The 117,917-nt window shown below is 45.1% G+C and overlaps 2 protein-coding genes across 3 annotated transcripts; both read left to right on the top strand.

The window, feature by feature from the left end:
- Positions 1 to 7,024: 7,024 nt before the first annotated feature.
- TRIM71 (tripartite motif containing 71) lies at positions 7,025 to 74,149 on the top strand. The gene is made up of 4 exons (XM_047754300.1): positions 7,025 to 8,054; positions 58,648 to 58,815; positions 68,406 to 68,540; positions 72,258 to 74,149. The coding sequence occupies exons 1-4, from the start codon at positions 7,200 to 7,202 to the stop codon at positions 73,707 to 73,709; spliced, it is 2,610 nt and encodes an 869-aa protein (XP_047610256.1). The 5' UTR covers positions 7,025 to 7,199; the 3' UTR covers positions 73,710 to 74,149.
- Positions 74,150 to 105,342: 31,193 nt separating this feature from the next.
- CCR4 (C-C motif chemokine receptor 4) lies at positions 105,343 to 110,506 on the top strand. Of its 2 annotated transcripts, none has more exons than XM_047769511.1 (2): positions 105,343 to 105,502; positions 107,923 to 110,506. In XM_047769511.1, the coding sequence occupies exon 2, from the start codon at positions 108,000 to 108,002 to the stop codon at positions 109,080 to 109,082; it is 1,083 nt and encodes a 360-aa protein (XP_047625467.1). In that variant the 5' UTR covers positions 105,343 to 105,502; positions 107,923 to 107,999; the 3' UTR covers positions 109,083 to 110,506. The 2 variants fall into 2 exon arrangements, with proteins under 2 accessions (XP_047625467.1, XP_047625478.1); XM_047769522.1 differs by having other exon boundaries at positions 107,951 to 110,506.
- Positions 110,507 to 117,917: the final 7,411 nt, after the last annotated feature.

Here is a 117,917-nt window from a genome sequence, read left to right on the forward strand (position 1 = left end):
GATCATAAATTAAGTTTTTTGGTCTTATTGCACCACATTAAATTTTTTGATGTGGTTCTGATTTTTGACTGGGCTAAAATAAGATGTGTTTTAATATATGTGATGCATACTTAAAACTTTAACCCACATGGTCCTTCTTTTTTGTTCTTTATGTCCTTTTTCTTTTGGTTGTTGTGCTTTATGTCTTTGCTGCATGTCTTAACATTTAATGGTTCCACTATATTACTTGACCATGACATTTTGGAGAAACATTCCCAGGTGTAATATTGTGGATGGTAGTTCTCACTGGATGCTAGACTTTTCAAAACCATTATATTTCTAATAAATTTTGTTGTGAAAACTTAAAAAACAGTGAATTGGCGTTCCCCTTGTGGCTCAGTGGAAATAAATACGACTAGTAATCATGAGGATGCGGGTTTGATCCCTGACCTCACTCAGTGGGTCAGGAATCCAGTGTTGTTGGGGATCAAGTGAGCTATGGTGTAGATCGCAGATGCAGCTCGGATCCTGTGTTTTTGTGGCGCTGGCGTAGGCCGGCAGCTACAGCTCCGATTCCACCCCTAGTCCAGGAACTTCCATGTGCCATGGGTGCGGTCCTAATTAAAAAAAAAAAAAAGAAGAATTGATAAACTGAATTTTTCAAAATGTAAAGCTCATTCAAGAGAGAATGAAGGATTTCCCGCTGTGGTGCAACATGATTGGTGGTGTCTCTGAAGCACTAGGATGCAGGTTTGATCTTCCAGTGAGCACAGTTGGTTAAAGGCAACTTTGGCTCTGATCTGATATCTGACCTGGGTACTCTGTATACCTCACGGTGGCCAAAAAAGAAAAGAAAAGAGAATGAAAACACAGTCTATAGACTGGGAGAAAAATCTTTGCAAAGCATTTATCTGATAAAGGATTCATATCTAAAATATATAAAGATGTATAAAGATGGAGTTTCCCTTGTAGCTCAGTGGAAATGAATCCAACTAGTAACCATAGTAACCATGAGGTGGTGGGTTCAATCCCTGGCCTTGCTCAGGGGGTTAAGGATCCGGCGTTGCCGTGAGCTGTGGTGTAAGTTCGAAGACACAGCTTGGACTTTGCATTGCTTCAGCTGTGTTCGGCTGTGCTGTAGGCCAGCAGCTGCAGCTCAGATTCAACCCCTAGCCTGGCCTGGCCTGGGAACTTTCATCTGCTGCAGGTTCAGCCCTAAAAAGAAAAAAAAAAAAAAAAACAGCAAAAAACAAAAGCAAAAGCTTTGAACAGCCACTGCACCAAAGATCTGTAAATAAACACATGAAAAGAAGTGCAACATCATTAGACATTAAAGAAATGCACGATAAAACCTCAATGAGGGAGTTCCCGTCATGGCGCAGTGGTTAACGAATCCGACTAGGAACCATGAGGTTGCGGGTTCAGTCCCTGCCCTTGCTCAGTGGGTTGCTGTGAGCTGTGGTGTAGGTTGCAGACTCGGCTCAGCTCCCACATTGCTGTGGCTCTGGTGTAGGCTGGTGGCTACGGCTCCGATTAGACCCCTAGCCTGGGAATCTCCATATGCCGCGGGAGCGGCCCAAGAAATAGCAAAAGGACAAAAAAAAAAAAAACCAAAACCTCAATGAGGTACCTATTAGACCTATTAGAATGGTGTAACACAACACCTATTAGAATGGCTAAAATTAAAGATAACTGACTATACAAAGTTTTGGTGAGTGTGTAGACAAAACTGAATTCTCGTACTCTGCTGGTAGAAATATAAAATTGTACAATACTACTTAAAACTATTGTGCGGTTCCTTGAAAAGTTAACATACACCTGCCATATGATCCAGCCACTCCACACATCCGTTTTTCAAGAGAAAAGATATACTTGTCCAAAGACTTGGATATGAATGTTCAGAGCAACCTTTTTGAATAACAATAATGAAAACAAAAAGCTAATACTGGAGTTCCTGGTGGCTTATCAGATTAAGGATCCTGCGTTGTCACTGCTGTGGCTTGAGTCACTGCTGTGACGTGGGTTTGATCCCTGGGTGTAACCCCCCAAAAAAGAAGCTAATGTTTAAATGTGTGGTTGAGCACTACATGTATTTGGTACTATACTTAACAGTGTACATTCAGTAGCTAATTTAACTATGATGGGCTAGGTACTTGCCCCAGTCCTGTTACACCCTTGAGAAATCAGAGGCACAGATAAGTTAAGTAACTTACCCTTGGTCACACAGTTAAGAGTGTTGAGCTGGAATATAAGCACGGCTGAGCTCTGAACTACCTTTAATTACCAAAGCTGTATATTGACTTTTAAGTCTCCTATGTACAATTCAAGCTTCTTTACTATAGTCTATAAAGATCTAGATGACTAGCACTTATATTATATCCTCTGACTTGTTGCTGTTCTGAATTCTGGGTTGCTGAAAGCAGCTGACACATTTCTCACAATGACTCCAAGGCCAAGTCAGGGTAGAGTGAAGAGCTGGCCCGGAGTGTAGAACTCTATTCCCCCTTCACCTGGACAATGATTCAAGGGTTGTCCCTTTGACTGGTATCACTTTCCCTACCCCCTCCATGGTTTAATTAGTATTTGTGATGTAATTTTTTTTTTTGTCTTTTTAGAGCCACACCCCTGGCATATGGAGGTTCCCAGGCTAGGAGTTGAATGGGTGATGCAATGTTTAAAAAAATATTCTGTTGATTTATATATTTAAAAATTATGTGAATGCATCCTGAGGATGATGGTGAAAGCTTCAATTTTGACATCAAAACAAGCGGGTGCATCAAATATTTAATCTAAGGATCAGATGAAAAAAGCAGATACAAAGTCACTCTGAAGGAAATGTGATGGAACCCCAACCCCAGGTCTGAGAGTGCAGCTGGGGCCAGTGTCATCTTTGAGAAAAAAATATGGTTACAGTTATGGATGAATTGGAGAAAAATGCAAATTTACTGCTTACTTAATTGTAGGGCTGGTTTCTTTTAAAAAGTGGTTACTTAGTAAAATACAAATGATTTATTCTCATGATTTGGAGATACATACACACATATATTCCCTTTCTAATGTTAGGGAAAACTGAACAGCTGTTTGCTCCTCCCTTGCTAAGAAAGGGTGTTTATTAGTTAGGATGGCAATGAAAAATTTAATACTAGTTTATAGCAGGGGACTGTCTTTGGCCTTTCATCTGGATATAAGGCTCCCGTTCATCCCATGGATAAGCTATAGCCTTATTAAAATCTAATCTGAATTTGTTCTGTATCACTATACATTAAAAAAAATCATCTTAACTGCATTTCTATACAATTGGGCTTAAATTAGTTGCTTTAAAGATTTCCCTCTTTCCCACCTATGGTAAATTAGGTCTTAATGGAAATTAGAAATGTGTTAATTTAACAGTTTACACTGCAGCCCTGTTTCCTGGCAATGTCTGTCAATTCAAGAGAGGAAAAGAGTTCCCTTGTGGCATAGCAGATTAAGGATTTGGCTTTGTAGCTGCAGCAGCTTGGGTCGTTGCTGTGGTGTGAGTTTGATCCCTGACTTGGGAACTTCTACATGTTGTGGGCACAGAACCCTCCTCCCCAAAAAAGGAAAGAAATTTACTTCATGGAGAGAAATCAAAACCTTTTTTTTTTTTTCCTTTTGGCTTATTCTGAGCAGTTGTCTCCAGGAAACTAACCTACCAAGTTTGATTTCTCTTTCTGGAGTTACAGCTTTCTTGCACTTTCACAATGTCTCAGCTGACTTTTTCCATCTCTGTTGTCCACTTGCAAGATATTTAGAGTCATAGGTCTAGCAAGACTGCTAATTTTTCCCCCATCTGGTCATTCCCCCCCCCTCACCCCCCCACCCCTTTTTTTGTTTTTTAAACCTTTTTAGATACTGGAGGGTGGGGCCAAACCAAGGAGACAGCAGGTCTGGCCCATCCCTTTTCTGACCCTCTGGGGCCATCTTCCTTCTGGCAATTCTCTTCCCCCATCTGTTTTCCTCTTGTTTTTGTTAAAAATAATAATAATAATAATAATAATTAAAAACAATCAAGGAAAGGAAAAGAAACAACACCGAAGAAGAATACGTACCTCTGCTGAAGCAAGGCCAGTGTGGTACAAAATTTGGTAAGGAAAATTCATGTGGGAGCGTGTACATGTTTACTTGCAGGTCTCAAACTCTGGAATATGGTTGCATGAAAAGCTCCTCTAATCTTTATAAAATATTTACTTCTCTAATTGGCAAATGGAGCTTTCCCCCCCATCTCGGGTTTATTGAGATATAACTGACACATGTTCTGGTTTTGATAATTTTTGTACTCCTCACACATTTCATTGAATGTTCACTGAGCTTAGAGTGCTGGGTGCTGAGGAGAGCGCTCCTGAGGGCAGCTGAGGACCTGGGCTAGCTGCTTGTTCTCACCTAAAATTCTTTCCATCCTAGGACAGCACTGGGCCCCACAATGGCTTTGTCCCTTTAGGTGGTGTTTCTGCAGCTTGGGGCCTTTGGCTGTCTTGCCCTGCCAGTTGATTAATTTAATGGTTCTTTCCAGGTTGATTTTCCCCTGGAAAACTCCTTGAATTCTGGTGAGCAAATTCAGAGGAGGAGCTGGGGATGTGTAGTGTTTTTTCTTTTTTCTTTCATTTTTATGATACAGGCATGGTTATTTAGGTTGGACACCAAGTTATTTTTAACTGAAGTATAAGTTACATGGTGAAATTTTGCACAGATCTTAAATGGAAGATTTACAAGTTTTGACAAATGTACACACAAATGTATCTATTTCTATTCCATTACCCCAGAAGGCTCTCTCATCCCCTTTCCCAAGTAATACTCCCTCACCCCAGAGGGTTCTTTTCCTATCTCCAAAGCCTGCTCTAGAATTTCCTGTATATGGAATCAGGCGGTATCAACTCTTTTGTCTTTAGCTCCTTTCTCCTAACATAATGTTTCTATGATTCATCCAGGTTGTTGCTTGTAGAAGTGGGACCCAAGATGTCACTCACAGCTTGATGGTGTTAAGACGGGGACAACTGTTCCACCACTGGTCTCCACACCAGAAACCTTCTAAATACTGGTATGTGGCCCTCTCCACTTTTCCAAATCAGTCTCTTTCCAAAGCCAGGCGAGTAGTTCTCCCAGAACCGCCCAAACAGCCTCGGGCACCACCCAGATGGCCGCGGGGCCGTCGCCGGGAACCTCCCCTGAACAGCTGCCCTCTGCCCCTAACCTCCCCCCAGTAAAACTCAAAAGGAAACTGGCCCCTCCGAAGATCAAAATTCAGATTCGTTTAATTCCAACTGCACACAACTGCGTGATGTTTTGGTGTTGCTCACATACGAAGAGTCCTTAAGAAGGCGTAAAAAGACAAAAATGAAAAAAGAAAATTGAAAAAGGTGGTGGTGGGGACCCACATCACGGGCAGTGGATGTCAGCCTCGGCAGAACCGGGATTCAGAATGAAATCTTTTCTTTTCTTTTTTAAATAAACGGAAGAGTCGATCTCCACTCCTCGCTCGGAAGGTTTCAAAGGTCGTCACACTGAAGCCCGGGGGCGTTCATCTCCCCAGCGGCCTGGAGAAGGGAGGAGGTTGGAGGGAGGAGGGAGGGAGCACACAAAAGCGAGCCGTGCTGAGAGGGCTAATGTTTCCTGTTTGCCTGGAACCCCCTCCCCTGTGTCCCCTCCCCCAGCCCCCTCCCAGCACTCGGGCGGAAGTGAGTTTGCTCCTTTGGAGATTAAAAGGATTCCGAATTCCGATCAGTCCCAATAACCAGCGTACTGAGTGAGAGAGAGAGAGAGAAGAAGAAGAAGGAGGAGGAGGAGGAGGAGGAAGAGGCGGCAAAGCAGAGAAAGAGGGGGCGCGCGTGCGCGGGCACGCAGCCCGAATTGGGGAGTTGTGCAAAGCCCCAGGAGGCCAGGGCGCACGGCGCGAGCCTAGCCTGGTAGGCTCGGCGCGGCGAGGCCACCCGAGTCTTGCTCCGTGACTCAATGCAGAAAGAAGATGACGCGGGCGAGAGCCGGCGGCGTTGACCACGCGGCTCCCGAGCTCCACGCGCTGGGCCGTTGCCCGTTCCACTGATTCCAGCGGGCCGGGTGGAGGCTCCGTCCCCGCGGCTCGGGATCGGAGGGGGACCAAGGCGAGGGCGAAATGGCCCGATGACAAAGGAAATGTGATCCCCCTTCGCTGCCAAGGTTTCAGAGAGGACGGACGCGAGGAGGAGGAGGGGCGCAGGGCGCGCGCGGAGCTCGGATAGCATTGCACGACGGCTCGCGCCGAGCGGGCAGCGGGTACATCTAATATCTTCCTGCCGATGAATAATTCAGGACGGCCCGCGGGGACCTGCGGCCCCGCTCTGCTGCGCGGCTAAACCGGAGGAGAAGGAACGCGCGGGAGGCGCCCAGGCCCCGCGAGGTGGGGGGGCAGGAGGGCCCCGGGCCGCGTGGGGCGCGCGTGCGTGTTACGCGCCGGCAGCGCTGCAGGGCTAGGCAGGCGCGCGGGAGACTTGAGGCGCGTGGGGCGCGCGTGCGTACTACACGCGTGAGGCCGCGGCGGGCCCCCACTAGCTGCAGCTGCGGCGGGGCCGACCGCCCTGCAGGGAGGCCGCGCCGGGCTGTGCGCAAGCCCGGAGCGCCGCACGCCGGGCCACCCAAGAGCCCCTGGCCGCCGCGTCATGCGGCGGGGCGGCCGGCGTCGCGCGGGGGGACACGGGCTCGGCGTCGCGCCGCTCCCGCCTTTACTCGTTTGGGGAGCCTTACTTACTGTCCCAAGAAGAGACTAAGTAAATCCGTTTAAAGAAAAACCACGCACCAAATACTCGTCGAACCAAATTCTGCTTCTTCCGCCGGGACTGGGATTGCACAGAGGACTCGACTTTGGGGGACTCCCCTCGGCTGGCGAGAAGCTAAGCTGTAGCTGCTCCAGGGAGTCCTCTGACCTCCCTGCCCCGCTCTCCCCTCGCGTGTCAGGACTTGTTCCGGCGCTCCCGCTTCGGAAGGCACGCGGCCCCCACGTCCTCCTCCGGGAGGAATCTGTGTCGCCTCTGGAGAGTGGCATTTAATGCCCGCAGCGTCGGGGGTGGCAGCGCGCGGGCCGCGCCGCTCTGATGCCGGCTCCCGGATCGCAGGCCTAATCGATGCCTTTTTCTGAGTGAGTCAGCGGCTCCCCCACCCACCTCGTCCGCGCTCTCCTCTCCTCCTCCTCTTCCTCTCTGGTCTCCTCCCTCCTCCCGGCCTGGTTGCAAATGGCTTCGTTCCCCGAGACCGACTTCCAGATCTGCCTGCTGTGCAAGGAGATGTGCGGCTCGCCGGCGCCGCTTTCCTCCAACTCGTCGGCGTCGTCGTCGTCTTCGCAGACGTCCACGTCGTCGGGGGGCGGTGGCGGGGGCCCCGGGGCCGCGGCGCGCCGCCTGCACGTCTTGCCCTGCCTGCACGCTTTTTGCCGCCCTTGCCTCGAGGCGCACCGGCTGCCGGCGGCGGGCGGTGGCGCGCCAGGAGAGCCGCTCAAGCTGCGCTGCCCCGTGTGCGACCAGAAGGTCGTGCTGGCCGAGGCGGCGGGCATGGACGCGCTGCCCTCGTCTGCCTTCCTGCTTAGCAACCTGCTCGACGCCGTGGTGGCCACGGCCGAGGAGCCGCCGCCCAAGAACGGTCGAGCCGGCGCAGCGGCGGGCGCTGGAGGCCACAGCAACCACCGGCACCACGCGCACCACGCGCACCCGCGCGCGGCCGCCTCGGCGCCGCAGCCGCTCCCGCCCGCGCCGCCACCGCCCGCGCCTCCACGCTCAGCGCCAGGCGGCCCCGCGGCCTCCCCGTCGGCGCTGCTGCTGCGTCGGCCCCACGGCTGCAGCTCCTGCGACGAGGGCAACGCGGCCTCGTCTCGCTGCCTTGATTGCCAGGAGCACCTGTGCGACAACTGCGTCCGCGCGCACCAGCGCGTGCGCCTCACCAAGGACCACTACATCGAACGCGGCCCGCCTGGCCCCGCGGCCGCCGCCGCGGCTCAGCAGCTCGGGCTTGGGCCGTCCTTCTCTGGCGCTCCCTTTTCCATCCTTTCGGTCTTCCCCGAGCGTCTCGGCTTCTGCCAGCACCACGACGATGAGGTAAGTGCAGGGGCCGCTCCCGCGGTGGCTGTAGCTGGGTGGCGTGGGGCTCGAATCGTCTCCCAAGGGCCGCGTGCGTGCTCGCGGGCGCTTCTGGGCCTGACCCCGAGGGAGGCGAGGGGGCCTCTCCTTTTTGGGGGTTTGTCGTTTTTCGTTTAGCTACGTGGTAGTCGCTTCCACTAAGCAGATCCCGGCCGGGGAAGTGTGTGTGAACCCGGCCTTTGTATGCGGGCTGTGAGGGCTCCCATAACGCAGAGTCCTCACCTCCGTATCTAATTTTCCGTGCGGCCAAACGTGGCGACCGTTCTCTTAAAGGCGTCAGCTGGGAAGAGGTAGATTCGTGTGTCTGTGTAGACCTAGCCTCCATGTGCTAGGGTCCCTACTCTGCCCCTCGACGGTTCCCGAGATTGAAGAGGACCCCCCCATTCTTTATGGACATTTATTTCTTTATTTCTGTGTGACGAAGCGTGCAGGCTATTGTTTTAAGTAAGTCAAGGGATGGAAGCGTGTTTGTGTGTCTGTGTAGACGTGGTCTTGTGCGGGCACACCAGAGGCCTCCCAGCGTGCTGAGGTCTCTCCTTTAGCTTTTCTCCTTTTTGTTTGTAAAACTTGTCGATTGTCGTTTTTAAGTAGGGAATGAGCCAGGAGGAGATGGCAGTGTGGGTGGGTGTAGGGTGCGTGTTCCCGTGTAGACCTGCTTTCCACGTGCTCGCTTGTGAGGGAGGGACTATATTTTTTGTTGGGACAGTATAGAAGTTGTTGCCAACTGGGTGCGGTAAGAGGGTAGCTGGTGATCTTCTAAGGCCAAGGGCCCTCGGGTCTTCAGCCCATCTGTTCCCGCACAGTGAAAAACGCATGTCCTGGCCCGTGGATTCGACCTTCGGCCTCGTGGGCCCACTTCTGCGCCCAGAGAAGTGGAATCGGGGGACCTTGCCCCTTGCCCTCATCCATCTGGGAGTCCTTGGGCCGCCCCCGGCTTCGATCCCTTCGGGAACCAGTTTCCCTGGTTGGGAGGTGTCCTCACCCTGTTCCACCAGGGGTTTGACTTGCCTTTGAAAACTAGCCGACCCGACTGCTCGCCACCCTTTGGGCTTGATTAGGCTCTTTTGGCTGTTGCATGAAAACTATCTTAAACTATCTTGCTTATTTTTCACATCGTGTGACACCTTCCACTCATCCAAACCTTAGTTAGAGGAAGGGATCCAGAGATTTGAGGCTCAGCCTCTGCTAAGAGGGTCGGTAATTTAATGCGATCTACCTGTGGATCCTTGGTGCTACAGTCTTGCTTTGGAAGGGAGCAGGAGACCGCAGAGGCTTTTAAAGTCCTGGTGGGAGTTGCTGCCTGAGAGGTAGACTGGGCGTTCGGTACCGAGCACCGCAGAAGCTTGCACAGCGCAGACTTTTCCACCCCTAACCTGTTATTTGGGAAGAAGGGCGGAGCTATTGCCTGCCGGCCGGCTTCTCCTATTGAGAAAAAAGTTGAAATTCTAATCTTAACTTGTTATGGACGCCTCATTTTAAAAGTTCCTTTCTAGGTATGAAGCCTAGGAGGCAGTTAATTCTTTTCCTTCCTTTTTAAATCTTTGAATGAACTAATCTTAAAAGTTTCCCCACATTCGTTGGTGAATGTTTCTAGTAGGTTCTTTCAGAAGTGGGATTCGGATCGGCATTTAACTCAAATTCCCGAATCCTGGGAATGGAAAGAGGGAGCCAATTCACTGGGAAGGTTAGCGTCCAGGGGGAGGAAGAAGGGAAGGAGAGGGCGCCTTGAATCCGCCACAGTTTCCCTCTTGGCAGGGGCGTTGACTGAACCCTCCCTCCCTGCAGTTGAGTTTAAATGTCAGGTTTTATTTATATTCCCAGTTAAAGATCCGCATATGTTTTATTTGGGCCAAAACAGTAGATGCTCAGTGTTGCTAGACTTGTAAAAGGTTTATACACTTTTTAAATTATAAAACCATTCAAACGGTATGGGAGCGTGTGAAGTGAGGAGTGGTGCTCCCCCCACCCTGGGAGGTACCTGGATGCCCTGAACGTCTTATTTCTTAAGGAGTTCAGTACTAGTTAAAGTTGTTTGGAAAAACGCATTAAGATATTACACTGTTAGACCAACTATGCTTTTAAAAATGAATTTTGCTCCAAGGAGCACAATTGTACTTTCCCCTCCTTGGTTTTTCATTAAAAGAAGAAAATTGGAAATTCATTTTTAGACTTTAATCATCCCTGGCTTTGGGATGTTAAAGAATTGAAGTGTAAAGGGACAAACCAATGCTGTGAGTGGAGAAGTACAGTCTTAGGAGGGAAAGAACCAGATTCTCTAAGGGGTCCCACCCGTGACCTAAATTCTTTCTCTCCTTACCAGGGAGAGATCCTTAACAGTTTGGGATATTGTTCCTTTAAAAAAACCATTCTGATTGGGAAAAGGAGCCGGAGGGCACTTTGGAGGCTAAATCACCTGCTCTCTATTTAACTATGACAGACTGAAAGCCTAAATCCTTGTCTTTTACAATAGGTACAAATCGACTTCAATTTTTGAAATGTGCACCTTTATACTGAGTTGCCTCCCATGTCAACAGGCTCCATTAAATAATTCAGGGTGCCCTTGCCGTATGGTGACTCGTGCCACCTGACCTTGGGAAGCCCCCCTCCCCCCCTTTAACTTTAGGGAGGGTGCCTCTAACTATCTAGGGCCACCTTGGGGTGCAGGAGGCGGTTGGTAGGGTCTCTTCTCAAAGACTGCTTTCCTTAAGCATCACTCGGACTGACAAGGTGTTCAAGCACTTCGTTTAAAACATGTTTAAAACCTAAAAAGAGGGAGCTGATTTTCCACCGAAATGATGGGTTGTATTTGGCCCATTTGAAAAACAAACTTTGAATTTTTTTCTTTGGTGGCCAGTCGGAAAGGCCAGCCAGGCTGGGAATGGGCGGACCGCTGGCCGCGCGGCAGGGTAAGGGCGGGCGGAGGCAGAGCCGCGGTGAGCCAGCCGGAGCCCGGCTAACCCCGCTAACCCGGAGACTGGGTGAGGGGGAAGGGGATATACTGCAGGGCGGAAAAAGGGTCTGCGGACATTCGGGGGAGAGGGAGAGGGGTGAGCGGGACTGGAGCACACTGCTCCAGTCACGAGGTGTCCTTTAATGCTGTGCTGTCACTTAGCGGCTGTGAGCCCTTGGCTGCCCTGGAGGCGACACTGGGAGCAGAAAGGATGCATGTTCAGGGCTGGGGAGCAGGATTCCATAAAAGGGCAGAAGCCAAGAGTGGTCTTAACATATTCAGGTCCCTGTCACTGAGGAGTGGGGTAGGAGTGACACAGTTGCCCTCTAGAGCTGAGGGATATTTTGTAGCTGGAGGATAGCAATATTGTTCCCAGTTAGGAAGGCTGGGGTGGGGGATGGAGGTAGGAGTGGATTTTCTTGAGTCTTCTGGATGAAAAATGGGGTGCGGGTACTGATAAAATTTATTTTCAGTCCCTACATTGAAATTTTTTGCTTTTTAGGGCTGCACCCGTGGCATATGGACATTCCCAGGCTAGGGGTCGAATCCAAGCTACAGCTGCCAGCCTATGCCAGAGCCACAACCCACACAGGACCCGATTGGGTCTGCAACCTACATACACCACAGCTCACAGCAACTTGGGATCCTTAACCCACTGAGGGGGAGCCCAGGGATGGAACTGCATCCTCATGGATGCTAGTCAGATTTGTTAACACCTGAGCCTCCACAGGAACTCCAGTCCCTAAATTGGACTTCAAAAAAAAAAAAGGCGCCCTGATAAGATGTTCTAGAGTTCCAGCTAAATATGACCCTGAATATTGAGCCATCCTAGGCTTGGGGTGAGGGTGGGGGAACTATCTTTCCCCAGGAAACAACACTCCAAAAATCACCCTCAAACCACTTGGAGGAAGGCGGTTTTCTGCCTAAAATAATTGGTTGCGAAATGAATTCTTGTATCTTGTTTTGAATAAGTCACTGTGAATGGGGATTGTACCACTATCGGCACCAATATGTTTTTATCCTGCATTCCCAGAGTCTAAGCTTTTTTTCAGGCATATATACCAAATGTATTTTTGTGGGGTTTTTTGTTTGTTTGTTTTTGAGACTGAAAGAGCATCAGCTTTATTCCCCAGTGTATGTTTTTAAATTGTATGCTTGTGCTGTGTAAACTAAAATTTTACACCAAAAGTCTTTTTTTTTTTTTTTGATAAAGACAAGAGAGTAAAATGAATAGAAATAGGTATTCTAGTTGTTTCTTCGACCCATCTTTGACCAGTTCTGTAGGACTAGGTAGATGTGTGTCTGCTCAGCACACACACCTCACTTATTTAACAAAAAATCAAACTTTCCATACCTTGGAACTAATTGGAGGTTCCTGCTTTGAATTCATTTCAGTAGGTGGATATTTGTAGACTGAAATCTGTTGAATTAAGATCAACAGTGAAAATGGATGGGAGAAAAATGTTTACTATTGACATTTTAGTAAGTTAGCTTTGTATGTAGTCTCTGTGGGCTTTTAAAAAATATTAACATTTAAGCTGAGGAATGTACCTCTTCCATTAAAGTGCTGAGATGGGTTTCATCGACATGGCTCCCAGGGAAGTTGGGCCCTTGCCCATTTGGCAAGCTTGTACCATTGCGGTTCTGTGGCAGGCATAGCCCAGAGTCATAAAGGATGCGGGTAATACTGAGGCTGTGGTATTAGCACTGTCTGGAAAGACTTGTGACTGATTTTTCTTCCTAAGGAGTAAACACTGGTTTGGGGGTTTCATAGACCTGCTTTTGGTCTACAAGATTTTTATTTCCAAAGCTAGGAATATGTATTTCAGAAACAGTGAAGATATTTTAGGAACAAAACGGGCATTTTCTCTCAGACTTTGGTTTATACATTTTAATGATTTGGGTGTTTTCAAGCTAAATAGTTGTACATGGAATAAAGAAGTCTGAAAGTGTTTGAAGATTGAGTAAAATTCCCTTTTTCACCCCAGTTTTTCTTCCAATTTTATAGCTCCTTATAAATACTAATTTTAGAGAGTCCTTTTCAGATTTCAGAATGCTAAAATCAACATTACAATGTATCATTTCCTAAAGCACCACTTCATGGAAACAATTCTCTCCTAATATAAAACTTTGAGCGCAACTGTTTGGCTTTTTTTTTTTTTAAATCAATTGTTGCCTTTTTAAATTTTTATTTATTTATTAATTTTTGTCTTTTTGCCATTTCTTGGGCCGCTCCCGCGACATATGGAGGTTCCCAGGCTAGGGGTCAAATCAGAGCCGTAGCCACCAGCCTATGCCAGAGCCACAGCAACTTGGGATCTGAGCCGCATCTGCAACCTACACCACAGCTCACAGCAACACTGGATCCTTAACCCACTGAGCAAGGCCAGGGATCGAACCCACAACCTCATGGTTCCTAGTCGGATTTGTTAACCACTGTGCCGCTACAGGAACTCCCTGTTTGGCTTTTTGTGTTTTCATTTTTAAAAAACTATGTGCTGGAGTTCCCATTGTGACTTGGTGGGTTAAGGACCCAGCGTTGTTTCTGTGAGGATGCAGGTTCAATCGCTGGCATTGTTGCAAGCTGGGGTTTTGTTAAAAGATGCAGCTTAGATCTGCTGTGGCTGTGACGTAGGTTAGTAGCTGAAGCTCCAATGTGACCCTTGACCTGGGAACTTCCATATGCCACAGATGACAGCAGTAAGAAAAGAACAAAATACAACAGCAAAAGAAGAAACCCAAACTGTGCATGTGTAGAAAGGGAGTTAGCTTTGGGGGAAGCTATAAATGAGGAGGTGAGATGGTTAAAATGCTTTTGTTGTTGAAGTAGTTTTCCAGGAGAAGAAACAGTTTGTAAGTTTTTCTGATTTTGAGGACTTTTGACTTATTTGATAATTTTATAACTCTACCCCTTCCAAATTTTATTTCTTTTGGTGCCAACTTATGTCACATGGGTTGCCAATTCTTGCTAGTTCCTCCCACAGGGTGAGGCTTATTTCAGATGTATTCATTTTTTAGCAAATAAAGGACCATTTTGATGTCATTTTTCATGACACTTAAGGGAAAGGTTGAGAAGAATTGTACCATGCAGGTAGTTTCAAGGTAGTGTTTCTTCTCCCCCCCACCCCTTTCCGCATAACACTAACAAAGAGTTGAAGGCTTGGCTTACTAACACTGTTTTTGCCATCTCTATTATCTTGGATCTGGTGTTGCTGTGGCTATGGCTTAGGCAGCCTCAGCTCCAATTCTACCCCTAGCCTGGGAACCTCCATATGCTCAAGTGTGGCCCTTAAAAAAAAAAAATTACAATTGCTTAAAGAGTGCAAGATGCCACTTGCGGCCCACTCTGTTCCCCCTTCTCTTGACCTTTCCAGCTTTGTGAAAGGTCAAGAGCAGGAGAAACCTTGAGCCATCTTTCCTCTTCAGTTGATATGACCTGTGCTTCTTCAGTACTAAATTATTTCTCTCCCTTTGAGGTACCCACAAACCAAATTGACTGAAACCAGATTGACTATTTGATTGACAGGTGGTAGGGGTGGGCAGGCTGAGCATTGACGATTTACATCTGAAACTATTTGGTTTAAACCCTATTCCTGTATAATGCTTTCACCTTCAGATTGCATCTCCAGCTTCCTTCATGCTTTAGATAGTTTCTTTATAGTCAGTTTGAAAGTAGGGTGGATGAAACAGGGGAACACACCCAATTCCTGGCTTTCATCTCCTTCCTACCCAACCCAGTTGAGATTTGGGAGATTCATTCTGAAGTCAATGTAGATTTTTATTACCTGAGCATCAGTAAGTGAGCATCACCAAGTGAGACTTTTTTTTTTTTTTTTTTGCGGGTAGGGGCGTGGTCTTTTAGGGCTGCACCCAGGCATATGGAGGTTCCCAATTGGAGCTGTAGCCACCAGCCTACACAACAGCCATGGCAATGCTGGATCCTTAACCCACTGAGCGAGGCCAGGGATTGAACCTGAGTCCTCATGGGTGCTATTCGGGTTCATTAACCACTGAGCCACGATGGGAACGCCACCATTAATGGAATTTGAATGAAGCAGAGCAGTGTACACAGGAGAATGAAGTGGGTCAGGGGTCAGTTGTATAGACTGAAGCCATCACCACCTGGCTCCCACACCTTGTGAACTTTGAGAGTCTGAGAGTGGACTTTGGAAGCTCTGAGCTGGTGAGGACATCTGTCAGCAGCTGTATCCTTTACTTCTGGGAGGGTCAGTCAGCCAATTTCTTTCTATCCTTAACCGTTTGTAATTAAAAACGTTTTTTTGGAGTTCCATCGTGGTTCAGTGGTTAATAAACCTGACTAGTATCCATGAGGACGCAGTTTTGATCCCTGCCCTTGCTCAGTGGGTTAAGGATCTGGCGTTGCCGTGAGCTGTGGTGTATGTTGCAGCCTCAGCTTGGATCCCATGTTGCTGCGGTTGTGGTGTAGGCTGGCAGCCACGGCTCTGATTGGACCCCTAGCCTGGGAACTTCCATATGCTGTGGATTTGGCCCTAAAAAGACCAAAAAAACCTACCTCCAATGTGTGTTTTTTTTGAAGTGCCAGTGGGTTTTGCAGACTTCTTTCATGTCTTGGACTAAGTAGGATAATCATAAAAATGCTCTTGTACTACAAAATCGTCACACATAGATTTTGCTGCTAAATATAGATCTGATAGAACATATTCACAGGTGTTTTGAAAATGAGAACTGTGGGGAGTTCTCTGGTGGTGCAGTCACTTAAAGGATCTGGCATTGTCATTGCAGTGGCTATGGTCACTGCTGTGGCATGGGTTCTGTCCCTCACCTGGGAACTTTTCCAGCTACACCTGTGATCAAACCAAAAGAGAGAGAGAGAATTGTGAATATATAGCATCAGCAGTCATGATTATGTGTGGTTAGATAGACCATATCCACAGATTTTGATCTGTGCCCTCTGCCTCGCTTTGGGATCAATGTCAGAGGAAGAGAAGATCTTTCCTTTGGGATCATCCATAGGTTTGTACTGTAAGTGTTGAACAGAAGGTGGATTTGGTAAACAAAGTTTTAATGGTAGTTGGAAAAATGTTTTTTGTTGTGTTTCTTACTGAAGATTGTCTTTTTATTTAGCTTTATTTTTACTGAAACACTTGTAGACAATGTTGAGACAGTGTTGAATGTTTTAGGTTGAAATTCTTGCTCTGCCTTGATTTTCTCACCTGTAATAAAGTGGCCATAACACTTGCCAGTGTTGTAAGGATTCGAGTTAATATATTTAAACTGTCTGTAGCACAGTGTCCCACAGTAGAAGGCAATTGTATAAACTTGTAATAGCTTTTGTTAATAAATTGTTAAGAGCGTTTGAAGCAGACTCCCCACTCTTCCTTTCTCCTAGAAGGAGGTGCAGTAGAAGAAAACTAATTGTCAGTGTTGGAAATTGTGGCTGAGCTGTGCTTCTCTGTCAGTTTACTATGATCTCAGTAATGTAGTAATTCTTTCAGGTGATGCAAGGTGAACTGGAGAAACATATAAACCATGCGTCACTTGCGAAAAACTGGAACTCAGCTTTAACTTCTGGTATAGATCATCTTGGGGTTATAGGGCTCCCCAAGTCTAGTGGAAAAGATGGGCACACACACAAGTGTATTTAGAAGCTATATCTATATATATGCCCTTAGCATTTTTTTTTTTTTAAGATGGAAGGCCAGTTTTTCTGGTTGTATTTTGTATGATGTATTTGAGAACCATTAATCTTTAAAGTCTTGATCTTCATGTCATTTAAAAATTTTTTAATAAAAAATTTTTTAAGAAAATTAAAAAATTTAAAAATAAAAACTTAAAAAAAATTAGAATAGAGTTGATTTACAATGTTGTGTGTCTTGATCTTTGAAACTGGCTTTTCAAAGAAATGCATCAACTTGCTCAGGGGAACAGTCTACTTTCAGGGACTGGAGTATTTTGTAAGCATTAATTTCACAGTATTGTCAGATATGTGTTAAGGTGCTCCTGAAGAGGAAATTTCAGTTATTATAAAAAAAGGCCTTAAATGATGATAGAAAAACTGCGACTTTACACATGGGAAGACCGACTGGGATGATGAAATTATTTTGTTGATCAGGAACTTGCCTGGTCCAGCACTTTTTTCATGTTATTTATGTACGATATTTGGCAAATTTATTTGTTTTTTTGGGGCCACACTCTCGGCATATGAAAGTTCCTGGGCCAGGGATTGAACCTGTGCCACAGCAGTGACAATGCCAGATCTTTAACCCTATTGAGCCAAACAGGAACTCCTGGCAAATTTATTTTTTAAAATAGTTCTTAAAAATCTGATATTTAATATTTATTGATTGATTCTTTAGCTTCTTGGGTTTTCCCTTGTTTTTTGTTGTTTCTAAGTTTTGGGGTTTTTTTTTTTTTGCTCTTTTAGAGCAGCACCTGTGGCATATGGAAGTTCCCAGGCTAGGGGTCGAATCTCTTGGCCTACACCACAGCCACAGCAACACAGGATCCACGCTGCATCTTCGACCTACACCACAGCTCATGGCAATGCCAGATCCTTAGCCCACTGAACAAGGCCAGGGATTTAACCTGAGTCCTCATGGATACTAGTCAGATTTGTTTCCACTGAGCCACAACAGGAACTCCTAAGGAGAAAATTAAATAGGATCAGGTAATTACAAATGGGCAGTAGTATGGTCTCTTGGCAAAAGTGAGTATGACCCTCGTTAATGTGACTACCTCTCCTTTCAGAATTAATGTGAAATATTACCAGAACAAGAACATTAAAGTTGTAGGGAAGAGGCCTTTAGTTTTGTGTGTGCATGTGTTTCTCACTGCCACACCTGTAGCACATGGAATTTCCTGGGCTACGGGTTGAATCAGAGCTGCAGCTTCCAACCTATGCTAATCCTTAACCCACTGAGTGAGGCCAGGGATCGAACCTACATCCTCACGGACACCACATTAGGTTCTTAACCTGCTGAGCCACATTGGGAACTCCCTTGTGTTTTAATTAATCTCTTAGCATGATGGCTAAGTCTCCTAGGAGATCTCTACAATATCAAAGTGGAAAGGCTGCTTCCTCTGCAAGCCAGCCTCTAACAAAGGCCTGTTCTGTCTGAGGTCTAAGGCAGTGGAAGCCATCCCCCTCCCCCTAGTACCTTCCCATGGTGGCTCCAGCACTTTAGGGCAAGTCTTTCTGGCACTGGTGGGTAGGGGCTCTTACAACAGATATGACCTTTGTTGATGTTAATGGAGTTGAGGACCAATTCCAGAAAGATGTTGCCAGATTGTCAGTTCTCAGTGATGATAATGCCAGTGGGGTTTAATCAGAAGATGCTCTTGCTGCTGCCTTCATCCCTTTGCCAGAAACAAAGGAGACTTTTTCCTTTTCAAGCCATAGAATGCCCTGAAAATATCACCTCTTACATTATGTAGAAGGAGGGGAAGGTTGTGGGATTAAAAAGGAAAGAGTAAATGGGAAAATGCTTGTAGCTTCTTGTTATAACGACAAGAGTGTGAGCTTTCAAAGTAAGACCTGGGTTCACAGCCTGATGTTACCCCGAAGTAGCTGTGTGACCTCAGACAGGTCACTTAACTTTGATTTCTGACCTTTCAGATGGAAGTGGTAGGAGTAGTTAAGTTTTAGAGACCTATTTGTGGGGAGGAGTTACGATTTACATGAAGGGCCTTTGAAGAAGGAGTTAGAAAAATTTATGTTTCAGTATATACACACAAAAAAACTATGTGTTAATATCCTGGGGAAAAAACTCTCTTCAACTTTTCCTGCAATTGGCGGCCAAATGGGTAAAATTCCTTTTTCATGAAATTAAATAGGCTGCTTGTCTTCCTTAAAAATTACTTCCTAGTTGATGGCCAAGCAATATCTGATACTGTGAGATAATTTGGGCAGTTCCTCATTGCTGGCAGGACTTGATGTGTTAAGATTTGTCATCAAGATATTTGGATGTTTGCTGCTGAGAATTGGGCTCCATGCTGAAGATGTGTAAGAGCAGTCTGCCACCTGTTTCCTACCTGAACCTGGTTTGTCTCTTGGGAAAGACAGAAGGAACTGGAAGAAAGTAAATGAGTGGGGAGGGGGCTGCTTTACATGTGGTCTAATTACCAGAGGGTATCTAAATGTTAAAGCTCATGGCCTCTAAATAGAGGTTCTGATGAGCAGAAAAGACTTTAAGATGAATTTGGAGAAGGGTGCAATTTTAGATAGAAGGGGGGAAGAAAGGCAGTAGTTTCTAGGAACTTGTGTTGGATTGACTCTAGAGGAGTGTGTAATCTTGACCTTTTATCTGATTTTTCCTTTGAGCATCCCTAAGAAAGGTGTTAGGGTCCCCTTCTTCCCTCCCCTTTTTAAAATGAAGTATAGTTGATTTACAATATTAGTATCAAGTGTACAGCATAGTGATTCAGTATTTTTACAGATAATTAAAAGTTATTATAGAGAGTTCCCTGGTGGCCTCGTGGTTGAGGACTTGGCATTGTCACTGCTGTGGCACAGGTTTGGTCCCTGGCACGGGAACTTCCCCGTGCTGCAGGCATGGCCAAAAATAATGGCTATTATTACCTATGCTGTACAGTATATCCTTGTTGCTTATCCATGTTATACATAATAGTTGGGACTTCTTAATCCCATACCCCATCTTGCTCCCACTTCTGTTTTGCTATTCATTTTTTATTTTTAGATTCCACAAATAACTGATGTCATACTGCCTTTATCTTTCTCTGACTTATTTCACTAATCATACTATTCTCTAGGTCCATCCATGTTGCCGCAAATGGCATTATTTCATTTTTTTATTGCTGAGAAGTCTTGCATTGTATATATGTACCACATCTTTATCCAGTCATCTCTTGATAGGCACTTGGGTGGTTTCGACATCTTGGCTATTGTAAATAGTGCTGGTATGAACCCTGGGGGTGCTTGTTTGTTTTTATTTAGTGTTCTCATTTTTTATGAATATCTGCCCAGGAGTAGAATTGCTGAATGATGTGTGGTAGTTTTACTTTTTGATCAGATCTCCTCTTTTTTCACCCTTATTGGGGGGTGGCTTTTGATATGTAAAGGAAATATTAGTTTGGAGCCAGAGTCGCTTTAGTTACTTGAACTGGTAATTTAATGTGAAGAATTGTTGACTGGTATTTGAGTTGTTAACTAGGAAGCTGCACTGCAAGGAGGGGAGCATGGGGGTATCTTCGAAGTAGCAGGTGTGGGAGACAGCTGCCTCCTCTCCTAGGGCTGATGAAGAGAGAAGTTGGAGTGGTTCATACTTAGGAGGGTCCCTATGGGTTTGGCCCCTGGGTGGAGATTGATGAAGCTGGTTCTTTGTGTGTGTCTTTTTAGGGCATATGGAGGTTCCCAAGCTAAGGGTCGAATGGGAGCTATAGCTGCCAGCCTACACCACAGCCACAGCAACTCGAGATCTGAGCCTCATCTTAACCTACACCACAGCTCATGGCAATGCTGGGTCCTTAACCCACTGAGTGAGGCCAGGGATGGACCCCGAGTCCTCATAGGTGCTAGTTGGGTTGGGTTCATTAACAGTTAAGCCACGACGGGAACTCTGAAGCTGATTTTTGAGTGTTAGAAAACTGGCATCTGTAGCTGCCACTGGGACGACCCAAAGTTGCTGGAATAAGAAGTCTGTGAGGTATGACCCAGGAAGCAGACAGCTTAGAGCAGATCCTTTCTCAGACTTGCATCTCCTGCTGTCAGAGTCATAGGGATTCCGCTGAGGAATGGAGATATGGTCTACTCAGGAGGATGGGCTTGAGGCTGGAAGAACTCAGCGAATGAACACTACCTTTGGGGTGATGGCATCCCATTTGGGCTCTAGCTTCTGGCAGGCAGCACCATTTGGCATTTAATTCCTTTTGAAATTTTCATGAAAATATCAGGGTGGGGGCAGTTAGGGTTGGGGACCTTAGGCTAAGGAACCAGTATGTGTCTAAAGCTGCTGCCCCTTACTGTCTGTGTTTACACGCTGACTCATCCAGCTGGCTGTTGACTTGCCTGCAGGCTGCACTGGCCACAGGCAGCCCGTACCCTGCATCTAGCTCCCTCCAGTTATACTTCTGAGAAAGACTGCTGCTTTTTGTTTGGTCCTTTGTACTTGTTTAATTACATGGTTTAAATAAAAATGAAATACGTGCAAACAATTTTCATGTAAACAGACCTGAATTTCTATGAAAATGGGTTTGGTATAAAGTTTGGAGGCCCTTGGGGAGTCAGCAAAATAGCCCCCATTCCCTTTCCTTGTGGAACTCACCAATTTGGGATTGTGGGGGTGCTCTCTGCCTTCCACAAAGGTCTTGATTTGGTCTGACCCCTCTGTGGGGCTGCCTGGGCCTGCCCCTGGTGTGCAGGGGCGTCTGTGGGTATCTCTGTGGTCAGCTAGACTGTTCCAGCGTATTATGGTTAGAGTGAGGGGAGGAGCCTCAGTCCTGCAGGAAGGAGCTCCAGGTCCCTGCTTCCCCTTCCTCTCAGCCTTCAGGAGGACCGGCACCACCCCCGCCCCCTGCGCTTTGTCCTGCAGTTCAGGGGGCAGTTCCTTAGGCTGAGAGGGAAAGGCCACACTTCTTACTAGTCTAGTGATTTCCTATTTTGACTTTTTGGTATTTGTTTTTGTTTATTGAGGTCAGTACATTGTTAGGCTCCCCCTTTTTTAGTAGACAGTTCGGCATCTTTGGACAAGAGCATGCCGTATCCATTGAGTCACTACTCCATACAATCGAGAGCAGTTTCAATTGAGAGCAGAGAGGAGTCTCTCAATGGAGAGTCTCCACTCAATCGAGAGCACAGATGCCAGTCCCCCAGCCTCAGGCAGCCACTGACCTATTCTCCAGTCCTGTGGTTTTATCTGCAGGCTGGTGACAGGGAATCTGAGTGTCGAAGCTGCATGCACAATCCTCGCAGGCCTGCCAGGATCAGGAGTTCCTCCGTATTTGTTGCTGAGTAGTTTTCCATTGTATGAATGTACCACAGTTTATACACTCACCAGTTGAAAGGCACTTGTGTTTCCTGTTTTTGAAGATTGTGACTATTTATGTTAATGCCTGGAATATGAGCAGGGCTGTGTTGAGTGTTGGTGGTTACTGTCTCTTGCTGGATGGAGCCCCCATTTTGATCTGGAACATTTGTCAGCATAATTGTGTGGCTCTGAGCCTCTGCTTAATCATCCCTCTGTAGGATGGTAATGCGAATTCGTCTCCCTAGGACTGTCTGAGAATCAAATGAAGTATTAACTGGTGAAAAAATTGCAGTGTGCCCCGTATATAAATATAAGTGAAAGAGTTCCCTGGTGGCTCAGCAGGATAAGGACTTGGCATTGTCACTGCTGTGGCGAGGGTTCAATGCCTGGCCTGGTAACTTAAGCATGCTGTGGGTACGGCCAAAAAAAAAAACAAAATGAGAGGGAGAGGGACAAGTTCAACATGAAGGAACTGCTTTGGGAATAGTGGAAGCACCTGCCAGCCACCCACCAGTCCTGTGCTTTATTGTTAATAACTTTTTTAGAACAATTTCCCTTTTTTTCCCCCTTTGGAAAATTTATTTTCCTGGATTTTTAGAAAGCCATTTGAATGCAGATAAAAAATAAAACACACTGAGTTCCTCTTGTGGTGTGGTGGAAATGAATCCATCTAGGAACCATAGGGTTGAGGGTTCAATCCCTGGCCTTCCTCAGTGGGTTAAGGATCCGGCATTGCCCTGAGCTGTGGTGTAGGTCGCAGATGCGGCTCGGATCTGGCATTGCTGTGGCTGTGGTGTAGGGCAGCAGGTATAGCTTCGATTCGACCTAATTTTTTAAAAAAATTAAAATAAAATAAAACACAGCTCTGGTCATCGATAGAAATCTTGGAAAGACTCTCCTCCCTATAAGTGTGGGTGAAGTAAGGTAGACATGTCTCTAAGCTGAAGATTATTAGTAGGGGAAAAGGGGGGTTTTGGGTTTGGGTTTATATTTATGGTATTAAATGGAAACTGATTTATGGAGGATTAGCAGAATCCTCTAATTTTAGACAACATTTGAGGCTTGCCACAACTACTAATTTTGTAATCTTCATCCTTAAGTGTATTGTGCAGTAAAAAGACAGCTGTGCCTTGAGATCAAAGAACTAAAGTATAATTGTTAGTTATATTTACATGTTAGTGACATAAAAAAAAATGCAGAAAAAGGGTGCTGCATATACCTGGGCATCTCAGATTGAGATGCTTCTAGTGCAGCTAGTTTTGAAGTTGGAAAGCAAATGTTTCCCTCCCTCATAAAGGAAAAAATGGTGTTCACATTTGCTGGTTTTGGCATTCGTTCGCATTAGTGGTTTTGTTGTTTTTTCCTGTATTGGTTGTGTAGGGTCTACTGCAGAACCAAGCACAGAATTTGTCTGAATTTAATGTTTTATCAGTGCTATTTTGTTCTAACCCCAGAGAAGTTTTTTTTTTAAACAATTTTAAATTTTTTAAAATAATTTTTTCCCATTATAGTTGGTTTACAGAGAAGTTAGTTTTAAGCTTTTGTTTGCTTGCTTATTGGGATGCAAAACCAATTCTCTTCTCCACCCTACCCCCCAAAATGCATGAAAAACAGCAGATAAATACATGGGAATAAAACTGAAGAAACATATAAGATCAAATGATGAAGATGAGGAGGGGAAGGCAGTGTTTTAATCTTGGTTTGGGAGAAAGGATAGAGTTTCGGGTTGGGTCCTGGTTGCTTGCTTGTGAAACATGATGGGGAGGGGGTGTTTCATGGGAGTGCCTGGGATATCCAAGGTATAACATTGGAAAACTAACTGGGGAGGTGTCCCTGTCCTGTCTGCCAGGGGCTTCTCATTTTGATTTCTTGCCTTTCATTCGGCACTTACAGTGGGGAGGGTCTCACCCCCTCTTGGTGTTCAAGGCAGACTGGTTTGCCATAGTGAACAAAAAAGAGGAATCCAGATGAATGAGTGCTTCATAAAAGCCATAGAACTTTTGCAGACATTGTCAGGGGCTTGAAAGGGGGGGAAGAGGTAACAATTTTGTTTTAAATTTGTATTCTTTTAACTTTGAAAAGTCCCCCCTTTAACCGACATTTTGTTTAGACTTTGCATCACTTGTCATTTTGGGTGGTCATTTCGGCGAATATATGTGTGTCTGTGGCTATATTTATTTGACTTTTCTTTCCTTCCTTTACCATCCTCAGTTTGTCTTTGCTGGTAAAGTGGAAAATTGAGATCTTTCTCAGGAGTACCTTGGATTCCCGGGAAGTTACTTGGACCAGTTAATTCTGGTCCTGATTTAATTGTGCAAGTAATGCACAAATATCTTTCTTCAGATTATCTGTAAAAATTTGTTTTAAGTGTATCCCAGTCCTACTTCTTCCCAAAGTGTTTTCTTCCAAACCTTAACAGCCATTCCCCCCATCTCTATCACACGCACAGAGGGAGGGAGGGAGACAGAAATATAGTCTTAACAACGTGTAGCTATTTTCCTGTACTTACCTTGCTTGTCATAATAATAATAATGACTGGTCCAGATTTGGTCTTCATGATGTGGAGTTTACTTCGTTGTTCCCCTCCCTGGGATTTTTCTCTGCCTTGGCTGTTGCCCTCACTCCAAGCCCTGATACTTCTGGAAGGAAGATCCCCCTGCTCCCCTCTGCTAGGGACTTGCTAAGATCCTGGAGAGGCACATTTGAAATGTTAATTTGTTCTCGAGAGCTGTCCTCTCTGACGGCCACTTTTCCCTCCCTCCCCCCAGCCCCGCCCCCGCCCGGCCAGCCCTGTTGCCTTCAATCTAATGGGAGAAAAATGGCTCCTCCTGTTGTTTTACTTTGCAATTCTGTGATTACTGTGGGGTGGGCATCTTTTCATTTGTTTATTGACCATTTGGATCTCCTCTCCTGATTGCATTGTTTCCTGTTTTGCCTTTGTTTTAAATCGATTTGTAGGCATTTTGGAAAAATACCAAGTACTAGCTGTTTGTTTCTTACAAAGGACCTTGCACTGCCTCAACTTAACTTGGTATATATTTTAAACTTCATTTTATTTTTTAGTCTCCCCCGAGGCATGTGGAAGTTCCTGGGCCAGGGATTGAAACTTCGTGCTACCACGGGAATCCCTACATTTTAAATTTTAGTGTGATTGTTGGTCATCTTTTACTTTCTTTTTTGTGTCTTTAATCCTACTTTAGAATATATTGTCTCTGTATCATAGGAGGTGGGATCTAACTTTATCTAGAATAAATGATGAGTCTGATGTCCTGACTGTTAGTGAATGGTCTCATTTACCCTTTTTCTCTGAACCCTTACATTTCTGGGAAGCAGTTCTGAATATAGCTGTTAGCTGGAGGTCAAGAGAGGGTGTATTAAAGGCCTGTACTCGTTGACTGCCAACTGGGTTGCAGTTTTATGTATGTAATTGAGTGTTCATGCTTTGTGGTCATATATTGGTGATCTCTTAAAAATCTCTTTGATGTTCACTAGCTATTAAGGAAATAGATAGCAGGTAAGTGCCAGTGCTTGAATTGGTGTGAGCCTGTTACACATCATCAGTGTTTTAAGTGTGTGTTGTGCTGTTACCTACTGGGTACCAGTTATTGGGCAGGGCCCTACCGACCTGCCTTTTCTCCCTTTATCTTCATTGGGCTTTTAAACTGAAAGAGAAATAACTAGTCATTTTAACACAGGCAAGTGCTAAGTAGCGAAAAATATACAACTTGCTAATTCCATGCCCCAGATGTAACTACTGGTAACAGGTTGGACTGTATCATTGGTTTCATTTCCTATGCTTTTGCAACATGATCCATATGACTGTATCCATCCTTTAATCCTTACTCGTGCAGAGTAAGTTAATAAAGGTGTTTTGAAATAATGTAGAACTAGATGCTGTATACAATTTTTTTTTGTCTTTTGTCTTTTCTAGGGTTGCACCCTCGGTGTATAGGAATTCCCAGCCTAGGGGTCCATTCAGAACTACAGTGCCGGCCTACATCACAGCAACTCCAGATCCTACACCACAGCTCAAGGCAACATAGCCGGATCCTTAACCCACTGAGCAAGGCCAGGGATCAAACCAGCACCCTCATGGTTCCTAGTCAGATTCGTTTCCGCTGTGCCACGACAGAAACTCCCATTTTGCTGTTTTAATTTTTTAATTAAAAAAATTTTTTTATTGTAGTTTACAATGTTCAATTTCTGCTATACAGCAAAGCGACCCAGTCGCACATTGACATAAATTCTTTTTCTCACATTATCTTCTATTGTGTTTTTTAAATCTAGTAATCAATCCGGCACATCCTTACATGACAGTATACAACCCATTTACTTATTATCATCTTTATTGAGATGTAGTTTAGGCACAATCAAATGCAGTCATGTCAAGCACACGTTTTTGCTGCATTTTGACACACTACTACCACCACCCCAATCAAGATGGAACATTTCTACCTTCCTAGAAAGTTCCTTTGCTGCCATACCTTTCAGAGACTTTGGCCTGCTGCTCTGGTCCTGGGTCTTGGGGAGGATTTATGGAAACTAGAGTGAGGCGGAGGCCTTTGGATGTTACTGAGTCTCAGATGATGGAAAGTTACCATGCCTGGTGTCCTGGTTGATTGCTGATGTGGTGGTAAGATGTAAGGTTGCCCTGAGATCTTCACCTCTGAGGCCTGCTATGGCCCAGGTCATATATCTCCCCCTTCCCTCCTTCTTTTAAATGTTTGCTGTTCCAGGGCCACAATACAAATGGTCAGGGAACATTGTTTCTCAGCTAGCAGTTGCCTGCTGGGAGGCAAATTCCTCAAGGATTGCCTGGAAAGTGTGGAAGTGAATTCCATTCAATCAACACACTTCTCATTGAACACCGGCCATGTGCCTGCTCTCTCCTGCTCTCTGGGTGTTTGAGGACACAATGGACTAGTACAGATGTGGCCTTCTGGGGACCCTTACATCACTGTAGAGGGAAAGAGAATGACGAGGGATTGGGGATATTCTGGTGAACGATGTTACACGTAAAAGTACTAAACTGTTGTTGAGTGGGTCTTATATGCTTATGTGTGAAAAATTTCAGGGCTCAGGAAAGGGTAGAGAAGTAAAGTCCTAACAGCAGAGTGCTGGTATCGTGTCCTTCAGAGGGCTCTTGTTCTTGAGACTAGGCCCATGGTAGTGGTCATTTCTGAGAAAATGCATAGCTTTCCAGGCCTGTCAGATCACCTGGAGGTGACAGGTGGGTGGCTTCCATTTCCAAAGACTCTTCCTTTTCAGAAGATTTTTGGTTTCGTGTTTCTTAGAAAACTTGATTTGTTCCGAAGGACACTTCACTTTGGGGTGGGGGCAGTTCCTTGCCCTGAACCAGCCACTGTAAATGTCATTCAGAACCGCCTTCCACTGGTTTTAGGCTATTTCCTGTGGACAGAATTGTTGAGTCTTCAGTTTAGAAAGCTGATTATTGAGTTTGGTTGTGGGGGAGGGGTCCTTAACCGCCTGACACTGTCTGGATTTAAGAGTTGGTTTCTGCACTTGCCCTCCTCTTTTCCCCTTTCTCTGTGTATGGTATCTGGCCTCCTTCCTGTGAAAACTGGATTTACTGAAGGAGGCAGGAGGTTGAGCTGGAGCTGGGACAGAATAAGGGTCAGATACTCTTAACAACGGGGTACAAGGCATTAAAGTTAACTTTTTTTCCCCCCCAGGATGGTAGTCAGGTGGGGAGGGACCTGGGTAGATGGCCAGGACCATTAGTGTCTCCAGGAAGAAAGACCTGGGAGTCTTTGAGGGCATTTGATAAACTAGGAAGCACTTTGCTGAGAACTCCTTTAGCGATTAGAACTTTATCTGCAAAGCAAATGTTCAGCCAGTGTTTACGGAGTTAATTCAAACAGGCTCAGGCTTGGGAGATGTTGGGCCCCCTTTAAAACCTGTGGTTGGGGATGGTGAAAGGGAACTTTCATGGGAACGTGGTCACCCTTGGAACCACCTCAGCCTTCAAAGTGAAAGAGAACCTGTCCCCAGACTTCTCTGAAGCTGAGCCTCTTGTGGTCTCAGAGGTGGGTGCTCCAGCATATGGGCTGATTCTCCAGCTCTCTGCCCCCTTCTGCCCCTCCAGAGGTCCTTTGTGCTGGATATCCCTGATTGGAATCTGCCTGGGATCACCCATGATGAGGTGGGAGCTGCAGTTTTAAAAACAAGCTGGCAAATCCCACCCTCTGTGTTTTGAAGGACAGTAAAATGTTTGCGTGTTGGTTACTGTAAAAACTAGCTCACAGCAAGAATACAAAGACCCTCAAGATAAAGTTAATGATTAAATTTGGAGCTTTGGGCCTGTTTCCTTTAGAGATTTTTCTCTCTTGAACTTTACTCCATCGCAGTTAGAGACTCAGCCCCCAGGATGCCTTCCGCCTTTGTAAGGTTGAATTTAAATAACTGTGCTAGAGTCTCTCCTTGGGCCTTCTCGATCCTCCCACAGGACGTGAAGGGAGTGGGTTTCCACCTAGGGTGCTTTTTTCGGCCTAGTTTTGTTTGGACACCACCCCACCCCCATGCTTGGGGCAGCAGGAATTCCTCCCCAGGCTCTTTGTTCCTCCTGAAGGGCGGGAATGGCTGCCTCCTGGAATGTTGAAGCCTTGGCTTGAGTGGCCAGCACCATGGAAGCTTTATGTCTCCCGAGGAGGTGGCTCTTAGGGCTCAGATGGGGGTGGGGCTGGGGGTGCATCTCCTAACTCAGTCACCTCTGGGCTCTATTTGGTGAGCCAGCTTTTGTCCTAACCACACTCAAACAAAAGACCCTCCCCCATTAAAAAAAAAAAAGAAAGAAAAACTTGTTAATAAGCCAATGCTGAGTAAACTCAAAGTTCTGCCCTCCCCTCCTCACCCAGCTGGGACCCCCCCCCCCCCCCGCCCCCGCCCCATAGAACTCACCAGGAAGCCTCCTGACCTGGACTGTCAGTTCTAGCTCCTCCCAACCCCCCAGGATGCCCAGTTCATAAACAGTAAATAATCTTTTGGTATGAATGTCCCATGCAGTATTTGGGACATGCTAATATGAAAAGTTGTCTGTTGAAAATTGAAATTTAACCAGGCAGGGGTGTATTTTATATGGCATCTCTACTTCTGACAATCTTTAAAGTTATTGGGAGGGGCTGCAATACCCAACCCGTAGGGCTTTTCCCCTATTCTGTATTTGGGTCCTACCGACCTTTGTTGCAGGGTTCCTCACAGGTGACAGCAGCTTTTCACAGGACAGAATACCTAGAATAGCACCTCTCTGACCACCTCACCCTCACCCCAATCAACCCTATCACCTGGCAATGAAAGGGGGTCCTGGCTAAAAATGGGGGGAGGTGGAAGCTTGACTTGGAAACCAAATGCTAGCCCCTCTCCTGGTCCAAACACTCTGGGGTCTTAGTGGCCGCCCCTCACAGGCCATCATGGGAGTAGGGTGGAGTGTGTGCCTGTCTAAAGGGTTTGGGCAGTAGTTTAGGAAAGAGTAGTTCCTGGGATTTCTAGAAGAGGATTTTGGGAGAACCCATTCTACACACCATAAGGGTTCTGGGCACCTGTATCATCTTCTCTGTAGGAAGAGAAAGATTGTCCTTAAGACTTCAGCAGAGATTTCCGCATCTCAGAGGCAGGGAGAAGGGAAATCTAGAGAGCAGATCACCCGCATGTGTTTTCTATGTGTCTGTGACTGCAGAGGAGGGAGGAGGGGAATTGACAGGTTCACTACTGTGTTTGAATTTGCTGCCAAGAAAACTCTTGGCCATCTGAAACTGATTGTTTGACAGTGACATAATGATGTAGTATTACACTTCTTGCTTTGACTGCCAGGAAGCTCAGAGCCAAATTCCTGGTTTCAATTCAGGATGGCTCATTGACATGCTTCTCCTTTCCTGATTCAAGCTTGTTTCTGCATGTTGTTGGCTTTCTTTGTAAGCCGTTCTTAGGTTTGGGTAAGAGTTGCTGAAATAAATTTCAATATAATTTGAGTGAAAGATGAGGGAGTTGTAAATTGCCTGGAATGGGGACAGGTTTTGATCCAATAAATCTGGCTGATGAGTGTGTAAGAGAATTAAGCCATAGCACCAGCATAGAACTTGTCAAATAAACATGTAATCCTCACTGTATGTCTTGTCCCTCCCTGGACAGAGTCCAGACCCATGACTAGGGGTGGCGAGAAGACTTGCTAGAATGTGTCCCAGAGCCACTGGGGACCGCATGGCCTCAAAAGCTCTCATCTGTAAAAGTCAAAGCAACTCGAGGGACCCCAGGGTTAGTCATGTCCTCCAGTAGAGGACGTGGTCAGGTGTAGGATCTTCTGACTTACGCCCCCCATTAACCCCGCCCTGGAACCCTCCTATCATGCAATTTGGTAGAGTTTGAAACCCCTTCTTAAGAGGTGGGAGGAAATGGTTAATCCCCACTTCCTTCCCTGGGAGTTTTATGGGCCTCTGGGAGCCTGCCTTACTCTGGCCTTAATGGTCATAAATGACCCTCTCCCAGGGCAGGGGCCAGGCCCCTCTGAATCTTTGCCCAGACTCTAGGCAGTTAGGTGCTTAATAAATGCTTTTTGATGGTGATGCCCTTGGTTTTCTATAATTGGAAGATGGAGTGGGAAGCCTTGTAGGATTATCAGGGGTGGTAGCTTGAACCTTTCCCAGCGGGGCCTGGGCTAGAGAGATGGTGACTGGGCAAGGGCTCCCTGGGTCTGCAAGCTGGAGGTGGGTAGGTGGGCTGGATGGAGATGGCAAGGGAGTCCTGGAGGGGTATGACCTCACACTCTTGGGGGCTCTGCTCCCTGCTGCTTCCAGTCCCCCGGATCTGGCCTGTGTGACAGTGTCAGGTGGGGAGAGATGGGAAGGGGCCGTAATGGAGGGTTGAGTGATTACTGCACTTCAGAAGATCCTTCTCCACCCCAGTTCCCCTTTGTTTCAATTACCAGCATTTTAAGATACAGCAGTAACTCCTCTGTAAGCTTCATTTTTGATGAATAAAGCCTTTGAGGTTGCCAGCTCATGGGACAGGCCTTCAGAGTGGCCTTTAATTTAAGGAATGGATGCTGGGACCTGTCAAATGGGATGATGGCTGGGGTGCAGCACATTGAATCTAACATGTTTAAGGGTTAGAGAGCTCTGGGAGGGCAGGCATCACCTCTTGTGCTAGCAGGTTGCTCCTTTCCCCCTGCTAACTCATCTCCTGCCTCCCTGTTCTGCAGGGTTTTAATTAAGTGTATTTAATGTTCCCCAGGAAGCAGGCTTGTATGCTTATCCCGTTAACCACTGGATTTTCTGTTCTGGCCTAGCTGAGGACAAGGAACATTCTGGGAAAGAGTCTTTTTGCCCAGTGGTAGAACCTCCCTCAAAACTCCTCTTATTTTTTGCCTTTTGGGGAAGGTGCAGAGCCAAACCCCAAAGCTACAGTTAATCTGGGCCTGGCTCCCATTCGTGGAGGAGCTCTTGAATTTAACGTTATACAAATAATATCAGATAATGCACTTTTTGACTAAGGTTCCAGGAGGTGAAATAAAGGGGGAGAAAGTGTCCTAAGCTATTAGAGCAGAAGTATTAAAGTATTTTATACAAGGAATATTTTTAGTGATTGCCCACTATATGAGCGTGCTTATATGTTCTCATTTCATTTTTTATTCTTGTTTAAATCAGCCTTATCTTATTTGACCCTGGAGCTCCCTACCCCACAGAGATTCTGATTCTTTAAAACTGGAGTAGGGTTCCAATTTCACAAGCACCCTGGGGTTCTAATGTAGGCGGCCCCCTTTGAGAGAGAGCTTGTTGTTGTTGTTGTCTTTTTGTCTTTTTAGGGCTGCACCCTGGGCATATGGAGGTTCCCAGGCTAGGGGTCCAATATGAGCTGTAGCCACCTGCCTACACCACAGCCACAGCAACTTGGGATCCAAGCCTTGTCTGAACCTACACCACAGTTCAAGGCAATGCCAGCAATCCTTAACCCGCTGAGCAAGGCCAGGGATCAAACCTGCATCCTCATGGATGCTAGTTGGGTTCGTTAACTGCTGAGCCACGATGGGAACTACGAGAAACAGATTTAAGTGGTGCCCCAGGAGAGGGAGGGGCTTTATAAGGTCACAGCAGAGCCCTGAGCACACACTTTTGTTTTTTAAATTATAGTCGATTTATTTATTTATTTATTTATTTATTTGTCTTTTTTCTTTTCTAGGGCTGCACCCGAGGCATATGGAGGTTCCCAGGCTAGGGGTCCATTCGGAGCTGTAGCTGCCAGGGATTAACCCGCAACCTCACAGTTCCCATTCAGACTCGTTAACCACTAAGCCACGGCGGGAACTCCAATTATAGTTGATTTATAGTGTCATACACACACACACACACACTCTTTTTCTCATGCTATCTTCCATCATGTTCTATCCAGAGTCTCAGTATATTTTCCCGTGCTATACAGTAGGACCTCATTGCTTATCCACTTTCTAAAAGTGATAGTTTACATCTAACCCCAAACTCCCAGTCCATCCCACTCCCTCCCTGAACTGAACACACAGTTTTGTTTTTTTTGCATTAACATTATAATCCCCGGAAGTTCCCATCATGGCTCAGAAGTAACAAACCCAACTAGTATCCATGAAAACATGGGTTCAATCCCTGACCTTGCTCAGTGGGTTAGGGATCCTGCTTTGCTCTGAGCTGTGATTTAGGTCTCAGATGTGGCTTGGATCCCATGTGCTATGACTTTGGTGTAGGGCAGCAGCTATAGCTTTGATTCGACCCCTAGCCTGGGAACTTCCTTGTGCCACAGGTGTAACCCTAAACCCCCCAAAAAAAAGAAAAAAGAAAAAACATTATTAATCTCCAATGTCAATCATAAGTTTTTTCATTTATCCCAACTGAGTGATTGCATCTGAGTTGTTACCCCTGTTTATCATCAGATACCATGTTTTCATCAGCCTTTGGTAATAAGGATGCTTTAACCTACTGCTTAGTGTTTCTGCAGGTATTGGCTTGGAGACAGTCCCCTCTGAGCCACTTTTGGAAAGAGGTTCAGGAGTTCCCATCATGGCTCAGCAGTTAACAAATCTGACTAGCATCCATGAGGATACATGTTCGATCCCTGGCCTTGATCAGTGGGTCAAGGATCCGGCATTGCTGTGAGCTGTAGTGTAGGTCACAGACGAGGCTTGGATCTTGTGTGGCTGTGACGTAGGCCAGCGGCTACAGTTCCAATTGGACCCCTAGCCTGGGAACCTCCATATGCCTCGGATGCAGCCCTAAAAAGCAAAAAAAAAAAAAAAAAAAAAAAAAGTTCAAGGGAACAATTCTGTTTCTGAAAAATTATTTCATATTCTCAAAGTTATGCAGTCTTATTGATAATTGGGATGAAAATCCAATTTAGCCAAAGACAGTAAGTGTTGTCGTGGCCTGTGTTGGTTGCAGTGCAATTGCCTGCCCTTGTTGCTGGCTGTAGTCCCACAGACAAAAGCAGCTGGAATGAGGGTAACCCCTTAGGGTGTCCTCTGCCCAGGGTGAGGCTGTTTCTGTTGCCAGGTCTTCAGCTGCTGCTCTGGCTGCCAGTTGGCACTTCCTCTGTCTAAACAGAGCCACGTGGAGCCATCTGGAGGCCTTCCAGGTACCTGTTTGCAGGGCACAGATCCCGCAGGGCCTGCAATGGGCACTCAGGCTGCTTGGGAGGCTGCAGGAACATCTCAGGGCAGCTTATGGGAGAGGAAGGACCGTCATCACCCCTCTGCCCGGTCAACACCCCCCTCCCCACCCTGTTGTCACCCACCCTCCGCCCCTTCAGGGAAATGTTCGTAGCACTCCAGAAGCCCAGGCTTTCCTTTCCTGAGGCTAATGTGGATGCTGTGGACACCTTACTTTCCTTTCTTTTTGGTCTAAGAAATAGAATTCCCTGGTGGCCTAGAGGTTAAGCATCCAGTGTTGTCACGAGTTCCATCCCTGGCCCATGCCACAGGTATGGCCAAAAAAAGCCCAGAAATTATTCTTTTAGAGCTTGCACTGCTCTTGGGAAATGTATGTTAGTAATGTGCTGTGTCCCAGTGCTATCTCCATGTTTGCTTCAAAGACTAAGTCAGTAAATAGAACTTTTCTCATTTCTGTCTAGTTGTTTCATCCAGACTCTTTACACTGGCAAAGGCGACCTTGAATTCATCCATTGCCTCCCATCCCCAGCAGAGCAGCCTTTGACAAATTCAGGGAGAGATATTCAGAACAGGACACATCTTCCCAAAGTGTCCCTTTCATTTCAAGATTGTATTAAAATAGCTGCTCCTGTGCCATAGGAGGGAGTATAATGATATTAAGACAAGGCTGAAATGGTGAGCTTATATTGCCTGTCCCCTAGACCAAGGCCCAGGGCTGCCATTTACTGCCCAGGGTGAATTCCGAATTCCACTGCATGGGTGGGGACATGGGAGATAGTGGCCCATGCCCTCCTCCTGATACAGAACTAGACTTAGAAGATGTAGAATTCCCTAGGGGCAAAGGAGGTGGAAAGAGAAGGCAGCTGCTGGCTGCTCTGCTCACAGCCATGTTTCAGTTCCCATGTCTTTAATCTGGCCCAGGAGCTCCTGCTAACTGACTCCTCCAGGGCTTCGTTCTTTCCTCCCTCTCTCCCTCCCTCCTTCCTCCCTCCCTCTCCACCCTCTCTCCCTCTTTCCTTTCCTTATTCCTTTATTTTAAAGTTTTGCCTATAAAGGAGTTACCTCTTTTATAAACTAGTGTTTGTGCCTTTTGCACACTCTAGCAGGGTTGTTGGGAGTTATTTTAGGGCTACATGTACAAACTTCAAAGCAGAGGGCAGTAAGTAACTGAGCATCGCAGGCGATTACGAACCAGTTGAGCATATTATGGATTAATAATATTATTAACATGTCCAGCCTAGGGCCCTAAGAGAGTAAGGTGCCTTGATGTCTTTCATGAGGTTTCTGGGTCAAACTGCATAACCAACCATGTCATCTGGGCCAAACATCATTTTTCACCATCTTTAAAATGGAGGTGGAGTTCCCCGGTGGCTCATCAGGTTAAGGACCCAGTTCTTGTCACTGCTATGGCATGGGTTTGTTCCCTGGCCCAGGAATTTCTGTATGCCATGGGCGCAGCCAAAAGAAAAAAGAAAATGGAGATGGGACTCCGGCTTCTTGGTTGTGTGTGTGTGTGTGTGTGTGTGTTTATCACCCTCCCTCATCCAGAGCTGTTTCACTGTCCTCACTCAGTTATGCTTTTTATTTTTTATTTGTTTTTTGTCTTTTTAGGGCCACACCTGTGGCACATGGAGGTTCCCAAGCTAGGGGTCTAATTGGAGCTGTTGCCGCCGGCCTACACCACAGCTCACGGCAACGCCAGATCCTTAACCCACTGAGCGAGGCCAGGGATTGAACCCGAAACCTCTTGGCTCCTAGTCACATTCATTTCTGCTGCGCCACAACGGGAACTCCCAGTTATGCTTTTTAAACGTGACGATGAGGGGGCATTCAGCCCAGTGCCTGATCTTCTGTATCCATCCATTGGCAAGTGTACATTGAGTGTCTGTGCTCAGTGCTGCTTTGTGATTTGTTAAATGCAGCCCCTTCCTCATGTGACAAATGAAGGTGCTGACAGCCAGACAGATTTGCCTAGGGTCTGCCCCCTCCCACACAGCCTCCCAATCTCAGCTAAGGTGGCTCTCTGTATGGGGCTCTGTTCTGTTCTTTTTAGTTGTGATATAGGTCATATTTTGGAAGGAGTGTGTGCTTAAGTGTTCTTAAGCAAAAGTGGCAAAGAACAACAGACCACGTAGTGCTACCATGTGACCCTGTGCGGGTTCCTTCCTTTCTCCCTTTGCCCTGCTTTCCTTTTCCTTGAGTAGGGATAGGGGTGGGTGCATTCCTAGCCACACAATCTGAAATGTTTGAGGTGACAGTTGTACACCCCAGGCTAGGGTGTGTTTCTCCCTACCCTCTAGGTTGTACAGGATGGAGGAATCCTGCCCAGGGAGTTCCACAGGTCTGGCCCGTCCACTGACTGACATATCTGCAGAAGTCAGCTGGTTTCCTTACTGCCACCCGGGTACCACCCCTCTGCCCCGAGGGATGGGGGCCTGAGTCATTAGGGCATCAGGTTGTTGGAAATCTCTCATAAGACACAAGGAGATGATGGATTGGTTTGGTTTTTTTTTTTTTTTTTGCTAATTCTTTGCCCACTCTTCATCATTTCATGTTCCTAAATATTGTTTCTTTTCATGCTCCTTTTGAGAAATAAGGCTCAAGAATATACAGCGTCAACTAATAGGAGTTATGAGGTTACTTTTTTTTTGCTGGCTTTTTTTTTTTTTTGGCCTTGCCTGCAGCATGCAGAAGTTTCCAGGCCAAGGATGGAACCCATGCCACAGCACTGACAACACCAGATCCTTAACTCACTGAGCCACCAGGAAACACCCCTCCATTTTAAAAATGCTGTCTGTCATTTTCCTTTTCTTTCTTTCTTTCTTTTTTTTTTTTTTGTCTTTTGTCTTTTTAGGGCCGCACCCATGCATATGGAGGTTCCCAGGCTAGGGGTCACATTGGAGCTGTAGCTGCCGGCCTACACCAAGCCATAGCAACGCAGGATCCAAGCTGCGTCCAAGACCCATACCACAGCTCATGGTAATGCTGGATCCCCAACCCAGTTCCACCAAGCTCCACTGGAGCAGCCAGGGCCCTGTCCAACAGGGACCCGCTCATCTCCACAGCAGTGGGCGAGCTCCCTGCAGCCTCTGGGTTTGAGGATGGGGGAGGGTTAAGACAGTATTTAAAATATTCCAAGGACTCTCCTGTTTTAGGAAATGGGATCCTGGGGATCCCAGCCCTTGGAGATCAGAGGAGCCTTAAGCATAGAGCTTGGGGAGATGGGAATGATAATTGCAATATAAAGTTAAAAGCTAGGGTGTTGGAAATGGAGGGATAATGTAAGAAGGAACCTGATCTTTTCTTGTGGGGCTGAGGGAAGGCACCTTAGACCTGGCATTGGGATCCCTCCATGGACTGATTTGTAAACAGCCTGGCTAGAAGAAGGAACTTGGTGGGGGCGCTGGCCGGGGGCGGGGGGCGGGGGGGGGGGTGCTGCCAGGCCACCAGCTTCTAATCCTTATTCCTGTGCTTGTTTTACCTGGTCAGACAGGCCTCCTTCCCCACCTTTTTGCCTGATGGAAGGGGCAGAATTGAGTACATTGATTGGGTCTTTGCAAAAGTAGAGATCTCTGAGAATCTGACACCTGTGCACCTTTTCCCCAGCAAGATGTGCACACACACAATTGTGTACACAGATCCAGGGCCACTCCCCTGTAATGTGTAGTAAGATTTTGTGGCTCAGAGTGTTCTTGGGGGAGTGTCTTGAGTGCCTTTCAGTCAAGACAGTCATCTATTACCATGAATTTTTAAAAGTGGAGCAAAACCCCACAGGGTGATGTCAGGATTGAGCCCCTGCAGCCCTCAGACTTCCTTGGGGGATGAGGCCCACTGAGCTCCTTTACACTGCCAGCCCTGTGATGGGTCTGGGTTTTGTAATAGAATGGGGTGATGAGAGGGGGGAAATGTGCATCATTAGTTAGAGACACGAATTCTTTTGTGTGTGTCTTTTAGGGCCGCACCCATGGCATATGGAGGTTCCCAAGGTGTAGGGGTCAAGTCAGAGCTATAGCCACCAGCCTACACCACAGCTACAGCAACACCAGATCTGAGCCTCATCTTTGATCTACACCACAGCTCTTAGCAAAGCTGGATCCTTAACCCACTGAGCGGGGATCAGGGGATCAATCCTATCCTCGTGGATGCTAGTCAGATTCGTTTCCGCTGAGCCACAACGGAAACTCCAGAAATACGAATTCTTTGCATGCGACTCTCTGAAAGCAAGCACGCATTAGGGTAAAAAAAGCTAAGAGGAAAATTGTCTCCCAGAGGATTTTTGTAAGGCATTTCCCTCCCCCTCCTTGGGTTTGACCTATTTCTGTACTTTCAGAGTGTTGATGTCATAGTATTTCAAAGGGATATTGTATGTCTGTACTGCCAACTTCTTTTAAGTCGGCCCCATCCCCATTAATGACAGCGTGGTTCCCTCCAGTAATGGAAATTGTCATAGAGCGTCTAGTCATCCAGATGACTGGGGTCATCCTGGACCCCCTTTGGCAATAGCTGGAATGTGAAAATAAAAATAACCCTAAGGAAAACTAGGTTGTGCTGATGAATGTTCTTTGGTTTCTAAAAACTGTTTCAGGAGGAACTGCTGAGTCTGGGTTGGGGAGAAGAAACCTTGCTCAACCAGAGTATCTTTTGACCTATTTATTAGTGAGGGTTTTGTAGGGGAGCCATTCCCTGCCCCATCCGCCTGTTTCTCTTGTGGGATTAATCATTTCCTTTTGACCCTGTGCTCTGCCCCTAACATGTTGCATTGATCAAATCCCGAAATCTCAAGTAATTTCTCCACCCCCACCAGCCACCCCATTCACATTAGAAAACCTGAGGGTGAGAGTGGGGGAGGGGTTTGATAGGGAAAGTTTTTTATGAAAAAATACACAAAATGAAAAACACCATTACTTTAAACAACAATCTTCACCTTCCTTCCTGTTTGGTTTCTTTTTTTCTTTAGGAGCTTCATGAATAGGCCTTTAAGAAAAGCTCCTTTTCCCGAAATGTGACTGGAAATGTCACTAGTTCAACTCCTGAATTTTAAAACCTGTTGGACAGTGTTTCTTTGAGGGAAAAGTTTGTTCTTTTTGATAAGTGTTGGTTTTAATTCCGTTCCCACCCCTACTCCTACTTTAGAAAAAAAAATCCTCAATGCTGATATTTAAGTTTTAGCCTACAATTGGCAGAGAAACTGAATACCGTTGGTAATTAATAGATGAACACAGTTGGTAGTGGCTGAATGCAAACAATGAGCAAAAGAAGCAGAGTTGGCTTTGATTGTTTGCCTTCCTCCTCCTCAGCTGAATTCATTCAGCTAATATAAAGTTGTTTGAAGTCTCCTGGTTGGTGTTTTCCACATCTTTTCTTCCAGTTGGTAAGGATATTAGAGCTGGCAGCTTTGAGAGGGATGGGGCATTTCTGGTTTAAAGTAATTACCTCCTGTGTGACAGTCATAGAGATTTACTTTTTTGGAACTTGGTGATGGCAGGGTGGCAAGGCTGGTGGAGATGTGCGTTCCTGAAATGTGTATTGAAGCTGCAGAAGAGAAGGGAAGAAAGGAAGCCTCATGTTACCATCCAGGCATAAATAGCTATCTCTTGGGCTTGGGGGAAGAATTTTCTGCCAAATTCCCCCTTGTAAGAAAGAGGCTTTGGGAGGGAGCCTGAGGGAGCTTGCAGGAACAAAGGCTCTGTATCGGACCAGCTGCCATCTTGGACCCAGCAATTTTATATTTGTCCCTTAAGCCTTGGACCAAATTGATCACAGATCCCCTAGGGGTAGACTTTTAGATTGTAGGGCCTGAATGAAATTAGGGACAGGGACAGTGTTGTAGGCTAAACTGGAGCCCTGGGGCACATCCTGGGGAAGGACATTGAGAGCTGTGTTCCTTCCCTCACACCAAAGGGAGGGTGGGGGTTGGGAGACAGATGAATAAGTTTTCCCAGCTTCACCATGTGTCCACTAATAGGTTATTCCTGAGGGGGTTGTACAGAAATTTGATGAGCAGTTGGAATAAATGCTGTGTAGAGGATAAGAGGCTCCACAAGAGTTTGAAGGAGGGTGGGGCCCTCAGAAAGTGAGCACTTCAGAGCAGAGGCTCAAAACAACAGAAGAATCATGGGCCAGGAGTTCCCATTGTAGCTCAGCGGGTTACAAACCTGACTGGTATCCCTGAGGATGCAGGTTCGATCCCTGACCTTGCTCAGTGGGATAAGGATCGGATGTTGCTGCGAGTTGTGGCATAGGTCACAGATGCAACTTGGATCCTGCTTCCCAATGGGGAGCCATTGAGGGTTGTTGAGCTTTGGAGTCATGAAAAAAATCAGTTGGGGTATTGATATTAGTGGTGGTTGTTGGCACACAGATAAAAAAATGCCAGTGCCACAGGGTTACAAAGCCCCAGCTGGGTAGATAGGAGTTTATGGAGGTGAGTTTTCCAAGCCACTGAAGGAGCATCTGTTACTGCTCTTTTTTTTTTTTTTTTTTGGTCTTTTTGTCTTTTCTAGGGCTGCACCTGTGGCATAGGGAGGTTCCCAGGCTAGGGGTCCAATCAGAGCTGCAGCCTCCGGCCTACGCTGCAACCATAGCATTGCAGGATCTGAGCTGCATCTGCGACCTACACCACAGCTCACAGCAACACTGGATCCACAACCTCACGGTTCTTAGTCGGATTTGTTAACCACTGAGCCACGATGGGAACTCCTGTTAATACTCTTAAAGAGGCAGCAAAGCCATGTGCTTCATTGAAGCCCTTTATAGATGCCCTATGTGGAAACAAAAAAAATATAGAATATTAAATTGCTGGTCATCCTAATGAAGAGTTAACTTTTTTTTTTTTTTTTTTTAAGGGCTGTGTTTGCAGCATATGGAAGTTCCCAGGCTCGGGCTCTAATCAGAGCTACAGCTGCTGGCCTACACCATAGCTCACAGCAATGCTGGATCCTTAACCAACTGAGCGACACCAGAGATCGAACCCGAGTCCTCATGGATACTAGTTTGGCTTGTTACCACTGAGCCACAATGGGAACTTGTGGTTTTTATCATTCTTGATATTATGGCTTAACAGAAAATTAGGCACTGCTTCATTCCCCGACTAAGACCACTCTGGGAATACTTATTTGCATTGTTTTCCTTTTATTTCTTTTTCTTTCTTTCTTTCTTCTTTCTTTTCTTTTTTTTTTTTTGGTCTTTTGTCTTTTTAGGGCCACACCCATGGCATGTGGAGGTTCCCAGGCTAGGCGTCTAATCCTAGCTGTGGCTGCTGGCCTGCACCACAGCTCACGGCAATGCAAGATCCTTAACCCACTGAGTGAGTGAGGCCAGGGATCTAACCCGAAACCTCATGGTTCCTTGTCGGATTTGTTTCCACTGCGCCATGACAGGAACTCCTACATTGTTTTTCATGTCACATTATAACATGTACATATCTGGCATTGATTTAGTATAAACAGTAATTAAATGTGCAGCTTATCTTAGCAAATATTGTGGGTATGTGAAAGGAATAGCAAAAAGTATTTATAATTCATTGGGTTCTTAATAGAACTACATAAGCACAGCCCAGTTTGGCACTGGGTGAAGAATACTACTCAGCAGTATTCATGGCATCAAAGTCCATTCAGGACCCCTCACTGTAAATTTGGTTAGCAGGGAATACTTGTACCTGTTCCTTTCCTTACACAAACAGTGGCACTCTGTATACACTCCTCCTTCCTTATTTTTTCCATAATAATGTGTTTTGGAGTTTATCCCATGGATCATCTCATTCTTTTTCATGGTTGCCCAGTAATCTAATAATTGTTTAATTAGTCCCCTAATTTTTTTTTTTTTTTTTTTGCTAAACCAGTGGCATGTGTAATAAGTTCTTCGGTCAGGGATCGAACTGAAGCCACATCAGTGACCTGAGCCACAGCAGTGATAATGCCGGATCCTCAAGCCAATGAGCTACCAGGGACCCCCTAGCTTATTGGCGGACACTTAGTTTGCTTTTGCTTTTGGTTTCAAATATGGTGCCATAAATCATCTGTTTTTTCAAGGAAGTGCCAAATTCCTAGCCGGGTGGCTTGTCTGCTGGAGAAGTGTTATGCCTGCTCTTTTTCCTGAGAGATGGACGGTAAAGCTTTTCTTGAGATGACATTGGGTCCAGTGAGAAAGAAGATGATAGCTCTGGACCACAAGTGTGTTGCCTCTGGAGTTTGGTTTTATGAAAATGTGAGGGAGACCTCTAGAGAGACACCTTGGGTTGGCTCTTTTGGAAGCTTACTGGGGATTTAAACTCTCCTTTTCCTCCTTTTAATGGTTTTCTTCCACTTTCTTATGGGTTGTTATTTCTGGAGAACCACCTGTTCATAAACCTGGTCTCAGATATGGAAAGATTCTTCTGGATGAGCTTAGTAAACTGTGGAGGTAGTGACCAGCTCTTGGGGTTTGGGAAATCTGCATTTTCCTCTGGCTCTCCCTCTGCCCGATCAAGGTCTGGAATAGAATCCACAAACAAATTGAATTTTGATGGAATAAGTTATGGGCAGAACTAGAAAGGAAACTTGAATATCTTATTTGGTCCCTAGGCCTTACTCGAGAAGGAAATAACACGTTCTCTCTCCAAGGCAGTGACAAACTGTTTTATCTTTTCGAATGGATAAAATTTAAATGGTGTTTTGATTATTGATTATTTCTCATGACTTGGCTGAGGGAGTCTTTTGTCCAGCTTGTTATTGGAGGCGTAAGGTCAGCTGGGCTGCAGGGTCCAAGGTGGCTCACACTAGGGCTCTTGGAGTGCTGGGGTGTTCCCTGTGGCCTGGGTTTCTCAGAGCCCTGCTGCTGCGCTCTGAGGGTAAGTGTTTCAACCAAGCACATCAAGTTTTATAGCAGGACTGCTACCACATTTGACTGGGCATGGAAAGTTGCAAGAACAGCCCAGATTCAAGCAGAGGCGCAGTAGATTTTATGTTTTCATGAGAGGAAGAGAAAATGAACAGCCATCTTCAACTGAGCACAGGTAGCTTTTCCTGGAAAAGTTCACAAATTCACCCAGATACCACCCCACTGGGTTTCCCTATCATAACCTCAATTTCTTTTTTTATCATAACCTCAATTTCTGCTCACATCTTGCACACCTTGGAACATACTTTTCTTTCACATCTCCCTTCCCCTTTCACTTGCTTTGGTTTTTGTTTTGAAGTGGGGTGTTTTTCATCATCAGCAGTGAAATTGGTCATCAGGGTCAAACAGGTGGCCAGAACTTTTCAGTTCATCTGGGGACCTGCTGCAAAAAATGCTGGCAGAGCAGCCACAGGCCATTGTGCCTTTCTGTTTACCCTGGTGGGGTACAGTGCCAACACCCCAACCAAAATAGAATTAGTCTCTATTTATTGAGCATCCATGTGCCAGACACTTAGGGGGATGAAGCATTGAATAAGACCAAATTCCCAGCATTTTGCTGTGCTTAAATTCCAGTGGGGAGACAGACCATGAATGAGCAAATAGATGGACATTTTCAGGTACAAGTGCTGCAAGAAAAATCAGGGGAAGCTAAGGCCCTAGGAACGAACCAACTGCCAGTAGTCAGGGGAAAACGTCTCCCTGAGGCTTGAATGAACTGAGGGGGGAGCCTTGTAGGTATTGGGGAGGGTTGGGTGGTTCTCAGGCAAAGAGAACTGCAGTGGAACTTGTGTCATGGGAACAGCACGGAGTCTAGGGAACAGCCAGCAGTCTAGGACAGCATCCAAGATGGCCCAGCTGAACACTGGAGCAGGCAGAGTGGCCAGTGGTGGGCTTCAAGGAGGTCTGACTTTTTTCTTTTTTCTTTGCTTTGCTTTTCATCTTTTTAAGTCTGCACCCACTGCATGTAGAGGGTCCCAGACTAGGGGTCTAATCAGAGCTACAGCTGCTGGCCTACACCACAGTCACAGCAATGCTGCATCTGAGCTGCATCTGCGACCTACACCAGAGCTCACAGCAACGCCAGATCCTTAACCCACTGAGTGAGGCCAGGGATGGAACCTGCATCTTCTTGGATGCTAGTCACATTCATTTCTGTTGAGCCCCGATGGGAACTCCAGGTCTGACTTTTTAAAAGGTGCCCCATATATGGAGAAGAGACTGCAGGGCAGCAGTGGAAGTGCTGACTTTAGCGGACAGAGTACAAAGGTATCTCGGCATTTTTCTGCCAGTCTTGTCAGACTTTTTTTTTTTTTTTTAAAGGATTTAATTACTTAATTTACTCACCAGTGGCGTGCGAAAAGTTCTGGGGCCAGGGATCAAACCTGGACCTCAGCAATGACAATGTTAGATCCTTCACCCCCTGAACTACCAGGAAACTTCCTGTGTGGGATTATTTATCCTACCCATGCCTGTTAGCACTTTCATTTTTTTATTTTTTGGCCACCCCGAGGCATATGGAGTTCCAAGGCCAGGGATCAGATCCAAGCCTCACTTGTGACCTTTGCCATAGCTGCAGCAATGCTGGGTCCTCAACCCACTGTGCTGGACTGGGAATCGAACCCACGTCCCAGCACTCACTCCAGAGATGGCGCTGATCCCGTTGTGCCACAGTAGGAGCTCCTGTTTGTACTTTTAGACTAAACCCAGTCTTCCCTTCCTCCAGGAAGTCTGCTGAGATTAACAATGAAGGCTCAGTGTTTCGTAGTTTTCTCCCCCTAGCCCTGAACTTGTCGGCTTAGCATTTCTCCTGGTAGACTGTAACCTCTTGGGGGAAAAGGAAGGGCATGGTGCCAAGAATGGGTGCAGTAAGGAAATGTGCCTAACTTACTTGGGGATTCATGTTGAACATATGACATCTGTTGGTCAGCCTGAAAGAGGCTGATCTGACTGATGCTAGTGGAGGGGCAAGGTCCCTGACTCAGCAGGCACGGTGGCTGCATAGTGAGTTGGAGATACGTACAGGTCAGAGGTGGTCATCCAGTAAGCTTTTTCCCTAGTTGCAAATATGGAATCTCTTCGAATTCCATATAGTGGGCAAAGCCCCAGAGAACTCTGGCCCAAAAGGTCTTTGGAGCCCTTATCAGTCCTGGCTTGCAAACACATCCAGCTTTGCAAACAGGTTCTTGGAGTTTGATTTAACTGCCCTGCCACTTACCAAGCAGGCCGCCACCCCTCTCCTTGCTATTAGAACTGCTGGTCAGCATTTGGATTTTGTGCACTTTGTCTTATGAATTCTTTACCACCACCTGGGAGATGAAGTGGCTTCTCCCCATTTTAGAGGTAGAAACAGCTCATGAGACCATTTAATCAACAGGGCTAGAGAAGAAAGGACCATCAATATTTGAACCCAGGTTTCTTTGACTTCTCAAGAGTGGCCCCAGGCTGGTGATGTTCTTCCCTGTCTGGGTGACTGGAGCTGTCCCCTCAATGTCACCTCCCTCCAGTTCCCTCATTTCATCCCCCTCTGGCGCTTGAGCTTCCAGCTAACTTTCCCCTCCAGCCTCCTCTGGATTCTTCCCCTGCACTTGGGCCAAGAACAGTGGCTTCTCTGCTCAAGGTATTCCTTTTAGTTGGATTTGTAAGTCTTCACCCTCAGTCCCTCTTTAAAAGTCCCATTATCCTGTTCTTTCTAGGAAGCCATTTCTTTTCTTTTTCTAAATTTTATTGGAGTACAGTTGTCTTAAAATGTGTTAGTTTCAGGTGTACAGCAAACTGAACACCACATACAAACTGTGTAGAACATATATAAATGTTCTCTTTCAGATTTGTTTTCAGTTCTTTTTCAGATTCTTTCCCCTATAAGCTATCACAGAGTATTGAATAGATTTCCCTGGGCTCTACAGTAGGTCCTTGTTACTTATTGATTTTAGTAGTGTTTATATTCCAATCCCAACCTCCCAGTTTGTCCCTCCCTCCCCCCAGTGTTTTCTTTTGGGTAACCATAAGACTGATTTTGAAATCTTTCTCTTTCTGGTTTGTGAATAAGTTCTTTTGTATCATTTTTTTTAATTCTATATTTTAGTGATCTCATGTGGTTCATATATAGTATGGTTCTGTATATTTAGTGATCTATATATCTATATATATAGGTTCTATATTTTAGTGATCTCATGATATTTGGCAACATAGATGTTGCTGCAAATGGCATTGCTTTGTTATTTTTTATGGCAGAGTAATATTCCATTCTAGGAAACACATCTTTACCCATTCATCTATGAGTAAAAGAGGGTACTGGGAAAAATTATACTTAGACAAGGTGAACAGACCTCCCCAGAATGACCCACCCAAGACCTTTAGGACACTGGAAGCTTCTTGAGTTGTTTTTTAAATCTCCCAAGGCTCTTAGCTCAGCATCTTGAATAGAGTGTAAAATGGTTAAAAAAAAAATCAACAAACACAGCATATGTAAAAAGGGCATCGTGGCTTTCCTCAGAGACTGCAAACTTGAGTATTAGAGCTGTCTCCAAAAGAGATGAAGTTCAACACCCAGGAGGCAAATTTGGGAGAGATAGGCTCCCCACAGCTGACCTAGAGGTGTACAGGCCAGCCCGAGACTCCCAGCACACCTTCTGCGAAAGGCTCTTGGAGTTTTAGGTGTAGTGGGTTCACTTGTAAAAGGACTGAGGAAAGGCCACAAGGGGCCAGAACTTCAAAATACACCCATCACAGATGAACATCCTGGCCTCGCATCTCTCCCTGTCCTGGTTAGGTGGCAGCCAAAATAAAGGTGACTCCCTTCTCCCCAACACAGAGCCAAATAAAGCAAGCCAAGAATTAAAAAACCCAAGTAGAGACCATTTAAGGTCTGTTCCTTCTTTGTCTGCCCTGAACTTATGTAAACATTCCACCTGATGATTTCCTAGCTCAGAGCTTGTGGATCTCCCCCCCCACCCCCCGCCTCCCAACCCTGTCAGTTTTGGGTTTCCCCCTCTTTTTGAGCTTACCCTTGAGTATCTGCTTGGGGATTGATGGGGGGGGGAGAGGTTCTGCTCCTTACCTCCTGTGTCTCCTTGTTGCATTACCTGCTCAGGGTCAGCTGACCATCTTAAGTTGTGAATAGCATGTAGGTGCAGTGCCAAGAGGTGATGCACAGGTCTCATTTGTTGGAATGAAGTAGGATTTTTGAGGAAGCTACATATCTGAGAATTGCCCTATTCCTATCATTTTCCTATTCATGCATGATGAATGGTCTTGGGAATTCAGGCTTCCTTCTTTTTTAAAAAATTTTTTTAAAATTCGGTTAATTTTATTATGTTTATATTTGTACAAGCATCATCACAGCCTAATTTTACAACATTTCATTCCCAACCCCCTCCCTGACCTGTCTTCTTTGGTAGCAGTAAGGTTTTCAAAGGCTGTGAGTCAATTTCTGTTCTGCAAGTAAGTTCATTTTTAACAGGCTTCTTTGTAAACAGAAGTTTGATTCCAGTGGTTTTACCTGCAGTATCCCCAAATATTGGTATTTTTTCAGATTGTATCTACTAGTTAGTTGGCTTGAAATCCTGCTGGCCTGGATGTTGGGGTTTGCAGTTCTGTTGTCATTAGTCTTGGACTGAACCTGGGTTACTGCAGTGACAACACTGGATCCTTAACCTGCTGCACCATGAGAGAACTCTAATTAGTGTTTCTTGAGGACTGCAGCTGTTAGGATCTGTGCACACTGATGGGAAGAGGAATGAGTGAACTCCTAGGGCTCAGGCCGACACTCCCGGCCTTGGGTATCCACAGCTCCCTGCGGTTTGGATTTTCTCCTCTGAGACCGGGAAGGGGAAACTGCCTGCACCACGAACCAGCTCTGGGGTTCCTCTTCCTCCGTGTCTCCCAGCTCAGCCTGGGTGGCCTGGCTCTCTTGGCATTTGTGGGGGTGTCTGTGGGATTAAGTTTCCTGTGGTTGGAGTTGAAAGAGGGTGTGATTTAAATTAATTGCTTATCAAAGTGCTAACTTGAGAAGGGTTTAAAAAAGAAATCCATCTCTCTCTCTTTTTTAAATATGATTTTTATCTTTTCCATTACAGTTGATTTACAGTGTTCTGTCAGTTTTTATGTATAGCAAAGTGACCCAGTCATTCATATATAGTTTTTCTCACATTATCCTCCATCATGTTCCATCAGAAGTGACTAGATATATGGCACAAAAGAAATCCATTTCTTTTTTTTCCTTTTTTTTTTTTGAATTTTTGGTCTTTTGCCCTTTTAGGGCCACACCTGTGGCATATGGAGGTTCCCAGGCTAGGGGGTCTAATTGGAGCTAAAGCTGCTGGTCTACGCCAGAGCCACAAAAACACCAGATCTGAGCTTTGTCTGCGACCTACACCACACAGCTCAAGGCAACACCAAGTCCTTAACCCCTGAGCAAGGCCAGGGATCAAACCTGCAACCTCATGGTTCCTAGTCAGATTCGTTTCCTCTGCGCCATGATGGGAACTCCAAGAAATCCATTTCTTGATGAAACTGGGGCCTTTCCTTTCTCCCCCATCTGCTGCTCCAGGGCTGTGGTTTGAGGCCCCTCCCTCTGCTCTTGCTCACAGAGGACACTGTTGAGAAAGGCTCCTGGAAGAGAAGAATGTCTGTTCTCTGTCTGATGCTCTCCCTGATGGGGTAGTTTTGAGAAGTGCCGCCAAGGAGCCTGCACCCACTGGCATTGAGAGAATTCACAGGCCATCTACTGCTTCCTGGCTTGGCCCCTTCCCCAATTCAAATAATTCCTGCCAGTGAATGAGATTCATACAGCAATAAATACTTGGTGAACCTCCTGATTTGGAGGTGGTGCTTGGTAAGGTTAGCCCACTCTTCAAATTGTCACTAATGTGAAAGTGTAACAGGGCCATTGGGAAGGTCAGAGCTTGACCTTTTGTGCCCAAGGCAGTAGACAACTGAGCAATGTAGGTATCCACCTATTCAAGATAATAGAATTTGCTGGATTGGGAGGAGAAACGAACTTTTTTTGGCCACATCTGTGGCATACAGAAGTTCCTGGGCCTGGGATCAAACCTGCGTCACAGCTGTAGCTGGAGCCACCGCATTGACAGCAATGGATCCTTAACCTGCTGAGCCATGAGAGAACTCCTAAAGGAACATTTTTATTGAGTCATGTTGGAGGGATGAAGTATGGCTAGTAATGTTTTAAAACCTTTTTTTTTGTTCATCATTTTATTCTTACTTGAGCCTATTTCAGCTTGCCTTCTCAACACACTTTCCCCCAGGTGACAAGTGCCTTCCCTGGCTTTACACCTACCTGTCCACATGATCTCAGCTACAGAGGCCACTGAGATTGCTTTTGCTACTTTAGGGAGTGAAAAGTTTCAGGTGCACAGCCTCGCCCGCTGTTGAAGAGGTGAGGGCTGTTACGTGGCCACCTACGAAGTCTGGCCATGTTTAAAAGCTGGCCTCTAAGCAGCACCAACTCTTGTCCAGAACACAACAGATTAAAAACTGGACCTTGCTAGGCAGCGGGAAAACCACCTATCAGTGTCAAACCTATCTTTTCGCTTCTAGTTTTAAAATGTCTAATTTACGTGGGCAGTGATCTCAGTGTCAGAACAAATCTCTTGTATTTGCTGCTGGAAGCTGTTTGGGCCACTCATCAGTACATCAGAGGTCAGATACATGCCGGGGCGGCTGTGGGGACACATGATTTCATACAGCTTTGTGTGACCACTGGCCACCTGTGGCGCCGTAAATCGGACTTGGGGTTCTAATTTTATCAAAGCCTCCAGAGAGTTAGTCTAATGTGCCTCTTGTGAGATTGAACTTAAGATAATATTTATAGTGGAGGGGAAAGGAAAAATAATACCTAATGGGAACATTGTGGGAAGAATGGTAGCAACGTATTAGAAATAAATTATGTGGGACCATTGGAGTAGCTCCTTTATGGGCTCAAGGGGTATTTTATTAGGTCTTTAGCCAAGAGGAGTCCATGCTGATCCAGGCTCCAATCCTCATTCCTCCAACACAAGATGGGAGGTAAGAGGGTTTTCTCCTCACTTCTTAGTTTTTAAGGTATGATTTACATAAATTAAAAGTATGCATTGTATTCACCTGTGTACTCACTCCTTCCACCAAGATAATAGAACATATCCATTGGTCCAGAACATCTCCCTTGACTTCCCTCCAGCCACACCTGTTCTATCTCCTGCAACTTTTTTTTCCATCTTGGATTAGTTTTGCCTTCATATAAATAGCATTATGCTGCATATGCTTTTGAGGCTGGTGTGTGTGTGTGTGGGGGTGGTATTAGGCCTGTGGAAGTTCCTAGGCCAGAGAAGTTTTACTGTGCCACAGCAGTGACAATACTGAGCCCTTAACCATGCCTCCAGCGAACTCTCTGTGTGCTTTTTTTTGGGGGGGGAGGGCCACACCTGTGGCATATGGAGGTTCCCAGGGTAGGGATCCAATCAGAGCCGCTGGCCTACACCACAGCCACAGCAATGTCAGATCCTTAAACCATAGAGTGAGGCTAGGAATCACACACCTGTGTTCTCGTGGATACTAGTCAGATTCGTTTCTGCTCAGCCACGATGGGAACTCCTGTTTGCTTTTTTTTTTTTGGTCTTTTTGCTATTTCTTTGGGCCGCTCCCGCGGCATATGGAGGTTCCCAGGCTAGGGGTCGTATCAGAGCTGTAGTCTCCGGCCTACGCCAGAGCCACAGCAACGCGGGGATCCGAGCCGTGTCTGCAACCTACACCACAGCTCACAGCAACGCTGGATCGTTAACCCACTGAGCAAGGCCAGGGACCGAACCCGCAACCTCATGGTTCCTAGTCGGATTCGTTAACCACTGTGCCACGACGGGAACTCCTGCTTTTTTGATTCTAGCATTTCCCACCGAGCATTTGTGTGCTTGCACAAATCAGTAATTTGTTTTCATTGCTAGAAATATTCCATTGTCTGTTTCTCTTATGATAGGGAAGTTTAGTTTTTGTATTTGAACTGGAAGAATTTTTTTTTTTTTCATTTTATGGCTGCACCCGTAGCCCATAGAGGTTCCTGGGCCAGGGATTGAATCCAAGCCACAGCTGCAGATTCAAACTCCAGATCCTTTAACCCACTATGCTGGGCTGGGGATTGAACCTAAGCCTCTGCAGCAACCAGTGCCGCTGCGGTCGGATTCTTAACCCACTGTGCCACAGTAGGAACTCTAGAAGAATTTTTAAACACCCAGCTTTTATAATTTCTTTGCTAAAATAAATGAGGCAGTAATCCAAAACACAGTTCTGGCGTTTTCCAGAGTGTCACTCAATGTCATGAACCTTGGATCTGTTGGAGGAAACCCCCAGCACAGGTGTGTCACTTTTACCTGGGACGATATATTAAAGCCTTCCAGAAATGAGAAGGCTTCCAGGCTGTGGGCCCTGCTGGCCTCAGGAGTGGTGGCTAGCCTTGAATGTGCCTTAAGCTCTGTGGGTTGAGCCAAAGATAAAAGATAACAAGACTCCAGCCTAAAAATCAGAATCCCACCAGGAGATGAAGAAATAATCCAAAGAGCAAGAGCTGTTTGTTGCAGCTTGGGGTCCCCAGAGGCAGACACTGAGGCTGTTGATCAGCAACTCTGAGAGTCAGGGAGAGGAAGAAAGATGGATACAGGGCCAGGGAAGATGTTCCAGGTACCAGAAGGGAGTGGACAGGGGCATAGCTGCATCCCCCTCCTGTGCATCTCTGGGATTCCATGTATATTGGCCCACACTGAATATTTTGTGACATTGTGACTATACTTTTATAAATTACATGTTTCTTTTGGGGACTTCACAGAGGCTCTGAGAACATTAACTGTAGCTCAGTGTGGGAAGTGCCAGTTTTCTGCCTGCTGTTTTTCTTACCTTGACCTCTGTCCTTAGAGTTCACTTGGATAATTTCTCCTTCCCTGAAAACCTCACTGCTGTGCCTCAAGTAGCGTCAGGATCCCAGGAAAATACACACCTGGGTTATAGTCCTTTCTTGCCTGGTAAAGGCCCTTTTTGAGTCAGATTTACTACTGCAACCTCAGTTTTAGGAGGGGGCTACGATGAGAAGTATTTTTTGTCTATGGCTCTGGCAAAACTGGTGGAAGGTATCACGTGCTATCCTCTCAGAGTGTACTGCCCTCTGGGGCTTCAGGGCTGGGGGCAAGTGGTTTTCTTCTAGGACGAACTCCTTTTCATGCTTTTGAATGATTCTGACAGTTCTATGTGCCAGAAGTTGAGTTATTTTTATTTCCAAAGCTGTAAGTAAGCTCAGCCAAATTCAGTCATTCAGCTGTAGAAACTAAATGTACTCCTGTAATTATCCATGCTTTATAAAAGGCAGTGGTTTTGCTTTGGCATATGTCACTATTAGAAGCTGTGGGCTCAGGGAGGGCTCTTTGTGGGGGAGGGCCCTGCAACATGGAGTATAAATTAAGAAATAGAAATACTCCTGGGATATGAAGTGGGGATCTGGTGTGCCTGGCTCTGGGGGCAGGTGATAGGGAGGGAAAGGAGCTTTGAGGAAGCCTCCTGAGTTGGTGGTGGTTGGTCAGCGTTAAGAAGGGACAGCATTGGTCATTGGGAGAACGAACATTTTCTTCTGAAAGGCAGGAAAGTGATCATGACTGATGTAGCTTTAGGAGTTAAACAGAAACCTCAAGTGAACAACATGGGATGTTTTGTGATCATTGCACTATGGCACCCTTCCCATCCCTGCCACCACCCCCCCAGCAACCACGTTGAAGTTGTTAGAGTTGATGACATTCCTGTTTCCAGCCCTTCCTTTTCAAATTTGCCTTGTCCACAGGAGCCAAAAAAGCTTGTATTTGCTCTAGAGCTGCTCATAGCCCGTGGGGTCTGACAACCCCCCACCCCCAGCAACCACATAGTCTTAACTTCTGTTCTTGCTCTGTTAGCCCAGGAAAGTTTTTTTTTTGTTTTCTTTTTGCTTGTTTTTGCTTTTTAGGGCTACACTTGCCGCATATGGAGTTTCCCAGGCTAGGGGTGGAATAAGAGCTGCAACTACCACCCTACGCCACAGCCACAGCAATGCCATATTCAAGCCGACTCTGTGACCTACATCGCAGGTTACAGCTACACCGGATCCTTAACCCACTGAGCAGGGCCAGGGATCGAACCCAAATCCTTATAGATACTAGTCAGACTCCTCTGAGCCACAGCAGGAACTCCTCTGAGTTCCTGGCCCTGTTAGATGTGTCTTAACATTCAACATTTTTGATTTTGGGAAGTTTATGCTGTGAAGCAACACCAAAAAAATAATGAATATTAATATTTCTTCAGTGAAATATATGAAAGGTCATGCTAAATGGGATAGATAAAAATTATAAACCATTTTGGAGTTCCCTAGTAGCCTAGCGGTTGAGATTCTGGCTGTTGTCACTGCTGTGGCACAGGTTTGATCCCTGGCCCCACTGTGAGCAGGACCCTCCCCCCCCCCAGTCGTAAACCATTGTCATACTAGTTGAGGTTTTGCTGCCAAATAGTTTATGGTTTCCAGAGTCTGTTGGGTTTGGGGATTGCAGAAAGGGCTTCTGGACTTACAGGGGGCTGCCCATGTTTGTTTCACCATGTCTTTGAATGGTACCTTCTAGGAGGTTTTATTCTTAACACCCCTCTTCCTTTACACCACCTGGAGTTCCTCTCCTGTCCACTTCTGGAGTCATTCCATCAAGTGGCCCCACTCCCCTCCAAGCTCAGGTTTTGGAAAATCCAGCAGCTATTCCTTAGGGTAGAAGACACAAGCTTTGCTTTCCTGCTCCTCCTCTGGGGCTTCTTTCCAGTCTCAGCAGAGCAGACCTGCACTCCAGTCCTACCTTGTCTGGCTCTCTGGGGTCCCCACGCTGGCCTTTTGTGTAGGTTTGGTCTTGTTGGGACCAGACACTGTCACTTCACAACTTTCGCTTTTCACACGGGTGAGGATTGACCTGATTTCAAGTTAATAAATTTGAGAAACCTTATTGTCCACACTTGCAAGTAGATTTTTTCCTTTCCTACTGATGTAGCAATCAACTATATTAACAAATTGAGGGTTCCAGGCTTTATAAAGAGCAGTATAAAGGATATTCACTGCAGTGTTGCTTGTGATTTTTCAAAAATCAGGAAACAGCGTTAAAATCCTATCAGCAGGTACTAATTAAATAAGTCATGGTACATCCACAGGCGACATACCACACAGCCATTCATAAAACAGTCGGACCCAGAACATTCTCTACGTTAATAGAGTTAAGTGAAAGAAGCCTAGTCTTCTTTCTGTCTTTTAAAAGTTCATGTGTGGTTGGAATATAGCATGTTTTGGAATGTTAATGTAAAAAAGTAGAAACAACTGATTGAGAAATTGGGGCAGATTTTTAAAAGAACTGTTTGCATCTGTGTATCTTTTTGTATTAAAAATGCATGTGTGTTCTTTGTCTAAATTTTTCAAAAAGTTTCAGATGTCTTTACCGCCCAAAGAGGTAACTTGTCCTCTGCTGGGCTCTGCTGTCCTGAGTTGGTGGTGATGTGTAAGAAGGAAGGTTCAGTTTCCTTTCTTTCCCCTTTTCCCAGGCCCCCCAAGGCCACAGCTCTGCAGCAGCACGTGGCCAGAGAAGCAGGAGGGCTTCTGCGGGTTTAAGAGCACTGGCGATCCATGTATTTTCCCTAAATCAAGTGAAGCTTGGTTTTGATATTGTTGAGTAGACTTAGTTTCATGGCTGGACTTCACTCCTTGAACTTGGTTTACCTTTTTTTTTTTTTTTAATAGGAGAGCCTGCTGAGTGTCACATACAGATAAGGCTTCTGCTTGTCACCAGCCCTCCTCCCCTTCATGTCTGTAGTGGAGACAAACCCTCTCTGGTGGGTGGGGACCTCCTTCTGTTTAGGCCTGAGTTTGTGGGAGGCCAGATGTCCCCAGTCATTTTAAGGGATGCCAAAGAAATCTTAAAAAATTAGTTTATAGCAGTTAATATTTATTATTTCAGTTGGGGCCTCTTGATTATGAGAGGCCCTTCCATCCTTTTCATTTACACTTCTCACTGATATGGGTAGTTGTATTTTAACCTGGTGCTCCAACGGGAATGAGTGAATGTGTGTGTGTGTGTGTCTGTGTCTGTGTGTGTGTTCCTTGTTGGATCACAGGTAATATAAAAAGTAGATTCCTGGAGTACATAATTAACAAAGCACTTTATTTAAGCGTTTTAGCACTGGCTAAGGTAAACCTGCTCACTTGGTATTTTTATTTATTTTTTCTTTGACCTCCCCCCCCTTCCTCTCCTGCTGGGCTCACATTCCTAGGTCTTTGTCTCCGCCTGGTATTTTAGAAATTTTGGGAGAGGAAGGCAGTGGGTGGGGCGTTCTGGGAGCTGGGGGCAGGGAAGAGGGTGGTCACTTGCAAGGTCAGAGGTCAGGCCTGCTCCATTCAGCTGGGGCAGCCAGATTGTCGCCATGTGGGGGGGAGGGGGCGTGTCTGAGCATCTGCCCGGGAAGCCCCAAACCGGCAGCTCCAGGCCCTGGAATTCCTGCTGCCAGAGGACTGCTCCTTCCCCCCCTTCCCGGAGCCACAGTTCATGGCCTCTGCCACATTTCTTTCTGGCTGTGGACCTTCCGAACTGCCCTCCAGTTTATTCTTTTAAAATAACCTTTAAAAAGCTGGTCTAGAGGGAGTTGCACCCACACACATCCCTGCCTGTTCACAGAATTGTACCAGCTCTAAAGTTGGAGGGTTTTGACCTTAGAAATTGCCAAGCACGTGAGATTGGAGCTTCTAACTGGAGTGTGACATCTTCCCAAAGTTTTACTTCATTTCACTAGAAAATTTATAAAGTATATCTCACATTATCTTTTTTAAAAAACTACAATTTTTTTGTTGATTAAAAAGTACTATTGGGGCTCTGCTTAGGCATAGTTTTTTTGTTTTTGTTTGTTTTTATGTTTTTGGCTGGTCCCACAACATGTGAAAGTCAGCAGACCAGAAGTTGAATCTGCACCACTGCAGTAACCCAAGCTACAGATGTGACAACACCGGATTCTTAACCCACTGAGCCATCAGGGAACTCCTTAACCATAGTTTTTTTATAATCAACTAGCTGGGTGCTTCCCACCCCCAGTACCAGCCCTACCTCAGTGGTCCTGTAGTCAGCGTGGAATTGCAGAAGCATCAGAGCTTCCAAAAACCTGTGTGTTGTAGGTGCTTGGAGCTGCATTGATCCCATGTGTAATACTGACAGGTGGGATCACATCCCAGGACCTCCATTCGCCCAGTATAGAGGTACCTGGGCTCTCAAGGCTGAACATGGTGGGGTGGGGCAGGTCCTGTTGCCACCTGTTCTGACCAGGATTTCTTTTCTGTCTCCTTCATCTGCAAAATCCTTTAAAACCTACCATTTGTAGTATATCTTCTCCCATGCACAATTCATGCATGCTCTGGATTTTACAAACATAAAAGCCCGGAAAAATCACTTTAATTCCTTGCAGTTCTGTATTGACACCTGGAGCCCAGAATTATTTGGTTTGTGACATCGAGTCCCCAGAGATAGGGTTCCTGGGACTTCTGGAGTGGAAGGGTTTCTTGAGGTACCTGGTTGGATCCCATGTGTTCCATATATGGTGACTGGGTAGATGTCCTCCTGGCCAGGTGGTGCCAGGCCCAGGCTAACAGCTGAAGATTCTTGCCTGCTCAGGCCCTTGCAGATAAGAGCTGTTATATTTACATGAGCCCATTGACTGAAGAACACAGGGGACACTAGTCAGTCCCCACAGCTGTAAATCCCAAGCAGAGGTGAAGAGAAGACTTGGAAGTTCCTGTTGTGGTTCAGCAGTAATGAATCTGACTGGTACCCATGAGGTTGTTAGTTCAATCCCTGGCCTCGATCAGTGGGTTAAGGATTGGGTGTTGCCGTAAGCTGTGGTGTAGGTGGCAGACATGGCTTGGATCTAACATAGTTTTGGCTGTGGTGTAGGCCGGCAGCTACAGCTCAGATTCGACCCTTAGCCTGGGACCTGCCACGGATGCGGTCCTTAAAAAAAAGGGGGGGGGGACTGCTTTAGCTGTTAGGTAAGAGCAGAGAGCCTTCTGAGGGAAGATTTTCACACTTTGCATTAGCAGGAGTGATCCCTTTATTCCTGTGACAGATGGAGGGAGCAGAAGAGAGGGATGTGGTTGAGCTTGTAGGAGAATTGCCTTAGGACCACAGGGTAAAAAAAGAGTGGGAATTTCCCCCAAGTGTATCCGGTTTAGCAGTTGTTTTGTATTATTATTATTGTTATTATTTTTTTGGCTGCAGTATGCAGTGGCTTAATGTGGGACCTCATTACCCAGATCAGGGATTATACTTGGGCTGCAGCAGTGACAGTGCCACTAGTGTCTAACCACTAGACCACCAGGGAACTCCCTAGATTGAGAATTTTAGATTTATCAAATTAGAAAGAAAAGATTAGATTGTCTCTAAATTAAATGTCTCTAAATGACCTTCTTCAAAAAGTGATTGGCCAGGAGTTCCTATCTTGGTGCAGTGGGAACAAACGAGCGTCCATGAGGATGCAGGTTCGATCCTTGGCCTTCCTCAGTGGGTTAAGGGTTTGGTGTTGCCATGAGCTGTGGCGTAGGTTGCAGACAAGGCTTGGATCTGGCATTGCTGTGGCTGTAATGTAAGCCGGTGGCTGTAGCTCCAATTAGACTCCTAGCCTGGGAACCTCCATATGCCACGGGTGCGCCCCTTTAAAGCAAGAAAAAAAAAGTGATTGGCCAATTGGGAGGGTGGAGTAATATATACACACTACTGCATAAAATAGATGATTAATGAGAACCCACTATATAGAACAGGAAAATGTACTCAATAGTTTGTCATAATGTAAATGGGAAAAAAAGAATGGTTATATTTATATGTATGACTGATTCACTAAGCTGGAGAATGAGAGAAGCAGCATGGCCCCAGGACCTTTCTCTGTGGGACTTTTAGCCAAATAGGAACTTTCTAGGCCCAAGGGCCACCTCCATCTCTTCCTCCCTATCACAACAGTCTGTTCCCAGAGTTGCCTTGAGTCACATTCTCTGGTGGTACCTAGCCAGATGCTCTGTGCTGTGGGTGTGGTAGCTGGTACCCACACATTGGGACCAGCTCTTCAGAAGGCCTTGCTCCTTGTGTAGCCCTTGGCACTACAATCCCTCTACTTCCTGGGATTGAATGCTCATGTATGTGAAAGACACCCCCCCCCCCCCACTCCTTGGACACTGCTTCTCTGCCTGTTGCGTGTTGGCTGGCTTACCCTCACCCCAGGTATACCAGAGGCAAATTTAAGCTCTATTCTTGAAAGCAATCAAGCAAACATTTACAGAGGGCAGTGCTAAGTGCCCTGCTCTGTGGCGGGATACCATGGGACAGACCCTGTTTCTGTGCCAAGGAGTTCTGGCTCTCGAGGGCTCATTTATCAGCAGGTGGAGCTGATGCCAAGCCTGTTCCTCCCTCCCATCTCGTCGGGCCCCAGGGAGGTACACAGCATCGCATAAAGCAGTTCTGTCAGCATGGGCTGCCTCCCAGAGTCAACTCCTTGGAACAACTTGGCAGGAAGAAAGACAAGAAGCTCGCTGACTTTTACCATTAACTTTTTGTCTTCGTCTCAGAAGCTTAAGCCTGTACCTTGCTTGAGTGCCTCGAGTGTGTTCATCCCCTCAAGGGGGAGGGTGGCAGCTGGCTGTGGTATGAGGATGATTAATCCTGGCCCCCAGCCTCGCTTGCACACCAGAGGCTGGGATGACTAAAGAAAGTATATCCTTAAACATTGAATTCCTAAATCCAGAGTAGAAAGTGGTTCCCAGGAGCTGGGGGTTGCGGGAGAGATGAGGAGATGCTAGGGGGTTAAAAGACGTATATCCTTTCATCCAGCCACCAATCTCAGAGCAGGGAAACAGTCTTGGAATTTTTCTGTTTTGTTTCCTCTTGGCTTTCGAAGTGTCTAAGTTATGGTTGTGAATGAAACTGGAGTAGAATGAGGGAGTTGGTTGTTTTGGGGTGGTGGTGGGAACAAGCTGTCCTCACACCAGCTTTTTTATCATGGGGTTCTAGGATTCAAAGCACAGCCCTCATCCCAAATCTCATTAATGCATGCTGCCTCTCTGGTCCCCAGGTGCTGCACCTGTACTGTGACACCTGCTCCGTGCCCATCTGCCGGGAGTGTACGGTGGGCCGGCATGGCGGCCACAGCTTCGTCTACCTCCAGGAGGCATTGCAAGACTCTCGGGCGCTCACCATCCAGCTGCTGGCTGATGCCCAGCAGGGCCGCCAGGCCATCCAGGTCAGTCCTGTCCCACCCACCCATCACCTGTTGCATTTGTTCTTTCTTGCCCACACAACCTTTCCCACTCCCTTTCAGAAAGCATGTGTAGATTATTGCCCAGGGTCCAGAGTCTGGAGCTATGGGCCAGTGACCTAAATGAGCCCATGTGACACCCATATGGCAGCAATCCCGTAGGGGACAGGGTGCCCCAAGCCCTACTCACACCCTTGTGAAGATGAGAATGATGTGGCCGGAGCTGCTGGCCAGTCAGGGCTTGTCCCAGACACCTGGGCTGGACCTCCCTCACAAAGCTGTTCCCCTCCCCTAAATCCAGGGGGGGACACACATGCTTCAGTCAGGACTATAGAAAGACTGGGCCGCTTAATGTTTTTTCAGAGATCTTTCTGCTCAGATTTATTCATTTACAGATGGGAAATAAGTGAGCATGGGAGATTTTTTTACAAGGTTCAGAGTCTTAAACTCTTTCCTGGAGGGTGGCTTAGACCCTTGTTTCTGTGGAATTCCCATCCCTTTGGGATTAGGAAGGGACATGTATAACTTTGGGGGGTAGCAGAGTTCTCACATAGACAGGTAATAGTGTGCCTGAATCGATTTTGAATCTTCTTGCCTGACAAGGTTTTAGGAAAACAAAGGTGGGTTCTTTTCCTTGTCTAATAGGATAAGTCAAGAAGCCTTGCTAATCCTCAAGCATGCGTTGAATAAGAAACTGTTTAGAATGAGTATTTGAATATATGAATTATTTTAAAAATCATCTTTTGGAGTTTCCGTTGTGGCGCAGTGGAAATGAATCCTGCTAGGAACCATGGGGTTTTGGATTTGATCCCTGGCCTCGCTCAGTGGGTTAAGGATCTGGCATTGCTGTGAGCTGTGGTGCAGGTGGCAGACGCAGCTCGGATCCCTTGTTGCTACGGCTATGGTATAGGCCAGCAGCTGTAGCTCTGATTGGACCCCTAGCCTGGGAACCTCCATAATGTCATGGGTGTGGCCCTTAAAGGGGGGGGGGTGTCTTTTTTTGGAAATGGTAAAGAATTGATCATGTGCTCTAAAGAAGGGTGTGGGAGGATGGTTTCAGATCCTAACATGTTCCTCAGCAGCTATCACATTCCTCTGTGTGATACCGAAGTCATCATTCTGATGAGTCAGATTGTCTGATATGCAGGTTATAAAGTTGGAAGTTTGAGAAAGTCTGTGTTTCTAGAATGACTTACTCTGTCATTCTTCTGCTGCAGTGATGTCCTTTCTATCCTGTATTAGGGAATCTGTATCCCCGAGGCTTCTGTTTATGCCACTGCAGTTAGGGCCTTGTCAGATGCCTTCTCGTCTGCTGTCAGCGTCACCTGGAGGCTTACAGATCTGTCCCTGGAGATTGAGAACACTCTGGGCTTCTTGATGTGATTGAGAAAATTCCCAGTACTCCCCATGCTTTGTGGGACCAGCCACTCCGGGGGAAAAAAAAAAGATTTGCTTAAGGAGAGTGGTTAAAATTGTGACATCCCAAGAGATTGGAAATTAGAAAAGCAGAAAATTTTGTGTGCCAGCCTCCGCTTGGTTGCTTGCTTGCTTTCCTTTGTTCTGTCTGTCTGTCTTTTTCTTTAGAGCCACACTCGTGGCATATGGAGGTTCCCAGGCTAGGGGTCCAATTGGAGCTGTAGCCTCTGGCCTGCACCACAGCCACAGCAACGCGGGATCTGAGCCTCATCTGTGACACACACCACAGCTCACTGCAACGCTGGATCCTTAACCCACTGAGTGAGGCCAGGGATCATCAAACCTGTATAATCATGGATGCCAGTTGGGTTTGCTGCTGAGCCAGGACGGGAACTCCAGCATTGACGTTTTTTTCTTCTGGGGGCTACTATGAATGGAGCATTAGAAAGAAGTCCTTAGGTGATAGTAGAAAACACACTTGCCCTCTAAGTCTCTGTGATGCCAGCACATACCTTTGGAGGCAGGGAGGAGAATCTGAGGTAAAGACTGAGGACAAGTTAGCATTGCTCAAAAACCATTGCTCAGAGCAAAAAGCCTGTTCTCATGTGAGCTACAGAAACAGGCTCTGTCCCCAAAGTCAGAAGCCTGGCATGACCTAGCTTTCACTGCAGAAAACATCTTGCCCGTGAGTTCCTTTTTAGAGTCTGAACAATCAGAGTTGTGTGGCACTGAAACTGATGAGTCAGGCTCAGGAGGAATCTTTGTGTGTCCAGCAACTAAGTGAACTTCTGCCTCTCCTTAACAAAGGGAGAGCAGGAGTTCTAGTGTCACTGTTTTGGCTCGGGTCACTGCTGTGATGCGGGTTCCACATGCATCTGATGCCACCAAAATGACAGCAAACAGTAACAAGAAGGGGAGAACACTGTTCTGAGAGCTTCAGGGGGCCTCCCTTTCTCTAATCCAAAAGTCATCTTCAAAGGACATTTAGAGGACGTTGAAAGAGCAGCCAGTATATAGCCCAGGGTCTACATGTGTTTATTTATACAGAGAGATTATTTAGATCTCTTTTGTTGGAGGTCCTGTCGTGGCGCAGTGGTTAATGAATCCGACTAAGAACCATGAGGTTGAGGGCTTGATCCTGGGCCTTGCTCAGTGGGTTAAGGATCCGGGCGTTGCCGTGAGCTGTGGTGTAGGTTGCAGACACGGCTCGGATCCCGCATTGTTGTGGCTCTGGCATAGGCTGGTGGCTAGAGCTCTGATTAGATCCCTAGCCTGGGAACCTCCATATGCCATGGGAGCGGCCCTAGAAAAGGCAAAAAAAAAAAAAAAAAAGACCCAAAAAAAAAAAGATCTCTTTTGTTGGTTACAGTATACAGTAGATAGAATGATAGCCATTGAAATTTGAGATGTGTCCCACAGGCTAAAGGAGTGACCTGGAAGTGCCAAAAAAGAACATACTGATTAGGGCCACAGTGCTTCAGCACTTAATGCAGTTGGTCCAAGTGTTAATGAAGCAAGTGACCCATCACATAATTTTTGTTGTCATTCAAAAGCATTTATATTAAATAGTACAACAAAGATAGTGTGAAGATGGGTGTCCAATTGATGTGAACATTGGAAAAGGAATACCCGTCAATTAACAGAATTTTGGGGGGGTGGTAAATTTTTTGAAAATACACACTCCCCCCCCCCTTTTTTTCTTAAAAATCAGAATCAGAGCTGCAGCTGCTGACCTACAGCAATGTGGGATCTGAGCCGAACCTGCAACCTTTACCATAGCTCATGGCAACGTCATATCCTTAACCCACTGAGCAAGTGGGTTAAAAAAAACTTGCTCAGTGGGTTAAACTTTAAAAAAAGAGGGAGACTTAATCCACTTAAACCAAAATACAGAATAATTCTGGTCACGGAGTAAGAAGAGGTTCTGATTTCTTTTACAGAGAATGTTTAAGTTACAAATTTTATTTGGAAGTCATTTGTCTTAAACTGTTCCAGATTTTTGTTCGTCTGCTCCTCACAGTATTAATGTACTAAGTGTGTCATTTAGGAGCTTTTATTTTTTTCCTCCTCTCTCTTTCTTTATTGGGCCATACCTGCGGCATATGGAAGCTCCCAGGCTAGGGTTGAATCAGACCTGTAGCTGCTGACCTACGCCGCAGCCATGGCAATGCCAAATCCTTAACCCACTGTGCAGGGCCAGGGATAGAACCAGCATCCTCATGGATACTAATTGGGTTCGTAATCCACTGAGCCACAGTGGGAACTCCATCCCTGGGAGCTTTTAATAAAGTCTTTCTTTCCTTTTTTTTTTTTTTTTTTTTTGCCACACTTGTGGCATCCTGAAGTTCAGAAGTTCAGGGCCAAGAATCAAGAACCTGTGCCACAGCAATGAGGACACCAGATCCTTAACCCTCTTTTAGAAGCTTTTAAAAGCTCTTTATTTGTACTGGCAAACTGACAGATCCAAGAAATTAGTAAATAGCCTAGAAACAGCCTTTATTTTGCTAATAACTTTAAGAAAGTTAAGATTTCAAACTAAATAAAGTATGATGAAAGAGGGAGAAGGAATAGATTTAAATTATCATAGCAAATAGCAAAACTTCACTAGGTTAAAAGGGTTACATGGAGAGGAAGAGTGGGGAAAGCATTAAACAAACAAACAAACACAAAAAAGCACACAACAAAACCCATCCTCCCAAACTTGAAGGTGGATGTATGTTAAATACCTTAAAGGCATGGTGTTCTAAGATTAGAAATGATACCAGAAACATCTGCATATTAAAAGGAAAAAAACAAACTAGAAAATACGGTAGACAAATGGTTACTCTAGTCAGTCTTAGTTCTAGGAAAAAAACCCAGAAGTAAATAAATCCTTTAATTAATTTGAGATAGCCTTGTAAGGAGAATTTACCCTGATGAAGGTCTTTTAGTTACCCACAATAAAGAAAGCAAGGAAGATGTCTGTGGTGTACCTTATCAGTGTTTGAGGGGCAGATACTTGTTGGTTGCTTTTTAGAGTGCCTTGTTCCTTTAACACTTCTGAAAGTAAAACATTTCAGTTACGTACGTAATTGGGGGATTTCATTAATGTGTGCTGATTCCCTTGGGACACCTATGGTCTGGATCAGGAATATAGTTGCTCTCCATGTAAGAGAGTCTGAATTCTTTACTTTCTCTTATTCCTTTCATCACATTTAAAATGCCATTAATTGTAAGAAACACATTTATTTTATACAGCAAAGGGGGAAAACCCACTGGCAGTGTTAGATGAAATATAGTTTGAAAGATGTTAAATGTGATGAAAATTACATTTTAGAGGGAACTACAGTAATGCCCGTATCTGGAGTGGTGGCCTTTGAGTTTTGGAGTGTCACTTGAATTCTCTGTTATCTTCTATCCGGACACTTTAAATACCTGTCAACAGACCACCACTGTTCTCCACAGCAGACATCACTAATCACTTTCTGCACTCTTCCCATGAAACCCAGATTTGGCCTCAGCCTCATCCTCATTACTAAGTGGCCATCACTCAACAGTCAGCTAGCATTGCTGACTTGCCTGCCTTCAACTTCGAATGTCTGCTTGAATCTGTTAACATTTAAGGATAACATTTTTTCTCAAGCCCCATGCTTACTTGGCTTCCTTCCTCCCTTCCCTCCTGTCTCTCCTCTCTTCCTCCCCTCTCCCTTTTTCCTTTCTACCTTCTTTTTTAAATTTTTTTTGGGGGGGGGGTCCTTTTCTGGGACCGTACCCGTGGCATATGGAGGATCCCAGGCTAGGAATCCAATCAGAGCTGTAGCTGTCGGCCTACACCAGAGCCACAGCAACGCAGGATCCAAGCCGCGTCTGCGACCTACACCACAGCTCATGGCAATGCCGGATCCTTAACCCACTGAGCAAAGCCAGGGATCGAACCCACAGCCTCATGGTTCCTAGTCAGATTCGTGAACCACCGAACCATGACGGGAACTCCTCTACCTTCTTTTTTATATCAAGTGTGTGTTTCATTTTTGGCATTTCCTCAGCCCTTTCACCCACTGTCATTTGCCCCTACCCACCTGATTCTTGTGTCCTTCAAAGGCCCCACTTAGATAATGGGAACTATTTGAGCAGATCCTGGTCTGCACATCTTTGAATGCACCTCCTGCCCAGGTTGTGTACGATCTGGAGCGGGGAGATCATTTTGTCTCTACACATAGGGTTTTTATGACTTCAGGAATGGGGCCGACTTATATTGCAGCCAGAGCTTTGCTCCCCTTCTACCTGTCTGGAATATGACAGAATGGAGTTCCAAACCCAGGGGCCTGCTGGGGACCTGGGAGGAGAGACTGGAAGCAGCTTGGGTAGGAGGACAGGAGGGGGAGGAGTGAGCAGACACTCACTGTCCGTGGAAAGAGGGTAGTCATTGCCCTCTAGAAATGTGGGCCTATTATGTCCACGTCTTCTGATTTTTATAGGAAATCTGTTTGGTAAGTAATAGAACACAAATAGCAGGCAGTTTGCTGCCTAAGCTTTCTGTTGAGGAAGCATTAAGAAGTGTTAAGGGGAGTTCCTGTTGTAGAATAGTGGAAATGAATCCAACTAGTATCCACGAGGATGTGGATTTGATCCCTGGCCTCACTCAGTGGGTCAGTGATCTGACATTGCCATGACCTGTGACATAAATTGTAGATTCGACTTGGATCCTGCATTGCTGTGGCTGTGGCCTAGGCTGGCAGCTGTAGCTCCGATTCAACCTCTAGCCTGGGCACTTCCATACCACGGGTATAAAGAGCCAAAAAAAAAGGGGGGTTAAGGACATAGGCTTGGTTGCCTTGGTCAAATATTGACTTTGACACCAGCTCTGTGCTAATTAATACCCAACACATCTGAAAATAGGGTGTATTAGTTATTAATCTACCCTTTCAAAATTGTGCTGTGTGGTGCTAGGGCTATAGCCTTTGAAACCATGTGTCTGGAAGTGAGGAGAAGGGGCTTGCTTTTTCCCTTGACTTCCTGTTTAGTTTTTTTGTTTGGTTGTTGTTTTTGCTTTTTATGGTTTTTTTTTTTTGTTCTTTTTCTTTTCCGACTGCACCTGTGGCATATGAAAGGAAGTTCCTGGGCCAGGGATTGGATCCGAGCTGCAGCTGCAACCCATACCACAGCTGGGGCAATGCCAGATTCTTAACCCACTGTGCCACAGTGGGAACTTCTGACATCCTGTTCTTATCAGAAGCTTATTTTTCATCCTGGCAGCAGCAGTTGGTTCCAGTTTCCAGCTTTTGCCACTCTCAGAATGAGCTGGGATTGGCCCCTGGCCCTGCCCCCTGTGCTTCTGCATCCTTGAAACCCCCACTTTCTTCTCTTTGTTCTCAGGCCTGAGAGGTGGTTGCTGCTGCCCGCAGTTACTGTCTGTCCTAATCCTCAGTGCGCCCTTGGCCCCAGCAGTCCTCCAGGTCCTGTTCAGCCAACTTTTGTACATTAAACCATCTCTGTTTAAATGTCCAAGGAGGTTTCTTTTTTTCTGAATTAATTCTGACAGCCTGAGAGGTTTGAAACCTCCCAACTCCATTATGATATCTTCTCATAAGCATACTTATTTATTGACTGGTCATTCTAATTTTGTATATTTTGTGTAATTTGGATATATCCATCTACTTCAACTTGGTGGCTACTGTATTAGTTTCCTAGGGCTGCTATAACAAATTTACCATAACCAGGCGACAAAAGGAAATTACTCTCTTGCAGTTCTGGAGAGCAGAAGTCCAAAATTTGGGGTGTTTGCAGGGTTGTGCGCCTTGTGAAACTTCTAGGGAAGAATTTTCCTGTGCTTCTTCCCGCCTTGGCTTGTGCCTGTATTACTTTGTCTCTGGGCTCCATGCTCATGTGGCCCTGTGTAGAAATTAGTCATTGAATTTAGGATTCACCTTAGTCCAACTTGACCCCATCTTAACCTCTTACATTTGCAAAGACCTTATTTCCAAATAAGGTTATGTTCCGAGGTTTTGGGCACACCTGAATTTTGGGAGGACAATGTTTAACCCAGTATAGTTATCTAGTGCTTTGATAAACATGCATGAGCCAATATCAAATTATAAGATTATTCCTGTTACAACCCAGTGGTAAATACTATGGACTATGTACTTAGTACCCCCACCCCAGTTCAATCTGTAATGATACTTGGGACACAGCTGAAAAGATGGAGCAGAAACACTACAGATGGGTGTCCTTCACTTCCAGTTGCAGGAAGAAAGTGGAATTTGAAGTTGTAGGGTGAATTTGGACGTGAAAGGCCTTCCAGGCCATGGGGAGTCCATGAACCACCCAGGTCAGTCAGGTGTCTGCTCCGACCAGCTTGGTGGATCCTTGGACCTCACAGGGATTGGGACTGAGGGTGCAGTGTGTCAGCCGAGGCTGGTCTGGAGGCAGCTGCACCGTTGGCGAGGCTCCCATGCTGTGAATATTTCGTCCAGCTGACGAGGATGAAAGGTGGTCAGTAGATCATAGGTCAAATGAGTCACAGCTGATTAGCAGGAAGCATATTCATAAAAATAAGGCTGATTGTATACTGTTTGATTCTATTTGTGTAAAATATTCACAATAGACAGAAGTTTATGGATGCCACGGGGAAAGAGGAGGGGAAGTGGAGAGTGACTCCTTCGTAGGTGTGGATGTTTCCTTTTGTGATGAAAGAGGTGTTGCAGAGTCAGATCGTGGTGGTGGTGGTGGGTGTACCACGTAGAATATGCTAAATGTCACTTATGGGACATTTTATGTTACACGTATTTTACTATAATTTAAAAAAGAAAACAAGGTAGGAAGTGTGAATAGGCCTACTTATACGATGAGAGCTGAGTGGATGAGGGGAGGATGGTTGTAGGTGCTTGTCAGCTGAGCACTGGTGTATTTTTGTTTGGGGTTTGTTTGTTTGTTTTGTTTTGGCCTGCATTTGGCATTGGGAAGTTCTTGGGCCAGGGATCAAACCTGTGCCACAGCAGTTATAACACTGGATCCCTAGCTACCAGACCACCAGAGAACTCCTTGAGCACTGTTATAGTAACAGATTTTCCTCTGTGTTGTCCTGCATTTTTCTCACATTCACCCCAAGGTTGGAGATGGCCAGGAACTTACTTGTCCAAGGCCTTATAATTAATAGGAGGAGGAGATAGATTTTATTTTATTTTATTTTATTTTGCTTTTTAGGGCCGCACCCGCCGCATATGGAGGTTCCCAGGCTAGGGGTCCAATCGGAGTACAGCTGCCGGCCACAGCTATAGCCACAGCAACGAGGGATCTGAGCCATGTCTTTGACCTGTACCACAGTTCATAGCAATGCCAGATTTGAATGTGAGTTTTCCGAGTCCTAAGAAGACCGTCCAGCCTGGTTTGCCCAGTTTGCTGCCAGCTTTAGATGTCTTCCACATCCCAGAAACCCTTCTCTGGGGCACAGGGAAGATTGGTCACCTGTAGTTGATTGCTGATCCCAGGCATGTTCCAAACCCTTGCAGCTTTTCTAGATCTCTCCTGATCTGGGATGCCTCTCCTAGCTAAAACCCATCGTACCAGCAGCAGTCATTTTGGAATCCCTGATTTAATATCTCAGTATCCTTGTGGTTTTTCAAGGCACATCATGTAATATTAATGAAAATACCAGGCCTTCTGTCTGGATTAATTTTTTATGAACAGTAATAGGTCTGATTAAACTGGCTGATTTACAGAGGCTGGTGGTACAGGGTGGGGGTTTGTGGTGGGGTGTGGATGGTCTCTGGTCACCGGCGTGGTTTCTCAGGTGGATCAACACTGTTCCCAGTTTGCACTTGGCATTGGTTCTGAGTCGCACATCTTCCCTGAGGGATACACCTGGCCTGCAGGGTTTCCCCAGGTGGGGAGTGTAGCCACAGAGTCTGTGGGAAGCCACTCGTGTGCCCAGAGCAGTACATTTCACATCTGATCCTCATTTCCAGTTTTGGGCTGTGACCCAGCTACACTGGTTTCACTGTGTCAGAGTACCTCTTTAATAGTCCTGACATTCACTTTGTAGGTGCCATTTCTCATACAAAGAAACCAGCCCTGGCCAAGCAGCTCCTTCAATTACATGTAAGATAGATGCCCTTCTCCCTTTCTCTCCCTGTGTGCCTGCTTTCTTTCCTGTGCCATGAGACTGTTTTTGGTTTTTCCAGCTGAGCATCGAGCAGGCCCAGACAGTGGCAGAGCAGGTGGAGATGAAGGCCAAGGTGGTACAGTCGGAGGTCAAAGCCGTGACAGCAAGACACAAGAAGGCCCTGGAGGAGCGGGAATGTGAGCTGCTGTGGAAGGTAATGGAGGTGCCCACCCCACCCTGGGCCGCCTCTGTGAACCACAGCAGGATGGCAAGGAGCCTGATGTCACACCTTGGACCCCTGCTCTGAGTTTTAGAACTCTTGGTAGTTTTCTCCAGAGTTTGTCTGCAGAAAGATGCAGGGGTCCTTGCACGCTGTGGAATGTAAAATGACAAGAAGCCCTTTCAGCAGCAGCCAGGTCCCCGGACTGGACGGCATCTCGGGTATTCTGTTGCACGCACAGGAAGAAGACAGTGCAGTGAAGACTGCCATTAGGAGAGCAGGCTGCTAAGCCGTCCTCAGTTTCGGTGCCCTGGCTAGTTGTAGTTCCTGAACCTTTGGGGAAAACCAGTTTTCCAGTGGTGAGGACAGTGAGTGCTCGTCCTTCTTGTTGGAGAAGAGCGCAGAGAACTCAATATACTGTTTAGATAAAAATCAGCTGGAGAGGGGACTCACTCTGCCCACATCCCCTTGCAGCATTTTCTTCTCTGATCTTCTGTCCAGATCAAGAAGAGGGGAGGATGCCTGAGGGTGCAGTCAGTTCAGCTGCCAGTTGCCTTCTCTGAGCCCACAAACAAGACTTCACACATAGCTGATGGAAAAGCCATGTGCTTGAGTGTGTGGTGCTTGTCTTGCTCATCCAAGTTAGTTATATGATGGTGGAGATGGCATCTCCACCAATTCTGAAAGTGCTCCTCGCCAATTTACTCTGCCCTAAAAGGGTTCGTTGTACTAGCCTTTCAGAAGGCTGTGTTGGATTCTGCATTGCTTCTTCCTTTGCGTTAGCTCATACCTAGCTGGTTTCTGTCTCCTCTGACCTCTCCACTGTCACCTTTTGGCAGAAGAGTCCTTGGGTGGAAACAGTCCAGGATTTAATTCACATAATTTATTCAGGCACCTTTGCGGGCCTGACATGGTTTTCAGACACTCCAACATACCCATGGTCGGCCAGTCCCATGCCACCCACGAATGTTCATTATAGCTGAAAGGGGCCCCCTTCTTGCAACCTGAGAGCCCTGCAGTGAACTCTGCCACAAACTTGCTCTTCTGGATTTGCTGATGAAAAGGCCTTTGTGTGCAGGGGTTTCTACAGATCTCACCTTAGTCACCCGCCCTCCTGTGCGGCTGACTCATGCCCTCTCTCTAAGGCAGTCCTCTTTCAGGAGGAATAGAGAGCAAGTGTTTTACTGGAGGAGGAGGAGCAAATTGGAAGAAGAGTCAGTCTCTTCTTCATGGAATAAACTTTGTTTTTACTTGCCTAAAAACTCATTTTTAGGAGTTCCCGTCGTGGCACAGTGGTTAACGAATCTGACTAGGAACCGTAAGGTTGCGGGTTCGATCCCTGGCCTTGCTCAGTGGGTTAAGGATCTGGTGCTGCCGTGAGCTGTGGTGTACGTTGCAGACTCAGCTCGGATCCTGAGTTGCTATGGCTGTGGTGTAGGCCAGTGGCTACAGCTCCGATTAGACCCCTAGCCTGGGAACCTCCATATGTCATGGGTACGGCCCTAGAAAAGTCAAAAAGACAAAAAGAGAGAGGAAAAAAAAACCCACCAAGAACTCATTTTTGGATACACCTCAGTCCTGTTTGTCTCTACTTTTGGCTATGGTACCTCACCCCAAATCCTGTGGGAGTCTCCCCTTCTCCTTCACTAATGACTGATTTTTCTGCTCCTTCCTGCTTGTCTCTGCCTGGCCACCTCTTTGTCATAGAATGTTTTGTTCCCGGTTACTAGAGATACTTGAGTGCCAGGTGACACAGTTTTAAGTGTCTGTGTCCACCTCCTTTCCAGTGGACATGCTGCCTCTTGGAAGGGAGCTGCAGCCACCTAGTTGAGGGATCAGAACCAAAACCCAGGGCAAGGCCAGAGAACAAAGCTTCACGGTCCTCTCTGCAAAACAGCATGAACCAGCTAGGAGACATGTTTGTTCTCTTCACAAGAGGAAATCATTTAAACTCAGAGGACTTTGAGCTATTTCATGCCAGAGAATGGAGGAAGGTTTCCTTGGTCAGACAAAAACCCTGCATTCCCTCGTAGGGTGATTTGACAACCTCAGAAGCAGGACAGAATCCATGTTTGTGTATCATAAAGCATTTTAGATTTAGAAGACTCCTTTGAAATTATTTTGGCCAATGGTTGTCAAAAAGTTGGCCTCTCCAAATTTAGGGTGTGGTGGGGACTTTCAGGCTCCTTGTTGAAGGTTTCTATAACCTGTGAAGAGGAGTTCCCCGATGGCTCAGTGGGTTAAGTACTGACATCATTTCTGTGGCGTAACTTTGATTTCTGACCCTGGGAACTTCTGCATGCCTCAGGTGTGGCCAGGAAAAAACCCAGAAAACAAAAACTAAACTTGTAAAGGGAGAAACAGGAGGAGACAAGGACATGGGGGTGGGGGTGGTAATTTTGAATTAGGTCATCATCACATCCTTCCTTTTACTCTTTCTATACACAGGCTTTCTCCCTCTTACTGCGTGTGTGTGTGTGTGTGTGTGTGTGTGTGTGTGTGTGTGTGTGTGTGTGTGTGTGGTGGGGGGGGTTGTTTATGTAGGTAGAGAGAGAGAAATATCCTTCAGGAGACTTCAGGCCCTCTGTAGGTAGATTCAGTCTGTTGGGAGCATGGGAACAGCCTTGTACTCCATCCAGTTAGTTGGTTGGGCAGTCCTGCCTCTGGTTCCTTTTCTGCCACTTTCTACCTTCAAAGTCCCTGGCAACCTTCTGTCTAAATGAGACCTCACTGTCTGTTACACTCTATTTTCTATTACTCTAATCCCTAGCACTTCTGAAATTGTCTTGCAGTATTTCTTAGCTTGTTCAGGGTCCATCACTTTAAAAGCTCAGTGTGATCAACCTCGTGTCTCCCACTGGTTGTATGTGCCTCTAGTGCCTAGTACAGAGTAGGCACCCAGAAAACATTGCTATGTGGCTGGTTTTAACTTTCATTTCATTCAGTTTGTAACTTAGAGAAAAGTTGCAGAAATGATAAAAGAATTCCATGTATTCTTTACCCCATTATTTACATCTTGCCCCATTTGCGTTTATTGTGTGTATGTGATTTGAGGGTAAGCTGGAGTGTTGGAGACGTTACCCCTTTACACCTAAATGCTTGAGTTTATTTCCTCTGAGCAAGAATGTCCTATTATGTAACCACAGTTAATCAAAATCAGGAAATTGAATCTTGATCCCAACACTAACATCTAATCCTCAGTCTGTAGTCACATTTCACCAATAGTAGTTTGGTTTTGGTTTTTTTTTTCCCTTGGATGAAACAACAGGAATTTATTGTCTCACGGTTTGGAGGCTGGGAAGTCCAAGATCAAGGTTCTCACTAATTTGGCCCTTGGTGAGCTCTCTTCCTGGCTTGTGGAAGGCTGCCTTCTGTGTGATCAGATGACCCTTCCTTGGTGCATGTGAGGAGAAAGAGAGAGGGGAGGGAAGAGGAAGAGAGATCCCAGTGGTGTTTTTAACAGTGATTCAGCATCAGTTGTTGCATTTAGTTGTCAGACCTCTGCAGTCGTCTCTGTCCTTGGGGTCAGTTCCCCAGCCTTCCTCTGTCTTTGGATTTTGCCATTTGGGGTTGGGTATAGACCAGTCATTTCTGCAGACTCTCCCTGGATATGAGGCTTCCTCGTCCACAGTGTCAGCTGATGTGTTGGTTTTCCACTTTGGTTCTAAGCCTCTGCATCTTCTCTCTCCCTACTCTTACCTTCCCTTGCAGGTAGAGAAGATCCGCCAGGTGAAAGCCAAGTCTCTCTACCTACAGGTGGAGAAGCTGCGGCAGAACCTGAACAAGCTGGAGAGCACTATCAGTGCCGTTCAGCAGGTCCTGGAGGAGGGGAGGGCGCTGGACATCCTGCTGGCCCGAGACCGCATGCTGGCCCAGGTGCAGGAGCTGAAGACTGTGCGCAGCCTCCTGCAGCCCCAGGAGGATGACCGAGTCATGTTCACGCCTCCTGACCAGGCCCTGTACCTTGCCATCAAGTCCTTTGGCTTTGTCAGCAGCGGGGCCTTCGCGCCACTCACCAAGGCCACAGGCGATGGCCTCAAGCGGGCCCTCCAGGGAAAGGTGGCCTCCTTCACTGTCATTGGCTACGACCATGATGGGGAGCCCCGCCTCTCAGGCGGTGACCTCATGTCTGCCGTGGTGCTGGGCCCCGACGGCAACCTGTTTGGTGCAGAGGTGAGTGACCAGCAGAACGGCACATACGTGGTGAGCTACCGGCCCCAGATGGAGGGCGAGCACCTGGTGTCAGTCACCCTATGTAACCAGCACATCGAGAACAGCCCCTTCAAGGTGGTGGTCAAGTCCGGCCGCAGCTACGTGGGCATCGGGCTCCCGGGCCTGAGCTTCGGCAGTGAGGGCGACAGCGACGGCAAGCTCTGCCGGCCCTGGGGTGTGAGTGTGGACAAGGAGGGCTACATCGTGGTGGCTGACCGCAGCAACAACCGCATCCAGGTGTTTAAGCCCTGCGGTGCCTTCCACCATAAGTTCGGCACGCTGGGCTCCCGGCCTGGCCAGTTCGACCGGCCAGCTGGGGTGGCCTGCGATGCCTCCCGCAGGATCGTGGTGGCCGACAAGGACAATCATCGCATCCAGATCTTCACCTTCGAGGGCCAGTTCCTTCTCAAGTTCGGCGAAAAGGGCACCAAGAATGGGCAGTTCAACTACCCTTGGGATGTGGCGGTGAATTCTGAGGGCAAGATCCTGGTCTCTGACACGCGGAACCACCGGATCCAGCTGTTTGGGCCCGACGGGGTCTTCCTGAATAAGTATGGCTTCGAGGGGGCGCTCTGGAAGCACTTTGACTCCCCGAGGGGGGTGGCTTTCAACCACGAGGGCCACTTGGTGGTCACCGACTTCAACAACCACCGCCTCCTAGTCATCCATCCCGACTGCCAGTCAGCCCGCTTCCTGGGCTCGGAGGGCACCGGCAATGGGCAATTCCTGCGCCCACAGGGCGTGGCAGTGGACCAGGAGGGGCGCATCATTGTGGCCGACTCCAGGAACCACCGGGTGCAGATGTTTGAGTCCAACGGCAGCTTCCTGTGCAAGTTTGGGGCCCAGGGCAGCGGCTTTGGGCAGATGGACCGCCCCTCTGGCATTGCCGTCACACCAGACGGCATGATCGTCGTGGTGGACTTTGGCAACAATCGAATCCTCATCTTCTAATCACATTTCCTAGGCTTCTGGGTTTGGGGTGTGCGTGTGTACGTCTCTCTCTCCCCCTTTTGAATTTCAAAGAAGAAACCGTCTCAGGGAAATTTCTTTTTTTCTTTTGTTTAAAGACAACAAGAAAAGTACAACATTGCTTACGTCCTACCTCATCTTTATTTTTTTACAGATGAATGTACTTGTCTTTTCTGCAGGGATTGAGCCTGTGATGATTTCTATCTACCTCAGAAACCTTTACATTTCCTTCTCCAACAGGCCCTCTGCCTCCCCCCCTCACGTGGTGGAGTTTACTCTTCCTTCCGTGGGGCGTGACATGCACAAGCCTAGCATCTCTGTGGCTGGGAGGGCGCTGGATGTGTGCGGTGGGGTGCATTCTGTAGATTGAGCCAAGGAAACACGAGAAAAACTACTAGTAAGTTAAAAAACAAAAAAGTATAAAATGTGGAAAAATAGGATTTAAGATGCTTAATGGTAGAGTATTTGTGATCTTGAGAATACTGTGTTTATGGGATTAGGTTGTGTTGTGTGATCTTGATCTTTTTGGGAAAAAAAAATTTTTTTTTTTTTTTTTTTAATGCTGCAACAGAGAACTTTCCTGTGTTCTCCTTTTATACCTCAGTGTGTTTATCATCCTGTTCAGCATCAGCATCTTTTCTTATTCTTAGAAGATGTGGCTGTGGCTTGCTAGCCAAGAAAAGCAGACCATTCATATCTTAGGGTATGCAATCTTTTGTTTCTTTAAAGGGAGGGTGTGCACGCATGCATGTGTGTGAGTTGGTGGGTGTGGGTCTGTGTATATGTGTACGCGTGGGTGTGAAGCCACCTTACACCAAAATAGTAAAACTGGAAGTGCTCTACCACATCCCAAAGAACTTCTTCTTTTCATACTTTGGTTCCTGAAAACGTAGATGTAGTTCAGGATTTTTGATAAATATTTTCAAAAGTTCAGTATTTTTAGTTTGCTTTGGTTATAAAGAATTAAGTAGAAAGAAGGCAAAAATTAACCTCCTTCTTAGGAAGGGAATTTTCAGGCATGGACTGGCGTGTGGATATGAGTGGGTGGGCGTACGTTTGCTGGGTGGGTCAGCAGAGAGCATGAAAAACAGGAAGGGTACCCCCAGGCTTCGGAGGGCAGGCATGGTCCCCAGCCCATGATTGAATGTTGTTCTCTTAATGCTAGGTGTTTCTTTTCCTAAAAAGAGTAGACAAAGGGAAGGACTTTTGTTTTTAAAAAGCACAATTTTTTCCTGCTTTGGAAGTTCAGGGAAATAGAATGTTTGAAAGTCAAGTTAATAGGAACATCCCCATACCCTCTGCTCAGGTCACTTTTACAGAGTGGCCTGCTCCCCAGCCATGCTGGAAGACCTTGTGGTTAACGTGAATTCCCCACCCCACCCCACCCCCACCCCCCGCCCTGCCCCCAAAGGCCTTTGAATGTAGAGGATTTGTAAACCAAATTGCCCCGACTGGACATGTTATCTTTTGTTCAACCTTTTATCGGTACCAAAGAATAAAAACTTAAGTCAGGCTCCCACTGCAGAATCGTGGGGTGGCATCCGTCACTTTACAGGGTTGGTTTATAATAAGCTGGACTTGGGTGCAGAACTCGTGCAAAATGAGAACCACATTCCAAAGCAGAGCATCATAGGACAAAGAGGCGCTCCCGGGCAGCAGTGGCCTACAGGGACACCTCTGGTTTAAACAGGAAGACTGACAGATCAGTTTCTGTTCTGGCATTTAAGAGAAATGCCTCTTGCAACAGGGATGTAGTTTTTAATGAACAGAATAAACTAACTGATGCAACAACTGTTTTTGTGGTCCCCAAAGAAAAGCAAATGAGGGGGAGCAGTGTAGCTAGCAAGTCCCATCAAATAGCATTTCTCATCCAGCTCTTTTGGACATTCAGTTTATCACGTCAGGGGCCCCTGTCCCTTCCCGTTGCTTTAGTTCTAGGGTTTCTGAGTGACCAAAATGGGGCAAACTTTGTTTCATAAAGGAGAACTGCATGCAATGAAGGACCTCAAAATTGGAAAGTCAAACTGCTGCCTTCCAACTGCTGTGTTTCAGGGTGGGGAGGTGCCAGGAGGTCTTGTTTCATAAGGTCCTCGTCTTTTAATTGAAGAATTTAATAGTGAATTCCTCTCTAATTCCTATTCAGTGGCCTTTTGTGTTGCTCCTAAGTTCTAAGCTTTGACTGGTAAAGAGCTCATATAATTAAACGTTTTTATTGTTTTTTATCTTGGAAAAACATGGTGCTCATCCTCCTCTCAGCCCCCCATGTGCCGCCTCCCCGCCCCCCGCAACTAGTCACACCCTTTAAATACCAAAGACAACTGGTTTTTAAATGCTTAACATTTTTTTTTAATGGAAAAATAATGGATCTTGAAAATTCTTTACAAATGCTCTCAGAAACCCAAATTGTAATTATGGCTAGGCTAAGTTATTTCAGGTAGTCACTACCTCTGATTATTCTGTCTTCGCTCACATCATCTTCACTCTTCCCTTCCTGGTTTGCCCATATGTGGGGAAATATTGGGACCTGAGTGAGAAATCTTCTTGGTGAGTAGCAGTAACTAGAGCTGCTTATTTAATATTTTTCTGTGGATTTGGTTGTCAAGCCAGGATTTCCACAGATGACTGAAATGATCAGGGCTTATTAATAGACTGTCCAATTTGCAGGCTTAAAGCTAGTGGGTCCCCTCCCTGACATGAGCATGTGGCTGGGTGATAACTGCCTCTTGACACCTGCTTGCCTTTCTCTGCACCCACAATTGTGCATCACTGCCATTTGAGAAACATAGTCACACTTAGGAAGCTTTTGTTTTTAAAACATTGCCCTCTGTGGCTGCCTCAGATTGACTCCTGACCCCAGGACTTGGTGCAAAGCACTTGGGAGTGTGCTTCTTGTACAATGTGAAATGCTCCAAATCAAAGAAAGATGAGAAAAGCCAACATCTGTGTGAGTGAGGCTGTTCAAAATAAGCGTATTTCGATACATGTCTCCTGTCCCTTATAAGGTGATGCTAGGGTTGCAGGAATTGGGTCAAAGAGGGAAAAAAGATAAGGTTCTGAGTGCTGTGGGGGGAGGAGGTTATTAAAATATTTCTTTTTGATATTTAGACAATAATCCCCATGTATGTCATCTGGTCCAGTGGTGGGATGGGGTGTCAAGTTGGTATATAGCTTGTGATGCCAGTTTGGACTTGAATATTATACAGGTTTGGGTATTAGGGTGGCTAAAGGAAATCTAAACTCAGATAAAAGCCACTTTTGGTTGACACTGACTCAACATTTCAAAAGTGTTACTGTGTTTTTGGTTTGTTTGTTTTTTTTAGTAATTTCTCTGTGGATTTGGTCACAAGAAGCAATGCTGTCTCAGAACCTGTGCTGTGTTGTGGCTGGCAGGTGGCATGGGAGTTGGCTGGAGCCCAGTGACCCAGACAGTTCCCCCACGTGCACTCACTCTTTGATTGATGGATGCCCTTTTAAGTCTAACTTATTTGGGAAATCAGGGAAACACATACAAGGGTACCACAAACAGAATCTAACGTACACGCTGGGCCAAAAAAAGTTGCTGGATGGAAGGTACTTTGTGATGGAGTTGTTAAGAGAAGAGTGTGAGGTTGGCTCAGTCTGTTTTATTCCAGTTAAGCCAAAGCTTAATGACCTGAGGAGAGAAGTCTTTTAAGCTTGAAGCAGCAGAATCCATGTCTTCCTCTTTGGAAGATGCAGAGAGGGCTGTGTTCTGGTAGATAGTGAAAGCTATGCCAAAGTTATAGGCTTGTTTTTCTGTTTAAAAAAAGAAACCCAATGGTGCCAAAAGTATTTATTTCAAACATCACTCTAAATGAGTTTCCAACAGTCTGGGGCTGTATAAAAGTCAAACGCTTGTATGTGATGGAATGTAGAGCCCGTTCCTCCCGGGGCTCTCTGGCCAGAGGCACAGGATACATGCCACACCATCCACTCTGCTTTCGTTGAGTTTCTACCTCACTTTTGGTGAAAGTCATCTACCTCATGTTAGCATCCGATGGGTCTTTGAATAGTATTAACCCCCCAGGGAGTAGGCAGGAGTGAGGAGCTACCTCTAGCAGAAAATGTTTTTATAAATGTAGAACTGACTTTTCCCAGGAGAAACGTTTGATTGACCTTGGAAAACAACAACAACAACTTTGAAACCAAATATTCCTATACTCAGGCAAATGTAATCATAAACCCAAGTATTTCTTACAATGTGGCTTTTTTCCCCCACTAGGAGTTACACACACCATTACCTCATTGTTCAGTATTATAAAACTACTGGTTCATTTGACCTATTTGAGGACTTAACTGCATATAAAGCCCTTTAGGTCTCTTCCCCCCCCCCCCACCAAGAGAAAAACATTTTACCTATATTTTGAATGTCTGCAAATACAGCTTTTTAGGAACAATTCTAAGGGTCTAGTTATTGGTAACATCATGTCTTTGAAGGGAATGGAATGAGCATCCTTTAGAGTTCGTGACTGTATTTGTACTATTTCTGGACCCAGCAGGATGTCCTACCACCATGACATTGCAACAATCACTGTTAAACTAAGCACTGATGGTTGCTCTTTTGTGTCTGGGGGATGTTTTTCCTACCAAAGGTAACATATTCTTTGACTGGTGTTCTTTTGCTTTGCTTATTCATTAAATACTTGATAAAGTTGAAAAGCACATTACCATGATAAACTGTATTGCCTCTTTGCTTCTCTTCCCCCACTAGCTAATTTGTGGTTGGGCTGGAAGAGAGGAACCTAAGACCACTGTCATTCTTGTAAATTTGGTTTAAAATGTCATGGTGAAGAAATACCTCAATGATGCCTAGTTTTAAAACTGATCTTACGGGTTAACAAGCCAGCCTGGTGGGATGTTTTTCCATCGTCATTTAACCAGTAATGGTTCTAAAAGTTTTGTGTATCCACATGGTCGTAGACCTCCTTTTAATGATTGTATTAACTTGCAAGCTCAGGTAGTATTTTGCTTAAGGCTCTATCTCAGAGCACACTGACTGAATGTTAATGTGTGTAGCAAAGTGTTTACTTTCTTTAAATAACCGGCTCTGGAATAGTTCTTTATGTTTCTAACAGTCTGTCTAGTTGTCTTTTCAGAGGGAGATTTTCCACATTTCTGGGGTGTTCTTGTTTTTTAGGGCGGTAAGATTTCTTCCTTTTTTTTTTTTCCCCTTCTTCTTTTCCCCTAAATTCAGTGCAGGTGAGAGGGTGGGTGGGTAAGGGATGTTGTTTTTAACTAGCATGTTAGGTATATTCAGGTGGGTGGGAGGGTTGTTAGGTGGTTTTGGTTTGGGTTTTGGTTTTGGTTTTTAATGAAACTTGCTCAGTACTGTCCATTAGCTGTCATGCCCGGTCAGCAAAATGCTTTAATTTTTAAGTGTGGAACACACGGCTTGGTGGAGGGGTTTTTGTGAGAAAAGTAAATGCAGAACATGGGCATGTTGCCTATATTAGAATGACTAAGGTAAGCCTTTTTTTTTTTTTTTTTTTTTCTCCCTAATTGGTTCAAGGCAGACACAATATAATGGGTATGCAAGGCCAGAATAACTGCCTGGGCCACAGAAACCATGCTGCAAGCCCACCTGGGTGCTGACTGCCTCTTGACACTTTTAAATATGGGCATTGCAGCGATGGTGCCCATCCTGTCAATTAAGTCGTGAATGGGGAAGCAAAGGTTTTCCCCCAAACCTTTAAGGTGGGTTTTTGTTTGGGGTGGGGTTTTTTGTTTTTTTGTTTTTCTCTCCTTTTTCCTCTGGATTTTTACTTTTAAATCTTAAATGATATACTGCAGGCCTCAGGCATGACAGGCAATGAGCAGGTGAAGAACCAATGGAAAAGTGTTCAAAAACTCCTGTGTTAGCTAACAGGCTTCTGAATGTATCACTGTGGTCCACAGAGAAGGCTGGAGAAGGTAGCAAGGAGATGCTGTATCAGCTACTGCAGCCTTAAAACAAAGTTGGTGTCTCTTTGGACTTTAAAATTGTTCCTATGCAGCTTATTTTATTTTTGTTTAATCAAATAAACAAGAGGGTTTTTCCATGGAAATGGTGTGTCTGTGTGATCCTTTAATCCAGAATGAATAAGGGCGTGTACACTGCCCTTCATGAACAGGAATCTGCAGTGGATGGATGGTACTCTGGTTGGTGGGGTGGATTTGGTTCATGCAGTGTTTTCAAAACAGGTAGGTACTGGCATTTTAAATGAGGAAATGCTATGAGCTCAAATGCTTTAAAATCTGGACTTCAGGATTCTTGGGAAATTTCAGATCTGGCAGCCTCTGGCTGGGTGCTACTCATTTCTGCTGGAGTGTCACTGCTCTCAGGCCCTCTTAGCAGATGGCACCAGGGAATATATGCACATTTTAGTGTCTATCTGTAATACACTAAAAACCTTGAGTTGGTATTGATACTTTTGATTCTAACCCAATAACACAGATTTTATTCCAGCCTCCTTCCATTCATTATTTGTAGCAATTTCTTCAGAGAGAAACCTCGGACTCATTATCCAAAATACACTTCTTTATCTGCCACTTCTAGAAGACATGCGTAGTAGTTTCAGAAATGCTTAACCCATATCTCTTTTTGTAAGTGTTTTTTGGGTTTTAGTTGTTGTGTTTTTTGTTTTTGTTTGTTTGTTTGGTCTTTTAAGAGCCGCACCCGCAGTATATGGAGGTTCCCAGGCTAGGGGTCGAATCAGAGTTGTAGCTACCAGCCTAGGCCACAGCCTCAGCAACTCTGGATCTGAGCCACATCTGCGACCTACACCATAGGTCATGCAATGCCAGATCCTTAACCCACTGAGCCAGACCAGGGATTGAACCTGCCTCCTCATGGATACTAGGTGGTTTCTTAAACCACTGAGCCATGATGGGAATGCCTGTAAGTCATTTTTAAATTTTTTAAATTAAATTTAGTTGATTTACAATGTTGTGCCAATTTCTGCTGTATAGCAAAGTGGCTTAGTTATACATATATACATTTTTTAAAAAATTATTTTCCATCAAGGTCTATCCCAGGAGGTTGGATATAGTTTGGTGTGTGATAAAGTAGGGCCTGTTGTTTATCCGTTCTAAATATAATAGTTTGCATCTATTACTCTCAAACTCCCAGTGCCTCCCCCTCCTTCCCTCTTATCTTCAGCCTTAAAACTATGGACCATGTTCCCATCTGCAAAAGGATTTGGGGCCTGTTGCCTCATTTCTTCATACCTAGGGAGTTTAGACCTGGTCTAGGGATGATTTAAAACCAATTAGTCTTTTTCAGTTAGCTCACCATTTCTAGTGTTGATCTTTCTTTTCCTGACAAGTCTGTGTTTTTTGTTTTTTGTTTGGTCTTTTGTCTTTTTTGTTGTTGCTGTTGTTGTTGTTGTTGCTATTTCTTGGGCCGCTCCCGCGGCATATGGAGGTTCCCAGGCTAGGGGTCGAATCGGAGCTGTAGCCACCAGCCTATGCCAGAGCCACAGCAACGCGGGATCCGAGCCGCATCTGCAACCTACACCACAGCTCACGGCAACGCTGGATCGTTAACCCACTGAGCAAGGGCAGGGACCGAACCCGCAACCTCATGGTTCCTAGTCAGATTCGTTAACCACTGCACCACGATGGGAACTCCTGTTTTTTGTTTTTTTTTAAGGCTGGCTTGTGACTTAAACTTATCGTTGATCCTCCCTGCTTAGCCTAGTGCCAGACGAAGCATTCCTAGACGAAAAGCGGAGAAGAATCTGCAACATTGGCAAATGTGAACGTGACTTTGTGTTAGTCTGATATCATACAGACACATGGTTTTGGCTGGGTATTCATCCACTTTTACCTCACTCTTTTTTTTTTTTTTTTGGCCTTTTAGGGCCACACTCATGGCATATGGAGGTTCCCAGGCAGCCTACACCATGGCTCACGGCAACGCCGGATCCTTAACCCACTGAGCAAGGCCAGGGATCGAACCTGCAACTTCATGGTTCCTAGTTGGATTTGTTTCCACTGCACCACGATGGGAACTTCATACCTCACTTTTGCCTGGTGGATTCTGTGATGTGGATGTACTTACTGCTCAACCAAACCCTTCTAGGGCTTGCTGGGACAGGTGGCCTGACAACAACTTTGTTTTCTTAGGTGGGATAATTTCTTGGTGTTCGACTCAAAAGATGGTCAACTTTGATGTGTGTTATCCTTGCTATGAAACACTAAAGCCAAGGAGTTCCCTGGTGCTCTAGTGGTTAGGACTTGGCACTTTCATTGCCAGTCCAGGTTCAATTGATCTCTGGTCTGGGGACTGAGATCCCACATCAGGCCACTGCATGCTGCATCCAAAGAGGGTAGGGAGCAAGACTAAAGACAGTATTTTCTCTGGACCTAGCCTGGCATTGAATTGGAAACTTAAACTTTTTATACTGTCTTGTGAGCAGTATGAACTTTCCTACTGCATGAGGAAAGTTCATCAGCATCCTGGATAACCTGCCAGGTGAGTCAGAGTTGTCTGCGAGGGTCTTGGCTCTAGGACAAGTGTTTGGTAAGAATGGGGTGGGGTGGGGCGGGGTGGGGACAGGGAGTTCAGCCTCTAACCTGGACCGTGCGATCTCATCAGGTACGGGAATGCAGTTTGGGAATGTGCCCATAACCTTGAGGCCTGTGATGGGAATGAAAGAAAGGGGGAGGGATCCACCCAGAACATGCTGTCCCCAGGTCCTCATGCAGGGAGGGCTGGGCTGGGGCCAGGACTTCCAAATTCCCAGCCAATTCAGCAGAATCCCCAGGAAACAGGCTCTGTTGGGATTCCAGCACCACTTGTCATCGCTATACCTTCCACATAACGAAATAATCTCTCCCCAACCCTCCATGACATTATTCCTAAAGCAAGGGAGACCAAGATGCTGGCAGAAGCCCACTTCAAACAGGAGAAAATGACCTTTTGTGGATGGGGCCTTTTGCCCGGCTATGACAAAGCCAAGGTCTTCCAGGGTTGAAGGGCTACTCCTTATTCATTTGGGTTCTTTTCTGCTGTAATGTTTTTTTTTTTGACCCTACCATGCGGAAGTTCTGGGGCTGTGGATGGAACCCATGCCACAGCAGAGACAATGCCAGATCCTTAACCTGCTGAGCCACCAGGGAACTACAGTATTTTTATTCTTGATCATGGTAGATACGCATGCACACGGCATGCATGTGTGTGTGTGTGTGTGTGTGTGTGTGTGTGTTGGTATGACTATGAACCTAAGAGTTCATTTTCATATTTGTCAGTTCTCCAGGAATCTCTGCCAACACCACTTGTAACAAGCTGTGAAACCGAGCCCACTTTCTCTCTTCCCTGCCAGCTGGCTTCCTTGAGCAACGTCCTCATGCCTGCCAGGGGGACCTCCATTGTTATACTCTGAGGGCATTGGTAAAGCCCTTTCATTTACCCACTAGTTCATTCAGTAAGCAAATACTCAAATATTTCAAGTCTATTTTTTCCCTCTCATTGTCTTTTTCCTTTTTTTGGCTGAACCCATGGCATGGAGAAGTTCCCAAGCCACAGCAGTGACAACACTGGACCCTTAACCCAGTGCACCACCAGGGCTTTCACATTATTTACTAGCATTTATGACTATCTTATGTGACCTTGTTCCTTGATTTGTCATTTTTCTCCCCTCTGTGTCTGAAGCTCACTCACTGCTATATCCTCAGTGCCTAAACAGTGTCCAGCATGGGATAACACTTGTTCATGAATGAACAAGTCTATGTAAGGTATTCAGAATTTTGTGAGTAGCGTAAATAAATTCCACCTAATGATGTTTTTTGTCTCACCATCCATCACTTTACACATCTTTTGCATATTTCTTGAATACCTCTATGACCCAGGCACTGTGTGCAGTGCTGGGAATACTGCAGTGAACAATGCGGACCAAAGCCTCAACCTTGAGCTCACACAGTAGGTGTCCTGCCTCCATTCTCTCACCAGATCCTGTCATTTCTCCCAAATTGATCCTTTTCCTCTTTTTCTCATCTTCTTGGCTGCACCCGTGGCACACACAAGTTCCTGGGCCAAGGGTCAAACCTGTATCACTGTACTAACCAGTCATAGCAGTGATGACACCAGCTCCTTAACCCACTGAGCCACAAGGGACCTCCCCCTCCTCTTATTGCCACTCTCACTGTGCTCTCATCACAGCTTCTTTGCCCTCTGCTGTGTCTACTCTCCTGGCCTCATGGTCTCGGTGCCCGTTTCCTCCTGTGTTCTGTTGCCACATAACAGGTCTGGGTTTGCATCCCAGTTCTGCCACTCACCAGCTGAGGGGACCTGGGCAAGTGACACAGAGCCTGAGTCTCTTTCTTCATCTTTGTAATCAGGATGAGGAGCAGACACTGGTAGTCTGCTTCCTCAAACCCTGACATCCCCTTCAATCTCCTGGCCTGGCTAGGATATGTCCCCTCCTAATACCTGGCGCCAGCATCTGTTGGCACTTCCTGAGCTCAGCCATTTGTGGATCACCTGCTGTGCACCAGGCACCCTGCTCTCTTCTGTGCACTCGTCCTCAGCAGCCTCAGGTAGGTATAATGAGACTTTCTTAGATTTGGTTTGGGTTTCCTTAGAAGCAGACTGTAAAATGAACATTTTTGTGAAAGTGTTTTATCAGAAAGTATTCCCAGGAAAAACTAGTGGGGGATTGGAGACATATAGAAGAAAGAAGGCCAGGCAAGGGCGTACCATAGAGAATAACCTAGACTTAGTTGCACAGAGGTGAGCAGTGTAGCTAGTGTAGCACACACTCAGGCTTGTCCTAAACAAGAGCAAGGGAACTGGGGTATTATACCCTGGCACCAGTCATGGCTGGTGGCTCCAAACCTACAGGCACTCTGGTTCTCTGTACTTTGTACCTAGATGGTTCCTGTCACCACCAGTGAAGACCTGGCCATCAAAATACTTAAGGAAGAAAACTTCCTTAAGTATTTATTGTCAAGTGCCTTATAAGCATTTTCTTATTTAAGTATCACAACAGCCAAATAAAGCAATTATGTGCTCATTTTATAGGTGAGCAATCAAAGCAGGAAAGAAACCTATTAAAGGATGAACATTAGTAAGTGACAGAGATGAATCTGCCTTAGCTCTAGCTGCCTCCAGACATTCTGAGATTTCCATGCTACCAAAGGAAACACATTTCTGCTTAGGGAACTGTAGCTGGCCAGCAGGTTAGAAGTGCAAGAGAGAAAAGCCATCACAACGGGGGAAGTTTGCAATTCTGAGTATCTGGAAGGAATTTATGTAAGAGTAAACATTAATATAGCATTTTAAATTGGGGGGGTTGTACCTGTGGAACGTGGAAATTTCCAGGCCAGGTATTGAACCTATGCCACAGCAGCGATCCAGGCTGCTGCAGTGACAATGCTGTATCCATAGCCTGCTACACCACAAGAGAACTCCAATATAGCCTCTTACATTTGTATCACAACTCTTATGGCCAAACCCATGGCATGTGAAAGTACCCTGGCCAGGGATCAAACCTGTGCTACAGCAGTGACCTGAGCCATAGCAGTAAAAATGCCAGATCCTTACCCAGTGAGTTACCAGGGAACTCCTGTATCACATCCTTTTAAAAGTTATTTTCACATAATGTCTTCACTTTCATATTTACATCCATCTTTGAAGGTAAGTTGCCACAGCAAGCCAAAGGCAGGGAGAATCCAAACCCAAGCTAGGGTTGCAAAGGGGAGATGGCTCTGGATTGGGAGAGATTGTGGAAGAGGCGGGGCAGTTTAGGCAAGGAATGGCAATGGGATGAGCTTGTTTCTGGGGGGATGGTTGGGGAGGTGAGGAACTCTAGCTTGTAGGGCTAGATCCTCACAGGATGAATGGGTTCTGAGGGAGGGAAGAGGGGCCTTGGAGCTCAGCTTACTTGTTTGGCTCTGCTGGGTGGGATGATAAGGGCATAGGGATGGCTGAGAGGTGGGAGAGTCATGCTATGGTAGGTGTAGAAGGCCGGAGGAGGGATGAGAAGCAGGAGACAAACCCAGAATGGGGACTGAGAATAGGTGGGAAGAGCTGGAGCTAAGGAAAACATATCAGTGGAGACCTAGAAGGCTTGTTGACAGGAGAATTGGAGTTTCATTCAATGGTTCAGTGGTTTGTTCAGTGTCACAGGAGCCCAAGCCTGCAGCATGGGGAGGGGTGCTCTTTCTGACCCAGGTTCTAAACCTTTCTGTTGGTTCTGGTGACTCACTGGAGAGCTTCATTCTCTTCCCCAGATTTTGCCATCTAATGCTCAGGAAAGACCTCTGAGGGTTCTAGACCAGAAATCCCAGCTCTCAGAAGCCCCTAATTCAGATGCTGCTGCCTCCTCACAGGTAAAGCTGCCTTACCTTTGGGCTCCCAGTTCTCATCTCCTCCATGCCAGATCATTGCACCTTCCTCATCTTTTTCTCCTCTAAATCCTTTAGAGCCACTCTGGAGAAGGTTAGAGACAAATGAGTGTCCTCAGAGGACAGTCAGATTTTTAGTACTTAATAATGTTGAACATGGAGGGACTACTGAGAGAGGTGGTAGAGGATATAGGGGTAGGGTGGGAGAAGGCATTCCTGATGAAAGGCCATGAGGTCAAGTATGTACAGTGAGAGGCTTTGGAGGTGCTGAGTTTTTTTCTAAGGTTGAACTGCCTTCTCTAACCCAGTTCCCCACCTAGAGATGTCCAGCCCAGTCCTCTCATTTTAGAGACAAGGAGGCTTGGGTCCAGAAGGGAAAATGCTGCAGCACCTCTTCACTTCCCAGTCACAGATTACAAGACTGGGATAATGTCTGAGGGGTCTGTTTGTTCAAATCCAGACACAGCCTCTTTCTGCTGGAACCCTTCTGGTATGGGGACCTCACCCCCTACGCAAACATTTTCTTCAGCTAAAGAACATCTCCTGGGTCCAGTTCTGCCAGTGCCATCCTGAGCTGCCACCAATCTGGAAACGCCTCTTGCTAAAAAAGCCTTTAGTAACCAGAAGATGCTACCAATCCCCTGCCCACTCCTCAGCCCCTGGACTCCCACATTCCCCAGACAGCTGGGGAAATGACAAGAGCCTGTGCTGTCTCTTTACTTACAGTTCAATTCATCCAACAATTCAAATGGAGGCTTTACCACCTTCCTCCTTTTTGCAGATGAGAAAGCTGATCTTAGAGGGGATAATTCCCTTCCCTCAGGCCACAAATCTTAGAGGTTATGAAATCTGGCTCTGAGTGAAGCTTGGCCTCAGCCTCCAAAGCCCTTGCAAGTTGATATTATGCAATCTGCCTCCATTTCCTGGCTTTGTGACAAGCTCCTAGTCTGATAGGATGGGCAGTCTCAATGCAGGCTGACAGGGCCGGTCTCCTTGAGGTTGGATTCTCCCAGGTTGGGGGAAGCTTAGAGAAGAAGATGGCATTGCGTTGGCCTCTGAAGGAAGCACTGTATTCAACTGGTAAGGAAAGCCAGAAGAGCATTTATGGCAGAAGGAACCAGTGTGAGTTCAGGCCCATGCTATTCAGCAGTTCTCAGCTTCCAATTATTCAGAGCGCTGAGCCCTGACAGCCGCTAGATGTTCCTGTGGCTCTTGCCCCATAAGAACTCTCAAGACATGCCTCACTTTCTTGGCCCTGACTGGCCGCAAATCGGCTGCCTCTGGATAGGTCACTCCTATCCACCTACGCCTCTCCAGGCCAGCCACTCAGAGGTGTCCCTCAGGCCTCCCTTGCCTCTGATTGGCTGGGAGAAGCGCATGCTCAGACACACCCTCAGCCAAACTTGTGAGAGGTGGTAGTTAACCGCCAACAGTAGTGGGCCACATGCAGTCTCTTCACAGGCTCTTTAGGCCCTGACAGGTAACTTGACTTGACTTGACTCGGGAGAAGGGAAAGGACTGGGCGCCAGGATGCGGGGAAGGGGCGTCTGTGGGACCTGGGCAGCAGCTCTTACCTCAGAGCTGTGGAAGACGGAGGAGCCGCCCAGGCAAAGGCTGGGCTGTGGAGGAGCCGGGCCTCGTTTTCTCCCAAATCTGCCTCAGAGCATAGCAGCCCCTCTGGCCACCAACCCTGGGCCGTTTCCCCTCCTCATTAAGTCTCTCGCTGCAGCCTGGAGACAAGGCCATAGGGGCCCAGGTCTTATGTAGTGTCGAAGAGTCACAGAGAGGCTGAAAGGACAATTGTTTATCAACCTTCGATCCCCTTTGTGGTGATTGGATTTGCTCTTTTTTGTCTTTTTAGGGCCGCTCCCGTGGCATATGCAGGTTCCCAGGCTAAGGGTCCAATCGGAGCTACAGCTGCCTGCCTGTACCAGTCACAGCAACGCTGGATCCTTAACCCATGAACGAGGCCAGGGATCGAATCTGTATCCTCATGGATGTTAGTCAGATTCGTTCCGCTGAGCCACCATGGAGGCTCCTGGATTTGCTCTTTGATGAGCATGTTGGCCCCTTCTTGACATCACACTGTACTTTTGTTCATAATTAGAAACTAATGCATGTTTCCTTCTTCAAAGTTTGAGAAAAATTGTGATATATATATATATATATATATAATTATCTCTCTCTCTCTCCCCTGGGAGCAAAGAGAAAAACTAGCTCAAGTGAGGTGGCTCCTGTCCTTACTTGATTGGAAGGAAGAATTGCCAGGGTGAAGCCCCAAGAAGGTGCGGTAGAAGTGAGCATGGAAGTAAAGGAAGACTATTCCTTGGGGCAGAGGAAAACCATCAGGAAATCAAAAGAAAACAAGGAGATGGGTATTGACCACTTCGTGGTGGTTATTCTTAGGGGTAACTTATGAGATAAAGCCTGCACCCAACACAAGGAAACCACTGATCTGTTCTCAATCTCTGTAATTTTGGCGAGAATGTTTTAAAAGGGAGACATACAGTTTGTAACCATTTTTCATTCAACATAATTACTTTGCAGTCCATCCAAGTTCTTGTGTGTAATTTGAAACTAGTTTTTAGGAGAGTTGAGGTTCCTTGTGGACTCATGGAACCTCAACCTCTCAGTGGTATGGGCTGACTTCTGCTAGCCAGATAAGATGCCAGGTAAAGATAATTAAAAATTCAAGCACTGGATATTAATCTAGGCTCCATCACTTACCAGCTTTAAGTTGTTGACATGGCTGCTAATATGTTTGTATCTCATTTTCCCCATTGACATATGAAAGATAATGTAAAAAGCCTCTTATAGAATTATTGTGAGGGTTGAAATGGATAGTAGATATACACTCAGTAGAATGTATATTACAAAGTAAATACTCCATAGTTCATCTTTTATTTATTTATGCATGCATGCATGCTTTTTAGGGCCACAGTCGTGGCATATGGAGGTTCCCAGGCTAGGGGTTGAATCGGAGCTACAGCCCGTGGCCTACGCCACAGCTCATGGCAATGCCAGATCCTTAGCCCATTGAGCGAGGCCAGGGATCGAACCCACGACCTCATGGTTCCTAGTCGGATTTGTTTCCGCTGCGCCATGATGGGAACTCCTCAATAGTTCATCTTTTAGAGTTCTGTTATTCATTTTACTCATGTCAGTGTAAAAGAATAAAATTAATCAAATTAGGGTTTTTCATTTTTGAAAAGGCTGCTGTAACTTCAATTTATGTTAATCTCCATTAATGTTATTGCTAAACCTTTTACCATCTTCAAACACCTGTTATTACTAAACATTTTACCATCTTCAAACACCTGGTGATATAACCCTCCTACTCCTAGGCTATACTCTAAGCTACAGTAATCAACACAGTGTGGCACTACGCCAGGCAGAGAAAAACAAATTTATAATATGGCTTATATGTCACATCTTTAAAAAGTATACAAATGAACTTATTTACAAAACAGAAACAGACTCACAGATAATGGAACCAAGACTATATACAATGGAGCAATTCCTACTGTGGTGCAATGGGATCATCAGCATCTCTGCAGCACCAGGACACAGGTTTGATCCCCAGCCCAGCACAGTGGGTTAAAGGATCCGGCATTTCTGCAGCTGCAGCGTAGGTTGCAACTGTGACTTGGATCTTATTCATGACCTGAGAAATCTATGTGCCAAGGGGTGGCCAAAAGAGAAACAAAAGATACAAACAAAGCAAACAAAAAAGCAAAAGATAATACAGTGGAGAAAAGACAGTCTCTTCAACAGGTGGTGCTGGGAAAACTGGACAGCTACATGTAAAACAATGAGATTAGAATATTTCCTCACACCATACACAAAAATAAACTCAAAATGGTTTAAAGACCTACGTATAAGACCAGTACCATTAAAACTTCTAGAAGAAAACATAGAGCAGTCTTAGACGTAAATCACAGCAATACTGGGGGGGGGGGGGGCAGTCAGTCAGCTGAGGCAAAAAAGTAAAATAAAAGCAAAAATAAATGAGACTAAACTTAAAAGCTTTTGCACAGCAAAGGAAACCATTCACACACACACACACAAAAAAAACCCCTACAGAATGGGAGAAAATATTTGCAAATGATGTGACAAGGGGTTAGTTTTCAAAATATATAAACAGTTCATACAACTTAGTATCAAAAAACAAATGCAATAAACGAGAAGACCTAGACATTTTTCCAAAGAAGACATACAGATGGCTCACAAGACACAGGAAAAGATGCTTAACATCACTAATCCTCAGAGAAATGCAAATTAAAACCACAATGAGATACCACTTCAGACTGAATGGCTATCATCACAGAGTCTACAAATAACAAATGATGGGGAGGATGTGGAGAAAAAAGCACCCTTGTACACTCTTGGTAGAAACCTGTCTACAAAACAGAAACAGGAGTTCCTGTTGTGGTGCATCAGGATCAGCAGCATCTTTGCAGCTCCAGTAGGAAGGTTTGATCCTCCACCCAGCACTGTGTGTTAAAAGGATCTGGTATTGTTACAGCTGCTGCATAGGGTTGCAACTGAGGCTCTGATCTGATCCCTGGCCGGGGAATTCCATACACCATGGGGCATCCAAAAGAGAGAGAAAGAAAAAAAACATAGCAGAAATAGACATAGAAAACAGACTTCTTGTTGCCAAAGGGGACGGGAGGGAGAGGGATAGACTGGGAGGTGGGGTTAGTAAATGCAAACTGTTTAGAATGGATAAACAACAAGGTCCTACTGTATAGCGCAGGAAACTATTATCAAATCTAAAATTGTGTGTGTGTATGTATGACTGGTCAATTTGCTGTACAGCAGAAATTAGCACAGCATTGTAAATATACTTTAATAAAAAATAAAAAGGAGTTCCCGTCGTGGCACAGTGGTTACTGAATCTGACTAGGAACCATGAGGTTGCAGGTTCGGTCCCTGCCCTTGCTCAGTGGGTTAAGGATCCGGCATTGCCGTGACCTGTGGTGCAGGTTGCAGACGCGGCTCGGATCCCGAGTTGCTGTGGCTCTGGCGAAGGCCGGTGGCTACGGCTCCGATTCGACCTCTAGCCTGGGAACCTCCATATGCCGTGGGAGCGGCCCAAGAAATAGCAAAAAAGACCAAAAAAAAAAAAAATATATATATATATATATACTAAAAAAAGATACACACACACACCCTTTTTTTTTCTTTCTTCTTCTTCTTTTTTTTTTTTTTTTTTTTGCTATTTAAGGCTGCACGCATGGCATATGGAGGTAACCCAGGCTAGGGGTCAAGTTGGAGCTGTAGCTGCCGGCCTACACCACAGTCACTGCAACGTGGAATCTGAGTCACGTCTTCGACTATACCACAGCTCACAGCAACCCAGATCCTTAACCCACTGAGTGAGGCCAGGGATGGAACCTTTGTCCTCATGGATCCTAGTCAGATTCGTTTCTATTGAGCTACAACGGGAAACTCCATCATGCACCCTGATGTAAATAGCTATGCTATTTACCATAGTCAAGACATGGAAGTAGTCCAAGTACCCATTAACAGATCATCTTCCTAGATATGGTATATATATACAATGGAATGTTATTCAACCATAAAAAGAATGAAATTCTGCCATTTGCTATAATGTGAATGGACCTAGAGAATATTGTGCTTAGTGTAATAAGTCAAATATTATATAACTTATACGTGGAATCTAATGTAAATGAATGTATATGCAAAACTGAAACAGACTCACAGATAAAGAAAATAAACATGGTTAACAAAGGAAGAAGGGGGGAGGGACAAACTTAGGGGTATGGGATAAGTAGATAAAAATTACTATGTATGAAATAGGTAAACGACAAAGATGGTATAGCAAGAGACATTATCTTGTAATAACATGGAGTTTAAACTGCAAAAATACTGCATTACTGTGCTGTACACCTAAATACTGTAAATTTTTTATTTGGTAGAGGAATAAGAAAATAAAATATTTGGTATTTTATATAATAGGAAATGCAAGGGAGAAAAAGAAAGCAGAGTGGGGATTGATAGGATATATCAGAGGGTTTAAATTTTCATTTGGATAACAGTTTAGGACCTCATTTGGAAAATAATTTTTTGGTAAAAACTTGAAAGGAATGGGAGAATTTCCTGAACATACCTGAAAGAAGAATATTTGAAGCAGAGGAAAAATCAAATGCAAAGGACCAGAGGTGGCAACATGCCTAGTGGCAGCTTTTAATTTTTTGGCTGCAAAATGGAAGTTCCTATCCAGGGATCAAAGTAGGCCACGGCAACTACACAAGCTGCTGCTGGAAGCAGTGCCAGATCCTTAACCCATTGCACCACAGGAGAACTGTCTGATGGCGTCTTAGAGGCAAAGGTTTAGTGTTGAGAGAGCGGAATTTAGTAGCAATGAAGTTAGAATATGAAGGGTAGATCATGTAGTGTCTTTAAGTCATAATAAGGGTCCTGACTTTTGTATACATTTCATTAGATATAATTCATATACTATAAAGTTCACCTTTTTTAAATTCAGTGGCTTTTTATATATTCACAGACTTTTGCAACCATTGTCATAATTGATTTTAGAACATTTTTGTCATCCCAAAAAGAAATTTCATATTCATTAGTGTTCACTCACCATTCTCTTACACTTGTAACCACTAATCTGCTTTTGATTTTTAAAGATTTGACTGTCCAGGACATTTCATATAAATGAAGTAATATCTTTCTGACTTCTTTCACTTACCATAATGTTTTCAGGGTTTAACCATGATGTAGCATGTACTAGTACTTATCCTTTTTTATCACTGAATATTCCATTGTGTGGCTATGTTTTGCTAATGTAGTTATTTACACCTTTTGACTATTATAGAATAATAATTCTATGAATCTTCATATACAAGTCTTTATATGGGTATCTTTTTATTTTTCTTGAGAATATACGTAGGAGTGGAATTGCTTGATCATATGGCAACACTTGTTTGTTTTTGTGGTTTTTGGGGCCACACCAGCAGCATATGGAAGTTCCCAGGCTAGGCGTGAACAGAGCTACAGCTGCCAGCCTACATCATAGCCACAGCAACGTGGAATCCAAGCCATGTCTGCAACATATACCGCAACTCACAGCAACGCAGGATGCCCGACCCACTGAGCAAGACCAGGGATCGAACCCAAATCCTCATGGATACTAGTCAGATTTGTTTCTGCTGTTCCACAAAGGTGTTCCACAACAGGAAGTCCCTGGCAACTTTTTCTAATTGGGGAATTGCTACACTGTTTTCCAAAGTGGCCGCACCATTTTATATTCCCACAGTAATGTGTGAGGCTTCCAGTTTCTTCACATCTGTGTTAACACTTGTTATTATCTATCTTTTTGGTTATAGCCCTCCTAGTGGATGTGAAGTTGTATAACACTGGGTTTTTGATTTACATTTCCCTGGTGGTTAATGATATTCACCATTTATCCATGTGCTTATTAGCTGTTTGTGTCTTTTCTTTAAAGAAATTTCTATTCAGTTCCTTTCTCCCCCCCCCTTTTTTTTTCTTTTTTATGACTGAATCTGCAGTATGTGGAAGTTCCCAACTAGGGGTCCAATTGGAGCTGCAGCTGCCGGCCTGCACCACAGCCACAGTAACTCATGATCTGAGCCAAGTCTGTAATCTACAACGCAGCTCCTGGCAAGGCCAGATCCTTAACCCACTGAGGGAGGTCAGGGATCATTAACTCTGAGCCACAACAGGAACTCCTCCTGTCTCCATTTTCAGTTTGGTTATTTGTGTTATTGTAAAAGCTTCTATATATTCTGGAGACAAGTCATATATATATTCCCCTTTTACGGGTTATCTTCTTACTCGATGGTATCGTTTTGAAGCAAATTTTTTAAGTCCAGTTTTTTCTTTTGTTGCTTGTGCTTTCATAATCTATCTAAGAAGACTTTACCTAACTCAGGATTACATTTGATAACTCACAATATTTTAAATTGTTGCTAGGATTAGTTTGAAGATCCTACACTATACCTTCTATTACCTGCTGACAAGATTTATTACCCTATTAATGCAGTTTCAAAGTGTGGAATATGGAGCCCTCTGGTGGGAATGCGTTTAGAATGTTGGCAAATCCAAAACTATTTTCTTTTCTCTCTTTTTTTAAAGTATGAGTACTGGATTTTATTTTATTATTATTCTTTTGTCTTTTTTTAGGGCTGTACCTGTGGCATATGGAGGTTTCAGGCTAGGGGGTCTAATCAGAGCTGTAGCCACAGGCCTACACCAGAGCCACAGCAATGCAGGATCCAGGCCACATCTGTGACCTACACCACAGCTCAGGGCAACGCCGGATCCTTAACCCGCTGAGCAAGGCCAGGGGTAGAACCCACAACCTCATGGTTCCTAGTCAGATTCGTTAACCACTGAGCCATGACGGGAACTCCCTATTTTATTTTTATTATTTATTTATTTGGCTGCAACCATGGCATGCAGAAGTTCTGGGGCAAGAGATTGAACCCAAGCCACAGCTGTGACAATGCCAGATCCTTAACCTTCTAGCCCACTAAGGAATTTCCAAAATTATTTTCTACAGCAGAAATTATCACAACAATGCCAATAATCTATATTTCAAAAAAAAACTTGAAAAAACTATTTTCATAATAATGTTAAGATGCTATTTGCTTTTTTCACTGTGCTGATTATTTGCACAAATGGTGCAAAATTATTGGCAGGTAAAACCACTAGCATCATCATTACATGTAGCCTCCGGGAAGTTTTATTTAGAATATAGAAGAAAAAAGTTAAAAATAAATATACAGTTGACGCTTGAACTACATGGTTTTGAACTACATGGGTCCACTTATACGTGGATTTTTTTTCAATAGTACATACTATAATATTGTATGATCTGATTAGAGGTTGTTTGAATCCTCAGATGTGGAACTGCTTACATGGATGGCCAACTATATTTTATATGCAGATTTACAACTGCAAGGAGCTTTGGTGTCCCTAACCCCCAACATTGTTGAAGGGTCAATTATTGTAATTTCTGGAAATTCTTTAGAATTTAGAACTTAAAATTTTTAGTTGTATTACAAAAATTGTTTTAACCTCATGGGCTCCTTGAAACAATCTTGGAGCCCCTTTAATGGTACTAGGAATCACATTGAGAACCACTACACTGCCATAATAGACTTTTTCTTTTTCTTTTTAGGGCAGCAGGTATGGCATCTGAAAGTTCCCAGGTTGAATTGGAGCTTCAGCTGCCAGCCTACACCATAGCCACAGCAATGCAGGATCCAAGCTGCATCTGTGACCTACATCATAGCTCACTGCATTGCTGGATCCTGAACCCAGGGATTGAACCTGCATCCTTATGGATACTAGTTGGCATTTGTTACCTACTAAGCCACTAGGGGAACTCCCATGATAGATCTTTTGAAAGAAGAATTATGTGAAGTGTACTTTAAATTTCTACCATTATCACTTATTTATTGAGGAATCATTGATCTAATTAAACATTAACTTTTTTTTTTCTTTTTTTTTTTCCTTTTCAGGGCTACATCTGAGGCATATGGAGGTTCCCAGGCTAAGGGTCCAATCAGAGCTACAGCTGTCAACCTATGCTACAGCCACAGCAATTCAGGATCCTAGCGAGCCTAGTCTGCGACCTAGACCACAGCTGGTGGCAGCAGCAGTGCCGGACCTCACTTAGGGATAGAACCCGCAACCTCATGGTTTCTAGCAGGATTCTTTTCTGCTGTGCCACGAAGGGAACTCCCCAACATTAACGTTTAATTTAGTTTTCACACGTGAGTTTCAGTATATTTTAAGTTAGTACATTATATCTGTTTTTAACTTTTTATTCTTTATTTTTATGGCCCTACCCACAGCATGCTGAAGTTCTCAGGCCAGGGGTTGAACCTGCACCACAGCAGTGACACATACCACAGCAGTGACAATGCTAAATCTTTTAACCACTAGGCCACCAGAGAACACCTGTTTTTAACTTTTTCTTAAAGATTTTTATTTTTTCTATTATAGTTGATTTACAATGTGTTTTTAACTTTTTAATTCTAATTCTGTGATGAAAAGGTCACACATGTATATAATCAGAATGTGCCACTTAAAATTATTGCCAGAATTCCCTGGTGTTCTCCCCAAATGTTCCAGTAATGAATTAACTATGATTGCTAAACCATAAGTTAGGTGGGAGTGATATTGTTAGTGATCAACTTGAGCACATTCATAGGGAAGAATTCTGAAACTTAGCTCTCAATTTCATGAGAAGGAATTTTTTTCATATGTCATTGAACTGAAAAGCTGATTACATTATTTCATAGCATATAACCTACGAAAGGCCCTAGTATGCAGATGAGGATATGACAGTGAGTTTGGAGTGACATTCAACTCTGGGGGTAAAAGACACACCAAACAGAAACTCTTAGAGCAGCTGAAAGAAGCTAAAGCATTTAAACACATTAAATGGGTGAGTTTAAATACTATAAGTTGTTCTCTTATTTGCAAAACTTAGTTGATTAGAATATTTTGCTCATTAATAAATGATATGTTACACTTAACATGAAAAGTACATTTATTTCACTCTTAAAATTCTAAAATCAGTTTTGTATGTTAAAATATGTTTAATGTAGCTTGACTGACAATTGACCAAATCAGTCCCACTTTTTTTTTTGTCCACACCTGCAGCATTCCGAAGTTGTGAGGCCAGGGATGGAACCTGCCACAACTGTGACCCAAAACACAAAAGTGACAACATCAGGTCCTTAACCTACTGCTCCACCAGGGCGCTCCCCACTTTTTTTTTTTTTTTTCCTGACTGGATCCTCGGCATGTGGAAGTTCCTGGGTCAGGGATCAAACTCTCACCACAGCAGCAACCCAAGCCTCTGCAGTGACAGTGCTGAACCCTTAACCTGGTAAGAATTCTACTTCTTCTTAATTATATACAAGAGTGATCCTTCTCCAACTCTGAATTATCGATCACAAATCTCTTCTTTTTTTCCTTAAATAAACAAAGACATTCACAAAGTACATCTTGGAACTGCTAACAACATGTGCATGTCTCAGAAAGTAAAATGAGTCCTTTTAGAGTTCCAACACTGTAGCACCCTGGGTTAAGGATCTGGTGTTGCTGCAGCTGTGGTGTAGGTCATTGGCTACTTCTCAGACCTGATCCCTGGCCATAAGAGAGAAAAAAGAGCCCCCTTTCCAAAAACGTATGAGGAAGGAGGCTTTTATAATGCAGATAAACTGTTGTACACTGGATGTATTTTATTACATCAGGTCATTGTATAAATGTGGTTACTGCTTATGTAATAATATTTGTACCCAAAAGTATGTTTACAGGGACACATACACACAAGCTAACACACACACACACACACACACACACACATTATTATTTGAAAACCATTCAGTTTTTTTGTTTGTTTTTTGGCCTCACCATGGCATATAGAAATTCCTGGGCCAGGAATCAGATCTGTGCCACAGTTTCAGCCTGTACTACAGCTGTAGCAGCAGTGGATCCTTAACCCACTGCACCACAAAGGAACTTCCTTTTTTTTTTTTTGTCTTTTTGTCTTTTTGCCTTTTCTAGGGCCGTTCCTGCGGCATATGGAGGTTCCCAGGCTAGGGGTCCACTGGCCTTCGCCACCGCCACAGCAATGCCGGATCTGAGCCAAGTCTGCAACCTATACCATGGCTCACGACAACACCAGATCCTCAACCCACTGAGAAAGGCCAGGGATCTAACCCTGCAACCTCAGGGTTCCTAGTTGGATTTGTTAACCACTGAGCCACAACAGGAACTCCAGGAACTTCCATTTTGTGTTTTATTATATAAAGTTTAAAACATTGTCGAAAAAGGGCAAAAGTAAATTCTTTTCTAAATGACATTTTTAAGTACCATTGATAATGTATAAAATGTTGTGGTTTTTTTTTTTTAACGTACCCACAGCATATGGAAGTTCCTGGACCAGGATCAAATCCGAGGTGTAGCTGTGACCTATACCACAGCTGCAGCAATGCTGGATCCTTAACCCACCGTGCTGGGCCAGGGATGGAAGCCATGCCATTGCAGAGACAACGCTGAACCTGTAACCCACTGTGTCACAGGAACTCCCTGAAGAAAATGGGTTTTGATTAAAAATATTTTACTTTAGGAGTTCCCATCGTGGCTCAGTGGTTAACGAATCTGACTAGGAACCATGAGGTTGCGGATTCGGTCCCTGGCCTTGCTCAGTGGGTTAAGGATCCAGCGTTGACCTGAGCTGTGATGTAGGATGCAGACACGGCTCAGATCCCATGTTGCTGTGGCTCTGGCGTAGGCCGGTGGCTACAGCTCCAATTAGACCCCAAAAATTTATTTTAGATTAGGTATCACTTCTTGTCTTAGAATGTTCTCAAATATCATAGCACAAGAAACCATAGTGACAGTAGGGATATAAGGTAAATACTCAGTCTTTTCCTGTTTCATTTCCCTCTCCCCATTGACTTCTGGCACTTAGGAATGCTTGGTAAACCCCAGCCCTTAGTACTGTGGTGCTAATATTTAAGCAGATTTTGGGACTGAGTGTTGATGTAGGAATGTCAGGGAAGAAATGGCAGGGTTGGAGGAGGCTGGAGGAGACAGAAGAGGGAGGAAAGGGATAAAGGGCTGGGAGAGATGGTGTCTGAAATCTGGGATCAGTGAGGAGGGAGTACCCTAAGAGAATATGGCCTACGGTTTCTCCTGATTGCTTTTAAACAGTCTTGTTTTTCTTTGTTGAAAGCCTTGTGTTTTGCAGTTCAGGGTCCCATTATTCAGCACATCATGGAGCCATTATTTTCTGACAGGTTTTTTTCCATGAAGTCTGATCTGCACTCTATTTTCCAGTCTCCATAGCTGCCTCTTGCTTGCACAGGTCCTGCCCGCTACATAGCAAATTCTCAGAGCTGCAGGAATGGGATTTTTTTCCAACTTCATTCCTCAAGGTGACTCTTCATATCACCTTCTTTTTTTTTTTTATTTTTGTCTTTTTGCCATTTCTTGGGCCGCTCCAGCAGCATATGGAGGTTCCCAGGCTAGGGGTCGAATCGGAGCTGTAGCTGCCAGCCTACGCCAGAGCCACAGCAACGCAGGATCCAAGCCGCGTCTGCGACCTACACCACAGCTCACGGCAATGCCGATCATTAACCCACTGAGCAAGGGCAGGGATCGAACCCGCAACCTCATGGTTCTTAGTCGGATTCATTAACCACTGCGCCACGATGGGAACTCCCATATCACCTTCTTGAGGGCTGTGATAAACTGTTTCTCTGTAGAAAAAATACTTGTGATGTTCTTTTCCATGCTGCCTCTCTCACGTATAAAATGACAGTATTAAAATTGCTTATATTGAATGTGCTGTCATATTTCTAAAATTATCTACATGGTAAAATAAAAGCACACTATTTGAATATGCAAACCTGTATTTTATATTTTGTATCTCCAACTGTGTTTAACAAGGAAGGGATGGAATTTTGGATTATGGAGGGAGGAAGAACTTCACAGGGCTGATTTACAGGTTGAAAGTCATAGTTGGAGAGAATTGGTTACTCCAGAAACAGAATTTGGTGGATTGTTGTACATTGGGTGGTAGTTGCTCTGGAGGAAGAAGACAGTGTGTGGAATATATGCCCTGAAGAATTGTGACCCTCGGGTGATGGAACATGTCGCTGTCTAGCAGTATGAAAGGGACCACTTGTCTTTAGTTTAGACTCTAGGCACTGTTCCATGGAAACTGCATTCATCAGCAGTTTCTCATTGTTTTTAATTTATTTAAATTTATTTACTTATTTTTTTACTGCACCCACGGCATGTGAAAAGTGGTCAGGGCTTGAACCCATGCCACAGCAGAGCCACAGCAGTGACAATGCCAGATCCTTAACCCACTGAATCACAAAGGAGCTCCTTCTATTGGTTTTTTGTTTTTTTTTGTTTTTGTCTTTTTGCCATTTCTTGGACTGCTTCCACGGCATTTGGAGGTTCCCAGGCTAGGGGTCAAATCAGAGCTGTAGCCACCAGCCTACGCCAGAGCCACAGCAATGCGGGATCTGAGCCGCATCTGCAACCTACACCACAGCTCACAATAATGCCAGATCCTTAACCCACTGAGCAAGGCCAGGGACCGAACCCGCAACCTCTTGGTTTCTAGTTGGATTCGTTAACCACTGAGCCACGACGGGAACTCCATCCTTCTATTGTTTTTTAATACTAGTTCCCAGGGCCAAACAGCTGCAATTTCACCAATGGGGCTATAGTTAGGGGAGTAGACAGTATTTAGGGGCTTCCTAATAACTTTAAAAGTCTTATCTCTGGAACAAAGTCTTTGCAGTTGGCCTCAGAAATTCTCTTGTGGTTCAGTGGGTTAAGGATCTGGTATTTTCACTGCAGCAGACTGGGTCATTGCTGTAGCACAGGTTGGATCTCTGGCCCAGGAACTTCCACATGTTACAAGAGTGGCCAAAAAAAAAAAAAAAGAAAAGAAAAAGAAAGAAAAGAAAAGAAAGAAATTGGCCTCCATAATTGAGGAATGATTCAACAAACTCAAATCAAATGGTTACAAATAGTGTTTCTGTTGCTTAGGTATAGCAAAGATTAAAAGGCAGAAGTGTTTCCCAGCTTCCTCCCGTCTTTGACATTCTTTATTATGAGTTTGAGGAAAGAGATGACTGGTCTTCTATCTATCAGCCGTAGCTTCTTTCAGACTCCCAAGCAGAGGCGGAAGGAAAGAACTGAGGAACTATGTTGCTGAAGTGGTTGCTGGGAGCAGCAGTAGGCATCTCCTATGGTCAGTGGAGAGCCGGTAAGAGGGCAGTGAGCCAGGATTGGCGGTGTTACTCACTCTGCCTGACCTACCCCCCTGAAGCCACACCCCCATGGTGCTCCCTTGGCTCGGATAGGCTGGGAGGCACTGTCCCTCCATGTGCCCTTCAGGAATAGCACTTGTGAGCCTGAGCCAGGCTGGAGCAAAGCCTTTCAGCCAGTATCTGCTGCCCACCGTATTTTCTCTTATTCCTGGGCCACTGGTGAGTTTTGTGCAGGGGTAGGGGTGTCGGAGGTTAGGGTTCAGAAGCTCCAGGGTTTGTGGGAAGTCTGGGCCCCACTCTTCTCAGAGCACCAGGTGCATACTGCGGGGAGGGGCAGGCTGTGGGGTGACCGAGCCTTGAGCCTCCCCCTGCAAAAATCTATCTTGGGATAGAAATACCCTCTGGCTGATGATCCTGGGGAGTTTGGGGGGGGGTACCTTCACTGAAAACGTTCTCTAACTGTAACATGGGGACTGAGTAAGTGGGAATGAGGCCTCAGGGCTCCTAGCTCTAGGTCCTTTAACCCACTGTGCCGGCCGAAGATCCTGTCCTGGCACTGTGGAGATGGCACCAATCCCGTTACACCACAGTGGGAGCTTCCCCACTTGTAATTTAATTGTTTGCAACCTTTTACTTCCTTTCCAAAAATTTTTTCTGTTCTTTCAGACCTCCTCTGTGATATAGTTTGTTCTAAAGTTTTTTTGCGTGTTTTTTTTATTGTTGTTTTTTGTTTTTTTTTAGGGCTGCACGCGTGGCATATGAAGGTTCCCAGGCTAGGGGTCGAATTGAAGCTACAGCTGCCAGCCACAGCCACAGCAGCACAAGATCCAAGCCACATCTGTGGCCTATACCACAGCTCACCGCAACAGATTCTCAGATCCTCGACGCCCTGAGCAAGGCCAGGGATCGAAACCCTAACCTCATGTTCCTAGTCGGATTTGTTTCACCGTTCTAAAGCTTTTTTTGACCCTAGTTTTGAGGCCCCTGTCTGCCTCGTGTAAGAATTCTGGCATTATAGGAACCAGCCCTAATTGCCCTTGGGCCTGGCAACCAGATGACTAGGGACTGCCTCTCTGTCCCAGGCCCATAAAGTTTTTCCAGTTCAGCCAATCAACGAGAGAAGTGCTGAAAACTAACCCCTCCTCACTTGCTGTATGTAAGCTGCCCACTACAACTACAGCTTACTGGGTCCAACACCCTGTGTGGCCCTGCCTAGCAGCCTTCTCTCATTTTAAGCTGTAATAAACAGGTCTGACATCAAATCCTGCATGTTTTATCACCACTGCGCTGTGGCCAGGTCCAATGGAGCTCCTCCTGAAGGTCTTGGGTGTTTTGGGCTTCCACTGTCAGACATGCTGGTCCCACCGGTGGCTATGGTACTGTGACTTGGGGATTGTACTTTGATTTTGATTTTGGCAAATTTGTCTTTGGTGTTGAAACAAGGCTTTGTACACCAGGGGGCACTATAGTTTCATGCCGTTGCTTTGCTTCTTGAGGGTCTGTGCTGTGCTGTCCTGTGCACTACATTGCTGTGGGGGAAGAGTTTCCTCCAGATTTTTTTGTTGGTCACCTTCTCTCTGGTTTCAGAAACTTATCCCAGTAAAAATGGTATCCATGAAAATCTCAGGAGTGTAGGTGTTAGCTCTGACTGTGTCTCTGGTTGTGTTATCTTGAGTACACTCCTGCCCCTTCTCTGGGTTTTTATTTGCCTAGCTATGAAATACTAAAATTTGATCCATTTATGTGGGAGGAGGGGGGCAACGGATATTATTTAGTTTTGAAAACCTTACTGGAGGGAAAACGTATTTAATGTTTCTCCAGGATAGTGTCATTATTACTTTGTAAACCTGAAGATTGACTTTCTTCAGGGCAGTAGTATTTGCAACTTGGAAACCTGAAGTCTGCTTTTAACCTGAACACTGACTCAGAAATTAAATGTGCCCACTGAGTCTAAACTGAAATACTTCCTGGATTCCTAGTTAGGGCTAAGGGCAACATGCCAGCCATTTGAAGAGAGGGAGCTATTCCTGTGCGTTTTATTTAACCTACTAATTTTCACAACTAGTGTCATTTTGAGCACCTATCTGTACGAGACATCATGCTAAGTGCTTTACAAACATTAGCTCATTAATCCTCTCACAATGCTCATGCATTATCACCCCTTTTTATAGATGAGAAAATTGAGGTTCACATATCTAGTTAGTGGTGGCACTGAGATCCAAACCCAGACTGAGCAGGCCTCAAAACAAGTGCCCTCAGCCAACATGGACCCTGGAGCTCAGGCTTACCCCCGTTGGTGGGGCTAGGTGTCTGTCACGTGGCCAGTGAGTCAAGGGAGTGCCCGCTGGCTTTAAGGGACCATCTGCAGACGCACAATGACCAATGATCACTGATGATGATTTGGACCTCTAGATATCATCCATTCATACTGCTCCTCTCCCTCCATGGAAGTGTCCATGGTGACTTAGGTGACACGCTCAGATGAATTTGCCCAGGGCAACTTGTCCCTAGATGCCTCTTAATTCCATGGTGGAATCTTCCTCTGGCTTTATGTTTCCAAAAAACATGTTCATTTTATAAGTTACTCTGTATAATGGACATAGATTCACTGGTCAGAGTCTTACCAAATTAGGTCATATGCACCCCTGCTTGGGCCCTAGCCTGGCCAAGGCCCCCTGCCTGGGTGGGTAAATTTTTCCGGTTTGCACATCCAAAAACAAAACAGAAGCTGAAATGGGTGCAGCACAAGCTTTATTCAATGGCCAGGGAATGGAGAAATGGGAACTTAGTTCACAGGTCAGCATCAGCCTATATGGCACAGCTTCAGGTCCTGGCTGCTTGGTAGGTTGTCATTTAGTAGACGATGTGGTAAAATCAGTATAGAATGAGGCTCAGAGGCTGCTGGAGGGCAGATTCATCTTGGTTCCAGCTGGGTCCATCTGGGCTTTTGTTTTTCTCTTCCTATAGCTTCCTTTCTTTGTCTCTTGACCCTGTTACTTAAAAGATATATGCTAGTTCCTATCTAAGGGAGGGATTGCCAGAATTTGAGCAAGGATCTGGTGTCAGCTCTGGAAACAAAACACATTGTGGACATTTTTACTCTATGTCTCCTTCCAGAGTTCATGATAATATTAGCACTGGAAAGCATTACAGTAAGGAACTGTGTTTAACCCGCACCCAAGGCCGGCATTCCTCAAGCTTACTTGGCCACAGATCTCCATTTCTTTTTCACAAAATTTCTGTGAATCTGGCTTCACATTTCACACAGGGAAGCACTGTTCTAGCTCAAGATTCTTGACCTCCGAAACAAATCTTACTCTTTTATATATAAAGCATATATGTATGCATAAAAAGCAGATTTACAATTTATCTATGGTATTAAAATTTCATGGGAAAGTGATTAGGAAAAAATAATCTGAAGAGACCCCTTAGGAGGAGTGATAATGAAAAACACATTGATAAACACTACTCTACTCAGTTTTTATTCATGCAAATTCCTCAGGAAAATTGAGATTTGTGGCTCTTTTAAGCTGAACCAAAGAGCCAAGCAATTGTAGACACACAGAAGGAAATGTTGGGAGCTCTCAGAAGCCAAGGATACTAGGTAGAAAAGACTTGGGACTGATGTCAGCCCCTTTGCTATGATTGGTACACAAACCCAAAGAATCTTTCAGCCAGGATCATTGTCAGGGGAAGCTCCACTGAATAGAAAGGGCCTGAGGCAGAAAGGGCATTGAGCCCCTGTTGTGAAGGAGGCTCAGAGCTCAGTCCTCATGGCACTTTACACCAGACTGAGGACTGTCATTTATTGAATGTGGTTGAGTAGACCCTCCGCATCACTGTCAGATGCACACATTTGAATACATTTTTCTCTTCTCTACTCCTGACTGTCCTTATTTTGAGTAAATCTGGCCTCTCACTCTGACCTCTTCAGATCCCACTGTTTAGAGAACATAGAGTATCTTGATTGCTGGCTACTGTACATCCATGATGGGAAAATAAATAGCCACTGATCCAGAATATAAAGATCATTTCTGCTGTACATACCCAGCTGAGATGAAAAAAAATTAAGTTAAAAATCCAACAAATTTTAAAACTTTAGAAACTTTTTAGAGTTTTTTTTAATTTGTAAATTTTTTTAATTTTAAAAAAGTTTCTCTTTTTAAAAACTTACTTCAGGGGTGTTCCCTGGTAGTCTGGTGGTTAGGACTTGGCGCTTTTGCTGCTGCAGCCCCAAGTTCAGTCCCTGGTCTGGGAACTGAGATTCCACATCAAGCCGTTGGATGCTGTGGCCAAAAACAAAAAACAAATAAGAAACCTCCCCTCATTTTCCTCCCTCATCTAACAGAGGGCAAAGCTTCCTAGCTTTCTGTTTTGGGAAATGAGTGACTAAGAGTTTAACCTGAACCCAAGCTAAGAGTCACTCTTTTTCTGCTTCTTACTTCTATCAAAAAACCCCACTTGCACTCATCGTAGATGAGTGAGGGATAGAGCTGGTGCTCACAGGAAGCCACGCGCCCTTCAAAGGCACCTGTCTTTCTTAGCATCATGCTTCTTGAGCAAGCCGGGCACTGCCTCGCAGACCTTCCTTGGAGCCACTTTAAGACAAGCAAGGTAAGTGGGGGGTGGGACCATTCTCAAGGTCTCAGGCCAAGTGCTGCTTGGTCCACAGGTGTCTGGACCCTGGAAGCACTGAAAGCTGCCCAGCCACACAGCCAGCCCATGACTCGGGCAACCTGGTCATTCTGCCTGTCATTCTAGTTGGCCTCTATCCCGCAGCTTGCTTATAACCTACCTGTGCCCACACACTCAGAGCCCTCATCTGACCGGCTCTTACACATACACAGGGCTCTCTTCTGCACACATCTGGCCTAAGCCACATGCTCGGAACACACGGATAATTTTCACTCAACATAAACACTTCTCTGCTTCTTGCTTCTATCAGGACACCCCTGGTCAAGAAAGACCAGGCCACAGAATGATTTCAGACATTTAATAGCCGTGTTGACTTTTGTTTCTTTTCCTGATAATTTCCTAACTCATCAACTTCTTCTATCCCTTTCATTTGCACTAGTAAAATGGTAGAGAAAGATTAGAATTATTGTTTAACTAGAGTCCATAACATTTAACAGTTTTTTTGTTTGTTTGTTTGGGCTTTTTTCTTTCCTTTTTCTTTCTTTTTTTTTTTTTTTTTTTTTGGAGACCCTGTGATGCCCCAGATGTTCAGCATCCATTACAGGAAGAAATCAAAACCTTTCCCTTGAGAAACACATAGTTTTGGTGTTTGGGTGTGTGGTGCTCAGGGTGGGACGTGGGGAGTGGAGTAGATGTGAATTATCGAACAATTTGTAAAAATGATTTTAATGAGTATCAGGGTGCCATTAAGAAGAATACAAGAGGAGGTGGTCTTGAGTCAGAAAGCCTCCTCCCTGGATTGCTCTGATTCACACGTGAACATGTGAAGGTTTTAACCTCTTCATCTGCTGATTTAGATAGGAAATGAGGGTGGTTGTGAGCGTGTGTGTAAGGTTAAGAAAGTTTTAACCTCAGCTGCCAGCTTGATAGGAAATGAGCATGGTTGGGGAGGTAGAGATTTTATTTCTGTCTGTGATGTGCCTTTTCTAGATTTTTGTCCCACTAATTCCCAATCTGATAAAATTCAGTGCGCAAGATGCATTTTTATATGTGATTTTGATGAAAGACCAAAATTTCCCCTCATTTTACCTAACTGAATACTGCATCCTTCCGTAGGGCCTTGAAAATACATTTGCTGTGTTAGTGACAAGTTGGCCCACATGTGTCCCAGCTAAGACAGGACTCTAGTGAACATGGGGCTGGGTGTGGCGAGCTGGGGCCACCTGCGCCAGCTCTCAGGAGCTGATGGTTGAATCTTCAAGAATTCTGTGGGGTAGTTGGTGGCTTGACCTCAGCCATTGTGGGAGAATTTGCACCATGGAAACCAGCAAAAGCCATAAATCAAAGCACCCCTAGACCTGGTTTTCCAGTATATCACTGGGACTTGGGGCCTGAGGAACAAGTTCTTTCCATAGCTGTGTGGTCTCCGGAAGGCAGTTAACCTCTCTGAATCTTTCATGAGTTATCTACACCATAGCTCAGTATGCTTATTTGGCTTAGATAGCAGTTTTTTGTTGGAGGGGGCATGGGAACAGGGGCACAAGACTAGTGAATATGCTTTGAAATCTATAAAGTGCAAAGCAGGCAAGAGGAATTAGAATTTTGTTTTGTTTTGTTTTGCTTTTTTGCTTTTTAGGGCTGAACCCATGGCACATGGAGGTTCCCAGGCTAGGGGTCAAATCAGAGTTGTAGCTGCCGGCCTACACTACAGCCACAGCAACTCTGATCCGAGCCGTGTCTGCGACCTACACCACAGCTCATGACAACACTAGATCTTTAACCTACTGAGTGAGGCCAGGGATCGAACCCTCAATCTTGTGGTTCCTAGTCGGATTGGTTTCTGCTGAGCCATGACAGGAACTCTTAGAATTTTTATATAAAGGCAAAAGGCCAATCTGGTTCCCTTCTAGCCTGATGATTTAACTAAGTATCACTGAATTTTTGTCGTTACAACCTGAAGGGGAAACATACATAGATTTTTTTTATCTTTTATTTTTTTATTTTTTGGCTTTCATGTCAGAAGGGCCCTGGGAGCAGTACTCTTGGGGATGTCAGCTTGTCTTGTCATCCCTGCAAGTGATTTCAGTAATGCCAGACTATCTCTCAGAAATACATCCTTGAAAAATTCCTCCTTGAAAAGGAGGTTTTTCTATCCCCTACTTGCCCATGAGAGAACTGGAGCTCCTGGAGAGGGGTAGGAAAATTGGCAGATCTGGAATTTGGAATCTGTCTGACTCCAAAGGGCAGAATTATTTTACTTGGCTGCACTGCCCTTCAGTTCAAGAAACTGAGCCCTTCAGTGTGGGAAGGTTGGGAAGAGTGTAGGCTGATCCAGGGCAAAATACAAAGCAGCTGTGCTCTGCACTCAGCACTGGTTTGATTTGCTTGTGTTCTTACAGAAATCTTGTTGGCTCTTCCCTCTTTAAGTTCTTCTGGTTGGGCTCAGACCTGCCTTGAGGAGCCTGTAAATCTGAAAATGAACCCCACAGATATAGCAGACACCACCCTGGATGAAAGCATCTATAGCAATTATTATCTGTTTGAAAGCATCCCCAAGCCTTGCACCAAGGAAGGCATCAAGGCATTTGGGGGGCTCTTCCTGCCTCCCCTCTACTCCTTGGTCTTCCTCTTTGGTCTGTTTGGAAATTCTGTGGTGGTTCTGGTCCTGTTCAAGTACAAGCGGCTCAAGTCCATGACCGACGTGTACCTGCTCAACCTTGCCATCTCAGACCTGCTCTTCGTGCTCTCACTCCCTTTCTGGGGCTACTATGCCGCAGACCAGTGGGTGTTTGGGTTAGGCCTCTGCAAGCTGGTTTCCTGGATGTACCTGGTGGGCTTCTACAGTGGCATCTTCTTCATCATGCTCATGAGCATCGATAGGTACCTGGCCATTGTGCACGCGGTCTTCTCCCTGAGAGCAAGGACCTTGACTTATGGGGTCATCACCAGCCTGGCCACATGGTCAGTGGCTGTGTTCGCTTCACTTCCAGGGCTTTTGTTCAGCACTTGCTATACTGAGCGCAACCATACCTACTGCAAAACCAAGTATTCTTTCAACTCCACAAGATGGAAGGTTCTGAGCTCCCTTGAGATCAACATTCTAGGGCTTGTGATCCCCTTGGGGATCATGCTCTTCTGCTACTCCATGATCATCAGGACCCTGCAGCACTGCAAAAACGAGAAGAAGAACAAGGCAGTGAAGATGATCTTTGCCGTGGTGGTCCTCTTCCTGGGCTTCTGGACCCCTTACAATGTGGTGCTCTTCCTGGAGACCCTGGTGGAGCTCGAGGTCCTGCAGGACTGCACCTTTGAAAGACACCTGGACTACGCCATTCAGGCTACAGAGACCCTGGCTTTTGTTCACTGCTGCCTTAATCCAGTCATCTACTTCTTCCTGGGGGAGAAATTTCGCAAGTACATTGTACAGCTCTTCAAAACTTGCCGGGGCACTTTGGTGCCCTGCCAGTACTGTAGGCTCCTGCCAATTTACTTCCCTGAAACCCCCAGCTCGTCTTACACGCAGTCCACTGTGGACCACGATCTCCACGATGCTCTGTAAAAAAAAAAAAAAAAAAAAATGCACAAACAAGGTTAATAAGCTTCCCAAATTAAGAGCTTACTTAAAATGTTATTGTAGTAAGAGTTTCCTGAATGAGTGCCAGGAAGAAGAAGAATTACATCCACTGCTAAAAGTAGGGCTTCTCACCCTGCAGTCAGCTTTTCTTCCTGCCATTTACAAGTTCAGTGCGACCAGAGTTCACCCAGACGGGGGCATCCCTCCTCGCACCAGGCTTTCCTGGGAATGGGTAAGCCTGAGGAGGATTCTGAGCAATGTTTCAATGAGGAGGTAGATAATTTTGGAAAGGGAAGACTATTCCCTTCTAACCTGAACTCATGGGTTCTCCAGAGAAAATTGTACAGAATTGACTTGGGGAGTAAGTAAATCCCTACTTCTTGCTGTGAAAGTGAGCCCTTTAATTATCTTCTAGCTTTTGTGAGACTATACAGAAAACTTTGGTATGCTGTCCCAGTTTTTTCCTAATAATATATCCGAAGCATGGTATTTTTCCATGAAGCCAGGTATATGCAGAAAGAAATAGTGAAGGAACGTAGATATTGATTCTTTTATTGTAAAGGATTATTTGTTAATGGAAGCCAAACTTTTAATGCTGATGATAAGGACATGAAGGAATTAGCATGTTCTGATTTCCAAACATATCTGTAGATATTCAAATACAGTTGCATATGTTTGTGGGCATGTTTTAATTATAACAGATGAATACTCAAATTTAACAAATAGGGAGTTCTCTTGTGGCACAGCGGCTTAAGGATCCAGCCTTGTCACTGCTGTGGCACAGGTTCAGTTCTTGGCCTGGGAACTTCCACATGCCATGGGTATGGCAAAAAATAAAAACAAAACATTAAAAATACCTACAGAATAATACATAGGCCCAGATACGTTTATGTGGGACCTTTTACTCATTTACAAACGTCACCTTCAAAAATAAAAGTTATGAGGACTGATGAAGTATGACAATGCTTCCTTAGTCATTTTGAAGTGTCTGCCATCAAGTGGGCAAGAATAATCCACTAAAAATTATTGCTGATGTGGCATAGAAATGACTCTCAAAAAATGAAATTGTGAAAAGCGGCATCCTCTCGTTTAAAATATTGACTCTGGCTTATAAGTTTTAGCAGACTCAAAAGTTGGTTAGGTCATTTCTTACAAGTGATTTTAATTATGTAACTATTTTATGCCATTAAGGGAAATCTCTGTTCTTACAGCCTTAATCAGAATTAAGTAAAGACTTCAATGAAATCTGGGGATACCTGCAATCTCTCCCAAAGCAAACCTGTTTTGCAAACTCTTACCTGAGTTAATCAGTTTAAAATGCTTATGTGAATTTACATAGTATTGCACGCTTTACTGCATTTCCAGAAAATTTATTTTCAGAAAAGTGATTTTTAAAAGGGTAAGTTGATGTTGCCTTTATAGAGAAAAAATAAACTTACATATACTTTCTACTGGTCGTGTCTGTGTTTGGTTTCCTGATTGGGATGATAATCCTAGCCACTGATGTTCCCATTGTCTTGCCTTTCACTAGATCTGCATGTTATAGATGCGACAGATGTCCTCAGGAGGAAGAATGAAAAAAGTTTTGCAGTTAAGATTGCCACTTGGAATGGGGAAAGGAGATGCTATCATGTTGTCACAACACTTGGAGATTAGAGTGTATAAGGAGTGGGAGTGGGCCAGGTTCCTAGGCACTGTTTCCTTAAAAAACCTCTGCAAGGTATGGTAGAGCCTGCAAATCCTACCTCTTGCATTTCCTTGCAAGCCCGTGCACTTTACCTTCCTCTCCTAGCCTCAGTTTCCTCTCATCTGTAAAGAGGACTGTATTGCAGGGTGACTGAAAAAATGAAGTGAGATGACTATTGCAACGCATCTATGTTTCTGGGTCATAGATAAAGTGTGATTTTAGACTTCCTAGCCAGTGGCTGCTACCCCTTTTCTGGGAGAGCTTGTAATTTCATTCATTTAATCACAGGGAGACAAATTTTAGGATACCAAAAGACAAAGGCTGGCCAAAGGGATTTTACCGTCCCTTTGTTGTCCATGCGTACAATGCTTAGCAAGGCTGAAGTGCAGGCCACACAGCTACCCCTCATCTGAGTTTCTTATCACTTCAGGTCACTCAGGGCTTCCCTTGCTCCAAAGTTGGGGTCGGGGGTGTTCCCTCAAGGTGAGAATTTAGAACCTCTGGTGACACCCATACATGACCCTCTCAGACAACTAAAACAAGTTTCTTCTCTATTAATAGTAACATAGAAAGCAAGCCAGTGTGATTTCTACCCAAAAGAGTAAGTTTTCAGACATTAGACCCTCCCTTGCTTGTTTTAACATGTCTAGCTTCTGGGGAACACACACTAGGTGTGATTTCTTTAAGAACAAAAGAGACAAGTTTCCTTTTGGGGTAATGTAAATGTCATGGAACTAGACAGAGATGATGGCAGCACAGTGTTGGGGATGTACTAAATGCCACTGAATTTTTTTTTTTTTTTTTGTCTTTTTGCTATTTCTTTGGGCCGCTCCCGCGGCATATGGAGGTTCCCAGGCTAGGGGTCCAATAGGAGCTGTAGCCACCGGCCTACGCCAGAGCCACAGCAACGTGGGATCCGAGCCGCGTCTGCAACCTACACCACAGCTCACGGCAATGCCAGATCGTTAACCCACTGAGCAAGGGCAGGGACCGAACCCGCAACCTCATGGTTCCTAGTGGGATTCGTTAACCACTGCGCCACGACAGGAACTCCTATTTTTAGGGCTGTACCCGCAGCAGACAGAGGTTTCCAGGCTAGGGGTCAAATCAGAGCTGTAGCTACTGGCCTACGCCACAGTCACAGCAATACCAGATCGGCGGTGAATCTGTGACCTACAGCACAGCCCACGGTAACACCAGATCCTTAACCCACTGAGAGAGGCCAGGGATTGAGCCTGCGTCCTCATGGATACTAGTCAGATTTGTTTCTGCTGAACCATGATGGGAACTCCTGAATTGTTCATTTTAAAATTATTAGTTTTGTATTAGGTGAATTTTACTGGAAGAGCAATAGAAAGAATAATAATAGCCCTATCAATATCTGTCCCATAGTAGGCCCTCAAATTCAATTAAATAATTAGGTGTCACCTGTTCCACATGAGAGGGAAGAAGAGGTCTTCAGATCTTTAGGGAGATTTTTTTCCTGAGAAACTCTCACTACAATTTGAGGCATTTGATGCAGTTAATTCCTACTTGTTGAGGACGTGTGCCAAGCAGGCTGCTAGGTAATGTAGAGAATAATAGGATAAAGGAGTTGTTCCCATCGTGGCTCAGTGGTTAATGAACCCGACTAGCATCGATGAGGACACGGGTTCGATCCCTGGACTCGCTCAATGGGTTAAGGATCTGGCGTTGCTGTGAGCTGTGGTGTAGTTTGCAGACACAGCTCAGATCCCTCATTGCTGTGGCTCTGGTGTAGGCCGGCAGCTACAGCTCCAATTCGACCCCAAATCTGGAAACCTCCAAATGCCACCAGTGTAGCCCTAAAAGACAAAAAAAAAAAATAGGATAAAGGAGTGAGCTCTGCACTTAGGGAATTTTTACTCTGAGAAGGATAAACACAAGCGTAAGAACTACTGTAATGCAAGCAGAACAGTGCAATGCAAGATATGGTAACAGAGTCACAAACAAAATATTTTAGGACCCCAGACTAAGAAGAAATGGCTTCAGTATCAAATTTTATAATACAATTAATTTTTCAAGTCAGCCTTGTAAGAGGAGCATAAATTTCTTAATTTTTTAAATCGAAGCATGGTTGATATATACGGTCATGTTAGTTTCAGATATACAGCAAAGTGATAAAGTCTTTTTCAGATTCTTTTCCTTTATAGGTTATTACAAAATATTGAGTAGTTCCTGTGCTATACCATAGGTCCTTGTTGGTTATCTGTTTTATATATAGTGGTTTTAATTCTGCTCGTTATCTATTTTACATATAATGGATTGGATCTGCTAATCTCAAACTCCTAATTTATCCTTCTCTCACCCTCTCCCCAATTTTGTAACCTTAACTTTGTTTTATATGTCTGTGAGTCTATTTCTGTTTTTTGAGTAAGTTCACTAGTGTCATATCTTAATTAATTAATTAATTTTAATGACTGCACCTGCAACATATGGACGTTCCCAGGCCAGAAATTGAATCCAAGCTGCAGCTGCAACCTATGCCACAGCTGTGGCAACACTGGACCCTTTAAGCCATTGTCCTGGGCCACGGATTGAACCAGTACCTCAGAAGCAAACCAAGCTGCTGGAGTTGGATTCTTTTTTTTTTTTTTTTTTTCTGTCTTTTTTAGGGCCATACCTGTGGCCTATGGAAGTACCCAGGCTAGGGGTCGAATCAGAGCTGTAGCTGCCAGCCTACGCCATAGCCACATACATCAACATTGTGTGGCTACACCACACCTCATGGCAATGCCAGATCCTTAATCCACTGAGCAAGACCAGGGATCAAACCTGCATCCTCAGGTTCGTTTGAGCCACTCCTGCAATCGGATTCTTTTTTTTCTTTCTTTCTTTCTTTCTTTTTTTATTTTTCACAATTGGATTCTTAATCCACATTGTCACAGCAGGAACTCCTCATATTTTATTTTATTTACTTATTATTTTATTTTATTATTATTATTATTATTTTGGTCTTTTAGCTATTTCTTGGGCCACTCCCGCGGCATATGGAGGTTCCCAGGTTAGGGGTTGAATCGGAGCTGTAGCCACCGGCCTACGCCAGAGCCACAGCAATGCAGGATCCGAGCCGAGTCTGCAACCTACACCACAGCTCACGGCAATGCTGGATCGTTAACCCACTGAGCAAGGGCAGGGACCGAACCCGCAACCTCATGGTTCCTAGTGGGATTTGTTAACCACTGCGCCACGAAGGGAACTCCTACTTATTTATTTTTTTGACTGTGCCCATGGCATACAGAATTTCCTGGGCCAGGGATGGAATCTACACCACAGCAGCAATCCAAGCCGCTGCAGAGACAATGCTGGATCTTTAACCTGCTATGCCATAGGAGAACTCCCACATATGCAATATTTTAGATTCCACATATAAATGATATCATATGGTATTTGTCTTTCTGACTTAGTATGATAATCTCTAGGTCTAATCATGTTGCTGCAAATGGCATTATTTCATTCTTTTTTAATGGCTGAGTAATATCCATTTGTATGTATATACTACATCTTCCTTATCTATTCATTTGTTGATGGGCGTTTAGGTTGCTTCCATGTCTTGGCTGTTGTACATAATGTTGCTGTGAACACTGTATCTTTTCAAATTATAATTTGCTCCAGAGAGATGCCCAGGGGTGGGATTGCTGGATCATATGGTAACTTTATTTTTAATATTTTAAGGAGCCTCCATACTCTTCTCCGTATTGACTGCACCAGTTTACATTCCCACCAACAGTATAGGAGGGTTCCTTTTTAGAGGAGTATGGTTTTGATGAATGAAAGAGGGAAGGACATTCTAAGTTGATGAAATCACACATGAAAAGGCAGGTAGTGTCAAGAGCACACTGTGGGGAGTGGGGAGTAGGTTTTTGTAGATAAAGTGAACATGTGGAGGGGAGCAAAGTAGGAAAAGAAGAGATGAAAAAAAAGTTATAGACTCAGGAGACAGCTGTTTTGAGCTCCTGAGCCAGTTTCCACCCTCCCTTGGGCTGCAGGAGACATAGTGAGTGTTGTGAAGTGCCATCCACACACCTGGTACAGATCTATGGCACTCACTCCACCAGCTACCAGGGGCACTGATGTTTGCCACTTCTCAGCTGGTCTCCTTTCTAGACAACCCTCCCTGAGGATAGCCCACATCCAATGCCTGTATAAAGAGGGGGAAAGAAACACTTGCCCCCTTGCCTTAATTTGGGACAAAGCCGATGGGCCATTCCAACTACAGAGCTTCTCCAAAGATTAGCAGAGCCCTCTGCTGCAACAACCTTGTGGTTCAACTTTTTCTACTGCCTAGTTCTGCTTCCTTCATGCCCTTAGAGCTGTTCCCAAGAGGACTCCCCATTAAATCTCCTGTATGCTAATCTCAGAGTCTTAGAATCTGGTTCCAGGAACTTAAGTCTCAAACAGGGGCTTCTGGATCACAGCGGGGCAAATGAACACCTAATATAAATGGAAAAGGTGCGGGGAGTTCCCGTTGTGGCGCAGTGGTTAACGAATCCAACTAGGAACCATGAGGTTGCGGGTTCGATCCCTGCCCTTGCTCAGTGGGTTAACGATCCGGCGTTGTTGTGAGCTGTGGTGTAGGTCGCAGGCGCGGCTCAGATCCCACGTTGCTGTGGCTCTGGTGCAGGCTGGCAGCTACAGCTCTGATTCGACCCCTAGCCTGGGAACCTCCGTATGCCGCAGGAGCGGCCCAAGAAATGGCAAAAAGACAAAAATAAATAAATAAGAAAAGGTATGGGAAATTTCACAGGTATGGGAAAATGAGGAATCACAGTGTCTGCATCACAGCTGTGCATTTACTGCCCTATGGCCATGGACTGCTTTTGACTATCTCTCTTTTTTTTTTTGGCCATGACTGTGCCATGTGGAAATTCCTGGGCCAGGGATCTAACCCACTCCACAGCAGTGACCTGAGCCACAGCAGTGACAACACCAGATCCTGAACCCACTGAAGCACCAGGGAATTCCTCCTTTTGACTCTTAGTATATATGCATCCGTTAGTCAGTCTCAACTTTGCTTGCATAATCTGCCTGCCTCAAGCTCTGAGGCATTTTTTCCATATTCCTTACCAGTCACTGACTCAAGCCCAGTCATTGACCTGGGCTCAAATGTAACAGACACAGCTCCACCCATTTTTGTAGTCACAACATTTTACTCCTGAATAGCCATCATCAAAAAGTAAACAAATAATAAATGCTGGAGAGGGTATGGAGAAAAGGAAACCCTTCTACACTGTTGGTGGGAATGTAAATTGGTGCAGCCTCTATGAAGAATAGTACAGAGTTTCCTTAAAAAACTAAAAAATAGAGTTACCATATGATCCAGTGATCCCACTCCTGGGCATCTATCCAGAGAAAACTATAATTAGAAAAGACGTATGCTCCCTAGTGTTCGTATCAGCACTGTTTATAACAGCCAAAACATGGGAAACAACTTAAGTGTCCATCAACAGAGGAATGGATAAAGATGTGGTATGTATGTACACATGTATGCATGCACACAAGCACATGCATATACACACAAGAATGAAAAATGCCACTTGCAGCAACATGGATGGACCTAGAGATTATTATACTAAATGAAGTAAGCCAGATAAAGATAAATATATATGATATTACTTATATGTGGAATCTACAAAAATGGTACAAATGAACTTATTTATGAAACAGAAATAAACTTACAGACATAGAAAACAAATTTATGGTTACCAGAGGAGAAGTGTGGGGGGGATAAATTAAGAGTTTAGGATTAAAATATACAGACTACTATATAAAATAGATAACCAGCATAGCACAGGGAACTATACTCAATATCCTGTAATCACCTATAATCAAATAGAATCTAAAAAAGATATATATATAATCCCTTTTTATACATGTGAAACTAGCTCAGTGTCATAAATCAACTATATTTCAATAAAAATTAAAAAAAAACCCAATGCTTTAGTTCTTAAAAGCTTGAAATGGCTCCAAATTCTCCTTTCAGAATATCAGAAATCCACCAACTATTTTCGTATACTGAAATTCATTTCATCATCTTAAAGTAGATAAGGTGGGTTTTATTATCACTAAGAAACTTAGTTCCGGGGAACAATATTCTAATAATGAATTAGACAAACTCCACCAGCAATAATCACCTTATTGCTTGGTAAAATGCCTAGCACACAACAGTTGTTGAATTATTTTTTAGTGAATGAGTGAATTTTCTTATCTCTTAACTCAGTGCTCAATACTGGCAATTCAAGTTTCTATTTCACTATACAAAGTTCACCAGTCCTCTCTCCAAAATCCCCATTATGTTTCTAATAAAACTGTGTCACAGAGTTCAAAGATTGATTGAATTGTCTCCTAGTTCCAGAAATGAGTGGGTGGTCTTTGGGTCAAAAATGACTTCATTACGACTTTTGGTATGAACAGAGCTGCAGAAGTCTGCATTTTCGTCTTCTCTGGAAAATTGTAAAATTAAAAAAAAGAAAGAATTAAAAACCCCGCAAACTCCATTTTCAATCAAACTTGGAGAGAGATACCTTTTAGACTCCAAAATATATGAAAGTTCTAATAAAAGCAGCCAACATGAGATAGAAATTGTGGGCAAAGGTGAAGAGAAGGATGAGGAGAGGGTAAAACAGTGGCAGATATAGAAAGCTCTATGAGAATATATGTCCCCTGTGTTTCTTTTTTTAATTCAGAGTTGATTTATAATGTGCCAGTTTCCCTTGTATAGCAAGGTGACTCAGTTATGCAATATATATATTCTTTTTAATACTATTCCCCATCATGGTCTGTCCCAGGAGATTGGATATAGTTCCCTATGCTATCGTAGGACCTCACTGCCTATCCATTCTAGATGCTTGCATCTACAAACCCCAAACTCCCAGTTCATCCCTCTTCGTCTTACCTCCCACTTGGCAACCATAGGTCTGTTCTCTATGTCTATGAGTCTGTTTCTGTTTTGTGGATATTTTCATTTGTGCCATATTTTATTTTTTATTTTTTAAAAATTTTTTTTGTTATTTCCCCAATGCATTTTTTTTTCTACTGTACAGCATGGTGACCCAGTTACACATACATGTACACATTCTTTTTTCTCCCATTATCATGCTCCATCATAAGTGACT

The sequence above is a fragment of the Phacochoerus africanus genome, chromosome 1 (genome assembly GCF_016906955.1).
Source record: "Phacochoerus africanus isolate WHEZ1 chromosome 1, ROS_Pafr_v1, whole genome shotgun sequence".
Taxonomy (NCBI): domain Eukaryota; kingdom Metazoa; phylum Chordata; class Mammalia; order Artiodactyla; family Suidae; genus Phacochoerus; species Phacochoerus africanus.

Excerpts from the sequence above, each read along its gene's own strand:
- TRIM71 (XM_047754300.1), top strand. The coding sequence starts at position 7,200 with ATGGCTTCGTTCCCCGAGACCGACTTCCAGATCTGCCTGCTGTGCAAG. Across the intron at positions 8,055-58,647 it reads GCCAGCACCACGACGATGAG|GTGCTGCACCTGTACTGTGA; the intron begins GTAAGTGCAGGG and ends TCTGGTCCCCAG. Across the intron at positions 68,541-72,257 it reads AATGTGAGCTGCTGTGGAAG|GTAGAGAAGATCCGCCAGGT; the intron begins GTAATGGAGGTG and ends CTTCCCTTGCAG.
- CCR4 (XM_047769511.1), top strand. The coding sequence starts at position 108,000 with ATGAACCCCACAGATATAGCAGACACCACCCTGGATGAAAGCATCTAT.